The 144179-nt window shown below is 42.4% G+C and overlaps 2 protein-coding genes and 1 long non-coding RNA gene across 9 annotated transcripts; 1 reads left to right on the top strand and 2 right to left on the bottom strand.

The window, feature by feature from the left end:
• Nucleotides 1–13550: 13550 nt before the first annotated feature.
• LOC139574013 (phosphatase and actin regulator 4B-like) lies at nt 13551–95769 on the bottom strand. 7 transcript variants are annotated; one of them, XM_071398107.1, is made up of 17 exons: nt 95628–95764; nt 54832–54943; nt 52725–52827; nt 52576–52620; nt 36879–37040; nt 36464–36544; nt 33409–33930; nt 27438–27797; nt 21202–21345; nt 19539–20064; nt 18986–19287; nt 18270–18495; nt 18099–18154; nt 17595–17656; nt 17143–17280; nt 16919–16995; nt 13551–15126 (listed from the first exon to the last, which is right to left on the bottom strand). In XM_071398107.1, exons 4-17 carry the CDS (start codon nt 52586–52588, stop codon nt 15111–15113), a joined length of 2685 nt encoding a protein of 894 aa, XP_071254208.1. In that variant the 5' UTR covers nt 52589–52620; nt 52725–52827; nt 54832–54943; nt 95628–95764; the 3' UTR covers nt 13551–15110. The 7 variants fall into 7 exon arrangements, with proteins under 7 accessions (XP_071254208.1, XP_071254207.1, XP_071254209.1 ...); XM_071398106.1 differs by lacking the exon at nt 54832–54943 and having other exon boundaries at nt 95628–95769; XM_071398108.1 differs by lacking the exons at nt 54832–54943; nt 95628–95764 and adding an exon at nt 69756–70073.
• Nucleotides 95770–100041: 4272 nt separating this feature from the next.
• Nucleotides 100042–101478, top strand: LOC139574015 (uncharacterized). Its single transcript, XR_011674686.1, has 3 exons — nt 100042–100196; nt 100591–100889; nt 101000–101478. It is a non-coding gene; the product is annotated as an uncharacterized lncRNA (long non-coding RNA).
• An 8288-nt stretch (nt 101479–109766) lies between these two features.
• Nucleotides 109767–122424, bottom strand: LOC139572616 (endothelin-2-like). The gene is made up of 4 exons (XM_071395305.1): nt 122367–122424; nt 117903–118053; nt 117419–117532; nt 109767–111079 (listed from the first exon to the last, which is right to left on the bottom strand). The coding sequence occupies exons 1-4, from the start codon at nt 122422–122424 to the stop codon at nt 111028–111030; spliced, it is 375 nt and encodes a 124-aa protein (XP_071251406.1). The 3' UTR covers nt 109767–111027.
• Nucleotides 122425–144179: the final 21755 nt, after the last annotated feature.

Below are 144179 nucleotides of genomic sequence, written 5' to 3' on the forward strand. Positions count from 1 at the left end.
CAATTCTTGCTCGTACAATATGCATATTATTATTACTATTGGATAGAAAACAATCTCTAGTTTCTAAAACCGTTTGAATTATGTCTGTGGGTGAACCAGAACTCTTTCTACAGCGAAAATCATGACAGGACATGCGACGCTCTGAAAAATAGTCTCTGATCTCGGATCAGTTTTAAGCTCTGTGTATGCCCTATGGATCGAAATGAACTGCACCCGCCTTCCCCTGGATGTCAGTAACCAATGAGAAGTGGAATGGCGTCTCTACGTGTTTCTCAGAGTTTATAAAACGCAATGGAGTGAGATGTCCCTTCTTTTGGACGCTCGCCAGGACGCAAGGGAGGACATCAGAATGGCATGCTCAAAAGCTCTCGTTATTGATCAAAGATATATCCGTCTGTGATTTAATTCGATATAGGTGTTAGAAACATCATAACGAAGTTATTTGAAACCGATTTATATCAGTTTATGCGAGTATATTGCTATTTTTCGGAATTTCCTTAGTATTGCGTTTGAGGATTTGGACATGTGTGTGCCGTGTAGCTATCGTTAGCTGCTAGTTCCGAAGTTGAAGAGGTCGTTTTACAACAAAGCAACGATTCTTTTGGACAAAGGACACATTGCCCAAGATACTGATGGAAGCTCGTCCAAAAGTAAGAGTTATTTATGATTTTATTCCGTATTTATGTGGAAAAATGTAAACGCAGTTGTCGGCCATTTTTTGCGGCACTAGTCTGGCTGTAACTCACAATGTATGTCTAGTAACGTTAATTTCTAAAAATCAAAAACAAACTCTATATGCATTGTGTAATATGATGTTACAGGACTGTCATCTGAAGAATTCTGAGAAGGTTAGTGAAAAAATTAATATATTTTGGTGGCGATAACGTTATCGCCCCTTTTGCCTTGATTCAATGCGGGGGTGATGTTAGCTCATGTGGTATGCTAATATAATGATATATTGTGTTTTCGCTGTAAAACACTTAGAAAATCTGAAATATTGTCTGGATTCACAAGATCTGTGTCTTTCAATTGCTGTAGGCTGTGTATTTTTCAGAAATGTTTTAGGATGAGTATTTTGGTAATTGACGTCGGTCTCTGTAATTATTCCGGCTGCTTCCAACGCTATTTCAGATTGCAGCTGCAATGTAGAACTGTGATTTATACCTGAAATATGCACATTTTTCCAAAAAAACATATGCTATAACATAAATATGTTATCAGACTGTCATCTTATGAAGTTGTTTCTTGGTTAGTGGCTATATATATCTTTATTTAGTCGAATTAGTGATAGCTACTGATGGAGTAAAAAAATGGTGGAGTAAAAAAAGTGGTGTCTTTTGCTAACGTGGTTAGCTAATAGATTTACATATTGTGTCTTCCCTGTAAAACATTTAAAAAATCAGAAATGATGGCTGGATTCACAAGATCTGTGTCTTTCATCTGGTGTCTTGGACTTGTGATTTAATGATATTTAGATGCTTGTATTTACTTGTGACGCTATGCTAGGCTATGCTAGTCAGCTTTTTTACTGTGGGGGGTGCTCCCGGATCCGGGATGAGTACCAAGTAAAAGTTAATAGAGGTGTGCCCCAGGGTTCCATTTTAGCTCCTCTGTTGTTTTCAATTTTTATTAATGATTTGGGAAATGGGATGCAACCAGAAAAGTTACATCTATATGCAGATGATACAATTATATATTCATGTGCTCCTCCCTCCTGGTTCAGGCTGTTGAAGAGCTCCAGACTGCTTTTCAGTCACTTCAGGCCTCCCTTTACAGTCTCAAACTGGTCTTGAATAGTTTTTTGTACAAATTCATGACCTTTACCAGAGCTAGAACTCTGCCAGAGAATGTTTGCATTGTCACATCTGGTGGCTTATCCATTGAAAAAGTGTCATCCTACAAATACCTAGGTATTTGGTTGGATGACAAGTTGTCCTTAAATAACTTTTCATGTTCAAAATTGTGCACTCTCCTCAAACAATAGCATGGTATTCTTTCACTGTAATAGTTACAGTAAATTGGACAGTGCAGTTAGCTTAAATTCTTGTTAATCTTTCTGCCAATATCAGATATGTCTATGTCCTGGGAAATTTTCTTGTTTCTTACAACCTCATGCTAATCGCATTAGCCTACGTTAGCTCAACCATCCCGTGGAAGGGACACCGATCCCGAAGAAGATTTATTAAAGTTCCTGTCGGTAATCTTGTGACAAAGCTTAAATTGAAATTGGGTTTTTATTTTCGTAATAAGGCTTGCTTCCCGGTTATGGCTAGAAAGAAGCTTGTTCAGGCCACTTTTCTCTCTGTAACTGATTATGGTGACTTGTTGTATATGCACGCAACCTCCTCCATCTTCCAGAGACTGGACTCTGTTTATCATGCATCCTTGCGCTTTATTACAAATGCCAAGTCACTCACCCACCATTGCACCTTGTACCAAATGGTAGATTGGACCTCACTTTATATGCGCAGAAAGATACAAATGTATGTGTGCATCTACAAAGCCCTTTTGGGTAAACTCCCTCTTTACCTCTGTAGTCTGGTCTCCTTCACCACCAGCAGTTACCATACCCGGTCTGCTAGGTGGTTGCTACTTAAAGTCCCCAGAACATTCACAGTATTAGGCAAGACTGCCTTCTCTTCTTGTGAACCAAACGCGTGGAATAATCTACAATCCATGCCTCATCTAGATATGTTAGTGCCACTGAACAATTAAAAATATTGATGGGAGACTCTGTTACAGAGGAGTGTAAATGCATTTTTTTTAGGCTGGATCATGTTGTTGTACTGTATGTTTTAATTATGTAATGTATTGATTGTTCATGCCTTCTTGGCCAGGTCTCCCTTGAAAAAGAGACTCTGGGTCTCAATGGGCTTTTCTTGGTTAAATAAAGTTTTTTGTTTGTTTTTTTAATAACTGTTTTGTACAGATAATAATCAATCAAATGCATTTATAAAGCCCTTTTTTGCATAAGCCAATGTCACAAAGTGTTATACAGAAACCCAGCCCAAGTTACAAATGCTGGTAAAAACACACATTTTTTTCAGAAAAGTAGTGCACTGGGCCTTTACTAGTCCTGTATTCAGTGGCGATTTTTAGCATGTAAATCATGGTAGGGCAAAAAATTTTAAATAATGTGTGATGCATGCCAGCAAAGCCACTTCACAACACAACACTAAACAATACATTAATTGCACTATAAAGGCATCAAACGGTGCCCACAAACTGTTAGGGTCTACATAAAGATGTTAGGGTCTACATAAAGAGAGAGCTTTCTTTTTAGCACCATGGAGTGAATCCCTACCACTGCTACACCTGGCAGAGCCTGGTCTGGCAGCGAAACAGTTCATTCAGCCTCATTTACTGCCTTTAAAAAAAACATAGCTGATATGGCTGACTTGCTTAAACAAATGTGGTTTCTACTGACAATTGAGATGTACAAACTATGGCATAAGGGAACGACAAGCGGATAAGAGGCAATCCGTAATTTTGATGAAGAAATTAATGAGCGAGCTAGGAAGGACGTAATTGTCACGACTTCCGCCGAAGTTGGTGCCTCTCCTTGTTCGGGTGGCGTTCGGCGGTCGTCGTCACCGGCTTTCTAGCTGCCACCGATCTACGTTTCTTTTTCTATTTGTTTTGTCTTGATTGTACACACCTGGTTCCCATTACGTTATAATTATTTTCCCTATTTAACCCTCTGGTTCCCAATATGTTTTGTGCGTGTTTGTTCCTTGTTGAGTGTTATTAGACTGCTGTGTTATGGTGTGTTTTCCCTGCGTGGAATTTTATGGTTGTTTCTTTTCGAGTAAAGTACGTTATTTTACTCAGTTCTGTGTCATGCGCCTGACTCCGTCCTCACCGCTGCACACTGACACTTGACAGTAATCAATATAACTATTTGTTCAGGACTTTTGAAATGTACAGTGACAGAATTCAGAACATGGGCCGTTCTTACAGTATTCTCCCTGTACACCAAGTCAGAACCGTAGGATAAATAAATAGGGCAAATAAGCAAACAATGAAAGCTCTTACAATATTCAATGATTACATTTCTCCAAAACAGGCTATAGGCTACATGAGCACCACCAAGTCAGAACAGTAAGCTAAGTTATGAGGGGAAAGGGACCAAATTATTAGGGTGAGGCACATGGGCAACTAACAGCTTACTACACAACATACACTTAGTATTACTTTCTTAGCTACAGTATACATATCTCCCTGGCGTATTACATAATTTATGCATACAATACATTTTTGAACTCACCTTGTTGTGAAGTGCTCACTTGAACAGGAAAGTGGCGCAGTGGTCTTTGTTGGCAAATTTTGTCAAACTTTCATCAAGGTCTGGCATTCTCTGGATTTATGGTGCTTTCAAGAAAACTGGCAACTCTGGAAAAAAAACAAGGTTGAATCATGACGTCAGTTATCTTCAGGTCAGAGTTCCAGAAAGAGGCCCGAGAGACCTACTTCGAATTCCCAGTTAGAGATTGAATTTTAAAGCCCCGTAGATTTTGCAGTGACGTAGTGTCCCCATGAGTGACACAACACTGAGCCAATCACAGCGCAACTAAACATTACCAACCCCTACGCTCCGTATTTTCCCGCTGGCTACCCCACCACCACAGAAAGCACTGAGCTAGGCTGAAACACCTGCATTTTGGAGCTGCCTTACTCAAGAAAGCAAAAAAGAGACCATGTTTGTATGCGGCTTTATTAACTACATTAAAAAAAAAATGTTTTACATTGTTTACAAACTAATATGTGACACGTATTAATGCCAAAATAACATACAAAAAAATGTAAAAATATATATATACAGAATAAATTATTATATATATTTTTTGTTGCTAAACAGTTGAACTGAATGATGGGTCGCCACTGCCTGTATTAGCAGACCAATATAGAAGTCTTCAGCGTCGGCAAAACATTTTTCTTTTCTGGATGCTAATAGGGGAAACTTGATGAATGATCAGATAAATGATACAGTAGTCAAAGCTTTTCTTTAAGGTTATTTACAGAAAAATACATGTAAGTCCTAGATGCTTTGCTAGCAATTAACAACCAGAAATCCACAGGAGCCGATAAATTGGACCCTGGTCTGCTTAAGTGTGCTGCACCCATCATTGTTGGCTCAAAAACCCATATTTGTAATTCAACATTGTTATCATGAAATATTCCAAAAGTATGGAAATCAGCTCGTGCTGCCTCTCCATAAGGGCGGGGATAGTAGTGATCTTAACAAGTGACATCAATAAGGGATCATCGCTTTCAGCTGGCTTCACCTGGTCAGTCAATGTCATGGAAAAAGCAGGTGTTCCTTATGTCTTGTATACTCAGTGTATATAGAACCTTGCTTAGTAAAAGGTTCTTTAATCTCATCCAAAGACTCAAAAGGTTATATAGATATATAGAACCCCAAAGAACCCATTTTCCTAAGAGTAGACACGTTTCATCTAGTAGAATCAAAGAGGAAGAGGCGAAGCGAGAGGTTTTACTGCCCAAAATCTGTCCACAAAAATAAGCCAACAAAGTGAGGAATTTTTGTATGGAAGTTAGTAACCATGTTTAGATCCACAGTTTTTATGCGAATAAAGTCATACTGTATTTTCAAAAAATCACGGCGTGATTTTATATAAAACGTCAACAGCTAATTCTTTCATTTGACATGGTGGGATATTTTTGTGTCAGTTAAATATATTATGAGAGAATTGTTAGTGGAAACGCTTTTATGCACAAATATTGATATAATAACTATCAAAGTAAACTTGGAGTCATGTGATGCAATGTATGGTCCTCCCACTATGACTTGTCGGGAGAGCGTGCAATTTATTAGACTACAGATTAAATAAATTATGAACTTCACATGGTGATGAAAGTGCAAGGTAATGAGCTTGATGCTCCTTTCCAATAATTATTGAGGGTCTTATTCTGTTGACATGATGATCGATGCTTATTAACTGCTGTTTGACAAATGCAAATATGAATTGCTTTTAGCCATAATAATCTCATCATGTAGACTAGCCTAACCCCATAGCCTACTCTCACTGTGTCTGTTATTGACTAGAACAACTCACATGCCAAGACCAGAGTAGGCACGTTTGCTATTTAATGCAACAGTGTTTGTGATCTGTAGAGTGGAAATTGCACTGGAAACACATTGAACTTGAGTTTTTTTCCATACATGAAAACTGAAGCAAATTCTTTTGGGGTGTGCACTATGTCATTTTTATTCACACCAAGTCCGTTAGGACACACCACTGGTGGGAAAATGCCCATCTTTTCTTTATACAGATTTTAGAACGCATGAAAATCTGCCTCCAATTGGATGGAAACCTAGCTAATGAGATAGTGTCGAATTTGGTCAACAAAATGTTTTATTGCTAATTTGCATCTAAGGCTTATTCGATTGAATACAAGTTTCGTAATGGTCAGGTTGTTACGAATGCACTGATATAAGTGGACGCATTTGGCATTTCAGCAAAGTTGTCATAGAGATGGATGAAGGACTCATTATGGATATACATTGCCATTAATGGGCTTCCACCATTTTAATGTAGTCAACTGGGTGGGTTTTCGCCAGGTAGCCCAGCGGTTAAGAGCGTTGGGCCAGTAACCGAAAGGTCACTGGTTTGAATCACAGAGCCGGCAAGGTGGAAAAATCTGCCATTCTGCCCTTGAGCAAATCAGTTAACCCCCAACAACAACTGCTCCCCTGGCGCCGATGACGTCGATTAAGGCAGCCACCCACACCTCTCTGATTCAGAGGGGTTGGGTTAAATGCGGAAGACACATTTCAGTTGAATACATTCAGTTGTGCAACTGACTTGGTATCCCCTTTCCCTTTACTATGAATTGGGCGCATCAGCCAATGAAGAAGAAAAATGTACTACTTTAAAATGGAGATGGCATGGGCTGCGCCATTGTGGCTGTCACAGACGCTATGATGGCATGGATTGTGTTGGTTAATTTCTTTATTATCAAATGAGGAGAGGCAAACTTATCACACAAGTCAGAGTAATACTTAAACTAAATCTTTATTCACTTATTAATAAAGGAGCAGGTCAATACAACACACACATATTAAGTGAATCGATTGAGTGCTCTACGATAATGATGGCTGGTCGACGAATCACCCTCAGATGATTTGTTGAGAGCCCCGAGACAAAGGTACACAGGTCTTATATAGGCAAGATACTCCCCCTTCAGTCTACATGACGAACAACAGATGTATGGAATGGGTCACAAGGTTAAGATTTGCATGAAAGATACTTATAATTCCCAGCAGACAGTATCTGCTGTAAAAACTGTTCTCATTGTGTAGAAACCAGGGTCTGGCCCCAAGCCATCTCTCCCTGGTACCTTATAGAACAGAAACATTAACTCATGGTCTGGAATGCGGTATCACCCAAAGATATCGTAAATTTGCTGTCAGTGTTAAATCTCTCAGAGGCCCTCTTTCAGTTCACACAGACACACTAGAGTTATAAGTGCATAAAACAACCATTTGATGCAATTACAGTATGATAACATCATGTTGCAAATTTGCTCTCACAAGATACAAAGTTGAGTCCTCTATCTATCTCTATGGTCTGTTGTTCACATGCGTATCTGCCCTCTCATTGGCTAGAATGGTTCCACCTGATCTCGCCTCCACCTGTCTGTCTTCCATGTTTGAGAACATGTATTTCCATTGTTAGAGCAGTCAGTCGAATATCTTGTCAATATAATAGACAACCTTTGTAAGAATTCAGTGCACACTATTGAGGAAGAGAATGGTATTTCAAGACCCACCTGTGTCTGACAACAGCTAATAATCAGCTGAGGGGATGCACTGTCAATAGTATCCAGCTGCAGCAGCCTGTGACTAAAACTAGCCTGTCACTAAAACCAATACTATTGCCATCTACTGGCTATGGTTAATCCCTACAACAAACATGTGAACTCCTTTTCTTTCCTAGATTCCTTTCCTCTAACCCTTTCCTCCATTCCTAGCTTCCTTTCCTCTCTACTGGCCGTGGTTTTATTTGTTATTTTATTTAACCTTTATTTTGACAGGGAGGATATATTGAGACCCTACAGTAGGTCTCTTTTCCAAATGTACCCTGTATAATACATTATAAAAATACACACTATACACACATACATACATACAGTTGAAGTCAGAAGTTTACATACACTTAGGTTGGAGTCATTAAAACTCGTTTTTCAACCACTCCACACATTTTTTTGTTAACAAACTATAGTTTTGGCAAGTCAGTTAGGACATCTACTGTGTGCATGACATAAGTCATTTTTCCAACAATTGTTTACAGAAAGATTATTTCACTGTATCACAATTCCAGTGGGTCAGAAGTTTACATACACTAAGTTGACTGTGCCTCTAAACAGCTTGGAAAATTCCAGAAAATGATGTCATGGCGTTAGAAGCTTCTGATAGGCTAATTGACATAATTTGAGTCAATTGGATGTGTACCTGTAGATGTATTTCAAAGCGTACCTTCAAACTCAGTGCCTCTTTGCTTGACATCATGGGAAATCAAAAGAAATCAGTCAAGACCTCAGGAAAAAAAATTGTAGACCTCCACAAGTCTAGTTCATCCTTGGGAGCAATTTCCAAATGCCTGAAGGTACCACGTTAATCTGTACAAACAATAGTACGCAAGTATAAACACCATGGGACCACGCAGCTGTTATACTGCTACAGTAAAACTAGTCCTATATCGACATAACCTGAAAGGCTGCTCAGCAAGGAAGAAGCCACTGCTCCAAAACCATCATAAAAAAGCCAGACTACTGTTTGCAACTGCACATGGGGACAAAGATCGTACTTTTGGGAGAAATGTCCTCTGGTCTGATGAAACAAAAATAGAACTGTTTGGCCATAATGACCATCATTTTGTTTGGAGGAAAAAGGGGGATGCTAGCAAGCCGAAGAACACCATCCCAACCATGAAGCATGGGGGTGGCAACATGTTGTGGGGGTGCTTTGCTGCAGGAGGGATTGGTGCACTTCACAAAATAGATGGCATCATGAGGCTGGAAAACTATGTGGATATATTGAAGCAACATCTCAAGACATCAGTCAGGAAGTTGAAGCTTGGTCGCAAATGGGTCTTCCAAATGGACAATGACCCCAAGCATAATTCCAAAGTTGCGGCAAACTGGCTTAAGGACAACAAAGTCAAGGTATTGGAGTGGCCATAACAAAGCCCTGACCTCAATCCTATAGAACATTTGTGGGCAGAACTGAAAAAGTGTGTGCGAGCAAGGAGGCCTACAAACCTGACTCAGTTACACCAGCTCTGTCAGGAGGAATGGGCCAAAATTCACCCAACTTATTGTGGAAAGCTTGAGGAAGGCTACTCAAAATGTTTGACCCAAGTTAAACAATCTAAAGGCAATGCTACCAAATACTAATAGAGTGTATGTAAACTTCTGACCCACTGGGAATGTGATGAAAGAATTAAAAGCTGAAATAAATAATTATATTATTCTGACATTTCACATTCTTAAAATAAAGTGATCCTAACCGACCTAAGACAGGGAATTTTTACTAGGATTAAATGTCAGGAATTGTGAAACTGAGTTTAAATGTATTTGGCTAAGGTGCATGTAAACTTCCGACTTCAACTGTATACCCTCCACCACACTACTGCATAACATCGAGTTCACATCTAGTCAGAACTAGGAGACTCTGATATTTTTGACTTGCAAACTGGTTGTAGTTAATCACGTGCCGTGTTCAACAAATTATCCCCCCCAACGATAACATTGACTTAAACGATAACATTGACTTACATCGTTGTGCAACATCATGGGTTGATGAAAGGCTATCGTCTTTCATCTCGAAAAAGTGGATTTTTACTGTTGTGGGCGTTTAAAGGCCCAGCTAGTCAAAATTTTATCAGCTGATGAAACAAACACTAGAGTGAAAAAACATGTCAAATCAAATCAAATCAAATTTTATTAGTCACATACACATGGTTAGCAGATGTTAATGCGAGTGTAGCGAAATGCTTGTGCTTCTAGTTCCGACAATGCAGTAATAACCAACAAGTAATCTAACCTAACAATTCCACAACTACTACCTTACACACACACACAAGTGTAAAGGGATAAAGAATATGTACATAAAGATATATGAATGAGTGGTGGTACAGAACGGCATGGCAGATGCAGTAGATGGTATAGAGTACGGTATATACATATGAGATGAGTACTGTAGGGTATGTAAACATAAAGTGGCATAGTTTAAAGTGGCTAGTGGTACATGTATTACATAAAGATGGCAAGATGCAGTAGATGATATAGAGTACAGTATATACAGTGGGGAGAACAAGTATTTGATACACTGCCGATTTTGCCGATTTTCCTACTTACAAAGCATGTAGAGGTCTGTAATTTTTATCATAGGTACACTTCAACTGTGAGAGACGGAATCTAAAACAAAAATCCAGAAAATCACATTGTATGATTTTTAAGTAATTCATTTGCATTTTATTGCATGACATAAGTATTTGATCACCTACCAACCAGTAAGAATTCCGGCTCTCACAGATCTGTTAGTTTTTCTTTAAGAAGCCCTCCTGTTCTCCACTCATTACCTGTATTAACTGCACCTGTTTGAACTCGTTACCTGTATAAAAGACACCTGTCCACACACTCAATCAAACAGACTCCAACCTCTCCACAATGGCCAAGACCAGAGAGCTGTGTAAGGACATCAGGGATAAAATTGTAGACCTGCACAAGGCTGGGATGGGCTACAGGACAATAGGCAAGCAGCTTGGTGAGAAGGCAACAACTGTTGGCGCAATTATTAGAAAATAGAAGAAAATAGAAGAAGTTCAAGATGATGGTCAATCACCCTCGGTCTGGGGCTCCATGCAAGATCTCACCTCGTGGGGCATCAATGATCATGAGGAAGGTGAGGGATCAGCCCAGAACTACACGGCAGGACCTGGTCAATGACCTGAAGAGAGCTGGGACCACAGTCTCAAAGAAAACCATTAGTAACACACTACGCCGTCATGGATTAAAATCCTGCAGCGCACACAAGGTCCCCCTGCTCAAGCAGGCGCATGTCCAGGCCCGTCTGAAGTTTGCCAATGACCATCTGGATGATCCAGAGGAGGAATGGGAGAAGGTCATGTGGTCTGATGATTCAAAAATAGAGCTTTTTGGTCTAAACTCCACTCGCCGTGTTTGGAGGAAGAAGAAGGATGAGTACAACCCCAAGAACACCATCCCAACCGTGAAGCATGGAGGTGGAAACATCATTCTTTGGGGATGCTTTTCTGCAAAGGGGACAGGACGACTGCACCGTATTAAGGGGAGGATGGATGGGGCCATGTATTGCGAGATCTTAGCCAACAACCTCCTTCCCTCAGTAAGAGCATTGATGATGGGTCGTGGCTGGGTCTTCCAGCATGACAACGACCCGAAACACACAGCCAGGGCAACTAAGGAGTGGCTCCGTAAGAAGTATCTCAAGGTCCTGGAGTGGCCTAGCCAGTCTCCAGACCTGAACCCAATAGAAAATCTTTGGAGGGAGCTGAAAGTCCGTATTGCCCAGCGACAGCCCCGAAACCTGAAGGACCTGGAGAAGGTCTGTATGGAGGAGTGGGCCAAAATCCCTGCTGCAGTGTGTGCAAACCTGGTCATGAACTACAGGAAACGTATGATCTCTGTAATTGCAAACAAAGGATTCTGTACCAAATATTAAGTTCTGCTTTTCTGATGTATCAAATACTTATGTCATGCAATAAAATGCTAATTAATTACTTAAAAATCATACAATGTGATTTTCGGGATTTTTGTTTTAGATTCCGTCTCTCACAGTTGAAGTGTACCTATGATAAAAATTACAGACCTCTACATGCTTTGTAAGTAGGAAAATCTGCAAAATCGGCAGTGTATCAAATACTTGTTCTCCCCACTGTACATATGAGATGGGTAATGTAGGGTATGTAAACATTATATTAAGTGGCATTGTTTAAAGTGGCTAGTGGTACATTTTTACATAATTTCCATCAATTCCCATTTTTAAAGTGGCTGGAGTTGAGTCAGTATGTTGGCAGCGGCCGCTAAATGTTAGTGGTGGCTGTTTAACAGTCTGATGGCCTTGAGATAGAAGCTGTTTTTCAGTCTCTCGGTCCCTGCTTTGATGCACCTGTACTGACCTCGCCTTCTGGATGATAGCGGGGTGAACAGGCAGTGGCTTGGGTGGTTGTTGTCCTTGATGATCTTTATGGCCTTCCTGTGACATCGGGTGGTGTAGGTGTCCTGGAGGGCAGGTAGTTTGCCCCCGGTGATGCGTTCTGCAGACCTCACTACCCTCTGGAGAGCCTTACGGTTGTGGGCGGAGCAGTTGCCGTACCAGGCGGTGATACAGCCCGACAGGATGCTCTCGATTGTGCATCTGTAGAAGTTTGTGAGTGCTTTTGGTGACAAGCCGAATTTCTTCAGCCTCCTGAGGTTGAAGAGGCGTTCAGGCGTTCAGGTTCAGTGTCATTTCCTGATAGTTGCTATCTACACAGGACCTTCTAATCAGCAGGTTTGCATGAGTGGGAGTTTCAGCTTTCGATGGTGACATCACCATGCAGTAAATTGGTTAATAGACCAATAACAAAGAGAGTTCCAAACCTCTGCCAATAAGAGCTAGTTTCCAGTTTTCCCCTCCTTACCCAGATAATAGCTAGATTTCCATTAAATTGGAGACACATTTTCATGCGAATATCTAAAATACGCATCATGAAAATATGCACATTTTCCCAACAGAGGTGTTTCCACCAAGCTGACCTGCTGCAAATTTTGGCACCATTTATAAAATTGTTCCAAAACTTCCTGTTTCCATCACACGTTGTGATTTTTTTTATACAGTATGACTTACTCGCATAAAAACAGGATGGAAACGTGATTAGTCCTTGCAAAAATGTTCTTGCTTGAGAAATATTGTTTTGCTAGAAAGTAATTTAAAAAAAACTATTTTAATGGAAATATACTACAGTAAGGTACTAGTTACCCAGAAATTATTATTATTATTTTTTAAATATTAACTAGTCCAGATCAACTTGTAGGTTCTTGTGATTCAGCTATATGCCTGAATCCCAGGTGAATTAGATATTGTCCCATTCATTTGGAATTACAGGATTTAGCTGGAACTTCACAATTGAAGATGGGAGGTGGGACGGGGACTCTATCTAAATTAGGCAATTCATTCTGGAGTGAACAATCCCTTTACCCTGCATGCATATATTTATTCACATAAGTGAGCTATTAATGCTGCATTCAAGTGCTAGTCGGAAGTAGGAAACTCAAAGATGTTAGACTTGCTAATTGTTTGAACGCGGCACGTGTAACTGCAAACAGTTAGCAAGTGGATTTTTTTTAGTTTCCTTGTTCCGACTAGCACGTGAACGCGGCATAAGTCCAACAACAAGACTCAAAGAGTGATTTAAGGTTTTTAATTATAGGTGACTATTTAAAGGCAGTTACTAAAATTCAAAATTTCGTAAAAAAACGAAGTAAAACCGAACACTTAAAGATTCCCATTGTTGTAGTGTTTAATCATACAGTAATATTAGTGTGCTTAGAAAAATAGCAACCTATAATACTATTATAGTTAACATTTATTTTCAAATAATAAGGAAGAACAATATATACACAACAGTAACCTAAATGCATCTGTACATTAAAGGACTCTGTAATCTACTGGCCAGAATACAACGCATGTAACATTTCTCCAGATAAAAAAGTATTTTCCTGCCGAAATGATTCCCTGTCAACCGTAAAATCCACTAATTGTGTTTTTTTCATCAAATCCTGATCTACGCTAACTGCACTTTGATACATTCTGTAAAGATTTGTAACATTTTAACTTTTGTTTTATTTAAGATGCCATCATCATAATCTTAGCATTTCAAAACAGCTATTATTTGCAGCATTGCATGGTTTGACCTATGTAGAGAAGTACAAAAAACACAAATAAAAAAGCGTAAATTAAAAAAAGTGTTGATTCAATAATTGCACTGTGTGTTGTTCGCTCATGCAGCGAAATGAAGAAATCTGTGATATGAAAAAACAGCATTCTACTGTCAGCATGGGGATCAGTCTGGCAAAAAAATTACGAAACAAATAAAAAAAAGAATAGCACACCAACTACCTCCTCATTGTGTTCTTTCCTATGACTAGTTAAAGCTCAAATGCTCACCCCACGTCACAGCCAAATATAAATACAGGCAAGGCAGGGTAGCTGTTAAGAACGTTGGGCCAGTAACCAAAAGTTCGCTGGTTCGAATCCCCAAGCGGACTAGGCGAACAATCTGCCGGTGTGCCCTTGAGCAAGGCACTTAACCCTAATTGCTCCTGTAAGTCGCTCTGGATGAGCGTCTGCTAAATGATTCAAATGTAAAAATGCACACTATAAAACAGGTTCAAATAAAAGCAGTAATTTCTGATGTGATCAAAATATTATGCATTACAGTTGTCATTATTAGAACTCTCAAGTTTCAGTCTAAGAAATCACAGAAATCTATACACAAGTACACAAAAATCCCAGAGCTTTTCCAGTTTTGGGAATGGCAAATCCCACAGTCGTCTTCCTCCTTATTCTCTTTCTGCAGCTTCGTCTCTAACATTTATTATTAATGTGTTTATTATTGTAGCTGTCATTATTATGACTATTATTACTGTAATGTTATTACATTTACATCTCTGCAACATGGGTTAACTGTGCCATACAGAGTAAAACCAGAAAAAAGGCAACATCGAAAGAGGTGGCAAAAGGTCGTTGTCAGTGGAACCCTGAAGGATAACACACATCTGCAGAGTGGCTCCTAGTCAGCCCTCTCGGTCAAGATCCCTCTGCCATCTCTTCACTTTGTTGGCACTTCGTACCCCCTACTGTCCGATAGAAATACTGCATCTGGTCCTCAGTCCCCCTGTTTTCCGTTCAGTCAATTCCAGGGCCTTCCTTGATGATCTGTACAGTACATTCAGCAACATAAAAGGGAAGTCTGTTTAGGGAGCACCAAGACCCCGCGACTCCTCTCCAGAGACTCTGCAGGCCACTGGTTAAGTAAGTGCTTTCCAGCATGGGGTGGATGCTAAGGCCGGTGGAACCTAAAGAAAAGGACATCAATGATAATTTGATCAATCACAACAACTCAACATATCAAAAAGGTATTTTCCAAGGCTGTAAGAGCAGCCAATTAAAGGGATCGAAACAAATGTCTTGGTATGTTAATGCAAGATCTATATTATGTAATTGTGTATATACAGTGGGGCAAAAAAGTATTTAGTCAGCCACCAATTGTGCAAGTTCTCCCACTTAAAAAGATGAGAGAGGCCTGTAATGTTCATCATAGGTACACTTCAACTATGACAGACAAAATGAGAAAAAAAATCCAGATAATCACATTGTAGGATTTTTAATGAATTTATTTGCAAATTATGGTGGAAAATAAGTATTTGGTCAATAACAAAAGTTTATCTCAATACTTTGTTATATACCCTGTGTTGGCAATGACAGAGGTCAAACGTTTTCTGTAAGTCTTCACAAGGGTTTCACACACTGTTGCTGGTATTTTGGCCCATTCCTCCATGCAGATCTCCTCTAGAGCAGTGATGTTTTGGGGCTGTTGCTGGGCAACAAGGACTTTCAACTCCCTCCAAAGATTTTCTATGGGGTTGAGATCTGGAGACTGGCTAGGCCACTCCAGGACCTTGAAATGCTTCTTACGAAGCCACTCCTTCGTTGCCCGGGCGGTGTGTTTGGGATCATTGTCATGCTGAAAGACCCAGCCACATTTCATCTTCAATGCCCTTGCTGATGGAAGGAGGTTTTCACTCAAAATCTCACGATACATGGCCCCATTCATTCTGTCCTTTACACGGATCAGTCGTCCTGGTCCCTTTGCAAAAAAACAGCCCCAAAGCATGATGTTTCCACCCTCATGCTTCACAGTAGGTATGGTGTTCTTTGGATGCAACTCAGCATTCTTTGTCCTCCAAACACGACGAGTTGAGTTTTTACCAAAAAGTTATATTTTGGTTTCATCTGACCATATGACATTCTCCCAATCTTCTTCTGGATCATCCAAATGCTCTCTAGCAAACTTCAGAGGGGCCTGGACATGTACTGGCTTAAGCAGGGGGATACGTCTGGCACTGCAGGATTCGAGTCCCTGGCGGCGTAGTGTGTTACTGATGGTAGGCTTTGTTACTTTGGTCCCAGCTCTCTGCAGGTCATTCACTAGGTCCCCCTGTGTGGTTCTGGGATTTTTGCTCACCGTTCTTGTGATCATTTTGACCCCACGGGGTGAGATCTTGCGTGGAGCCCCAGATCGAGGGAGATTATCAGTGGTCTTGTATGTCTTCCATTTCCTAATAATTGCTCCCACAGTTGATTTCTTCAAACCAAGCTGCTTACCTATTGCAGATTCAGTCTTCCCAGCCTGGTGCAGGTCTACAATTTTGTTTCTGGTGTCTTTTGACAGCTCTTTGGTCTTGGCCATAGTGGAGTTTGGAGTGTGACTGTTTGAGGTTGTGGACAGGTGTCTTTTATACTGATAACAAGTTCAAACAGGTGCCATTAATACAGGTAACGAGTGGAGGACAGAGGAGCCTCTTAAAGAAGAAGTTACAGGTCTGTGAGAGCCAGAAATCTTGCTTGTTTGTAGGTGACCAAATACTTATTTTCCACCATAATTTGCAAATAAATTCATAAAAAATCCTACAATGTGATTTTCTGGATTTTTTCCCTCATTTTGTCTGTCATAGTTGAATTGTACCTATGATGAAAATTACAGGCCTCTCTCATCTTTTTAAGTGGGAGAACTTGCACAATTGGTGGCTGACTAAATACTTTTTTGCTCCACTGTAACTTCATGTTGTCCATAGGCTGAGGAAGTACCTTGTATAGATCCTACTGTCTTCATGAACCTCCATTTCAGAGCTCTTAAAGTCATTGAGCTCCTTCCGAATGGCAGCCTGGATGAAGGTGGGAAAGTTAATACAGTTAAGACTTGCATAAGAGAGCATCTAACTGCTAAAGTAAAGACTGAAATATATACTTCCATTACTGGGCAATAAGATATACTGGTGTCAATAAGTAAGTGCATTGACAGCTGATTGTACCTTGTCGGCGGGTGTTAGCTTGGTCCAGGGCTTGTCCGCTCGCCGATCGTAATCATTGGCTGTGGTGACCTCCACATACTCGTGGAAGCGCAGGATCTTTCTGGCCTGTAGCTCAGCAACCGTGGGCCTCTGACTCAGCTAGAGGAGGAGTTAAATGAAGAGTTTAAAGGGATGACGCCCTTTATCTATTTCCCCAGAGTCAGATGAATTTGTGTTCTGTATGAAAGAAGTTAGAGGTAGTTTTGAAAGCCAAAATGGTATCCACAAGTTCATCTTTATCTGGGGAAGTAGATAAAGGGCCTCATTGCCAGTCTCCCTTGAAGAAGACTACCTTCTCTCAGCTTGTTTTATATCAATTCACTCGTTAATCCTCTGTACGTAAATGTTCTGTTAAATGAGAGAAATATATTATTACAGGTAACAGTAGTGCGTGTGTGTGTCACTGGTCTTACCTTCCTGGTGAGTCTACGTTTGATCTCTCGGACCTCCGCCTGCCTGTCTACCTGGTTCTTGGCTGGAAAGGAGAGAGTCAAGCCAATGTTTAGAACCCTGTACAGACATGAACCAAATTGTGCAATTGCTGTCTATTTCACAAAAATAAGATTTTACAATGGGATTTAATAAAGGTACTAGGTACAAATACACAAGTACACCGACTGAGATAAAATAAATCGAATCCACGTTGATAAGAAGTGGCCTCATGCTCTTGGAATGTGGCCTCATTTATATAAATAACAAGAATCCTTACTGAGAGAGAAATACCAGTGGGGATTGAGCTGTGATTAGGTGAAAACCTAGGCCCCATTCTAATTCCATAAAAGTGCATTATTCCTTCCTCCCTTCCTTTAAGTTCTCTGATTAGACATGATCGGATGGGTGAAGGCAAGCGCTCCATGCCTCCACCACAAAGTTTTCACCGGTCAGAAAAAATGTGATGGGGAGTAGGAAAGACTTACGTTGAAGGATGTTTCTCTGCTCCAGCTCCTCTGCACTGGGTCTCTGGCTGAGACGCCTAGAGGATAGAAGTTCACATCAACCTTGTGTTAGATTTGGTGTGTGTATATGTGGAGAGAAGAGGAAAGAGCGAGAAGAAAACGATAGTGAGACTGTGTGGCTTTATCTATTACCTTGTGAGTGCAGAGCCTATTTGTGTGCGTATGGCCTCCCATTGCTCCCTGCTCTGCCATGTCAGCCCTGTTGACCCTTGGTGTGTGTGACCTGGTGTGTGTCCCGGAGTGCGTCGTTCGGTGTGACCGCTGGACTTGTCCTCTCGAGCATGTTTCTCTGGGGCGTGTCGGTTACTCAGTTTCAAAGCTAACGTGTCTTTCCTTCTGACCCTGCAGGCCAAAGCACCTGAACAAGAACCACAGAGAGATGTAGTCAGGTATACAAAGATATACAATACCAGTCCAAAGTTTGAACACACCTACTCATGCATAATCAGTGCTCTAACTCCCCCTTGCGCTGGTCTGGAGCGATGAAGTAGTGACGCAGGGTACCGTACTAAACCACAAATTACCTCTAAATCCCGCAGCATAATCGCAAAACATTTAGTGGAGCAACCACTGTAGGTGTGTCCAAACTTTTGACTGGTACTGTGTAGGTATCCTGTGTGTCTCAATTGGTAAGAGTGCAGTGCTAACAATGCCAAATCGGGGGTAAATTTCCACAGGGATTATAGTCACATACAAAAAGTATGCGCTCACTCTACTGTAAGTCACTTCTAATATGCCACCGAGTCTGCTAGGTGGCATATTTATTTTTACAGTATTTTAAAGACGCTGCTGTATCTGAGTATAAATGTTTATCCATAACCCAATTCAAGTGAGACAGAGATACATACTGGGTGGAGGCTCATCTTCCTCATCCTCGTCTGAATTTTCATCTTTATAGAGCACTGGCCCGTCCGAGTCGCTGTCTTCCCTTTGCAGGTCCTGCTCTTCTTCCTCCTCCTCCTCCTCCTCCTCCTCACTGCTGTTGGGCCCCTCGGGGATGACGTTGATGCAGGGCTCTCCCACCATGCACCTCCTGCTCCGTGGCTCCAGCTCTGGCTGGGGAAGCTCCCCATCGTACTCCTCCTCTTCATCATCATCATCATTATCATCATCTTCATCATCATCCTCCTCAGAGTAGTCATCCTCAGCCCTGATAGAGAGAGGAGGGAAAGAGAGAGAAATGGAGCGATGGAGATCAGATGAGTTTTCAACAGAAATAGGAAAAGCCGGCAGTCACATATTATTGACGGAGCTGATAATAAATAATTGGCATCACAGAAACATTGTGTGGCTAGATTCATTCATAAGTCCTAGATAAGGTCTTGCCAACTTTACACCTAATGTCTGAGGTGTGTGTTTTACTCAAGTCTAGAACATTGATGAAATATCCACAGGACTCACAGTTTCAGAGGCTGGATGCTGACGGCTAGGGGCCGGCCGCGGTCCCCCTGGTACTCGGGCGGCGTCTCAAAGAGCAGGGAGTGGGCTGAACGCTGGGAGCCGTCGGGATGTGGCTGGGCCTGGCCGGGGCTGGACAGGGCCCTCTGGATCATGATGTGCAGGGGGACGGGGGCCGGACGCTGGGGGGGCTCACTGGTGGGGCTGGGGGGGTCAAAGAGCAAGGGCTGGGGGATGGGATGTTGGTAGGAGTGCTGGTGGTGGAGGTAGTGAGCGTGCAGATGCTGGCGGGAGGGAGAAGGGGGGATGTAGTTGGGTAAGGGCGGGGACGGGGGAGGCATCTGGAAGCCGACTGAGTGGTTATGATGGTCCTCAGGAGAAAGCAGGGAGGGGGAGGGGGTGGGGACCGACTGGGTGGACGCAGAGGGGTCCTCCGGGTTGCGCTTTGTGACAGGGGTGGTCCTCTTGGGGGGCATCGGTGGGGAGGGCTTAGTTGGCACAAGGCTGGTACCGGCCTGGGTGAGGTTGCCTGTGGGATTGAGAAACACAGTTTATTGAAGGTGTCACACACACTGATAAAAACACATGTTCACTTACTTTATTAACCTAAATCTGGGCTTTCAACTGCGGATCAAGTGAGTGCACATGCTTGTTTACGTCTCCATTTACATGTAAGATCAAGCCCAAGTAACATGGGTGAGTGCACATGAATGGATATACACACCCAGATCACATGACTGAGTCCACATGAATGCATAGATCCATAAACCCAGGTCACATGAGTGCATCCGACAGGGTCTTACATTACAAACGGGTGCATATGGCCATCAAGGTTACAGTGAGTACACATGCTCTAGAACACACACAGATCATACACAAATTGATTTGGCCAGTATGCATCCATCGCTTCTTAGCATCTCTGAACTGAGAATTATGAAAAAAAAACCTGTTCAACCAAGCTGGAATAGACATTTTGCGATTGCATGCAAACCTTTAAATATGTAAGCTTGATGCAGGTGCTGACGGATGTGTCAGCATGAAATAGCATTAAAATACAAAGCCATGGACACATACTGCATTGGAGTACAATAGATCACAGCAGCAGACCGATTTAAGCGCCAGACATGAAGCATGCAATATACTGGATTGGACTATAACATCTGCTTTAAACAGAGTCAAGCCCTTCATCTGCCCTTCTCTCCTTTCTTGCTCCAGAGCAGATGTGTGGATTAGCCTTTATGGGGCAGCCTTGTCTGCGCTACGCAGCCACAGCTAGCCATCATGGGAGACTCAGTTACTCCCCCATTCACATGCCAGAGGTGGTAGTACACATATGGTGCTCAGACACCCACATACACCCACATAAACCCACCTACATGCACACCTCACTCTCATTTAACCTTACGTGGCATGATCATAAGAGAGCACTCCAGGCCGTTATAGGTTAGTCCAGCAGTGGCATCCAGGTAGCATTTGGCATGAGGCATTTCAAGTCAGGATGATGCAATATGATGACGCAGGTGACCAGAAGGTTGAAGTAAACAGGGGGGGCATACAGCCACACACACACAACGCAGTCTCGGGAAGACGTTAGAGAGACAGGGTGGGCACCATTGCTGCGTCGATGCCAGTGAAGAGGGGCATTGGTGGGCATCCTTTGTTTTACCTGACCGCAGGCCTCTGCCGTCCCGCCGACACAGGTAGACAGGGAGGGACAGGTAGACGTCATAGTCGCCCTCGCGTTTCCAGCAGGACCAGTAAAGGGGCAGTTGGGAGTCATTCTGGTTCACACCCCCCTGTAGAGTGGAGGCTGGCGGGGGACGAGAGGTACGACACGCAGGCCTTCAGCTCTCATATAGGCTGGCTGAATGTATAAGGTGACCAGACGTCCCTGATTTACAGGGACAGTCCCCAACTTTAGTGGCCTGTCCCCGGCTAGAGCTGTCCCTGAAAATATCCCCGATTATCCCTCAGAAAGAAAGATGCAACTGTGAAGTTACATTGAGGTTGATATTTCAATAATCAAAATGCTGTATCCAGTCAGATTTGCATGTACAAATTGTCTCTCCCTGTACCAAACTTGTTTGACCATTCATGAGAACGTTTGATCATTGATACAAACATCTAACCACCGCATGAACAACCATGCCCACCAGGGCCCTCATTTATCAATGTTGCGTAGAAAAGCTTCTAAATTAACTCGTACAAATACAAAAAAGTTGGTATTTATCAATCGCTCGTATGCTTGATTTACAGACACCTACCTGTAAGTAGACCTTGATAAATCAGACACGTTCTAAAACACTGTGCTAGTGCACGTGAAGTCTCATTTACATAAATAACCGCCCTAAATAACAATTTATGGTCACAAACCTTCCCTTCAAATCTGCAAGAAATGTCACTCATTTTTGTCCGCCAACATGGAGAAATCAAAGAACACAAAGAAAAAAAACGTCAGAAATAGAACTTTTCATCACCGAAGTGGAAGATATAAGTGTAACAGGAGAAGGGTAGAGTGACTCTTCACTGTCTGCTATGGACCAGCGCATTGGCAGCATAATTGGAGAGACCTCAGTGTCTGGCATCATTTGTGATGGTGATACTGAGGACCCTCTCCCAGACCCTGAAGGAATACCAGACACATCAACTGCTGGTAAGTCAAGCTTTATTTTCGCAACCATATTCAGACATGGCCCACATCTAATAATTTTTTCTTGACAATAAATATAACAAAATAAATGTAACAAAATGAATATAACCAAAATTACAAAACATGAAATCTTTACAGACGTGGGTGATTTGCCTGACCCCTCAGCCATCCTCAGGCCTACAAGAAGGGTGTCCTCTTTGGCAAGCGCTTCAGCTGTATATTTTGACTGACGCAGTCCTGAAACAACGAGATCAATACATCAATTCTTAGATTCAAACAGCAGATGGAGGATGTATGCAACGGCCTGAGAGACAAATACTGGTGCAATGTAAATGTGTTTTCCTTGTCGATTTGATTACAATATTTGGAAGAACAGATACCTAAAACCTTTGTGTGATATTGACTCTTGTCCTCAGTGCCAGAGCTATGGGTGGTGGGAAATGTCAGGCATGGGCTCATCGAGTCTCGGTGGATCATTCAGTGTAATGCCAATTTTGATTGCAATGTTGTGGAGCACACTGCAATCCTTGACAATGTAGCAAACCTAAAAAGGAATTTGCACATTGTATTACATTCACGTAATGGCATTTGAAGGCACATCATTTCAGCGGCAAATCTTGCTAGGCTGGTATTACAGTGTGCCTCCTGTCCCAGACAAGTACAGCCAACGCACTTTCAGCAGGCCTATGGCGCGCTCCACTGTTCTTCTGCGTACGTGGGCTTGGTTGTACCTTGCCTCTTGTTGGTTTGAGAGGTTTGTGAGGGGAGTCATCAGCCATGTTTTTAATGGGTAGCCCCGGTCTCCTGCAATTATGAACACAACATTCAGATATTGTTTCCCAGTAGAGGTCTAACATGGCAAATAAAACATAAGTCACTTACCAATAAGCCATCCATCCCCAACAGCTCCTTCCTGGAGGTTAAGGCCGACTGAACTGTTCTGCACAATGAATGAATCATGTGTCTCACCTGGCCATTTGGCCACTACATTCAACAAAGCCAAATGTGAATCACAGATGACCTGCACATTGACAGAATGGAAACCTTTTCTGTTGACGATGTTGAATTTGCTCAATGATGGTGCTTTAATTGCGATGTGGGTGCAGCCAATTGCTCCAATGACATTGGGAAATCCAGCTATGGTATGGAAATCCCTTTTCACTCTGGCCTGTTGCACAGCAGTGTACGGAAACTGTATGTATTGTGGGGTCAATTAAATAATGCCATGAAGGACAGCAGGCAATAATCGGCTCATGGTTGGTTGGGAAATGTCAGACCGATCCGCAAAATCCCGTTGGAATGTTCCAGTTGCCAAAAATCCCAGGGTGGAGAGGACTTGGGTTCGCACTGGGATGGCATTGGTGCGTTTCGTCTCCCTTTCTAATACTGGAGAGAGTTGGTTGCAGAGATACAATAAAATATGCCTTGGAAAACGAAATCTACTAATAAGCCAAGCGTCGCTCTCAGCAAAAAAAACTGCACACTCACTGAAAACACGCTCCCTGCGTAATGCAGCTTGTGCCAGATCCTCCAGCAATGCAAGATTTGCTGTTTTGAACAAGTCACAAATGCTCAATGTTGCCTTTTATGTTATTTAACTGGTTTAACTAAATTGCCTTCAACCTTACATTCAACTCTCTTTCTAATTGACTTTATTATTCAATTAGGCTGAAATGGTTTCATGTTTATGAATTCGATAGCATCCTGAGAAAACGATTAGTAACGTAAGTGTCTATAAAAGAAATACATGAATAAACTATTCATTATTATCTTTTTTCTTCATAGTTTATGATTTGGTCCAGTATGTCAATCCTTCCTCCACCATTTGGCGGATGGTATTTCATTAGCAGTTTGACTTTTCTACCACAAGGTGCTGTGTGTACACATGGTCAGAGGTGTGCTTAAATGTACGCACATTCTCAAGTATATCATGTCAGATTGTCAGAATAATAGTAGAGATAATTATTTATTTCAGCTTTCATTTCTTTCATCACATTCCCAGTGGGTCAGAAGTTTACATACACTCAATTAGTATTTGGTAGCATTGCCTTTAAATTGTTTAACTTGGGTCAAACGTTTCGAGTAGCCTTCCACAAGTTTCCCACAATAAGATGGGTGAATTTTGGCCCATTCCTCCTGACAGAGCTGGTGTAACGGAGTCAGGTTTGTAGGCCTCCTTGCTCGCACACGCTTTTACAGTTCTGCCCACAAATTTTCTATGGGATTGAGGTCAGGGCTTCGTGATGGTCACTCCAATACCTTGACTTTGTTGTCCTTAAGCCATTTTGCCACAACTTTGGAAGTATGCTTGGGGTCATTGTCCATTTGGAAGACCCAATTGCGACCAAGCTTTAACTTCCTGACTGATGTCTTGAGATGTTGCTTCAATATATCCACATAGTTTTCCAGCCTCATGATGCCATCTATTTTGTGAAGTGCACCAGTCCCTCCTGTAGCAACATGATGCTGCCAACCCCGTCCTTCACGGTTGGGATAGTGTCCTTCAGCTTGCAAGCCTCCCCCTTTTTCCTCCAAACATAACGATGGTCATTATGGCCAAACAGTTCTACTTTTGTTTCATCAGACCAGAGGACATTTCTCCCAAAAGTACAATCTTTGTCCCCATGTGCAGTTGCAAACCGTAGTCTGGCTTTTTTATGGCGGTTTTGGAGCAGTGGCTTCTTCCTTGCTGAGCAGCCTTTCAGGTTATGTCGATATAGGACTCGTTTTACTGTGGCTATAGATACTTTTGTACCTGTTTCCTCCAGCATCTTCACAAGGTCCTTTGCTGTTGTTCTGGGATTGATTTACACTTTTCGCACCAAAGTAAGTTCATCTCTAGGAAACAGAACGTGTCTCCTTCCTGAGCGGTATGACGGCTGCGTGGTCCCATGGTGTTTATACTTGCGTACTATTGTTTGTACAGATGAACATGGTACCTTCAGGCATTTGGAAATTGCTCCCAAGGATGAACCAGACTTGTGGAGGTCTACAATTTGTTTTCCTAAGGTCTTGGCTGATTTCTTTTGATTTCCCATGATGTCAAGCAAAGAGGCATTGAGTTTGAAGGTATGCCTTGAAATACATCCACAGGTACACCTCCAATTGACTCAAGTGATGTCAATTAGCCTATCAGAAGCTTCTAAAGTCATGACATAATTTTCTAGAATTTTCCAAGCTGTTTAAAGGCACAGTTAACTTAGTGTATGTACATTTCTGAGCCACTGGAAGTGAAATAATCTGTCTGTAAACAATTGTTGGAAAAATTACTTGTGTCATGCACAAAACTATAGTTTGTTAACAAGACATTTTTGGAGTGTTTGAAAAACAAGTTTTAATGACTCCAATCTAAGTGTATGTAAACTTCCGACTTCAACTAAGTACAAATTGTTGAATCCCACACCTTGCTTAGAAATGATAGAAATGATCACACGCATGTTTTACGAACATTTCTGTTCGTACGCAACATTGATAAATGAGGGCCCAGGCTACTAAACAGGTGATTGTAAAATGACTAGCCTAAGAAAACTGTGGAGGGGTAATCAATGTCTGTGTTATAATTAATACAGGTATTTGAATGGAATATTAAAAAAATTCATAGTTAACAATAGTTCCATGCCATTGTTTTCTCTACATTTTTGCACAACTAGCCCCATATAATTTCCAATATCTGGTCACCATAACTACACATAGACTAGGGTGATGTTCATTAGGGCACACCGTAGCACACCATTTTAAAAACAGTCCAGGTAGTCCTTCCTGGTTTCAGAAATTTTTTAAAACGTGTGGTGTCTAATGAACACGACCAAGGTGGATATGCTTACACTGAACGCACTACCAGCACCCAGAAGAAGAGGGTCTGTGTAATTAGAGTGTTACGCTAAGTGTCTGAGGGGCTTGTCTGGGCTGTGAGAGGGGCACCAAGTGGGGAAAGTGAAGAGAGGAAATCAAAACTCCTTCCGTTTCGGGCCCTCTAGGTTAGCCGTTGGAAGTAATCACTCTGTACCTAGCTCACTGTTAGGAATATTCCTAACTAACTAGTGGAATACCTTTGAAATACCTTTGAAAACAGTCACTACAGGCTCAGCTAGCATTCATATACAGTTTGATATGTTTCAACAACAGCTGGGGAAGCAATGATTGCATATTCAGTACCATGCCGGATGAGATTTTAAATCTACAAGTATCCCATAACTTTTCCCAGTAATTTATGATAACCTTGGTTTGAACATTACCTAACAAAATGCACTGGCTAAAATGAATTGTAGACAATAACTGAACGTATTGTAATTCTACCAAATTAAGAATGCAGAAAGTTTATCAACGAAGCAACTTCTTAATGTCATTTCTCCTTCCTGCTACATGACTACATCATGAAAAGCCCCCATTTTTCAGAGTATTCTATGCCCCACTTTTTAACATATCCGACATGGTTTAATACATCGGAATTGTTTACATAATATGACAGCTGAAATGTCTACACACATTCTAGAACGTACATATGAAATAGCTTGACAGACTATAGATGGCGAATAGGTGACAAACGAGCACACGGCAAATGACTTCCAAGCCTACTAGCTCCAGGCTAAACCAACCAACCAACCAACCTACATGTAATAATGATACAGGAATTATATACAAAAAATGTGTTTAAACAGTCCTAAGGAAATAGGCGTATCAGATCTCAAAGAGAACAACAATGAATAAAGTCAGACTCCCCTGACGAGAAATGCCCCTGGTAAAAACAAAAACAACAATATTGTCTTCGCATGGAGCTGAGCAGCAGCAGGCTCAGAGCCACCAGAGTCAGTGGGGTCCTGGGAGAGTACAATGCCAGGGAAAATCTGCTCTGCTGCTGCTGTCTAAAATAGTTCAGTCTTATTAAGTCATCGGCTGGGGAACAGCTGCTGGAGCCGCAGGGATAACATCATTATAAGGATGAGAGTGGCAAAGTGTGTGTGTGTGTGTGTGTGTGAGAGAATGGGTGCAACGTGCGCACGTGTTCCTTGTAGTAACCCCTATGCATGTAACATGAGTCTTCTGCAGACATGTATGCATATGACACGTGACTAGAAGTTACACGTGGAAGCTCCACTGATTGTGCATGTGCGCACGTGCACATGAGTGAATGTGTGTGTGCATTGATGCAAGCTGCACCTGGTCTCCCCTGGCATCTCATTGGCTAATTCTGTCATTCTGTGATTAAACAGGCCCCTACTACTACAACCACCACAACTAGTACTACTACTCACCCAACATGGCAGCATTAACGCCCCTGTTGACAGGTTTGGGCAGGGGGAGGGGTGGCTGCTTGGTCGCCTGGGGGGTGGAGGATGGAGCAAGGGACACTATTGCTGAAGATTGGGTGTTGGCGCCTGCAGAGGAGACAGTTCGGGCAGGCTTTGCAACTGCAGAGGAAGAAGAGGAGGAGGAGGAGTATGTGGTTGCAGGGTGGTTGGATAGGGTGTGGGGTGAGGGTGACCCTTCGCTGCCGGGCTTGGGGGTGGAGCTCATCAGCCACTTGGGGGGCATAACGGATTGTTTGGGTGGCAGCGACTCTCGGAGAGTATCCCGCAGCGAATCTGGGTCTGGAACAAAATGGCTATCCGATTCTGCAAAACACACAGCACACAAGACATATGTTACATAACATACATGTGTTAAAGAGCACTATACATTTAATAACTAATCATCATCATAAGAGACACATGGGCGCATTCGTGTCAAAGACCGTACACAAAGCAACTCGCTACACACTGCTAGGCTTTTTGGAGCGTGTTTGTTTCTTTCAATAATGGAAAAGATACTATCTCATCACATTATGCATCTCCCTAAAAAACATAAATGTTTCAGTCTTGGGTTGGAGCACTGAGACAATTTGTGCCATTCACTCAGCCACTCTAGTGTGTGTGTGTGTGTGTGTGCGTGTGTCGGTGTGTATTGTCATTATCAGGGGATCAGCTGTGTAGACAAACAGTGCTGTAATTACCAAACCCCCTCCCCCCATTCCCCTAACCCTGCTTCTTATCCCACGCCACTTCTCAAAGCTGAAGTTTATTTATAGACAAGTCTTTATCACATGCTGATGTCACAGAGAAAAGAGGAAACACAGAAGGTATTCACACTCCTTGACTTTTTAAAAATGTTGTTGTGTTACAAAGTGGGATTAAAATGTGTCCTTTTTTTGTCAATGATCTACACAAAATGCTCAATGTCAAAGTGGAAAAAAAAGTAAATTGTTTTTATTTATGAAAATAAAACCGCAATATATCTTCATTAGATAAGTATTCAACCCCTTGAGTCAATACATGTTAGAATCACCTTTGGCAGCAATTACAGCTCTGACACTCTTAAGAGCTTAGCATACCTGGATGGGACAATATTTGCCCATTATACTTTAAAAAATATTCAAGCTCTGTCAAGTTGAACATTGCTAGACAGTCATTTCCAAGTCTTGCCATAGAGCCAATTTAAGTCAAAACTGTAACTAGGCCACTCAGGTACATTCAATGTTGTCTTAGTAAGCAACCCCAGTGTATATTTTGGCCTTGTGTTTTAGGTAATTGTCCTGATGAAAGGTGAATTTGTCTCAGTCATGACGTGGCCCTTTCTGGGTGTAGATAGTGGCTTCCCCCTCTCTCACTCTCTCCTACACCCAGGTTCTATTATCTCAGGTCGTAAATTCCTGGTGGAGACTCTCTTCCCCTTTTCATGCAGATAGAGAGACCACAGAGTGAACAAAGGATTTCACGTGGCCGAACTCCTAAATCCCCAAAATGGGAAAATGAAACTATATGTCCACTTGTGAGAATGTGGAAAGGGTCAATGGACACTTAAGGGACAGTTATGTTGAGTGTGTTTCATTTGGTGACTTCATGGAGTACAGGAAACACACATTACTAATCTGAATGCGTACATTTCTCAATTATGGTGTTTGCATCTAATTCTTGTATAAAATGAATGAGTAAAGATGAAACTCTTTGTGAAATAATGTAATGTGATGTTAACCTTTCATTTTGATAGAATTGTATTCCCTGTCCCTGTATAACTAGTCAGCGGCCACGCCCCCGTGAGCGCAGACATGATCTGGCGTCATGGAACCGCCTTTTCTACTGTTACGAATAAAAGCCCCTCCTAAGAAAATCCTCTATAGACTAAGCAAACCCACAGTGTGAGCTTTGATTGCGAATAGTTAAGACCACGCATACCTCGGTGTAAGCTGAGGTGGCACAGGTTTGAGTACCAAGATTAGAAAACCATACCATGTGGAGCATTGGCTACACGCCTGGAAATGGTTAAATTCTGAGACTATCGATCCCTATAGAATAAGAGCAAATCTTAGATACAAATTACTAGTCTGCAGCTAGAAATTATGTAAACTTGGGATGCGAATACCGACAACCGCCGAAACATCTACTCTAAGAACAATGGACGCCTGATGTATCCATTACAACCGACATTATCAGGAGCCGCCGATAGAGCTACCACCATGAGTAACCAGAGACTCTCTGATGAACTGACTCTCCCGCAGACGGACTGATGATTCCAACAGAGAAGATCACAACGACATATGGGCGTAAATATATATTGATTGCAATTATTCCCAAATGAGTGAGCGTTCATGTGCGAAGGATTAGCATTTCAATGTAAATAATTATAGACTGTGTAATGAATCCATTTTGTCTTTCCCGCTCTTTCTCAGTTCACACCCCCTTCCCTTTGTACACCAAGCCGTCATATCGGTTTAGCCCACTAGGAAATCTTCCCTATCATTGTTAGTAACCAATATCTACGGTTTGTTTGTTTATGCATTTCTGTGATTATTTAGTTAGTTAGTAAATAAATGATTAAGCAAATTGGTGTTGTCACGTTCCTGACCTTATTTCCTTTATTTTGTCTTTGTTTAGTATGGTCAGGACGTGAGCTGGGTGGGCATTCTATGTTATGTGTTTCTATGTTTAGGTTCATTGTTAATTAGCCTGATATGGTTCTCAATCAGGGGCAGGTGTTTAAGTTCTCATGTTCAGGTCGGTCTACGTCGTTTGTTATTTTGTAATTTATCAAGTGTTTCGTGTTCGTCTTGTTTAAATAAATTCATTTATGTATTCCACAAAAGTCAGGTAGGAGACCTACGCCCACTTCCCGATCTTACCGTGGAGAGCGAGAGTACGGGCAGACACCGTGTTATGCGGTAAAGCGCACGGTGTCTCCTGTACGCGTGCATAGCCCGGTGCGGGTTATTCCACCTCCCCGCACTGGTAGGGCTAGATTGGGCATTGAGCCAGGTGCCATGAAGCCAGGTCAACGCGTCTGGTCTCCAGTGCGTCTCCTCGGGCCGGCATACATGGCACCAGCCTTACGCATGGTGTCCCCGGTTCGCCAACACAGCCCAGTGCGGGTTATTCCACCTCCCCGCACTGGTCGGGCTACGGGGAGCATACAACCAGGTAAGGTTGGGCAGGCTCGGTGCTCAAGGGAACCAGTACGCCTGCACGGTCCGGTATATCCGGCGCCACCTCCCCGCCCCAGCCCATTACCACCAGTGCCAACACCATGCACCAGGCTTCCTGTGCGTCTCCAGAGCCCTGTTCCTCCTCCACGCACTAGCCCTATGGCGCGTGTCTCCAGCCCGGTACCTCCAGTTCCGGCACCACGCACCAGGCCTACAGTGCGCCTCAGCCGGCCAGAGTCTGCCGTCTGCCCAGCGGCGCCTGAACTGCCCGTCTGCTCAACGCCGTCTGAGCTGTCCGTCTGCCCAACGCCGTCTGAGCTGTCCGTCTGCCAAGCGCCGCCTGCGCTGCCCGTCTGTACTGAGCCTTCAAAGCCGCTCGTCTGTCCTGAGCCTTCAAAGCCGCCCATCTGTCCTGAGCCTTCAGAGCCGTCAGCCAGCCATGAGCAGCCAGAGCCGTCAGCCAGCCATGAGCAGCCAGAGCCGTCAGCCAGCCATGAGCAGCCAGAGCCGTCAGCAAGCCATGAGCAGCCAGAGCCGTCAGCAAGCCATGACCAGCCAGAGCCGTCAGACAGTCCGGAGCTGCCCCTCAGTCCGGAGCTGCCCCTTAGTCCGGTGCTGTCCCTTAATCCAGGTGGGTTAATTTGGAGGGTGGCCATTGGGAGTAGGCTACGGAAGCGGGGATTGACTATGGTGGGGTGGGGACAACGTCCTGAGCCAGAGCCGCCACCGTGGACAGATGCCCACCCAGACCCTCCCTTATAGGTTCAGGTTTTGCGGCCGGAGTCCGCACCTTGAGGGGGGGGGGGTACTGTCACGTTCCTGACCTTATTTCCTTTATTTTGTCTTTGTTTAGTATGGTCAGGACGTGAGCTGGGTGGGCATTCTATGTTATGTGTTTCTATGTTTAGGTTCATTGTTAATTAGCCTGATATGGTTCTCAATCAGGGGCAGGTGTTTTACGTTTCCTCTGATTGAGAACCATATTAAGGTAGGCTGTTCACACCGTTTGTTTGTGGGTGATTGTCTTCCGTGTCAGTGTTTGTACCACACGGGACTGTTTCGTTTGTCTAGTCTGTTCCTGTTTGTGCGTTCTTTCGTTATATGTAAGTTCTCATGTTCAGGTCGGTCTACGTCGTTTGTTATTTTGTAATTTATCAAGTGTGTTTCGTGTTCGTCTTGTTTAAATAAATTCATTTATGTATTCCACAAAAGCTGCGTTTTGGTCCGATCCATGCTTCTCCTCAGACGAGGAGGAGAACAATCGTTACAGGTGTATGGATGATTTATAGTAAAGGCTGGGTTTGTGCAGATAACCAACAATTTACGACATTCAGATGACTGGTGTGAGGTAAAGAATAATTCATTAATAGAAGACTAATTGATCAGATATTAAAATATCTGAAGAGTTATATTCTGAAAATTATAACTTTGTAATCTAAAGATTTTCCATGGTGCCCTGACTTCCTAGTTAATTAAATTTACATGATTAGTTTAATCAATTGAAAATATGAAGAGTGGTACTCCGTGGTGTGTTGTGTTGGATTACAGGTTTCCTGTACAGGCTACCTTCTTTGCATTCTGTAATTTATGTTAGTATTGTGGAGTAACTACAATGTTGTTGTGCCATCCTCAGTTATCTCCTATCGCAGTCATTAAACTCTAAACTCTGTAACAGTTTCCTTTCTCTCTGGCAACTTAGTTGGGAAGGGTGCCTGTATCTTTGTAGTGACTTATTTAAGCTTGTCATTACAAAAGGGTTGAACATTTATTGATGCAAGACTTTTCAGCTTTTCATTTATTATTAATTTGTAAACACTTCTAAAAACATATTTCCACTTTGACATTGTGGGGTATTGTGTGTAGATCAGTGACAAAATCTAAATTGAATCAATTAAAAATTCTGCCTGTAACAACTAATGTGGAAAAAGTCATGGGTGTGAAAACTTTCTGAAGGCACTGTAGGTCAGAGAAAACCGAGGGAGAGAGAAAAGGGGAGAAAAGGAGAGGGGGAGAGGGATGAAATGGAAGTGTCAAGAGTGAGAGAGAAAAGAGACAATAGAGGGAGAGAGAGAGAAAGAGAAAGCGAGAAGATTAAGATAAATCAGGAACAGCATAATATCGAAAAGAAACAGCAGACACTAAATGGTATTTAGCTCAGTGTGTAATAGCTGGAATGGTATCAATTAGCTTTAGCTCTTCAGCAGGGTTACGGTTGAGCTGAGAGGCATTAGCTTTTAAGGGCAGGAATGGTTAAAACGATAGTGCCGCATTAATTACGAAAGGAGGAGAGGATGAGCTATTCCCTCTATTCCCTTCTGTTCCTGAATAAGACGCATAGCTGGAGCAGGACTCAGGGGAGCAAAGAGGCTCCGAGACTCCTGTCTATATCTGGGCCCAAACCAGAGGACTGAAGAGGAGGAAGACTGACTGGAAGGAGGGAGGGAGGGAGCAGTCAGAATACCAGGCTCCAGGTAGAAGTTGCCTTTATGCAAAGATCTAGGATCAGCTGATCCTTTTCAAATGTAGGGTAGTAGGGGGTAAACACAAACCTTAGATCAGTGTCTAGGGACAGCTTCACCCTACTCCACAGAATAAGGGTGTGTGTGTGTCAAATCAAATTTGATTGGTTGCATACACATATTTAGCAGATGTTATTGCGTGTGTAGCGAAATGCTTGTGTTCCTAGCTCCAACAGTGCAGTAATATCTAACAAATCACAACAATACATACAAATCTAAAAGTAAAAGAATGTGTCGGTGTTAATAGCTCACCTCTACGGCCCCTTCCCTCCTCTGCGGACGCGTGCCGGGGGAGGGTGGGCTTCCATGCTGTCTCAGCGGGGCGACTCCTCCTTCCGTCCTCTGATGGCGCCTTCTGCAGGCCCGGCCGCTTTTCTCCATCAGAAGGGTGTAGTCTGCCCCCACGTCTACCCTCCTCCTGTCCCATCCCCTGCACCTGGCCCATCATCTGGCCCTGCCAGGCCATGTTAGACTTCCCCTCCCCCTGGGACAGTCCTCCTCCACCTCCTCGCCGGCCCTCCTCCTGATGTCCGGAGCCTCTGGGGCCACCCTGGTCCCCATGGCGGTCTACGTCCGGGGGGAAGCGGACCCTGCGGTCCTCTGGCTGGGGCAGCCAGGCTGGGTTAATCTTAAAGTCTGAGGGGTTCATCCCAGAGTCTGAGGGGGGTCTTGTCTGGTTCTCCTGCCCTCTGCCCCCTCCACCACCTCCACCCACGGGCAGGGTGTGGCCATTCTTCACGTAGGGCTGTTTGGGGCTGTGAGGATCGTCCCCTTCTGTCACAAAAATGGATACAAGCAGTGAGACTTTCCATACAGAGACAATCATCACTCACACATGAGAAGATCTATAAACTACACTACTTTGAGTCACCAACCAAGTGTGAGGGAGGGGTTAGCCAGAAATCTAACAAAGCCATCATCTCTACTCAAAATGTTCTGCATATTTGAGTATAAATGGTCAAATTTAATTGGCTTGTTGAAATAGGGCACAGGATGGACTTTTGGATTTGTTCCCTCGGTGCATCTGGACATGATTTCGCAGCCCTATTCAGAATGTAAGGTTTGAGAAAGGTGTCCTAACTGCCAACAGCTCTGGAACAGAGCTTTGCCCATGGAGTGAAATATGTTTAATAAACGGGCCTCTGCAACACTGATGCCGGCAGAGTAAAAGCACAGAACACACTGACTTTAAAAGCTATTTCGCTGCAGGGTGCAATTCGTTCCACTTTCCCCAGCTCAAGAAAAACGCTATGTCATTTTCTCACCAAAATATACAGTTATACTGTTTAAAAGGGAGCATGAGAGTGAATTTGCCTTTCTTCAACTGCCATTGAGTGTGCTGAATTTGAAGCTGTTACTGTCATCGACTATGCTGTCTGTGTAGGTGTGATAGCACTGGACTTTCGTCTGATAAAGATAAAGTCATTTTCAATTTGCTCCCTCCCCTTTGGCTGCCCTAACCCTTAAATGTTTGCAGATCTGAAGGGTCTGGATAGGTATATGTAGGGTAGTGGTGGAGCGTCCACCATGTTGCTTACACTTTACATATATCAAATCATTTTTTTTTGTCACATGCGCCGAATACAACAGGTGTAGACCTTACAGTGAAATGCTTACTTACAAGCCCTTAACCAACAATGCAGTTTTAAGAAAATCTCTAAAAAACTAAATGATAAGAATCAAAAATAAATAAAGAGCAGCAGTAAATAACAATAGCGGGGCTATATACAGGGGGTACCGGTACAGAGTCAATGTGTCATTGTGCGGGGGGTACCGGTGTCGAGGTTATTATGTACATGTAGGTAGAGTTATTAAAGAACAGATAATAACATTCTCACATAGGTGTTCCATTTGTCCAGGTGGGAAAGGGCAGTGTGGCGTGCAAAAGAGATTGCATCATCTGTGGATCTGTTGGTGCGGTATGCAAATTGGAGTGAGTCTAGGGTTTCTGGGATAATGGTGTTGATGTGAGCCATGACCAGCCTTTCAAAGCATTTCATGGGTACAGAAGTGAGTGCTTCGGGTCGGTAGTCATTTAGGCAGGTTACCTTACTGTTCTTGGGCACAGGGACTACAGTGGTCTGCTTGAAACATGTTGGTATGGCAGACTTGGACAGGGAGAGGTTGAAAATGTAATTGAAGACACTTGCCAGTTGGTCAGCGCATGCTTGGAGTACACATCCTGGTAATCCGTCTGGCCCAGCGGCCTTGTGAATGTTGACCTGTTTAAAGGTCTTACTCACATCAGCTGCGGAGAGCGTGATCACACAGTCATCCGGAACGGCTGATGCTCTCATGCATGTTTCAGTGTTACTTGCCTCGTAGCGAGCATAGAAGTTATTTAGCTCGTCTGGTAGGCTCGTGTCACTGGGCAGCTCTCGGCTGTGCTTCCCTTTGTAGTCTGTAATAGTTTGCAAGTTTCTGGATGAGCGTTTTCCTGTTTGCTTATGGCGGAATACAGCTCATTGAGCGCGGTTTTCGTGCCAGCCTCGGTCTGTGGTGGTATGTAGACAGCTACGAAAAATTCTGATGAAAACTCTCTAGGTAGATAGTGTGGTCTACAGCTTATCATGAGATACAAGCGAGCAAAACCCTGAGACTTCCTTAGATATTGTGCACCAGCTATTATTTACAAATATGCATAGGCCCACGCCCCGTGTCTTACCAGAGGCTGCTGTTCTGCCGATAGAGTGTATAACCCGCCAGCTGTATGGTCTTAATGTTGTCGTTCAGCCACGACTCGGTGAAACATAAGATACAGTTTTTAAATGTCCCGTTGGTAAGATATACGTGCTTTCAGCTCCTCCCATAAATTTTCCAGCGATTGAACGTTAGCTAGCAGAACGGAAGGCAAGGGCAGATTAGCCACTCGTCGCCTGACCCTCACAAGGCATCCTGATTTCTTTCCGTGAAACCTACGTTTACTTTTCCAGCGAATCACGGGGATCTGGGCATGGTCTGGTGTCCATAGTATATCCCTCGCGTCCGACTCGACCAATTTGAGGTGAGTATTCCCAGTTCTGATGTCCAGAAGCTCTTTTCGGTCATAAGAGACTGTAGCAGCAACATTATGTACAAAAACGTTACGAACAACGTGAAAAAACTAACAAAATAGCATGGTTGGTTAAGAGCCGATAAGACGGCAGCCCTACCCTTCGGCGCCATCTTTTGCCCTCTGGCGCAATCTTTCGCCAAACATTCAAAGTTTAGGGGCAAGTGGAAGGGTTAGTGAGCCAACTGGAACTGGCTGATTGAGTCATGTGGGGATCAGGTGAGTGAGTGACATCACCAGCGGCAGCACTCTTACCATTCTCCGGGAGCTCCTTCAGCACTCCCTGTTCTATAAGCTCCTGCCTCGGTCGCCTCATCGACATCTTTCTCTCCAGAACTGCCGTCAACACACAGAATTTAAGCCAGTGCGTTAATGCACTGAGGTTTTTTTTCAGATTTCTTCCAGATAGCATATAAAACCAAAGATAATACTTCAAATTTTAGTGTCATTTCACGTTCCAGAAGTCAAAGATGTAAGTTTACAGATCTTCAAATATATATTTTTTAATTCTAACCACTATAACAATCGTCTTGTTAAAGCAGACTGAACTTGATACACTGGAAAACTGGCCATATCACCAGGAGACAGGAAAACACACTGAAAAGGCGTTTGATAAAGACTGAATGCAACACATAAAAACTAGCAAACACAATGAAACCGGAACACAAACCTTCTGAAGTTTCCGTAAACTTCTCGCTGCTTTTCTTCTTCCTCCACTTCCATGGTTTGAAGATCTTGCCAAGGGTAGAGAACTTGCCCTTGCCCTTGCATGGGAGAGGGGTGCTGTCCCCATCTCCCTCCGTCGTGGTGTGCAGGTGGTCAACTTCATCAACTGGAGCAATGGCGTCAGAGAGACAAGAATAGAGAGTCAAGAAACACTGTTGAAATATGACAACCACAACTGGGCATCTGCAACATAACAACAGCAGAGAGCAGAGGTAACCCTTGCCCAGACATTTTTACAGTAGCCTAGCTGAGCTCTAACTCAGGCGAGCAAAACCTTGTGCACCAGCTGCTGTTTAGCCTGGCCCATGCACTCTGAGTAAAGTGTAGTTTTAGAACATTAACCTATAGCCTAACTGAGCTAGACTGACACCCATATGCACACAGAGTAAAGTGCAGAGGAACATTAGCCTAGCTATGCTAGCCTGACACCCATATGCACCGTGATTAAAGAACATGGGAGGGCCAGGCTCATTAGGAAGGTTACTAACGTTAGCTCAGAGCTCTGGGACTGTGTGTGCTTTGGCAGGGTGATGGTGAAAGCGCATGTACTCCTCCACACATTCACAACCAAGTAGCCAACAGTTATGAGATGGGAGAGTCCCTCTTGCACTAGCCTCCGTCTATAGCTTCCCACAGTCAAGAGTCTCACATTCCTCCCCTTCCTCCCCTTGGGAGAATATTGTTATAAGCCTTTCAACACCAACAGGCTACGTGGAAGCACACAGACACACATTGCACTCTTTATGCTTTTTCACTAACAATGTGGAGTCATACACCTTTAAAAAATATTTGGAGGTAGGACTCTCTCTTTGGCCTGAGTGAGTCTCTCTCCGAGACACGTACAGACATCCAGCTGCCATGGTAACAGCTCAGGTGATTGACAGGCTGACTGACAAGGTGCTGAGCTTCACAAGGCCTGTCACAGAACATCTCTGTGAGCCAGGTTCCTCTAAGGTTGAGGTATTAATTCAGCAGACATAATATTTACCGTGTAGATGGGCTGGGGCAAAAGAACCAACCAGTCCCACAAACACAGGATGTCCTGACAATAACACTGCCCCAGCAATTCGGTTCACACAAAAACGCACGCTTAAAAAACGCTATAATATTTGCCAGCTGCTGATGGGCAGATGTAATAATACTATACAATACCTTCCTTCAAAACACCAGAAGTGGATGTAGAGGAAACATGTCAAAAGGTGGAAATGGGCACCAAAGCAGGGTCGTGGAGGTTATATTACAGAGCTAGTCACCTGGGTGAGAGGTCAGGGTCCAGCTTCCATGGTGGTGGGACTTGAGGCAGCATGCCATGAGGAAGCAGAAGGTTCTGTTCAAAAACCCAAACACTTGCCCCTAGTCGATCACAACACCCTAGGTAGGGAGGGGCGGGGGTTGGCTGTGACAGCGCAGAGACCCACAGAAGGCTGCTAAGCCACATACGGACAAAACATCAAAGTCCAGAGGCCAGGTCCAAACCATGTACATCCATCTCCTCGGGAAGTTACAAAAACCAGTGGATTCAGTTCATGATGTCCAAAGAATGAGTTGCTAAACGCAGTTGTCTGTAACACATACACTCCCCTGGTTCTCCTACACACAGGCACAGCAGCCTCTGGCAGAACGATTTGCCTCTGACAAGGAGAGCACGGCACGCAGGCAGGCAGGCAGGCAGGTTAGTTAAAATCCACTCAAGCAGGATAAATGCTGGCTGTGCTGGGCCGACACACTCCAGATCCACAGTGGGTTGACTGACTGATACTACCAGAAACACAAGGCAGCACATTCACTCCATTCAGCTGGTAGCAAGAAATACAGTTGATCTTATCCCGGAGATTCGAAAGGTGACCAAATGGATCCTTCCTATACCCATTTTCTTGTCAAACGCGTGCCTGAAGAGTGAGTGGAGGTCCGGTGTGTGTAGGCTGTCTGCAGCTGTGTGACTCGGACAGAGGAAAGGGGGGAGGGGGTCTGGGAAACAACGGAGGAAACGGCACTCCACCCTGATCCTTACTGTGACAGAGAACAAAGTCAACCTCCACTACTCACACATCTTACTGTACTGGACATGGAAACAGAGAGCCTGTTTCAACTGTAGGCTATAAAGCACACAGGACATAATATTAAGTGATAATGCCAGAGAAGGCGGTATATTGGCAGGGGTGTTAGCAAATTGTGCCAATATATCCTTCAAAACACCGGCTTCAAGGACATTATCACTTTTATACAACAGGTTACCAACATATTCAAATAATGATTGACATATTTTCATTAAAAACATTATTTTGATGAATTTATTCATACCATTTCATCCTTCCACAAGATATAGTCCTGACACAAATCTAGGGTTGCTACCAGTGGCGTGCCGTGGGCCTGGGCCTTCAGTGAGGTCCTACACAGTCCCACCCGAATTAATCCACCTCTTATTACCATCATTATGATGCCATGGCTCTAGACACTATACATTTAGACAGAAACGCAGTATAACCAGGCGTTGCGTCACCTTGAAATTGACATTTTTATTCAGAGAATTGCAGGGGAAGAGTACAATACAGTACAGTTCAACTAATAGGCAAGAACATAGTCGAGTGCAACAGAGTTATATTAATATTCTTCTTCTATCCATTTCTGGTCCACAAACTTTGAGCTTTAAGTCCCCAAAAAATATATACAGTGTGTTCACTAAACAGCGCATTGTCGCGCCCAAAGCAGTTTCACCGTGATGATAAAGACATAACTATTCACTGAAAATAAAAGAAAGAAAACAAATAATTTGCAACATAGGCCATTTGCCATTTAATTTTGTTTAATAGGTTATTTAATATTAACGAAATAAAATGCGAAACATACATACACATTTAATAAAAAATAAAATGCATTGTATGCCTACTCACCAAAGACTGATTATTTGAACACAAAATCCTTCCTCCTTTCTTTCCTCAAGAAGACTTCAATGACTCTGTTGTACAGTCTATCTGTGCGTTTTAGTTCCACCAATAAGTCCTTTTCTATCGACATGGAGGCTAATGCTGAAAGCCGAGTCTGTCCAGTAGCATTTCTGGAATACGTTTTGATTCGCTTTAAGGCCGAGAATGACCGCTCGACAGAAGCCGTGGACACAGGGATAGTCACTGTCACACATGTCAATGTGTAAAGTTGCCCCATGTCCTCATTCTGATTTTTCTGCTTAAGGAAATCAAGGAGATCAGAGGGACTTTTCCCTTCAAAATCAGTCATAGCATACATTACAGTCAGTTCTGTTTTTAGCTTGGATAGGTCGAACAGTGTTCCGTGACTCTCTGTTAAGCTGGAGAAGGCTGTTTGCGGGAATTTTTTCCGGTAGGTCTGAAAGTGCTGGGGGTCCAGGAGGGAGAGAAACATACATTTTTCGTGGTCTTGAAACCTGTTTCGTATCTGGCAAAGAATGTTGTCCAGAATATTGCTGTGGAGTTGTTGGTAGTATGTGCGAGGGTCTCCTTGTGCTGGGCCTCTGCGTGCGCTGGGTGAACTTGAGATGCGCGCTGTGTCATCGTAGATTTGACTGAACCTGCGCCTCTCTCGCTCAATTGTGTCACAAAACTCGTTCACCCTTGTCAGGCAGAATTGTACATCCAAAGTTTGTTTCTGTAGAATTCCAAAAAGCACATCCGAATAATAAAAAATCCCATTGAATGTTTCAAGCAAAAAACAAAACTCAAAATCATCCAAACGTGCATTAAATCCATCAGCCATAAGCACTGTATCCCCGTCATGGTCATCATGATGTTCCAGTAAGTGGTTAAACAGCTCCTTTAGGGCAACTCTCTTTTCAAAGACTGCATTGACCAATCTAGATGTATATTGCCACCTCGTTGGTGCAACCTTAGGAAGACGACGCTTGCAGATGTCATCCAGCAGTTGCGTGCGCTTAGGGGATCGTGAGAAAAATGCTGCAAGGCCATTGAGGTTGGCAAAGAAGACCTTGCATTCTTTAAGCTTTGAGGCTCCTTGAGTCAGTACTAAATTTAGTCGATGTGCATAGCAGTGAATGAATTAGGCCATCGGTGCCCTCTCCTTAACTTTAGCCTGCACCCCATTGAGTCCAGATGCCATGACTGCTGCGCCATCAAAACACTGTGCCACAACTTTATCCAGACTACATTCATTTTCCTCCAAGAAACGGAAAATAAGAGCGGCAATGTCATCAGCTTGCTTGCCGCTTGTCACATCTTCAAATCGGATGAATCGCTCCTTGACTCCTGTGTCCGTCACATAACGCAGGACGAGTGAGAGCTGTGCTGCATTTCCCACATCTGTTGTCTCGTCCACCATAACAGCAACAAAGGGAGCTTTTTTAATCTCCATTTTGATCTCTTCTCCCATCACTTCAGCAATAGCATAAATTAGGTCATTTTGTATTTTGCCTGACGTCCCAATGAACACTTTGTTAGTGGACAGGTGGTATTGTAAATCTGTGTTGCTTTCAGAAAGAAAAGAAAGAAGCTCCACGTAGTTCCCTTTGTTTGTGGAGTCAGCACTTTCATCGTGTCCCCTAAATGAAAGTTCCTGTTTACCCAAAAACATGACACAATCAATGAGTCTTTTCAATATTTCCCTATTTTTCTTCACCTTTTCATTGTGCAGCTCCGTTGCCCTGCGCGCTTGTTCGTTGAGCTGTAGATCCACTCGGGTGTCCCCAAAAGTTTTCAAAAGCACCATTGCTTGTAAGTGCCCAGCCGTACTTTGGTGTCTCGTTGCTGCCTTGGTTAGACAACTCAAGCTTGCAAAGCCAGTGTGGCTCCAAACACCAAATCGATCACTTGCAAATAATAGGCATTCCCAGCAGTACAGTTTGCAGTGCTTCTCGGAGCCTGTGAGCCATTGATAGCGCTCGTAGTTGGAACTTTGAAAGTGGCGAACGAACCCCTTTCCCGCCTGTGACAGGCTTTGTAGCGTCGGCGTCGGGCGACCTCTCCTTACAATGTCTAACTTTTCTTGAAAAGTTCGTCTTGAGAATGGCGTTATAATTATATCCTCGACCAAATCGATATCTTCCCCTCCTTCCGCCATTGTGGGTTGAAAAAACAGTTTAGTAGTACGCAAATTAATTCGTTTATCAAATTCAGTTTCCTAGTTCTGAGGTTCTGCATAGACCTGCCCATAGGACCTGCCTCTCAATATTGGTAATCCAATCAAAAGACGTGCACGCACTACGCCTGCTAGCTGGCTCCTGTGTAACACTGGAGCCAGCCAGCAGGCGTACAATAGCCTACTCTAAAGCTGATTGGTTGACACTAAATTTTCATTTCCATTCACTTTAAGCTACAAGCGCCCGCACTGTTGATTCTGAAGGCCTGAGGGCAGATTTTAGACCCCTGGCAACACATGATGGCTGAATATGATTGGATAAAAGATCTAACATAAAGACCAGCCCTCCAAATCTCAACCTGGGGCTGGAAGCAGTGCAACCAAGAGGAAAGCTATGAAATGAAGAGTATAACTCTTACTCTGGGGAATAATTTAATACATATTTGTGGGAAAATATATTTAAACATTTTTTAATATTCTGATGATGTTTAGGCCAGCAGAGAAGGCCTTGCTGGCCCTGACGGCCCACCACTGGTTGCTACCCAAGCTGGCTGGTCGTTCGTTCTATCGGTTCGGTTGCTAGAGACGCGATCCAGTTGTTCAGTCTTTTTGTTCTGTAAGGTTTACACAAATCTCTGCTGTTGAAAACTAAATGTTAGAGTAAAAGAAAAGTGAGATAATGTCTAGATGCTTTTTATAATGGAGATCAAGTTTATAGGCTGGGCTGACAGTGGATTGTGCAGTCAGATGGAACAGAGTAAATAGGCATTTTAACATCATAGATTTAGCCGGTGGTAATTTGTGGAATAGACACCGGCTGGAATGCGATTTTTACCAATCAGTATTAAGGATTAGACCCACCCATTGTATAACAATACCATAAACCCTCCATCATCACTCCCTTCTAAAAATCATCAATCACCCAGACCTCTTGAAGAATCCTTAAGTGTTGTGTACAATGATTTTATGTAAAAACAAAGACCTTAGAGAGGTCTGGAAGACAAGTTCAAAGTGAATGATGCAGTGACAGCAAGGATACCAGGCTAGACAGTGCTGTCCAATCAGGAATCCTGCCCATCTAGAGCTTGCCAATAAGGAAACAGGGTCAGACTTGGACATCACTAGTTATGTTACATTCCCCCAAAATTTAAATCGCTGCTCAATAGAAATAGGGAACTAACAAATGAGCCTCTGACAACCAGAACGAAACAGGTGGGGTTTTAAAAGGCATCCAAGGGGGTGCCTACTGACTGGGTGCTGGCCAAACAAACACCCACTGGATTTGCCTGATAGCAGACAAACTAAAGGAAAAGACAACTCACACCAACTTAGGTAAGGGAATGCAAATAAATGTGGCACAAACCAAACAGGTGAGACATGATAAAAGGCTTTGTTTCACATAAGAGATGCCCACTGAAGCATTGGCTCTGTAGCTCTTAAATATCACCTGAAACTAACGACTGACTAACGAGGCGACAGGTGCAACACATCCTGAACAACTAGGATAATTCCAATCAGTGCGCATCCACAACTAAATAGAACCAACCTCAAAAACCAAAGCCTGTAACAGTTACCACAGCCACAAAGTCATAAGTTCCACCTATTTCTACAATTTATCTACTTAAAATGTGATTTCCCATTTTTACGATATAGCCAATTTCGACATTGTGGCTTTACTATCTAGTGGAAACCGCCAGACTGGGATGACCTCAAAGCAATGCTAATAGCCACACCTGGTGGCATCTTCCACACCTCAGACTAGTGATGGGAAGTTAAGCTATTTTTACTGACTATGATCTTAGTCAAAAAATAGTCAAAAGAACGAATCTTGACTATTTTGAGTCAGTAACGCCCAGATTTCTAGGAATACAAACAATATTATTTATTGATATACTTGAAACGAGGTCTAGTTGTGGCCGCAACCGGACTAGATTGTGAACGGCTCTTGGCGGAATGCATTGCTTGACTGCAGTGAGGGTGACAAGCACAATATTGTTCGTCAACTGCAGCACCCCAAACAATTCGTTCTCAAGTTCGAGTTTGTTGCGCAGAGGCTGTTATCAGTTCTAAACATGTATTTTTCTTCTCTATGCTGCCTGCAGCATGATATATTTTCCAGCACGCATATATGACAGACAGTTGTTGGTCGGCGCACATTTGATGAGCCGGAAAAGCACGTATTAATCCTGCTATAGAGTTAATGCGGCCAGCAGTTCAAAAGAACGACAAAAAATGAATGAGTCACTCAGAAAAACGAATCATTGACTCGAGTCAACTTGAGTCGATAAAAAGAGTTGTCATATGTTGTTTTTTTCGAACTACACATCATTATCTCACACCAAGTCTCCCACCACAAAAAGAAAGAGGCCTGGGTAATGGGCATTAGGGAAAATGTTCTTAGAAATGTTTGTGTCCAGTTGCAGGTGATTCTACAAAAAAATCAGGGGGAAAAATCAGAAAGCTATTAAATCCATGTTTTGTACCGTGCTGGGAGGTTCTTCGCCAACGCACATCTAGCATTTCCCAGCAACTTTGCAGGAACTAGTTGTTTCTAGTAGTAGATGACAGCAAGTTACACAGTGCGGGCAAAACAAAGATCTACACACATGCAAGAGGCATTTCCCGCTCGATACAAAACATGGTTTTCATATATTTTTTTGTAGAACACGGACATTTAGAAGATAACCTTGTACCTGACACGAGAACGAAGATAGTAGAGGTCGACCGATTAATCGGAATGGGCGAATAATTTCAAGTTTTCATAACAATCGGAAATCGGTGTCCACCGATTTTTTAAATATAATTATATATATATTTTTTTACACCTTTATTTAACTAGGCAAGTCAGTTAAGAACACATTCTTATTTTCAATGACGGCCTAGGAACGGTGGGTTAACTGCCTTGTTCAGGGGCAGAACGACAGGTTTTTACCTGTCAGCTCGGGGATTCAATCTTGCAACCTTACGGTTAACTAATCCAACGCTCTAACCACCTGCTTTACATTGCACTCCACGAGGAGCCTGCCTGTTACGCGAATGCAGTAAGAAGCCAAGGTAAGTTGCTAGCTAGTATTAAACTTATCTTATAAAAAAACAATCAATCAATCAATCATAATCACTAGTTAACTACACATGGTTGATGATATTACTAGTTTATCTAGCGTGTCCTGCGGTGCATATAATCGATGCATTGCGCATTCGCAAAACAGGACTGTCGTTGCTCCAACGTGTACCTAACCATAAACATCAATGCCTTTCTTAAAATCAATACTAAAGTATATATTTTTGCATATTTAGTTAATATTGCCTGCTAACATGAATTTCTTTTAACTAGGGAAATTGTGTCACTTCTCTTGCAACAGAGTCAGGGTATATGCAGCAGTTTGGGCCGCCTGGTTCGTTGCGAACTGTGTGAAGACTATTTCTTCCTAACAAAGACAGCCAACTTCGCCAAACGGGGGATGATTTAACAAAAGCGCATTTGCGAAAAAAGCACAATCGTTGCATGACTGTAACTAACCATAAACATCAATGCCTTTCTTAAAATCAATACACAGAAGTATATATTTTTAAACCTGCATATTTAGCTAAATGAAATCCAGGTTAGCAGGCAATATTAACCAGGTGAAATTGTGTTACTTCTCTTGCGTTCATTGCACGCAGAGTCAGGGTATATGCAACAGTTTGGGCCGCCTGGCTCGTTGCGAACTAATTTGCCAGAATTTATCATATTAATGACCTAAGGCTCGTATTTCCATGTGTTATTATGTTATAATTAAGTCTATGATTTGATAGAGCAGTCTGACTGAGCGATGGTAGGCACCAGCAATCTCGTAAGCATTCATTCAAACAGCACTTTCATGTGTTTTGCCAGCAGCTCCTCGCTGTGCTTCAAGCATTGCGCTGTTGATGACTTCAAGCCTATCGACTCCCGAGATTAGGCTGGTGTAACCGATGTGAAATGGCTAGCTAGTTAGCGGGGTGCGCGTTAATAGCGTTTCAAACGTCACTCGCTCTGAGACTTGGGAGTAGTTGTTCCCCTTGCTCTGCATGGGTAACGCTGCTTCGAGGGTGGCTGTTGTCGATGTGTTCCTGGTTCGAGCCCAGGTAGGAGCGAGGAGAATAAATACTAAAGTGCCATAAGAACATCCTATAGTTAAAGGTATATGAAATACAAATCGTATAGAGAGAAATAGTCCTATAATTCCTATAATAACTACAACCTAAAACTTCTTACCTGGGAATATTGAAGACTCATGTTAAAAGGAACCACCAGCTTTCATATGTTCTCATGTTCTGAGCAAGGAACTTAAACGTTAGCTTTCTTACATGGCACATATTGCACTTTTACTTTCTTCTCCAACACTTTGTTTTTGCATTATTTAAACCAAATTGAACATGTTACATTATTTATTTGAGGCTAAATTGATTTTATTGATGTATTATATTAAGTTAAAATAAGTGTTCATTCAGTATTGTTGTAATTGTAATTATTACAAATACATTTCTTTTTTTTTTAAATCGGTATCAGCTTTTTTTGGTCCTCCAATAATCGGTATTGGCGTTGAAAAATCATAATCGGTCTACCTCTAGAAGATAGTATCGCCAAGAACTGGTTAGTTGAAAAATCTATGGCGCCGTTTTGTATAAGCTAAGCTGTAACGTTGAGTATGGAAACATAGTTATCACATATCTTGCGTAAAAAACTGTAGCTAACTATGATCCAGGTTTAACCTCAGGCCCATGACTCATTGACTCATAGCAGGAGCAGTCAGGTGAGCATGTGGTGGAGAGCAGATAGTGTTGTTTTAAAGGGCCTCAGCAGCAAGCCCACTGCCTCGAGCAGCCTGATCACTTACATACGAGTCTGCTTCCGCAAGGAAAGCCAACCCTTTCCCTCCTCAACCCTAAACTAGTCACCTTCCATGTTTTGAAATGGAGCCTAGATAAGTTTTGACTTGTCACTAGTGGGTGGTACAGAGAGGTAATTCCAATACCTAAAGTTTTCGGTTGAAACCATTTCTCAACCTGGTTTTGTGTACTAGTACCTACACACAGGGTCGAACTGGCCATCTGGCATTTCAAATGCAAGATGGGCTGGACCATTTTTTGCCTGGTGTGCTTGTTTAACTTGTTACACAAGTGGCACACTAGACCGATTACTCGCTGGTTGCCTAACTTCATCTCTATACAATAACCTAGCAAGACGACCCAACCTCGTAGGCTTAACCTCCATGGGATAACAGACCACAACAATACTGAGGGAAAGCTGGATGGAATGGCTCCAAAGAAAGCACATAATAACACACTACACATTCAGACAGACAATCCTATTTCCAGTAATCTCTCAGAAAATGTTTCAATATCTCACAGTTTACTGCCGCAAACAGTGAGACATGTGTTTGTGCGGCTAATCTTTTTGTTTTGCATACAGAATGTCAGAAGGGTATCCTGCACTCAGTAATGTGGGTGCACGCACACACACAGCTGATATTCATCCACCTGGTCCCAGTGACTTTTAGCATTCCCTGTGGTAAAGAGAGATAAATAAAGTGTGCAACATTGTTGATTACACAATCTCCAGCCCCCGCCTCTCCTCTGCCCTCCCTCCTTTTTTTCAGCAGCCAAGATGTTGAAAAGAAATTGAAAAACTGAACACTAAGGATCTTTTCATAAGTGAGTGAAAGTGTTTGAGTTTATTTATAAATGTGTACTTGTGAGACTGATTATAGAGCAGGTGTATGTGAGTGACTGAGTGAGTGAGTAAGTAAGCTAGAAACTCACCGCTGCGGTGGATGTGTTGGTGTTGGTCCTGAGCTGGGGTCTCCAGAGGAAGGCTCTGTCCCATGATCCAGCCCCAGAGGGGCCTGTTTTGCTCTTTCTACCCAGGAATAGGCACACCGTGCTGGGCAGAGGAGGAGCACTCCTGGTCCACAGCTTGTTCAACCAAGTTCACTAGTCTCCTCTTTCTGTCTACTTCGCCAGCAACTCTTTGCAACTTTCTTTCCCCTGTACCTCTTTCGGTTACTCCTCCCACTCTCCCTCCCTCTTTCGGTCTCCGTAAGACCTACCCTCCCTGCTCCCTTGAAGTGCTCCCCACCCTCTCCCTTTCTCACTGACCCTCCCTCCGGTCAGCATTCACAGACGGATGCCAATCATTCCTTTGAGCTGCACTGGTGGTGTATAAATGTGTGTTTGTATTTTAGTGTGTGTGTGTGTGTGTGTGTGTTATAGTGAGTGAGAAGATTAGATTTACCACAACAGAATTTACCAACATTCTCTGGCTAACCTCTCGGGCTTTAGCCCTTCATATATGCCCACCACAGTTCTGCACAGGATCTCTTTCCACTTTGAATGAGGCTTAATAGACCAAAACCAGCAGTAACGAAAGTCGTTTCTTGAGCAGCGGTGGGCTCTGACTGCTCATGTGACCTGACAGTGGCCAGATCCAGGTCAAAGGTTAAATAATGACACTCACTGAGGTATTCATATTCTGTCTCTATGGAGCCACCATATGGATGTACAGCATGAGCACGGGGCTTCTAACAGCAACTCTGCCAGTAGGGCTGAGAGGTGTGAGTATTCACAGAGAACTGAAAGGATGGGCAGTGGGGCCCGAGAGAGAAAAATTGAATAAAAAAATATAGAAAGTAGTACCTTCTCTAACTCACTTCCGACATAGAAATGAAATTGCTTAAAGTCGGAAAACCAGAGCAGGTACAAAGCTACTAGCTTGTCCTTTAGGAGAGAGATCTATTTCTATCTGTGTCCTCTATCAATGGAGATGAAGTTCAGATAGAGAGAGGAGGAAGTGTCTGCTCTGAGACCACACAGCATTCCATCAGCAGAGATGTCGCTAGTACTGCTGAGGAGGTCATGGGGTGGCCTAGCGGTTAAGAGCAGAAAGGTTGCTGGTTTGAATCCCCGAGCTTACTAGGTGAAAAATCTGTTGACGTGCCCTTGAGCAAGGCACAACCCTAATGGCTCCTGTATGTCGCACTGGATAAGAGCATTTGCTAAATGACTCAAATGTAAATGTGAAAAATGAATACACAATGACTAGTCATTCAAAATGGCCACGTACGCTTCACAAAAGCCTTCTTCACATTCACTTCCAGTCAGCACTCATGACAGAGCTACAACTATCTACTTCATTGAGACGGTACTGGTTCATTCCATGTTATTTCAGCATGCCATGACACCCATGTTTACCTGGCCACTGTTTTAAATGCTAAATTTTTAGCATTACATAGGATATGAAGAAACAATACTCTGAGCCGCAGCTTCATACTATACTGAACAAAAATATCAACGCAACATGTAGTGTTGGTCCCATGTTTCATGAGCTGAAAGAAAAGATCCCAGAAATGTTCCATACGTACAAAAAGCTTGTTTCTCTCAAATTAGTGTACATCCTTGTTAGTGAGCATTTCTCCTTTGTTAAGATAATCCATCCACCTGACAGGTGTGACATATCAAGAAGCTGATTAAAAAGCATGATCATTACACAGTTGCACCTTGTGCTGGGGACAATAAAAGGCCACTAAAATGTGCAGTTTTGTCACACAACACAATGCCACAGATTTTGAGGGAGCGTACAATTGGTATACAGACTGCAGGAATGTCCACCAGAACTGTTGCTGTAATGGGTTGAAAACAAAGTCACTAAAAACATATTTGTTTATATATTTGTCTGAATTAATCTAAATGTGTATATTCTACATGCGTTAGTAGTCCATCAGGCCAATAGATGGCGGTGTTGCACTGTGGTAGTAGAAAAAACAGAAAGTTCTGGCCAAGTGCGCGCACCATTCTTCAGAATAAAGAAAGCGCCTGAACTTTGCAGATGTAAACTTGTGTCTGTTCTTTTTACTATTGCAGGTATGTAACAGAACTTCCAAACTTTCTAATATTGAAAGAACATGTAAAACATGCTATTTAACAACTTTGTCAAGGTATTATCACTTTAGGAAAGGTTTTGTGTTGGTTTTGTGTCGAACTGAGTGAGAGAAGAACGTGATTTACAATGAGTGAGAGTATATGTTAGCTTGATGCTAGCTGAGGTAAAAAGTCACAGAGACTTTACTGAGTAGCTTACTTGTACTGGATTTTGTTTTGGGAGATTTTATTAAGAATCCATTTGTTATGGATTTCTGAGTTCGTTTTACATGTTATTGGTTTTGTGTAAAATTGTGTTCACGAGCTGGTAAACTGGCCGCGCACGCTCAGTCTGGAGCGTGGTTGAGAGAGAGACGATTTTACGGAGGTGCCACTATCTTAAAGCTGAATGTATTGCTGTCAGTTTTCTTTATTGGTAGTGGTATGTAGAAAAACATTCAGTTATTTTTGTCTTCATATATAAAAGTGTTTCTATTGTATGAATGTGAAATACATTGTGGTTTTCATGTGCAATCATACAGTAAGACAGGGTTATTAGTGGAATTTTTTAAAATTCTGATTTAGGTAAAGTGCATTTATGCTGTGTAATTTAAAGTGTGCACTTGTTTGATGTGAATGTTTTAAAAGTGCGAACAAGAAAATAGAAAATTGAAAATGAAAAAAAAACATTCTTTAGAATAAATAAAACCAGAACTTTGCAGATGTAAACTTGTGTCCATTCTTTTTACTATTACAGGCCACCTCAGCTACAGACTGAGGCCGGTAACAATGCCAGAGAATGTAATGTTAATTTCTCTACAATAAGCCGAGGTCATTTTAGAGAATTTGGTCCAACCGCCCTCAAAACCGCAAACCAAGTCTAACCACGCCAGCCCAAGACCTCCACATTCAGCTTCTATACCTATGGGATCGTCTGAGACCAGCCACCCGGACAGCTGATGAAACTGAGGCGTATTTCTGTCTGTAATAAAGCCCTTTTGTGAGGAAAAACTCATTCTGATTGGCTGGGCGTGGCTCCCCAGTGTGTGGGCCTATGCCCTCCCAGGCCCACCCATGGCTGCACCCCTACCCAGTCATGTGAAATTCATAGATTAGAGCCTAATTTATTTATTTCAATTGACTGATTTCCTTATAAATGCAACAATTTCAATGATTTTACTCAATAAAATCATTGAAATTATTGCGTTTATATTTTTGTTCAGTATACTTGTCAAACATAGAAAACTGATACGGATTGGCGTGGGGGGTCCGTTGGAATCTTACTCATTGTAAGATTTTTTGTTGGGGTCCAAATTGAATGTTACGTACTATATTTTTATTGAATATTATATGAATCCTCTAATTTAAAATGGACAATTCGGGTGCAATCAATCAGCTTATTGTCTCAGAGATCAAATTATATTTTGACAAAATAATGTTGAAGTAATGCTAATCTGATCAGAAAAGATTTCAGAACAATTTGAAACGGTGGGTGTCGAAATCCTCTTTCTTGTGCTTTTTGAGGTGGAACGACCCTACTTCTCAATTTTCAACGCTGGCTGGCTGGCTGCTGTTTTCTGTCCATCCTGGGCCTGGTTCCTTGTCGGAATCTGAACAGGCTCCGAGGGATTAGCATGCCTTTGAACCTATGTTTGCCAAGGAGAGGGGCAAACTGTTTGGGCAAGATACAGAGACAGAGGGAGAAAGGAGTGTGAAGGGACCAACACAAACGACTCCTTCTCATAGGAGAGGGTGGAGAGAGATCGGCAGAAGAGGAGGAAGGCTAGCCAGCCAGGCTGTTTTGGTTAGAACAAAGGGCATGTTTAAACCCACTACCTGGGGTCACATGCAACATGACAACACAGGGCACTGAACGGACGTGGGGTGTATTCAGTGATGTGAAACGTTCTGGACATCGCATATAGGAATAGAGTGAATCGAGCTGGCATGATCTGACAGACAATCATATCGGTTCTACACAATACATTCCTACAGTATCTGAAAGTTCTATTCTGAACATGCTCCTGGGTTTAAATAGTTGTTTTCCCTCAAATACTTTGAGCGTTTGATTGAGCCTGTCTGGAGTGCCAGGTGGGCGAGGTTTGAAAAGCTGTCACTTTGGGGACTATTCTATTGGTTCCATTGTGCCAGGCAAGCTCAATCAAGCACAGCTAAAGAATCCTAGAGCCGACAAGGTAAAACAGTCTGTCCTTCCCCAGGCACCGATGAAGTGGATGTCTATTAAGGCAGCCCTCCATTTGGGTTAAATGCAGAAGACAAATTTCAGTTTTACAACTGACTAGGTATGACCCTTTTCCTCTTCCCTTTCTTTCTCTGCTTCTAAAGATGGAGTCTGTAGTTGTACGGCATTTTCTCACTGCCCCACATAAAGCCTCCAAAATGGGCTGGCTTCCAGAGAGCGGGAGAGACAGAGAGCTGGGCCAATCCGCATGAGCCCAGAACCTGTCGACCTGGAAAACAGACTGGGCCAGGCCTCTTCAGCAGGCAGATGGAACTGAAGCTCAACACACAGACTGGTTCTAACAAGAAAGGGAGGGAGCTTGTCTCATTAGCCTACAGAGGGTGCCATAGCTGTCTGCTGTGCGCTGAGTAGCAGCAAAATCAATCTGCCCCATAAACACACCCAGGTCTATGTTGCACTACTACACAAACCACAATGAACAAGAAGCTAAACTTACCACGATTTTCCATTACAAGGTCTGAGGCGCAACAGTCAATGGTTCCTGAAAAAGAAGCGGCAACATTTTTATTTATTAGCCTGCAGAGGTAAATGGCAAAAAGGTCAACTTTCATGAGTAGTATTTATGTAAAAACTGAAGAGATGTACACTGTAGAAGGTCATTGGTGTTGGGAGGTGGTGGTCTTCAGCAGCAGTAGGTCTGTGGGGAGAGGTTTCAGGCCTCCCTGGATTTGCCCTCTCGGCTCAGTCCCTTTGTCCAGAGAGAGCAAAACACACAGTCAGTTACACACAGCTGGGAGGGGAGAGCATTTAACCAGTTTTAATGGGGATCGATAAACTCAAGTGACATTCCACATAAAACAACACTTAAATATTTAGAGGATTTAGAGTGAGGATAAGGGTAATGGCATCGTTATGACACCCAAACACACACTGTCTTAACGACTGTTTGAAAACTGCATTTTTCCTCTTCAGATTTACACCCAAATCTAAATTCTAAGATTGTTTTTATTAACTATTTGCAATAAACACATTGTGGTGTGTGGTAACTAAATATTAAAGAGAGCCAAAAGACATGCTCATTTACAGTCCATCTTGACTGAAACACACACACGCACACTGACTCTAGCTGCAGCTCGGGGTGACAGTGTCATAGCCAGGAGGACAATATTAAATCCTGTGAACAGAGCGTGAGCACATTTCGCCAACTCGAGCAGATCTGCTGTAACAGGGACCTTTAACAGGGAGAATGAAGGATGAGCACAGGAATGGTGTGTGTGTGTGTCAAGGGAGAGATGGTGAAGGGTCAAGGGAGAGGTGAAAAAGTGTCGGTGAAGGTTAGGGTTGAATGGCGGGAACCCGGTTACCAAGATTAACCACACAAAACCACTCCCTTTTCCTGGGTTAAATAACTGCGAGAAACCGGTAAATTATAATAAATTATTTATTTTAACAGCATGACGTGAACTGTTAATATGCAATGTCGAAACCTGGATTCTCTACGGCCTTCTTTCTGCATGATCAATCAGAAACGCTCATGGTGTGGACAGACCATTTCGGTATGGACCTATCATCTCATCATGGTAACTTTTTCACTTGTGACAGGTATGCTTACATTTGCTGCAGCATAGCATATTGCTACAGTAATATAAGGTTTGAATGCACGTCTAATTTACACATCTCCATCTGGCTTTCGGGGGTAAGCATATTTTTGAATTGTAAAGATTTTTTTTATTGCAGCTGGAGTTTATCGTTGCTTTAAATCAGAGCATGCGTGAGCAGACTCTCCATCAATTCCATTCAAATTGCATCAAAATAGATCATCCTGTTCAAGACATCCTAGCCTACCTCTTTCAGGTAATACATTTAATGCAGTATTAGCCTTATATTTAGCTAATGAATGATGGGTTATTCATAATAAGCTTCTAACTTATAGCCACTGTCTCTTTTGCAATACGCACGCACCTGTGCTCTGCTGGCCTCCCGTTAAAAAAAGCTCCTTAGGTCTTGGAGTCCCAGTCAGGAAAAGCTAGACTAGAATAGCCTGCAGGACATTTTATATTTTTTGAATTTTTTATTCGAATAGACTATTTGAAGAGGGACGCAAGCTCTTGTTTGCTGAATGTTAAATCCAACAGTCAACAGAACTGATGGGTAGTTTGAAAGAGGAGGGAACAAGTGATGGCGGTAGGCTATAGCAGTTATTTATTCAGACCCATAACCATTCAATCTTTGTGAAGGGAAGTGAAAGCCATCTGCATCTAACTCTAGTACTATATTATTCAAGCATGTCATTAGAATGATGAACATAAGAACAACAAAAATTATTTCCTTTAGCTTAACTGTTGAAAGCGAGGAAGGAATGACGCAACAGGAGGTAAGAGAAAGGGGTAGAGTAATAACATTAGGGGAAATATTATTTAAGGTACAGTGCCTTTGGAAAGTACTCAGACCCCTTGACTTTTCCACATTTTGTTTACAGCCTTATTCTAAAATGTATGAAATAGTTTCCCCCCTCAATCTATACACAATACCTCATAATGACAAAGCGAAAACAGGTTTTTAGAAATGTTTGCAAATGTATAAAAATAAAAAATAAATTACAGAAGTATTGAGACCCTTTGCTATGAGACTCAAAATTAAGTTCAGGTGCATCCTGTTTCCATTCATCCTTGAGATGTTTCTACAACTTTATTGGAGTCCACCTGTGGTGAATTCAATTGATTGGACATGATTTGGAAAGGCACACACACACCTGTCTTTATAAGGTCCCACAGTTGACAGTGCATGTCAGAGCAAAAACCAAGCCATGGGGTCGAAGGAATTGTCCGTAGAGCTCAGAGACAGGATTGTGTCGAGGCACAAATCTGGGGGAGGGTACAAAAAATGAATTTGCAGGGACCACGTTAGGCGTAAAGTCTTTGTGTGTGGTGTGTGAGAGTGAGTGAATGAGTGAGTGAGTGAGTGAGTGAGAGCGAGAGGTAAAAGGAGAACGTAATGAAAAAGGTGTAGGGACAGTAATAGTTACAACCGTTCTGTCTTACAACACAACCTAACTTGCTGCCCACTCAGTGGCCTTATATTACTACCATCAGATAATTTCCTGCAACCTCCCACCATGAAATAGTTGTGACTTGCTTATAGTTGAGAATTTTTGGGCTAAAGTTTTACTTATGCTAAGGCACAAAGTTACAGGTACAGTGGTTAACAAAAATTAACCTCATGGCAGAGACACATAAGAATGATGCTCCATCCCAGTAATGTATGTTGGTGTTTGGATTGTAATTATGGTATGTAACAATGTAAAGGCTTGACCCTGAATCAGTCTGCTCTGTTGAAGCATTCTATAAAAAGATAATCTACTGATCTACGAGGGAGCCAGCGCTGCTTCACCTGAGAGTCCAACAAGCTGTGTGCTATCAAGAAACAACCTGCCAATATGTCCTTGAAACAGGTTCTTCATGCAGTTCTTCATGGTTTAAAACAGGTATTCTATAAGTACTTTATTAACTATGAATACATTAGATCCAAGTGTCATTTTTGTAAATCCGGTAAAAAAAACGGACATTGCAGGGCTAGCGCTCAATAGCTGTGCAGTTTGTTTTTCTGCATCACAGGTGAATGTAGGACTCATTCTAGGGTTGGGCGGTATCCAGATTTTCATACCGTCCAACCGTTTCTATATAAACAGTGGCGTTGAAATATACTGTATACCGGGGTAAGGGTCTTTCTATTAATAATGGGGCAAATGTGTGACACTGGGATAAATATTTCTAAATGGTAAAAAAATATATATATATATTTTCATGCATTTCCACATGTGTACTTAGAGGAATAAAAGTGAATATGCAGATTGGTCCATAACTCCTCCACCTATACAACAACATAGGACTATACATCCTTTAAGCGGGGTTCACACAGACATTGGCAAGACAAATTCAAGGACTTTCAGGGAAATTTTCATGCACTTAATTGTAATTTTCAAGGACGTCAATGTTGTGTAATTGTATATTTGATATAAATTGTACACACAGGGCCTAATATTGACCCCCCCCCACCAAAAATTATGTATATATAATTTTTTAATAAAAAGTAGGCCATTACCACTTTAAGAATAATACATTTTTGGGCCTTGCCAATGCATTGATATTTGAATTATTATTATATTTCAAAATCTGTGACAATAATGTGGACCTTACCTGACAAATAGATTGGATGCATGCATCGTGATTTTTCTGCTGCCTATGTGGCCGACGGAGGCACATGTAATGAAGCCATGAATAGAGGTATCATTAATCTCACCATCGCTGTTTTTATAATGAGAACGTGACCAAAAAAACAGGTTCCTTTTAATGGAAGGATTTGAATGGAAACAAACGAAAGTGGCCACATTTATCACCAAAATCGATCAAAAATGAATTCACGGATAATTATAAAAGAGCAGGGGAACATAAATTGGCTACAAAAATTACAAGGACATTTCAAGCACCAAATTCAGGAAAAATTAAAGTACTGAATTTCTGAGCTCCAAATTCAAGTAGGCTACTTCTGGCCCATTTGTCACGAGGGACTAGGCGGGTGAGGAAGGAATCAGGCGCAGAGAGCTCCACAGGGAAAAAAGTGCACTTTAATATTGTGGGGTTCTTTAAGGTTTTTAGCATGCTTGCTTAACTAACTATAAACAAGAAAATATCTTATGTATTAAAGTTTGAATTTATGACTCATGTGAACCTGCATTGTACAATATTCTCAGAAGCCTGACTGTTAGGGTGCAACCCAAAGAATGTGTTTTGTATGTAACAATGTACAAGGGCATAAGATATGAACAGCAGTGTGAAATGTGTGTGTGTTAAGAAGGGCAGAGAGGCACAGGAGGGGTGTAGAGGGAGGGGGGTGAATCAGGAGACTGCTGACTATGGTGTACAATAGACAATAATAGATCAACTATACACACGAAGATCATCTGTGAGGTTCTGAATTATGCACTATAACCCAATACTATAACACATGTGATTGAATATTAGCAACTGTTGGCCTGGGAGCCTGGGTGTCTGTGCTGGAAGTAACAGTTAGCCCCAGATAAGTGTGCTGGGAAGCTGTGGTTAGCCTTGAGCGAGAACAGTGGGCTTTGTATACAGGTGCAAATAGCTCAGACAATATTGCAGAGCTGTCTGACCTCAGTCTTTGGGGTGAGGGAGCGTAATCTACACAGCAACAGCGCCGGGACATCATATGCGCTAAGGGGCCAGCACTGGCTTAAAGCACCAACACCAACGATAGGCTGGGTGAGTCTAAACCACGCCCAGTCTCTACTCTGACAGGCCGGCTCGGAAGCGGGAACTATCTCTGTCATGAGTATATTATAATATCTTTGTCAGTAACAAGTCAGTTCTCGGTTCCACCCTGCGGGGTGGTGCAGTGAACCCTATATTAACTTTTGAATTAAACAATTATTTTAATCAAGTTCAGTTGTGTCATTGTTCCTATCTCAGTTGAACCTTACGCAGCCTTAACAATATGGCACACAAAAACCCACAAGCCCAAACACAGGGCGCGGTTAAATAAATTGGACCACCCAAAACACAGGGTGCAGGTCCAGAACATAAACACCTCTACCTTAACAACACACGTAACACAAAACAATCCCGCACAAAACAAGGGCGGGAACACATACTATAAAAAAGGACGCTCATCAAACACATAGAACAGGACACAGGTGAAACTAATAAGACACAACCAACAGACAACGAAAAAGGGATCGGTGGCAGCTAGTAGGCCGGTGACGACGACCGCCGAGCACCGCCCGAACAGGCAGGGGAGCCAACTTCGGCGGAAGTCGTGACACCATTGTATTGTTTCAAATTGCAGGTGCAACATGGAAAGAAAAATGTATGTAATGTTATTTCATTACCAAATCATATTGTGAATAAGCCCACTAGGCTATGTAATTTGTTGTCATTATATCTAGAATAATTAATAGGACTAGCGTTGGGTGTTGCGCAATAGTCTATCCTATACAATTGAGCACGATAGACTTGGTGTCCAATCCGAGGCACAATAACATATGAAAACGTGAAATTCTCGGTTAATCAAGCAGACAACAACAGATGATCAACATCAATTTGCTAGGGATATTAGATCCAACGATTTCACCAGCGTAATGAATGAGACACCAAAATATTCTGGATATTCCTTGCAAACACCTTTTTTCCAACACGTTTGTTGCATTGCACAACAGCTATTCGTCACTTGACTGTCATTCTGAAAATTCCTTCCTGGATCAGAAGATGATGTATGAAAATATCACAGCGTAACTAAATCAGCTTGATACCAAATGCACATCCAACAAGTAATGCATAATTATTGAAGAACCACGTTAATGACAGTATTGGTTTAGGTTTTAAGAATCAAGGTTCCTAAGGCTGGGACTAATATAGTGTATAAGAGGTCATACAATAAGTTTTGTAGGGATTCATATGTTGATGATGTAAAGAATATTTGCTGGTCTGTGATGTGTAATGAGGAGCAACCAGACGCTGCACTTGACACATTTATGAAATTGCATATTCCAGTTACTAATAAGTATGAACCCACTAAGAAAATGACTGTAAAAACTTAAATTCCATTGGACTGATGAGGAATTAAAAAATTGTATGGTTGAGAGGGATGAGGCAAAAGGTATGGCAAATAAGTCTGGAAGCCAAACTGATTGGCAAACATACTGCAAATTAAGAAATTATGTGACTAAGCTAAATAAAAAGAAACTATACTATGAAACAAAGATAAATTATATAAAGAATCATGGTAAAAAGTTTTGGAGCACTTTAAATTACATTTTGGGGAAAAAAGCCAACTCAGCTCCATCATTCATTGAATAATGAGAGAATACTCTCTCATTAGAGGGAGATCTGACATAGCGTAATTTCCGGTCACAACTTGCAGACTTGTTTACATGCTGCTGTGCGTTTTGTAGCCAACCTTACTTTGCTACCTGACAACTTTACATTTTTTACTTTTTAATTACCGTTTATATTTTTAGTTTGTCCCTCACTCAACTTTTTTTTCATTCAACCTTTTCACTCCGGACGCTTTATCTGGACATGGTTCGTCAGGACTTCCAACAGCCGAAGCTGAGTAGTAACATTAACATGATGCCTTCTAATTGCAGTCACTGTACTCATAATATACAGGAGAACGATCGCTCCACGGCGAGGATAGCTGGGCTGCAAGCCCAGCTTCAGATGCAATCGTTAGCCAAGGTTAATTTCAGTGTAGGAAAGGATGAAACAGCGTCTGTGCCACCAGTAAGTACAGATAGTAACGTTACTATAAATCCCCTCGCAGGATCCCCGCAGCCGGACAACTTTCTCATGGCTTCTGGAGGGAAATGCTGTAGGAATGCTCAACCGGTGTCGCTCATTCAGCCAACAGAAACTTTCAATCGGTTCTCCCCATTAAGCAGCGAGTCAGAGGTCGAGCCTTCTCTGGTCTCTACTCCTCCCGTTACGGGGTCTGAGACGCCGAAGCTTCCCACCATTAGCTCTGACAAATTGAAAACCCTAGTCATTGGCGACTCCATTACCCGCAGTATTAGACTTAAAACGAATCATCCAGCGATCATACACTGTTTACCAGGGGGCAGGGCTACCGACGTTAAGGCTAATCTGAAGATGGTGCTGGCTAAAGCTAAAACTGGCGAGTGTAGAGAGATATTGTTATCCACGTCGGCACCAACAATGTTCGGATGAAACAGTCATAGGTCACCAAGCACAACATAGCTTCAGCGTGTAAATCAGCTAGAAAGATGTGTCGGCATCGAGTAATTGTCTCTGGCCCCCTCCCAGTTAGGGGGAGTGATGAGCTCTACAGCAGTCTCACAACTCAATCGCTGGTTGAAAACTGTTTTCTGCTCCCCCCAAAAGATAGAATTTGTAGATAATTTGCCCTCTTTCTGGGACTCACCCACAAACAGGACCAAGCCTGGCCTGTTGAGGAGTGACAGACTCCATCCTAGCTGGAGGGGTGCTCTCATCTTATCTGCAAACATAGACAGGGCTCTAACTCCCCTAGCGCCACAATGAAATAGGGTGCAGGCCAGGCAGCAGGCTGTTAGCCAGCCTGTCAGCTTAGTGGAGTCTGCCACTAGCACAGTCAGTGTAGTCAGCTCAGATATCCCCATTGAGACTGTGTCTGTGCCACGACCTCGGTTGGGCAAAACTAAACATGGCGGTGTTCGCCTTAGCAATCTCACTAGAATAAAGACCTCCTCCATTCCTGCCATTATTGAAAGAGCTTGTGATACCTCACATCTCAAAATAGGGATACTTAATGTTAGATCCCTCACTTCAAAGGCAGTTAAAGTCAATGAACTAATCACTGATCATAATCTTGATGTGATTGGCCTGACTGAAACATGGCTTAAGCCTGATGAATTTACTGTGTTAAATGAGGCCTCACCTCCTGGTTACACTAGTGACCATATCCCCCGTGCATCCCGCAAAGGCGGAGGTGTTGCTAACATTTACGATAGCAAATTCCAATTTACCAAAACAAATGACGTTTTCGTCTTTTGAGCTTCTAGTCATGTTCTCATATGCAGCCTACTCAATCACTTTTTATAGCTACTGTTTACAGGCCTCCTGGGCCATATACAGCGTTCCTCACCGAGTTCCCTGAATTCCTATCGGACCTTGTAGTCATAGCAGATAATATTCTAATTTTTGGTGACTTTAATATTCACATGGAAAAGTCCACAGACCCACTTCAAAAGGCTTTCGGAGCCATCATCGACTCAGTGGGTTTTGTCCAACATGTCTCCGGACCTACTCACTGCCACAGTCATACTCTGGACCTAGTTTTGTCCCATGCAATAAATGTTGTAGATCTTAATGTTTTTCCTCATAATCCTGGACTATCGGACCAACCTTTTAATTACGTTTGCAATCGCAACAAATAATCGGCTCAGACCCCAACCAAGGAGCATCAAAAGTCGTGCTAGAAATTCTCAGACAACCCAAAGATTCCTTGATGCCCTTCCAGACTCCCTCTGCCTACCCAAGGACGTCAGAGGACAAAAATCAGTTAACCACCTAACTGAGGAACTCAATTTAACCTTGCGCAATACCCTAGATGCAGTTGCACCCCTAACACTAGTTCCCTGGTATACAGATAATACACGAGCTCTGAAGCAAACTTCCAGAAAATTGGAACAGGAATGGCGCCACACCAAACTGGAAGTCTTCCGACTAGCTTGGAAAGACAGTACAGTATCGAAGAGCCCTCACTGCTGCTCGATCATCCTATTTTTCCAACCTCATTGAGGAAAATAAGAACAATCCAAAATTTATTTTTGATACTGTCGCAAAGCTAACTAAAAAGCAACATTCCCCAAGAGAGGATGGCTTTCACTTCAGCAGTAATAAATTCATGAACTTCTTTGAGGAAAAGATCATGATCATTAGAAAGCAAATTACGGACTCTTCTTTAAATCTGCGTAGTCCTCCAAAGCTCAGTTGTCCTGAGTCTGCACAACTCTGCCAGGACCTAGGATCAAGGGAGACACTCAAGTGTTTTAGTACTATATCTCTTGACACAATGATGAAAATAATCATGGCCTCTAAACCTTCAAGCTGCATACTGGACCCTATTCCAACTAAACTACTGAAAGAGCTGCTTCCTGTGCTTGGCCCTCCTATGTTGAACATAATAAATGGCTCTCTATCCACCGGATGTGTACCAAACTCACTAAAAGTGGCAGTAATTAAGCCTCTCTTGAAAAAGCCAAACCTTGACCCAGAAAATATAAAAACTATTGGCCTATATCGAATCTTCCATTCCTCTCAATTTTTTTTGAAAAAGCTGTTGCGCAGCAACTCACTGCCTTCCTGAAGACAAACAATGTATACGCAATGCTTCAGTCTGGTTTTAGATCATAGCACTGAGACTGCACTTGTGAAGGTTGTAAATGACCTTTTAATGGCGTCAGACCAAGGTTCCGCATCTGTCCTCGTGCTCCTAGACCTTAGTGCTGCTTTTGATACCATCCATCACCCAATTATTTTGGAGAGATTGGAAACCCAAATTGGTCTACACGGACAAGTTCTGGCCTGGTTTAGATCTTATCTGTCGGAAAGATATCAGTTTGTCTCTGTGAATGGTTTGTCCTCTGACAAATCAATTGTACATTTCGGTGTTCCTCAAGGTTCCGTTTTAGGACCACTATTGTTTTCACTATATATTTTACCTCTTGGGGATGTCATTTGAAAACATAATGTTAACTTCACTGCTATGCGGATGACACACAGCTGTACATTTCAATGAAACATGGTGAAGCCCCAAAATCGCCCTCGCTAGAAGCCTGTGTTTCAGACATAAGGAAGTGGATGGCTGAAAACTTTTTACTTTTAAACTCGGACAAAACAGAGATGCTTGTTCTAGGTCCCAAGAAACAAAGAGATCTTCTGTTGAATCTGACAATTAATCTTGATGGTTGTACAGTCGTCTCAAATAAAACTGTGAAGGACCTCAGCGTTACTCTGGACCTTGATCTCTCTTTTGACGAACATATCAAGACTGTTTCAAGGACAGCTTTTTTCCATCTACGTAACATTGCAAAAATCAGAAACTTTCTGTCCAAAAATGATGCAGAAAAATGTATCCATGCTTTTGTTAATTCTAGGTTAGACTACTGCAATGCTCTACTTTCCGGCTACCCGGATAAAGCACTAAATAAACTTCAGTTAGTGCTAAATACGGCTGTTAGAATCATGACTAGAACCACATTTTTTTATCATATTACTCCAGTGCTAGCCTCCCTACACTGGCTTCCTGTTAAGACAAGGGCTGATTTCAAGGTTTTACTGCTAACCTACACAGCATTACATGGGCTTGCTCCTACCTATCTTTCCGATTTGGTCCTACCCTACATACCTACACATACACTACGGTCACAAGACGCAGGCCTCCTAATTGTCCCTAGAATTTCTAAGCAAACAGTTGGAGGCAGGGCCTTCTCCTATAGAGCTACATTTTTATGGAATGGGTCTTCAGTAGGTCATATGATTGAGTGTAGTCTGGCCCAGGAGTGTGACGGTGAACGGAAAGGCTCTGGAGCAACGAACCGCCCTTGCTGTCTCTGCCTGGCCGGTTCCCCTCTCTCCACTGGGATTCTCTGCCTCTAACCCTATTACAGGGGCTGAGTCACTGGCTTACTGGTGCTCTTCCATGCCCCTAGGAGGGGTGCGTCACTTGAGTGGGTTGAGTCACTGACGTGGTCTTCCTGTCTGGGTTGGCACCCCATTGGAGTTGTGCCGTGGCGGAGATCTTTGTGGGCTATACTCGGCCTTGTCTCAGGATGGTAAGTTGGTGGTTGAAGGTATCCCTCTAGTGGTGTGGGGGCTGTGCTTTGCCAAAGTGGGTGGGGTTATATCCTGCCTGTTTGGCCCTGTCCGGGGGTATCATCGGATGGGGCCACAGTGTCTCCTGACCCCTCCTGTCTCAGCCTCCAGTATTTATGCTGCAGTAGTTTGTGTCGGGGGGCTATATCTGTTATATCTGGAGTATTTCTCCTGTCTTATCCGGTGTCCTGTGTGAATTTAAGTATGCTCTCTCTTTCTCTCTTTCTTTCTTTCTCTCTCTCAGAGGACCTGAGTGCTAGGACAATGCCTGACATGATGACTCCTTGCTGTCCCCAGTCCACCTGGCTGTGCTGCTGCTCCAGTTTCAACTGTTCTGCCTGCGGCTATGGAACCCTGACCTGTTCACCGGACGTGCTACCTGTCCCAGACCTGCTGTTTTCAACTCTCTAGAGACAGCAGGAGCGGTATAGATACTCTCAATGATCGGCTATGAAAAGCCAACTGACATTTACTCCTGAGGTGCTGACTTGTTGCACCCTCGACAACTACTGTGATTATTATTATTTGACCATGCTGGTCATTTATGAACATCTTGGACATGTTTTTTTAAATAATCTCCACCCGGCACAGCCAGTCCTCATAGCCTGGTTCCTCTCTAGGTTTCTTCCTAGGTTTTGGCCTTTCTAGGGAGTTTTTCCAAGCCTTCTACACCTGCATTGCTTGCTGTTTGGGGTTTTAGGCTGGGTTTCTGTACAGCACTTTGATATATCAGCTGATGTAAGAAGGGCTAAATAAATAAGTTTGATTTGATCAGATGGCTCATTTATCACAAAACCCACTGATATTGCTAACTACTTACTTTTTCATTGGCAAGAAACAAACTTAGGGATGACATGCCAGAAACAAATGCTGAAACTACACAACCAAGTATATCTGACCAAATTATGAAAGACAATAATTGTACTTTTGAATTCCGTAAAGTCAGTGTGGAAGAGGAGAAGAAATTATTGTTGTCTGTCAACAATGACAAGACAACGTGGTCTGACAATCTGGATGGAAAATTACTGAGAATAATAGCAGACGATATTGCCACTCCTATTTGCCACATTTTCAATTTAATCCTACTAGAAAGTGTGTGCCCTCAGGCCTGGAGGGAACCTAAAGTCATTCCCTTACCCAATAATAGTAAAGCCCCCCCTTACTGGCTCAAATAGCCAACCAATCAGCCTGTGACCAACCCTTAGTAAACTTCTGGAAAAGATACAATGCTATTTCACAGTAAACAAATTGACAAAGGACTTTCAGCACGCATATAGGGAACAAGCACAGCAGTTTCACAAATGACTGATGATTGGCTGATGATGATAAAATGATTGTGGAGGCTGTCTTGTTAGACTTCACTGCGACTTTTGACATTATCAATCATAGTCTGCTGCTAGAAAAACTTGTGTTATGGCTTTTCACCCCCTGCTATAATGTGGATAAAGAGTTACTTGTCTAACAGAACACAGAGGGTGTTCTTTAATGGAAGCCTCTCAAACATAATCCAGGTAGAATCAGGAATTCCCCAGGGTAGCTGTTTAGGCCCCTTGCTTTTTTCCATCTTTACTAAAGACATGCCACTGGCTTTGAGTATGGCCAGTGTGTCTATGTATGCGGATGACTCAACACTATACACGTAAGCTACTAGAGTGACTGAAATGACTGCAACACTTAACAAAGAGCTATTGGTAGTTTCGGAATGGGTAGCAGGGAATAGGTTACTCCTAAATGTTTCCAAAACTAAAAGCATTGTATTTGGGACAAATCATTCAGTAAACCCTGAACCTCAACTGCATCTTGTAATGAAAATTTTTGAAATTGAGCAAGTTGAGGTGACTAAACTGCTTGGAGTAACCCTGGATTGTAAACTGTCATGGTCAAAACGTATTGATAGAACAGTAGCTAAGATGGGGAGAAGTCTGTCCATAATAAAGCACTGCTCTGTCTTCTTAACAACACTATCAACAAGGAAGGTCCTACAGGCCCTGGTTTTGCCGCACCTGGACTACTGTTCAGTCATGTGGTCAGGTGCCACAAAGGGGGACTTTGGAAAATTGCAGTTGGCTCAGAACAGGGCAGCACGGCTGTCCCTTAAAAGTACACGGAGATCTAACATTAAATGACATGCATGTCAATCTCTCATGGCTCAAAGTGGAAGAGAGATTGACTTCCTCATTACTTGTTTTTGTAAGAGGTGTTGACAAGCTGAAGGTACCCAGCTGTCTGTTTAAAATACTATCACACAGACACCCATGCATACCCCACAAGACATGCAGCAGAACAGACTATGGGAGGCACACAGTACTACATAGAGCCATGACTACATGGAACTCTATTCCACAACAGGTAACTGACGCAAGCAGTAGAATCAGATTTAAAAAGCAGAAAAAAATACACCTTATGGAAAAGCAGGGACTGTGAAGTGACACAAACATAGGCACAGACACATGCATACACACACACACGGTAACATACGCACTATACACACACGTACACATGGATTTTGCGTTGTAGATATGTGGTAGTGGAGTATGGGCCTGAGGGCACACAGTGTATTGTGAATTCTGTAATTAATGTATTGTAATGTCTTTAAAATTGTATAACTGCCTTAATTTTGCCAGGCCCCAGGAAGAATAGCTGTTGCCTTGGCAGCTAATGGGGATCCATAATAAATACAAATACAAGGTAAGGTGACTCTTTCAGTTAGAAGCATTTGATTTTGCAATCGCATACATCATTTTGGATTTGTGTGCTCATGAAAACTGTTTTCACCCTGTAACATAAGGAGACACAAAATGTTACTTAGACTGCATTTTTGAGATCTCTATATAAAAAACTGTCCGACAGCTAGATCCAGGATTCTTACAGGATTAAAGTTCAATCTCTAATTTAACTGATTAATGCTTAATATATGATTTAACAACAACTTACACTGCCATAAATGCAAGGCCAGAAAAGTTCTGACATGATTTTGGACAAATCCGTCAAGACCTCATTTTGACAATATCACAATATAATTTTTGTGCTAGTTGCTTTACCTGCACCAAAACGTCATAGCTTGTTCTCAATCCTCTTTTTTATAGGGAGCCAATTTGTTTTCAGCAACTGATCAAAACTTCTCATGGCTCTCGTCTCTGCAGCAGACATGGAGAGCAATATGTTTGTAACATTGAATTGCAATAAAATCACAGTATTGAATTGCAATACATATAGAATCATGAGAATCACAATACATATTGTATTGGCACCTAAGTATCGTAATAATATCATATCGTGAGGTCCCTGGCAATTCCCAGCCCTACAAATGACTATCACTATTCTTTAATGAACCGTGTTATTAACCCATGACTACATGGGCAAAAGCCTGTTAAAACCTCTCTAGGGTACGTGGGACGGTAGCGTCCCACCTGACCAACATCCAGTGAAATTGCAGAGCATCAAATTCAAAAATAGAAATACTGATGATAAAAATTCAGAAAACATACAAGTGTTATACATAGGTTTAAAGATGAACTTCTTGTGAATCCAACCACGGTGTCAGATTTCAAAAAGGCTTTACGGCGAAAGCATACCATGCGATTATTTGAGAACATCGCCCAGCAGACAAATCATTACAAACAGTAACCAGCCAAGTAGAAGAGTTACACAAGTCAGAAATAGAGATAAAATTAATCACTTACCTTTGATGATCTTCATATGGTTGAACTCAGAAGACATTCATTTACTCAATAAATGTTTGTTTTGTTTGATAAAGTCTCTCTTTATATCCAAAAACCTCAGTTTTGTTCACACGTTATCTTCAGTAATCCACAGGCTCAAACGTAGTCAACAGGCAGAAGAAAAAAAAAATTGTATCCGTAAAGTTCATAGAAACATGTCAAACGATGTTTATATTCAAACCTCAGGTTGTTTTTAGCCTAAATAATCTATAATATTTCAACCGAACAATAATGTCGTCAATATAAAAGGTAAACAAGAAAGGCGCGCTCTCGGGATTGCGCATGAAAAAGCTCTGTGACACTTTAGGGTCCAGTCATTCAGACTGGTCTTACTCCCTCATTTTTCAGAGTACAAGCGTGAAACAATTTCTAAAGACTGCTCACATCTAGTGGAAGGCGTAGAAACTGCAATTTGAGTCCTAAGTCAATGAATACTGTAATGGCATTGAATAGAAAACTACAAAAATAAAGAAATCCTACTTCCTGGATGGATTTTTCTCAGGTTTTCACCTGCCAAATCAGTTCTGTTATACTCACAGACATTATTATAATAGTTTTGGAAACTTTAGAGTGTTTTCTATCCATATCTACCAATTATATGCATATCCTAGCTTCTGGGCCCGAGTAGCAGGCAGTTTACTTTGGACACGCTTTTCATCCGGAGGTGAAAATAGTGCCCCCTACCCTAGAGAAGTTAAAACAATGTGATGGCTGTTGTCCTGAGAGGCCCCATTGACCAGAGCTATAAATACACACCGTCCAATCAATGCTCTGCCGTGAAGTAATAATTCTGTTCAGGACACAGCCAAGCACAGGGTTCTACTGCTCTATTACACACACGCAATCATAAATGCATGGACACACTCACGCACACACACAGCCATTACCTAGGCTAATAACAGCTATGCACAGGGTTCTACTGCTCTCACTCACACACAAACGCACACGCACTTCCCATCATCAGTCTACCATTTAATATGACTGATTGCTCTGTTTCAGAAGTATCGTCACCACTTATGAGTTTCTCTTGCTTTATGAGTGTGCGAACAAAGCTTTGCTTTTCAACCACAAAAGAAAGCTAAAAGGGTAAAGGAATGAAACCGAACAAGTGGCAGTGACACCAAATAAGCCCCATCCTTTCCTTGAGTTCAGAGCCTGGGCTAAATGTACTGGACTTTTAGCATTGAAAGACAAGTAGTCACTGAATTATTGGACAAGGTGCGAGCGCACACACACCACAGAGGCAGCAGATAAGTTTCTCACACTCCCGACCTGCCTAGTACCACTGCTTGGTGAGTCACAGCAGAATCTGGAGTAGAGTGGCGAGCATTTCCCAATCTTAGAAAGGTGTGTGTGTGTGTGTGTGTTTGTGATCTTATACATCTCGTCATGCCCTCATCTTTGTGCTCAGCCTTTGTTTCAAATGACATGCAGTGATGCATTCAAAGAAATGTGCTCTCTCCCTCCCTCGCTCTCTCTCCCTCTCATGCTGACAGCACACCCTCTGGATGGTGCTTGTGAAAAAGGGATGTACATGGCCTAGTTCCCTTTTGAGTTTTTAACCGTCTCACTGCTGGGCGAAACCGCTGTGCTCAATCAATGCTTTTCTGCACCACCACAAGTCTCACTGTGTCAAAGTCAAACAGTCCAGAGACTTCAATCACTCACCTTTCCACCATAGCGATGCCAGATATACACTCCACTTGCCTTTGACACATCATAACATGTCAGTCTCCAGTCCAGACCACAGCTGATAACACCTGACCTCACATAATACCTCACACTGACTGTCAAGCAGGAGGGTGCGAGACCTGGCACACACCTTGGTCAGTGATAGTCCTGACTAATTAGAGATCGTAATGATTTCCACTGTGGTGAGTAGCCGATTGAATCGATCCTGATGAACATAGAGTCAGTGGTCGTCTTATAACTCATTCTGATCAGCTCCGATTGATATGAAAGATTCGCTTGCCGTAGCAAACAACCTGAGGCGACACGCATAGATTAAACCCACAACAACTCTTTACAACCAACACAGACTAAACCTACAACAACTCTTCCTCAGAGGGTACTTTTAAGTCCTGCTATTGCCTGCACCCCCCCCCAATCACACACACCTACCCCCCCCCCCCCCTCCACAGTCACCAAAGATCAGGCATCACAAAGCACAGGTCAGAAAGCACAGGTCAGGAGGAATCACAAACTAGTTGTTGCTAGAGTCACTACTGTATAATGATTTGTAGAGTGCACTCTCACTGGCTGGCGCACTCCACTAGCAATGATTCAATTAAGATGAGAGCGGAAACGGGAGCAGCTGGCTTGGTTATGGGATCTTTTAATAGCAGCCCAGCCCACCTCCTCTCACTGCAGGGCTGCTTGGGTTTTGGGCACAAACAGCCACCAATAAAGTGGAGGAAAAATAGTTATCCCCAGTTCTTTAAACTTCACCAAGACAACACTCTCAGCTTATGACATGCATCTAGCACGACACATCTAGAAGATAAGCACTGCAGGTGTCCAGAACCCGAGCCTAAAGCAGGTGGACCCAGTGCCATACTCACTGCTCCAGAAGGGTCTTTATGCCAGATCTCTCCCCCGCCAAAGGTGTCTTGGAGCTGGGTGCGCAGTGGCAGACTTACAGCCTCTCTAGTCCCTCTCGTGCGAATCTCTCCGATCAGCACCGCTCCTCAGCCCCCCCTCTCGGATACGGACAGAAGATGGAGTCTGTTCTCAATCCGGGTCGGCTACACGTCATCACCGCGCCTACCCCAGAATAGCACCACTCACCGCAGGGACTTGTGGCCCACTTTCCCAAGGAGCCTAAAACGCTCCTCTCCTCTGAAAAACTTTTTAAAAATCTCTCCACCTGTTTTAGAGCACTGTTCAACAGGAAGCTAGTGCAAATGGACCTTTGAAACTCACTGTTCTTCGGTCACTATGAGCAATGAGAATGTGTTTTTATCCTCTGTCCTAAAGGCAGAAGTAAGGACTCCACCCAATGTGGTGTGTGGAAGTGAAGTTCCTGATTACATACAGTAGACAAGATCGCTGGCTTGGACAGCTGTCAGGTATCAGCATAATCTAGCTTGAACCCACACCTTTTGCATGGTCAGTATTTTCACACACCCATCTCCCAAGCACTCTGCATCCCATATTTCCATCCTCATGCATGGAGTCCACAGTCTCCGCACCCTCCACCCTGCTAGTGGACTAAGATGAGGAGAGAGCAGAGTACATTAACCAACAGGGTTTCCGTTAGCCGGCAATTGGCAAAAAAAATATAAAAAAAGAACTTTTTAATTCATTGGTGGAAACACCAGTTCATGGAAATACAATTCACTGTCATGCTTATCGGTCTATAGGCTAATTTGAATAATTTTGTGTAATTAAATTGGCCTGTGTATTCATTAGTCATCATGCATCTTATTTATCCAACAACTATTATACGCGCACAGCATACAGAGCCTATTTTGAGCGGGATTTCTCCTGCAGCTCCTCAGCTGGTTGCTGCTAGAGTAAAATTGGCTTTTATAAGCCCATTCATTGCGCCACAAATCCCAATGAAAATCGCATGTTTAAAACAGTTTTAGTGCACAACTAAAAAGAGCTAAAAAATGTTTCCTCTAAACTGGTAATTGAAGCACGCCTCCCATTCAACATTCAAGTGCAGGCAACAACCTATTAGTGCACAGCACCACTTTACAATGTGAGCTGGAGGCAGTATGCATTTTGAAAACATGCTTAAAACCTTTTTCAAATAGCTTACTGTGAGGAACTATAGTTAATATATTATAATTCGCAACGGATATAAAAAATAAATAAAAAACACTTTCCTACATTTCCTGTGCAGCAGGACAGGTACTTCTATGCGTGTTCAGGTGCGCACACACTACCTCAACATTATCAGGAAAGAGAAACCAGACACATGCTCATATGGAGCACCCCAAACAAAAGACAATGTTTCTCACAAGTGTAGCAGGTTGTGAACTCTGCAAACAACGTTTCCACTCCGAGATTGAGAAAGGTAAATGCCTGTAATTAATACATAAATTAACAGATTTTTTAAAATGATGATAGGATAAGACAACCATAAGAACTAAGGACAATGTACATATCAAAACTCAGACAAACAAACACACACGATACAACACAGTTGAATCTGACAATTAATCTTGATGGTTGTAGTCGTCTCAAATAAAACTGTGAATGACCTCGGCGTTACTCTGGACCCTGATCTCTCTTTTGACGAACATATCTAGACTGTTTCAAGGACAGCTTTTTTCCATCTATGTAACATTGCAAAAATCAGAAACTTTCTGTCCAAAAATGATGCAGAAAAATGTATCCATGCTTTTGTTACTTCTAGGTTAGACTACTGCAATGCTCTACTTTCTGGCTACCCGGATAAAGCACTAAATAAACTTCAGTTTGTGCTAAATACGGCTGCTAGAATCCTGACTAGAACCAAAATATTTGATCATATTACTCCAGTGCTAGCCTCCCTACACTGGCTTCATGTTAAGGCAAGGGCTGATTTCAAGGTTTTACTGCTAACCTACAAAGCATAACATGGGCTTGCTCCTACCTATCTTTCCGATTTAGTCCTGCCGTACATACCTACACGTACGCTACGGTCACAAGACGCAGGCCTCCTAATTGTCCCTAGAATTTCTAAGCAAACAGTTGGAGGCAGGGCCTTCTCCTATAGAGCTCAATTTTTATGGAATGGTCTGCCTACCCATGTGAGAGACGCAGACTCGGTCTCAACCTTTAAGTCTTTACTGAAGACTCATCTCTTCAGTAGGTCATATGATTGAGTGTAGTCTGGCCCAGGAGTGTGAAGGTGAACGGAAAGGCTCTGGAGCAACGAACCGCCCTTGCTGTCTCTGCCTGGCCGGTTCCCCGCTCTCCACTGGGATTCTCTGCCTATTACAGGGGCTGAGTCACTGGCTTACTGGTGCTCTTTCATGCCGTCCCTAGGAGCGGTGCGTCAATTGAGTGGGTTGAGTCACTGATGTGATCTTCCTGTCTGGGTTGGCACCCCCTTGGGTTGTGCCGTGGCGGAGATCTTTGTGGGTTATACTCGGCCTTGTCTCAGGATGGTAAGTTGGTGGTGGAAGATATCCCTCTAGTTGTGTGGGGGCTGTGCTTTGCCAAAGTGGGTGGGGTTATATCCTGCCTGTTTGGCCCTGTCCGGGGGTATCATCGGATGGGGCCACAGTGTCTCCTGACCCCTCCTGTCTCAGCCTCCAGTATTTATGCTGCAGTAGTGTATGTGTCGGGGGGCTAGGGTCAGTCTGTACTTCTCCTGTCTTATCCGGTGTCCTGTGTGAATTTAAGTATGCTCTCTCTAATTCTCTCTTTCTTTCTCTCTCTCGGAGGACCTGGCCCTAGGACCATGCCTCAGGACTACCTGGCATGATGACTCCTTGCTGTCCCCAGTCCACCTGGCCATGTTTCAACTGTTCTGCCTGCGGCTATGGAACCCTGACCTGTTCACCGGACGTGCTACCTGTCTCAGACCTGTTGTTTCCAACTCTCTAGAGACAGCAGGAGCGGTAGAGATACTCGTAATGATCAGCTGTGAAAAGCCAACTGACATTTACTCCTGAGGTGCTGACTTGTTGCACCCTCGACAACTACTGTGATTATTATTATTTGACCATGCTGGTCATTTATGAACATTTGAACATCTTGGCCATGTTCTGTTATAATCTTCACCCGGCACAGCCAGAAGAGGACTGACCACCCCTCATAGCCTGGTTCCTCTCTAGGTTTCTTTCTAGGTTTTGGCCTTTCTAGGGAGTTTTTCCTAGCCACCGTGCTTCTACACCTGCATTACTTGCTGTTTGGGGTTTTAGGCTGGGTTTCTGTACAGCACTTTGAGATATCAGCTGATGTAAGAAGGGCTATATAAATACATTTGATTTGATTTGGACAACAGTTATTAGCAATGCCATGGTGTAGCCTAATACAAAAATAAATAAGTACAGTAGCTTACATTCCATTGCATTTGGACAATTTTACCATTCTAATAACATATATTTGCTTTAATTAATATTGTTCAATAGAACTCTAATCGACTTGGTCAAAAAAATATGCCTAAAGAGTTTCTCAATACTCCCATTGCTTAGCATCTCCCACTTTCTTTAATGCTGTTGAATTTTCTGATTTCTAATAGCAATTATAATTTCAAGGAGGAATCGGTGTCTAACAAAATGTTTTTAAAAAGTTGGTGTTAGACATGTAGAATTTTGTGTTTTGAATATGAATATTTTACCTAGCAGAAGTATTGTACTGTCAATTTAAGGACTGTGGACAATGAGGTCACCAAAGACAAGCTGAGGATTCAAGTTTACATACACCTCAGCCAAATACATTTAAATTCAGTTTTTCACAGTTCCTGACATTTAATCCTAGTAAAAATTCCCTGTCTTAGGTCAGTTAGGATTACCACTAGGATCACCACTGTCAGAATAATAGTAGAGAGAATGATTTATTTCAGGTTTTATTTCTTTCATCACATTCCCAGTGGGTCAGAAGCTTACATTAGAGGTCGACCGATTAATCGGAATGACCGATTAATTAGGGCCAATTTCACGTTTTCATAACAATCGGTAATCAGCATTTTTGAACACTGATTATGGCCGATTACATTGCACTCCACGAGGAGACTGCGTGGCAGGCTGACTACCTGTTATGCGAGTGCAGCAAGGAGCCAAGTTAAGGTACTAGCTAGCATTAAACTTATCTTATAAAAAACAATCAATCTTAACATAATCACTAGTTAACTACACATGGTTGATGATATTATTAGTTTAGCTAGCTTGTCCTGCGTTGCATATAATCGATGCGGTGGCTGTTCATTTATCATTGAATCACAGCCTACTTCGCCAAACGGGTGATTTAACAAGCGCATGCGAAAAAAGCACTGTCATTGCACCAATATGTACCTAACCATAAACATCAATGCCTTTCTTAAAATCAATACACAAGTATATATTTTTAAACCTGCATATTTAGTTAATATTGCCTGCTAACATAAATGTATTTTAACTAGGGAAATTGTGTCACTTCTCTTGCGTTCTGTGCAAGCAGAGTCAGGTTAAATGCAGCAGTTTGGGCCGCCTGGCTTGTTGCGAACTGTGTGAAGACCATTTCTTCCTAACAAAGACTGTAATTCATTTGCCAGAATTTTACATAATTATGACATAACATTGAATGTTGTGCAATATAACAGCAATATTTAGACTTATGGATGCCACCCGTTAGATAAAATACGGAACGGTTCCGTATTTCACTGAAAGAATAAATGTTTTGTTTTTGAAATGATAGTTTCCGGATTTGAACATATTAATGACCTAAGGATCGTATTTCTGTGTGTTATTATATTATAATTACGTCTATGATTTGATAGAGCAGTCTGACTGAGCAGTGGTAGGCAGCAGCAGGCTCGTAAGCATTCATTCAAACAGCACTTTCCTGCATTTGCCAGCAGCTCTTCGCTGTGCTTCAAGCATTGCGCTGTTTATGACTTCAAGCCTATCAACTCCCAAGATTAGGCTGGGAATACTAAAGTACCTATTAGAACATCCAATAGTCAAAGGTATATGAACAACAAATGGTCAGAGAGAAATAGTCCTATAATAACTACAACCTTGTAACAATCCTCGTCTGGAGAAAGAGAGGAGGACCAAAGCGCAGCATTGTAAGTGTTCATGATGAAACTTTAATAGAACAAACTGAACACTGAAATACAAAACAATAAATTGAACGAACGAAAACCGAAACAGTTCCGTGTGGAACACACAGACACGGAAGACAACCACCCACGAATCCCAGGTGAAAAAAGGCTACCTAAGTATGATTCTCAATCAGAGACAACTAACGACACCTGCCTCTGATTGAGAATCATACCAGGCCAAACGAAAAAAACAACATAGAAACACAAACATAGATAACCCACCCAACTCACACCCTGACCATACTAAAACAAAGAAATAACAAAAGAACTAAGGTCAGAACGGGACAAACCTAAAACTTCTTACCTGGGAATATTGAAGACTCATGTTAAAAGGAACCACCAGCTTTCATATGTTCTCATGTTCTGAGCAAGGAGCTTAAACGTTAGCTTTCTTACATGGCACATATTGCACTTTTACTTTCTTCTCCAACACTTTGTTTTTGCATTATTTAAACCAAATTGAACATGTTTCATTATTTGAGACTGAATTCATTTTATTGATGTATTATATTAAGTTAAAATAAGTGTTCATTCAGTATTGTTGTAATTGTCATTATTACAAATATATATATGAAAATCGTCCGAGTAATTGGTATCGGCGTTGAAAAATCATAATCGGTCGACCTCTAGTTAACATACACTCAATTAGTATTTGGTAGCATTGCTTTTAGATTGTTTAACTTGGGTCAAATGTTTTGGGTAGCCTTGCACAAGCTTCCCACAATAAGTTGGCCCATTCCTCCTGACAGAGCTGGTGTAACTGAGTCAGGTTTGTAGGCCTCCTTGCTCACACACGCTTTTTCAGTTCTGCCCACAAATTTTCTATAGGATTGAGGTCAGGGCTTTGTGATGGCCACTCCAATACCTTGACTTTGTTGTCCTTAAGCCATTTTGCCACAACTTTGGAAGTATGTTTGGGGTCATTGTCCATTTGGAAGACCCATTTGCGACCAAGCTTCCTGACTGATGTCTTGAGATGTTGCTTCAATATATCTACAATTTTCCAACCTCATGATGCCATCTATTTTGAGAAGTGCACCAGTCCCTCCTGCAGCAAAGCACCCCCACAAAATGATCCTGCCACCGCCGTGCTTCACGGTTGGGATAGTGTTCTTCGGCTTGCAAGCCTCCCCCTTTTTCCTCCAAACATAAAAATGGTCATTATGGCCAAACAGTTCTATTTTTGTTTCATCAGACCAGAGGACAATCATTGCCCCCATGTGCAGTTGTAAACCGTAGTCTGGCTTTGAGGTTTTGGAGCAGTGGCTTCTTCCTTGCTGAGCGGCCTTTCAGGTTATGTCGATATAGGACTTGTTTTACTGTGGATATAGATACTTTTGTACCGGTTTCCTCCAGCATCTTCACAAGGTCCTTTGCTGTTGTTCTGGGATTGATTTGCACTTTTCGCACCACAGTACGTTCATCTCTAGGAGACAGAAGGCGTCTCCTTCCTGAGCGGTATGACGGCTGCGTGGTCCCATGGTGTTTATACTTGCGTACTATTGTTAGTACAGATGAACGTGGTACTTTCAGGCATTTGGAAATTGCTCCCAAGGATGAACCAGACTTGTGGAGGTCTACAATTTTTTTTCTGAGGTCTTGGCTGATTTCTTTTGATTTTCCCATGATGTCAAGCAAAGAGGCACTGAGTTTGAAGGTAGGCCTTGAAATACATCCACAGGTACACCTCCAATTGACTCAAATTATGTGAATTAGTCTATCAGAAGCTTCTAAACCATGACATTTTCTGGAATTTTCCATGCTGTTTAAAGGCACAGTCAACTTGGTGTTTGTAAACTTCTGACCCACTGGAATTGTGATACAGTGAAATAATCTGTCTGTAAACAATTGTTGGAAAAATAACTTGTGTCGTGCACAAAGTAGATGTCCTAACCGACTTGACAAAACTATAGTTTGTTAACAAGAAATGTGTGGAGTGGTTGAAAAACAAGTTTTAATGACTCCAACCTAAGTGTATGTAAACTTACGACTTCAACTGTAGTTTGATGGAGCGATGGGAAAGCCAGCCTTGAATCTGTAGCCAAAATAAGCTTACTGTCAAACAGTACCAATACAAATGCATTATGTCCTCCTCATTATGACAGAATCTGCATTTCGAGTCTTGCTCAATAAACCAAATACAAAACATTGTCTTTGTTGACAGAATTTTATAAAATACCTTTAACTGAAAGGCTCAGACCTGCTTCCATGGTATTGGGTTGTCAAAGATATCTTCCTAATTTTTATGGCATTGCAGATAAGTTATATTTATCATTTTGTATCCATTTATAGTTTTTTTAGAGTAGGACAGCATAGTTAACTTGTGCTTTCCTTTCTTCATCTTAACTTTCCATGTGGGGGGTATAGCAGACACTAATTGAGCACATGTATGATTGGTACAAATATCCCTGTAGGTTCTACACAATGTTCCAAAATCAAACCATTTTCTGTCCTTGTCCACAATGTCATTTAGAAAATGTGTTTTTCAATAAGATTGCCAACAAAAGAGGTTAGCCATTAATATCAATATTTGTGTTGTACTAAATAAGTTGCTGAAGAACTTCCTCAGGGTATTCGGGAGAATAGAATTGGAAGTGTAACCATTGCCTCCTGAAGTAATGGAGATGCAATGCTAAAAATAAATTGTGCTATTTTGGTAGAGAAATGTTTAAATTGATGAAAAGGTTGGAGGTTGTGTGTGAAAATTTAGTACATTTCGCTGAAATCCAGTTTGGATTGGGATATACAGTACACTAGGAAAGTATTCAGACCCCTTGACTTTTTCCACATTTTATTAGGTTACAGCCTTATTCTAAAATATATTTTCCTCATCAATCTACACCCAATACCCCATAACGACAAAGCAAAAACTGTTGTTTTTTAATTACATTTTTGCAAATGTATTACAAACAAAAAAACAAAAACCTTTTTTACAAAAGTATTCAGACCCTTTGCTATGAGACTCGAACTTGAGCTCAGGTGCATTCTGTTTCCATTGATCATCCTTAAGATGTTTCTACAACTTGAAGTTTCTAACTCTCAAGGAAATACATTGACAGTATACGGACATTACAACCAAGTAACGTGAGGAGTCTCCCTCCTGTTGGGTGTCGGATTGGCTTACAGCATCGAAAGAATAGTAAGGGTTTCTTAGGTTCTGTGAAGAACATTTTACATGCCTCAATTGGAATTCCATCTAAAAGTGGGAACTCTCCCATTTTGAATGACTCAATGGCATAATGTAATTCCTCCTCTGTGATCAAACCTTCACCTAAAAGCTGCTGCTCATCTGTACGTTTCAGGTGGGTGATATTCAATACAAAAAAAATCTCAAATCAAATTGTATTGGCCACATACACATATTTAGCAGATGTTATTGGGGGTGTAGCGAAATGCTTGTCTGTGAATGCTTGTGAGATTGTAGGGCTAGCTTCTGTTTGAACAACTGTTTGAAATAATAATGCAATTCTATAAAATGAGTTGATCTTTTTTCAGGCAAAATTTCTCTGCTGTAAATGCATGAAATATATGGAGTATTTTTCACCATGTTCCATCCACGTGGTTTTAGACCTACAGTATAGATGATACCACCAACGACCTGTTGATGAAGTCTCTCTAGCTTTCTTTGTTTTCCATTGAGTAATTGTAATGTTGAAATTTAAATCAATTTGTTGGTTTAGAGCAATGATGTCCTCTGTTTAAAAAGCTTTTCCTTGGCAAAAACCTTTTCTTTCTCCAAGAGGCATGTTTTATCACATGCCCACTGAAAGCGCATTTGATGGCATCCCATACAATATGCGGATCATCTGCGTCTGTACTGTGGTTAAATAATGAAATTATGTTTAAAATAAATTGTTATGAATAAAATTCACATCCTCCAGTAAGGATTGGTTAAACTTCCAAAACCCTGGACCTCTTGGGAATTCCTCACTGACAAGTTGGATTGTAATAACAGAGTACTTTGAACATAAATGTTCTGCAATAACAGTTTGATACCGTAGAACTGAGTAAAAAGCAAATAAAATAATAATAAATTAGTCTCGCCTTCTCCCTTCTTCGCCAAGTATATCTAATTGACTGGGGACTTTTAAATCTCCCGATATCTACTAGATCCAGAGAGGATATATTCCCCTGATTGCTGAAAGAGCTTGTAGGTGATAATTTGACATGCGGCTCCCAGTTCTATCGATTACTGAATCTATCACTGTATTAAAATCTCAAACCATTATAATTTGTTTGTTACAATCCTTCAATTTCTGTATTGTCTCCTCTCAAAGAATAATGAATTGTACAATTTTGAGGCATGGAGGTTGATGAGACAAAAAACGTAAATTGTCCACTGATATTTCTAACATAATCCATCTCCCGTGAGAATCTCCTATAGTCACATGGATATTAGCTAATCTGATTACCAATAAGAATAAGAATCCCTCTTTTGTTGCTTAAGCCATGATTAACCTTTTGTCAATAGGGGGAGCTGTTAGCATTATTTTTTTTTTTACATTTCCAAATTAAACTGCCTCGTACTCAATTCTTGATCGTACAATATGCATATTATTGTTATTATTGGATAGAAAACAGTCTATAGTTTCTATAGGAGTTGAAATTTTGTCTCTGAGTGGTACAGAACAATTTCTACAGCACTTTTCATGACAGGGTTCAGATTTCAGAAATTTTTACCTCTGATCTGGGGTCTGTTTATAAGGCCACAGTGAATGCTATGAAGAAACCGACACTACCTACGTCTTCCTCTGGGTGTCTGTACGTCATCACGTTTTCAATGAAGTCTATGGGACGTTCACAGCCATTATAAATGACAAAAATGTACAGAGACCCCTCTTTCTCAACGTGCGCCTCAAGCGTGAAGGCCATCGGACCTGCCTCGTTCCAAATCGTTTTCTAACCAGCAGTATTTCTCCGGTCATGTTTTCAGTCGTTATAGTTGTTAAAAACATCATAATGTAGTGAATTTTAACCGTTTTATATCAATTTATATCCGTTTAGTGCGATTTTGAGGAATTTCTTTGTCGTGCACTCTGAAAGTTTGGACACGCTTTAGGGTGTCGGTCGTTGGTGATGGACATTTCGAAGGACAGAGGACATCTATCGACCAAAAGACGTTTATAACATAGAAAGGATACATTGCCCAAGAATATGATGGAAGATCAGCTCAAAGTAAGCAATATTTAATATGATAAACCGTGTTTCTGTCGAAATATTTTAAACGCATACATCGCCATTTTGTTTGGTATAGCTTCACTTGGCCAACCCTGTATTGAAAAGTAAGGATAATTTTAAAAATGTAAATCAGCGGTTGCATTAAGAACTAATTTGTCTTTCGATTCCTGTCAACCCTGTATTTTTTAGTCAAGTATATGATTAGCTTTTAATTAAACTAGATCACTCTGATAGATGACGTCAGACATATTGAGGCTTGATTTCCTAGTATTTTCATTGTGTAACCACGGTTTTGTATGGCTAAATATGCACCTTTTCGAACAAACTGTATATGTATGTTGTAAAATGATGTTACAGGAGTGTCATCGGAAGAATTCTGAGAAGGTTAGTGAAAAAATTAATATCTTTTGGCGGTGGTTACGTTATAGCGCTCTTTGGCTGGAATCGATGCTCTGGTAACGTTGGAACATGTAGTATGCTAACTTATCGATTTATTGTGTTTTCGCTGAAAAACGCTTAGAAAATCTGAAATATGGTCTGAAATCACAAGAACTGGGTCTTTCCATTGCTATGCTTTGTCTATTTTTATGAAATGTTTTATGATGAGTAAATTGGTCATACACGTTGCTCTATCTAGTAATTCTAGTGGATTTGTGATGGTCGGTGCAATTGTAAACTGTGATTTCTACCTGAAATATGCACTTTTTTCTAACAAAAACTATCCTATACCATGAATATGTTATCAGACTGTCATCTGATGGTTTTTTTTATAGGTTATTGGCTATCAATATCTTAGTTGAGCCGAATTGGTGATAGCACCTGAAGGAGTAAGAAACTGATGGAGTTAGAATAGTGGTGTATTTTGCTAACGTGTTTAGCTAATAGATTTACATATTTTGTCTTCCCTGTAAAACATTTTAAAAATCTGAAATGGTGGCTTTATTCACAAGATCTGTATCTTTCATCTGGTGTCTTGGACTTGTGATTTAATGATATTTAGATGCTACTATCTACTTCTGAAGCTATGCTATCTATGCTAATCAGTGTGTGGGGGGTGGGGGGTGCTCCCGGATCCGGGTTTCTGAGGCAGTAAAAGTTAAAGAACATACAGTGTTTTCGGAAAGTATTGATACCCCTTGACCATATTTTGCTACGTGACACCCTTATTCTAACAAGCTTGGCACACCTGTATTTGGGGAGTTTCTCCCATTTTTCTCTGCAGAACCTCTCAAGCTCTGTCAGGTTGGATGGGGAGCGCCACCGCACAGCCATTTTCAGGTCTCTCCAGAGATGTTTGATCGAGTTCAAGTCTGGGCTCTGGCTGGGCCATTCAAGGACATTCAGAGACTTGTCCCGAAGCCACTCCTGTGATGCCTTGGCTGTGTGCTTAGGATCGTTATCCTGTTGGAAGGTGAACGGTCGCCCCAGTCTGAGGTCCTGAGCACTCAAGCAGGTTTTCATCAAGGATCGCTGTACTTTCCTCCGTTAATCTTTCCCTCGATCCTGACTAGTCTCCCAGTCCCTGCCGCTGAAAAACACCCCCACAGCTTGATGCTTCACTGTAGGGATGGTGCAAGGTTTACTCCAGACGTGATGCTCAACATTCAGAGTTCAATCTTGGTTTCATCAGACCAGAGAATCTTGTTTCTAAACGTCTGAAAGTCCTTTAGTTGCCTTTTGGCAAACTCCAAGCGAGCTGTCATGTGCCTTTTACTGAGGGGTGGCTTCTGTCTGGAAGAGTGTTGCAGAGATGGTTGTCCTTCTGGAAGATTATCCCATCTCCAGAGAGGAACTCTGGAGCTCTGTCAGAGTGACCATTGGGTTCTTGGTCACCTACCTGACCAAGGCCCTTCTCCCCTTGTTGCTCAGTTTGGCTGGGCAGCCAGCTCTAGGAACAGTCTTGGTGGTTCCAAACTTCTTCCATTTAAGAATGGAGGCCACTGTTTTATTGGGGAGCTTCAATGCTGCAGAAATGTTTCGGTACCCTTCCCCAGATCTGTGCCTCGTCACAATCATGTCTCTAAGCTCTTCGGAGCTCAATTCCTTCGACGTCATGGCTTGTTTTTTTCTCTTGGCACCCACCTGTCTATACAAGGTCCCACACTGTCAACTGTGGGACCTTGTATAGACAGGTGGGTGCCTTTCCAAATCATGTCCAATCAATTCAATTTACCACAGGTGGACTACAATAAAGTTGTAGAAGCATCTCAAGGGTGATCAATGCATCTGAGCTCAATTTTAAGTCTCATAGCAATGGGTATGAATACTTATGTAAATAAGGTACTTCTGTCATTTAAAAATATATATATTTGCCAAAATTTCGGGAAACATGTTTTTGCTTTGTCATTATTGTCACGATCGTCGTTACGTGAAAGAGAGGAGGACCAAGGCGCAGCGTGAAATGAACACATATTTAATCAACGAAGACGAAGAACACTTACAAACTAAACAAAACAACGAAACGTGAAGCTATATAATGACAAGTGCAGACACAGGCAACTTACACATAGACAATCACCCACAAACTACCTAATGACTATGGCTGACTAAATATGGCTCCCAATCAGAGACAACGATAGACAGCTGTCTCTAATTGAGAACCAATCTAGGCAACCATTGACATACATACACCTAGACTAGACACTGCCCCATAAACATACAAAACCCCCTAGACAATACAAAACACATACATCCCCCATGTCACACCCTGACCTAACTAAAATGATAAAGAAAACAAAGATAACTAAGGCCAGGGTGTGACAATTATGGGGTATAACTATTATTTAATCTATTTTAAAATAAGGCTGTCACGTAAAAAAAATGTGGAAAAAGGGAAAGGGTCTGAATACTTTCCGAATGCACTGTACAACCTCCCCAATCACTCTTCCATTTAGCTTCTTCCTTAGCTATAGAGTGACAACCAAATTAATGCAACCAAATGACAGGGATTAACGGTACATTTACTACTGGTGACATATGTAAATGGGGAATCAATAAAACAATGAATGCCATTCTGGAGAGACGCCTATATCGTCGCCACACACTTCTTGTCTCAACATTTTAAATGATAAATCAAGACACATTATCTTCACACATATTTTAGATGCTTTTTACTGACAGCCGCAAATCAATAAATCAGCGATGCCTTTTATCACTTCCCTGTATAGACAGGAGAAATTATTTAATTTTGGCAAATGTATTACCATTTACTTCCCCATTGGACCAACCACTACGCCATTTCTCTCCAGTTCTATTGGTTTTCAATTTAAAGGCACAATCCTACTCATATTAGCAACCCATTTGAGTTGTTGTATCTTTAGATTCACCCTCTTTCAAAGTTTCTGACAGACATTTTCATCTCTGTCACATGGAACTGCTATCAGGTGCGCTGTTTAGAATGGGGTTTTCCCTGGTGTGCCGTTTAGAATGGGGTTTTCCAGCGAATTGCATTGTGGACAATTTTTGTAAAGGACGTTTTATTGGCTGCTTCATTACATGAGTTGCATGTTCTGTTAAGATGCATTACCATAATCTAAATGTGATTTCTGTCATTCTGAGAACCATGTGTGGACACCCTAATGGGTTATGCACCCAATGCATATGGGTCAGGTACATTTCTCAATATGGCCGGTAAATTTAAATCTTCCCGATCATGTTGTCCGGCGCAACATTTTCCTGACGGAAACCCTGGCTGAGAGCTATTGAAGTGGCTTGTCAGAGACCGGTCTCCTCTTTGGTATAACTGAATCATGCCCAACTGATGGGTTAAGCATCCTGCTCAGCTTATAATGGCCCATTACCCATTACAGTGCATTCCAATAGGATGTGGCGAGCACTCCAAGAGCACTGAGACAGTGTTTTCTCTGACAGGCAAATGAACTTCAAGACCTCTCAGGCAACAAATAGTCAGCATCAGATAATGAGATACAGTTTTATGGGGCAAGTATTGGAGGTGGCCAAAACAGACAGTACAGATACAGGAACGAACCCACTAGTAGCCTAGTAACAGGTGTAGAAAATATGAAAAAGTGCCTCCTGAGTGGCGCTGTCACTCTCCCGAGTCCATACGGGAGTTGCGGCAATGGGACAAGACTAACTACCAATTGAATACTACAAAATTGGGGTGAAAGAAAAGGTGTAAAAAATGTTTTTTTAATCATGTGCACTGAAGAGGGAAATATACTGAACAAAAATATAAAACGCAACATGTAAAGTATTGGTCCCATGTTTCATGAGATTAAATAAAAGATCCCAGAAATTTTCCATACGCACAAAAAGCTTATTTCTCTTAAATGTTGTTTATACATTTGTTTATATTCCTGTTAATCAGCATTTCTCCTTTGCCAAGATAATACATACACCTGAAAGGTTTGGCAAAGTTTAATCAAGAGGCTGATTAAACAGCATGATCATTACACAGGTGCACCTTGTGCTGGGGACAATAAAAGGACACTAAAATGTTCGGTTGTGTCACACAACATAATGCCACAGATGTCTCATGATTAGAAGGAGCGTGCAATTGGCATGCTGACTGCAGGAATGTCCACCAGAGCTGTTTCCAAAGAATTTCATGTTAATTTCTCTACCATATGCCGCATCCAACATCGTTTTAGAGAATTTGGCAGTACATCCAACCAGCCTCACAACCACAGACCACGTGTAACCATGCCAGCCCAGGGTCTCCACATCCAGCTTCTTCACCTGCAGGATCATCTTAGACCAGCCACCCAGACAGCTGATGAAACTGAGTTTGCACAATCGAAGAATTTCTGCACAAACTGTCATCTGTGTGCTCGTTGTCCTCACCAGGATCTTGATCTGACTGCATTTAGGCATTGTAATGGTATGGGCAGGCATAAACTACGGACAACGAACACAATTACATTTTATCGACGGCAATTTGAATGCACAGAGATTCCATGATGAGATCCTGAGGTCCATTGTCGTGCCATTCATCCGCCACCAGCACCTCATGTTTCAGCATGATAACGCATGGCCCCATGTCGCAAGGATCTGTTCACAATTCCTGGAAGGTGAAAAGGTCCCAGTTCTTCCATGGCCCACATACTCACCAAACATGTCACCCCTTCAGCATGTTTGGGATGCTCTGGATCGACCTGTATGACAGCGCGTTCCAATTTCCGCAAATACCCAGCAACTTCGTACAGCCATTGAAGAAGAGTGGGACAACATTCCACAGGCCACAATCAACAGCTTGAGCAACTCTACGCAAGTGAGATGTGTCGCGCTGCATGAGGAAAATGGTGGTCCCACCAGATACTGACCGGTTTTCCGATCCACGCCCCTACCTTTTCTTTTAAGGTATCTGTGACCAAGAGATGCAAATCTGAATTCCTAGTCATGTCAAATCCATACAAACTCAGCAAAAAAAGAAACGTCCTCTCACAGTCAACTGCGTTCATTTTCAGCAAACTTAACATGTGTAAATATTTGTATGAACATAACAAGATTCAACAACCGAGAAATAAACTGAACAAGTTCCACACACATATGACTAACAGAAATTGAATAATGTGTTCCTGAACAAAGGGGGTTCAAAATCAAAAGTAACAGTCAGTATTTGGTGTTACCTTTATTTTATTTTTTTAAATATTTTTTATTATTTTATCCCCTTTTCTCCCCAATTTTCGTGGTATCCAATCGCTAGTAATTACTATCTTGTCTCATCGCTACAACTCCCGTACGGGCTCGGGAGAGACGAAGGTCGAAAGCCATGCGTCCTCCGAAGCACAACCCAACCAAGCCGCACTGCTTCTTAACACAGCGCGCTTCCAACCCGGAAGCCAGCCGCACCAATGTGTCGGAGGAAACACCGTGCACCCGCCCCCCTCGGTTAGCGCGCACTGCGCCCGGCCCGCCACAGGAGTCGCTGGAGCGCGATGAGACAAGGATATCCCTACCGGCCAAACTGCCGTTGCTCCAACGTGTACCTAACCATAAACATCAATGCCTTTCTTAAAATCAATACACAAGTATATATTTTTAAACCTGCATATTTAGTTAATATTGCCTGCTAACATGAATTTCTTTTAACTAGGGAAATTGTGTCACTTCTCTTGCAACAGTCAGGGTATATGCAGCAGTTTGGGCCGCCAGGCTCGTTGCGAACTGTGTGAAGACTATTTCTTCCTAACAAAGACAGCCAACTTCGCCAAACGGGGGATGATTTAACAAAAGCGCATTTGCGAAACAAGCACAATCGTTGCACGACTGTACCTAACCATAAACATCAATGCCTTTCTTAAAATCAATACACAGAAATATATATTTTTAAACCTGCATATTTAGCTAAAAGAAATCCAGGTTAGCAGGCAATATTAACCAGGTGAAATTGTGTCACTTCTCTTGCGTTCATTGCACGCAGAGTCAGGGTATATGCAAAAGTTTGGGCCGCCTGGCTCGTTGCGAACTAATTTGCCAGAATTGTACGTAATTATGACATAACATTGAAGGCTGTGCAATGTAACAGGAATATTTAGACTTTCTTTCACTGAAAGAATAAACGTTCTTTCAGTGAACGTTTTGTTTTGATGACCAAAGGCTCGTATTTCTGTGTTATTATGTTATAATTAAGTCTATGATTTGATATTTGATAGAGCAGTCTGACTGAGAGATGGTAGGCACCAGCAGGCATTTATTCAAACAGCACTTTCGTGCATTTTGCCAGCAACTCCCGAGATTAGGCTGGTGTAACTGATGTGAAATGGCTAGCTAGTTAGCGGGGTGCACGCTAATAGCGTTTCAATCGGTGACGTCACTCGCTCTGAGACTTGGAGTAGTTGTTCCCCTTGCTCTGCAAGGGCCGCAGCTTTTGTGGAGCGATGGGTAACGATGCTTTGAGGATGGCTGTTGTCGATGTGTTCCTGGTTCGAGCCCAGGTAGGGGTGAGGAGAGGGACGGAAGCTATACTGTTACACTGGCAATACTAAAGTGCCTGCAAGAACATCCAATAGTCAAAGGTATATGAAATACAAATCGTATAGAGAGAAATAGTCCTATAATTCCTATAACTACAACCTAAAACTTCATACCTGGGAATATTGAAGTCTCATGTAAAAAGGAACCACCAGCTTTCATATGTTCTCATGTTCTGAGCAAGGAACTTAAACGTTAGCTTTTTTACATGGCACATATTGCACTTTTACTTTCTTCTCCAACACTTTGTTTTTGCATTATTTAAACCAAATTGAACATGTTTCATTATTTATTTGAGGCTAAATTGATTTGATTGATGTATTATATAAAGTTAAAATAAAAGTGTTCATTCAGTATTGTTGTAATTGTCATTATTACAAATGAATGAATTCATTAATACATAAATAAAATCGGCCGATGGTCCTCCAATAATCGGTATCGGCATTGAAAAATCTCCTCCTATTGGACTGCACCAGATTTGCCAGTTCTTGCTGTGAGATGTTACCCCACTCTTCCACCAAGGAACCTGCAAGTTCCCGGACATTTCTGGGGGGGGAATGTCACCCTCCGATCCAACAGGTCCCACATGTGAACAATGGGATTGAGATCCAGGCTCTTCGATGGCCATGACAGAACACTGACATTCCTGTCTTGCAGGAAATCACGCACAGAACGAGCAGTATGGCTGGTGGCATTGTCATGCTGGAGGGTCATATCAGGATGAGCCTGCAGGAAGGGTTCCACATGAGGGAGGATATCTTCCCTGTAACGCACAGCGTTGAGATTGCCTACAATGACAACAAGCTCAGTCCGATGATGCTGTGACACACCGCCCCAGACCATGATGGACCCTCCACCTCCAAATCGATCCCGCTCAGAGTACAGCCCTTGGTGTAACGCTCATTCCTTTGACAATAAACGCGAATTCGACCATCACCCCTGGTGAGACAAAACCGCGACTCGTCAGTGAAGAGCACTTTTTGCCAGTCCTGTCTGGTACAGCGAAGGTGGGTTTGTGCCCATAGGCGACATTGTTGCTGGTGATGTCTGGTGAGGACCTGCCTTACAACAGGCCTACAAGCCCTCAGTCCAGCCTCTCTTAGCCTATTGCAGACAGTCGGAGCACTGATGGAGGGATTGTGCTTTCCTGGTGTGACTCGGGCAGTTGTTGTTGCCATCCTGTTCCTGTCCCGCAGGTGTGATGTTCGGATGTACCGATCCTGTGCAGGTGTTGTTACACGTGGTCTGCCACTGCGAGGACGATCAGCTGTCCGTCCTGTCCCCCTGTAAGCGCTGTCTTAGGCGTCTCACAGTACGGACATTGCAATTTACTGCCCTGGCCACATTTGCAGTCCTCATGCCTCCTTGCAGCATGCCTAAGGCACGTTCACGCAGATGAGCAGGGACCCTGGGCATCTTTCTTTTGGTGTTTTTCAGAGTCAGTAGAAAGGTCTCTTTTGTGTCCTATGTTTTCATAACTGACTTTAATTGCCTACCGTCTGTAAGGTGTTAGTGTCTTAACGACCGTTCCACAGGTGCATGTTCATTAATTGTTTATGGTTCATTGAACAAGCATGGGAAACAGTGTTCAAACCCTTTACAATGAAGATCTGTGAAATGATTTGGATTTTTACGAATTATCTTTGAAAGACAGGGTCCTGAAAAGAGACGTGTCTTTTTTTGCTGCGTTTATTAAGGCCTAATGTATTTATTTAAAGTGACTGATTTCCTTATACGTATGAACTGTAACTCAGTAAAACCTTTGAAATTGTTCCATGTTGCTTTTATATTATAGTTCTGTTACAGAAATGATTTAACAGTTTAACACCCTGTAAACCTACCCTGTGTATCACATTTTTTATTCCTTGTGTTACTATTTTATTGTATTTTTTCATTTTTGTTTAACTGTGCACCAGTTGTATTCGGCGCATGCGACAGAACATTTAATTTAATTTGATATAATGATACACTATGCATCCAACACCTCTGCACTATCCTGCTTGAAGTAGTCTCTGTAAGACAGGACTACATTGGCAAAACAGGCAGCGGTTTTTTGCTACTGTATTACCACAGAGTTTGTGGTTTCTTTGGTATTACTGACTGTCCAGCATTAAGAGAACTGCAAGTAACTCCATTCAACATAGCCTAACTACAAAAACACTGGCACCTACCTCACACAGACTACTCTGCTCAAACACAAACAATGTGCCAATGTCCTCTACTTTATCATGACCTTGAAAACATCAAATCCCCTTTAGTTAAGGGAATAAAATTATGACAATTTAAATATTCATACATAAACATTCCATGAAAATGTATCCTCCATCAAATGTCCCATTCAGTTTTTGTACCATAACAATCTATTCTCATCAGTATTTTGTGGCACACCCCATGGTACTCAGGTATAGACTTAGCCAGCAGATCCGACCCGCTTGCTTACTGCTGCACTAGAGTCTGAGACTTCCTATGTAGACACTGCGGAGATGGCACGAGATATGACTCGGAAAACGCAACTCAATCAGTCATTTTCTATTAAGGTATCTTTACTTTTACTCAAGTATGACAATTGGGTACTTCTCCCACCACTGGTTAGGCACCACAGTTTAGGGTTAAGCACGAATTCCAAATATCTAGCCTAAAATAATGAAAGAAAAACCTCAATGTAGCCTATAAATATAAACTGCACAAGAATTATACATTTATGAATTTAAGGTATTGCTTTCTTTATTCAACCCGCCCGCTTTTCATCCACACAATAATTCATGACCCTGAACCCGTCTTCCCCATGGATATAACCGCGGGTTATGAATGAGAACGAAAACGTCAGTTTACTTAAAAACTAGCCGTCGTTCAATCTTCTCAGTGTAACAGTTGGGCTACTGGGACAATTCGAAGTACAACGCATTTCTCATCCCTGGACTGAGGTACTTTTTCAGAGACATATCTCGTGTCAGCTCCGCAGTGTCTTAATCTACACAGGAAGCCTGTCCAACTCTACTCCATTCATAGACGCTAACTGCTTGAGCGCCTATCAAAGATAGTATCTTCTGCCCGGGGACCCGGCGCTTGCTCTAAATATTAACATGCATCGCTTGTGTTACATTTTCGGAACCATAAGGAATGTATCTTTCATATCAGCGAGAATTCATTTTTAGAAAACAAATGATTAAATTACTACACACCTTTTATAGGGTTAGTGTTCCCACAAGGCCATATTGCCATGTTACATTGTTTGTTTACGGAAGGCAGACAGAAGACATAGTGCTAATTATTTATTTTGCGTGCTCCGAACACCTGCGTGTAAGCATAAATGGGGAGGAAGTGTAGTTCGTCAACTGGTGGCGCACACAGCTTGTGGATCTGTGAAAAACTGCTACTACAGTAAGTGTAGATTTTTTATTTGAAAGATTCTCTCACTGATATGAAATATAAGCGGCATATCAGCATATGTTTTGAAAACCGGTTTGAAAGTGATGAGTGACTTTTCTAAACGTTAAAACACAGCCTCGGAATTGTAGTTCACATGCAAATTTATGTGCACATGCAAATGTATGTGTAGACAGCTTGACAGAAATGGTAGCAGAAGGTGAATGTTGAACTTTTGTTGCACATACAGTGGGGAGAACAAGTATTTGATACACTGACAATTTTGCAGGTTTTCCTACTTACAAAGCATGTAGAGGTCTGTAATTTTTATCATAGGTACACTTCAACTGTGAGAGAAGGAATCTAAAACAAAAATCCAGAAAATCACATTGTATGATTTTTAAGTAATTAATTTGCATTTTATTGCATGACATAAGTATTTGATACATCAGAAAAGCAGAACTGAATATTTGGTACAGAAACCTTAGTTTGCAATTACAGAGATCATACGTTTCCTGTAGTTCTTGACCAGGTTTGCACACACTGCAGCAGGGATTTTGGCCCACTCCTCCATACAGACCTTCTCCAGATCCTTCAGGTTTCGGGGCTGTCGCTGGGCAATACGGACTTTCGGCTCCCTCCAAAGATTTTCTATTGGGTTCAGGTCTGGAGACTGGCTAGGCCACTCCAGGACCTTGAGATGCTTCTTACGGAGCCACTCCTTAGTTGCCCTGGCTGTGTGTTTCGGGTCGTTGTCATGCTGGAAGACCCAGCCACGACCCATCTTCAATGCTCTTACTGAGGGAAGGAGGTTGTTGGTCAAGATCTCGCGATACATGGCCCCATCCATCCTCCCTTCAATACGGTGCAGTCGTCCTGTCCCCTTTGCAGAAAAGCATCCCCAAAGAATGATGTTTCCACCTCCATGCTTCACGGTTGGGATGGTGTTCTTGGGGTTGTACTCATCCTTCTATTCCTCCAAACACGGCGAGTGGAGTTTAGAGCAAAAAGCTCTATTTTTGTCTCATCAGACCACATGACCTTCTCCCATTCCTCCTCTGGATCATCCAGATGGTCATTGGCAAACTTCAGACGGGCCTGGACATGCGCTGGCTTGAGCAGGGGGACCTTGCGTGCGCTGCAGGATTTTAATCCATGACGGCGTAGTGTGTTACTAATGGTTTTCTTTGAGACTGTGGTCCCAGCTCTCTTCAGGTCATTGACCAGGTCCTGCCGTGTAGTTCTGGGCTGATCCCTCACATTCCTCATGATCATTGATGCCCCACGAGGTGAGATCTTGCATGGAGCCCCAGACCGAGGGTGATTGACCGTCATCTTGAACTTCTTCCATTTTCTAATAATTGTGCCAACAGTTGTTGCCTTCTCACCAAGCTGCTTGCCTATTGTCCTGTAGCCCATCCCAGCCTTGTACAGGTCTACAATTTATCCCTGATGTCCTTACACAGCTCTCTGGTCTTGGCCATTGTGGAGAGGTTGGAGTCTGTTTGATTGAGTGTGTGGACAGGTGTATTTTATACAGGTAACGAGTTCAAACAGGTGCAGTTAATACAGGTAATGAGTGGAGAACAGGAGGGCTTCTTAAAGAAAAACTAACAGGTCTGTGAGAGCCGGAATTCTTACTGGTTGGTAGGTGATCAAATACTTATGTCATGCAATAAAATGCAAATTAATTACTTAAAAATCATACAATGTGATTTTCTGGATTTTTGTTTTAGATTCCGTCTCTCACAGTTGAAGTGTACCTATGATAAAAATGACAGACCTCTACATGCTTTGTAAGTAGGAAAACCTGCAAAATCGGCAGTGTATCAAATACTTGTTCTCCCCACTGTATATCCAGATGATGCTGCATATCATTTTGCGCAATAACACTGTCGGTATAATCTAAGCGTAAGCAAGCGCTAGCATAAACTATCCTACAGCTGAGCCATGATGCAGGAGCGAGTAGTATCCATATTAGGCTATCATGTCTCCATATTGGCTCTAGCACAGAGACATAAATCATGCATAAACAAGTTAATGCAAGCTAACTTGAGGTCACAGGAACGCTAATATTCCTCTCTCGATTCGCAAAACCAAATCGACAATGACCCATTAGTTTATCTTGCTCTGTTTGGACGCATATTTTGGCTACAAACAATATTATAATATTTATATAATTATAATAATAATGTAAGACAACTTCGCTTGTGTATCCTTTGAAAACAACAATGTCAACACTGAAAATATAGAATGTGTCTATGCATAGGCTATCGAGCCAGTAGAGTTTGTATTTGAATGAACATGTGGCATGGGGAACTGCCTTATTTAGGGGCAGAACGACAGACTTTTACCTTGGGGATTCGATCTAGCAACCTTTCGGTTACTGGCCCAACGTTCTAACGACTAGGTTACCTGCCGCCCTAGTATCCTAATGATTATGGCAGTAGGCAGATTATGCAATAGTCATGTAAACACCCTACTCTGTTTATCTTAATCTGTGTAAAGTCAAAATCGAAGTAAGCATAAATCGATTAAAACACCTGGTTTTCTGAGAAATCTTTCGAATTATTAGGACATGTACACACCTTAATTGGCGTTCAAGTGGTGTATTTGATCTATCTGCGCATGTGCTAGCATCAGCATCTTTAGCACGAGTGAAGTGAGTTCTGAATAACTGAGTGTATGCGTTTTAGAAGTAGTTTTCGCATACAAACTTTATGTCCAAAATCAGAATCAAATATGCTTCCCAAAAATAATATGTTCGATGTGGTAGATCGTTTATTTCGATTTGCGATTTTCTGCATGTATTAGTGCGGTCTGGTAGACTGATTTCAGATGCGTCCATGTAAACAGGATTAGGAAAATCGTTATTCTTGCAAAGCATGTACACGTTTTAATCGAACTATATTACATGAATCTGATCATCCACAATAATCGCAATATTGTGTGCATGTAAACGTACTCATTGTTGCGTTTGGGTGGAATTGTTACAATGCAACAATGAAGCAACGTTAACACTGTTGGTTATAATGCATGAAAGATTAGCGGTTTGCTGCAGCGCAACATGTAAAGGCAACTATGCAGAGCACATTCTCCCGCGAATAACGGAACAGGTAAACCATCAAATGGGTGTTCAATAAAATGCATAGTCTATTCGTAGACTCAGTTTAGCCTATTGTGCATATATAGATCCAAATCAGTCAGGTTTCAAGACTAGTCATTCAACTGAGACTGCTCTTCTCTGTGTCACGGAGGCGCTCCGCACTGCTAAAGCTAACTCTCTCTCCTCTGCTCTCATCCTTCTAGACCTATCGGTTGCCTTTGATACTGTGAACCATCAGATCCTCCTCTCCACCCTCTCCGAGCTGGGCATCTCCGGCGCGGCCCACGCTTGGATTGCGTCCTACCTGACAGGTCGCTCCTACCAGGTGGCGTGGCGAGAATCTGTCTCCGCACCACGTGCTCTCACCACTGGTGTCCCCCAGGGCTCTGTTCTAGGCCCTCTCCTATTCTCGCTATACACCAAGTCACTTGGCTCTGTCATATCCTCACATGGTCTCTCCTATCATTGCTATGCAGACGACACACAATTAATCTTCTCCTTTCCCCCCTCTGATAACCAGGTGGTGAATCGCATCTCTGCATGTCTGGCAGACATATCAGTGTGGATGACGGATCACCACCTCAAGCTGAACCTCGGCAAGACGGAGCTGCTCTTCCTCCCGGGGAAGGACTGCCCGTTCCATGATCTCGCCATCACGGTTGACAACTCCATTGTGTCCTCCTCCCAGAGTGCTAAGAACCTTGGCGTGATCCTGGACAACACCCTGTCGTTCTCAACTAACATCAAGGCGGTGACCCGTTCCTGTAGGTTCATGCTCTACAACATTCGCAGAGTACGACCCTGCCTCACGCAGGAAGCGGCGCAGGTCCTAATCCAGGCACTTGTCATCTCCCGTCTGGATTACTGCAACTCGCTGTTGGCTGGGCTCCCTGCCTGTGCCATTAAACCCCTACAACTCATCCAGAACGCCGCAGCCCGTCTGGTGTTCAACTTTCCCAAGTTCTCTCACGTCACCCCGCTCCTCCGCTCTCTCCACTGGCTTCCAGTTGAAGCTCGCATCCGCTACAAGACCATGGTGCTTGCCTACGGAGCTGTGAGGGGAACGGCACCCCCGTACCTTCAGGCTCTGATCAGGCCCTACACCCAAACAAGGGCACTGCGTTCATCCACCTCTGGCCTGCTCGCCTCCCTACCTCTGAGGAAGTACAGTTCCCGCTCAGCCCAGTCAAAACTGTTCGCTGCTCTGGCACCCCAATGGTGGAACAAACTCCCTCACGACGCCAGGTCAGCGGAGTCAATCACCACCTTCCGGAGACACCTGAAACCCCACCTCTTTAAGGAATACCTAGGATAGGATAAAGTAATCCTTCTAAACCCCCCCCCCTTAAAAGAGTTAGATGCACTATTGTAAAGTGGTTGTTCCACTGGATATCATAAGGTGAATGCACCAATTTGTAAGTCGCTCTGGATAAGAGCGTCTGCTAAATGACTTAAATGTAAAATGTAAATGTAATATCAAAGAAAGCCGCAGCAGCATTTCTAACTGTTGCTTATGGCTGAACAGTGGGCAAATCTAACAAATGATGGACCTTTAGGAAACCAACCGCATAGATAGCTATAGCAGCTGTTTTCGAACTATTAAGTAGCCCACTTAGCAACTGGCTGTTTCGTCAACTGTAGCCTATCATATTATTGCCAAAAAAACGAATTGAATAGACTACGCAGTAGTCCCACAGGGATGAAGAATAGTCACCACATATCTAAAAATCAAACCGTAGCCTGTAGCTCACCTCTTTGTAGGAAAAAGAGGTTTGCTAATTGCTACCCAGTGTAACATCACCACTCCATCCCACTGATAACATCTAGAGAGCATCATCACGCGCATCCATTGTGCTTGAACGCCAACAAGAACATCAATGGAGATCAAGGTGGACAATACACCGTCACTGATTTAAGCGGTAAAAACAAAATAAATATGTACGAAAACTAATAAAAAATTACATTTGGAAAAAAGTTGTTACAAATCTATATTTCCAATGGCAGTGTCTTAGTGATTGCCAAGTTAAAACCACGTTCATTGTGTTTTGCAGGAAATTATTCCATCTCTGTTTACTCTACCATGTTACTTTAGACCTCACATACCTTCTCTCCTGACTCATGAATTGCCCTCCTCTTGTTTGGAAATCGGTTACAATCGATTTAATATAGCTAGGCTACTCAGCCATTTCCTCATCACTTTTTCCCAGGCCCCCATCGAAACTTTTTTTTTACCGGAATGACCGGAAACAACCTGAAGGGCATTTTGGTAGTAGTAGTTCTTGTGTAAAACCGCAGCCAGGGCATCTCAATGGCCTACTATGGATGGTAGTCGCAAATCGAATCTGCCTCGGATTAAAAAGACTTCAATACCCAGCAAGCATTGTAAGGAAAACAGTCCAAGCGCACTGTTATAACTGTTTTCGTAATCTAAAATCATTATGATGTTCCTCAATGAAATAATGCATTACAGCTGACTGTTACAAGACAGTATTCTTTGTTTCAATGTCAGTGATGTTTAATTCAATACTTTCATATTTTTATCATCACAAATGACCATTAAGATATGCTGGTAACTGGTCTCATAAGCTTTCAGAGCAACTTAAGCACAAATGGAGCATGGACAACTCTAAAGATAAATGTGTTTTAAGATCTTTTGATGATTCAAGCTTGAAATCTTTTTTTTAGCAAAAGACAAAGCTCTCGATGTACTGCACTCTTATGGGGGGAAAGGGGGCTAACTAGAACCATAAGATGTTCTACGATAGAACCCTTTTTGAGCTGGGTAGAGCCCTTTTTGGTATCAGGTAGAACCTTTTCACTAATATGAACTAAATGTTTTCTACCTTGAACCAAAAAAGGATTATCCTACAGGGACAACTGCAGAACCTGCTTTGAACTCTTTTTCTAAGAGTGTGCAGGTGTCGGCATAAGTCTTACTTTATGTCGAACAATTGTATTCTTGTTTTATATGTAACAAATATACAGAATGTGTCATATCAACTGGAAAAGCCTAATTGTTGCCATGAATAGAACAAATATATATTAAGTCAGTTTATCATATTGAAGGGAATTTTTAGATTGAAGGTACGTTGGATTGAATCAGACCAAGTAGGGTACAGAATAGCTAAAGCCTGTAAACTCTGCAAGCTTCAGCTTCAATTTACATTGGACATACAGCCTCATCTAGTGGCTGAATGGTAGTAAATAATTTACTGCCTCCTGAACATGCTGCTTATTTTCTTGATGTTGTAGTCATACTCTAGGAATGATCTTGTGCCAGTGGCATGTGACGTGAAGGGAAGGCAGGAAGGACTAACAGAGTATGAAACAAAGTGTTGGATCAGCTGGAAACTGCGGCAGAACAAATACACAAGTGTTTTTATTGACCATAATAGATTTCAGAGGGAATAACTTTTGGCATAACAGAACTCATCATTTTCCATAATCACAATTTAATGTATATATTTTTTTTGCCTAAATGCCATGTTTCTTATTGGAAGGTTTATGGTAGGACACTGAATTGAAAACAGATCGTACGTGAACATGTTTTTCCTTTAGTTAAAAATATTATTCATTTTTGTTTAACAAAGGAATGCAATGATGACTACTGAAAACAAAATGTTTAACCTTTACAACATGCACATCTGATCAAATGTACTACTCTGTTGGTACTCTCTAATAGGTTCTCCACAGCTAGAACTGAATGGAGGACGTTTTTTTGAATACATATTCTAGTATTTTGAAACCCGTTATGCACTTGACTAAATCATTGCCCGATCATGTGTCAACAACTTTTCCATGTAACTTCCTCAAGGAAGAAGCGTTTTTAAGTCTAGAAATCTGATTCCAGCTTAATGGTTGTTCTTAGATTGAGACATTATAAAGTAATCAGGCATTGGACAGTATTACACCTCCTTAGATATGAGCATGTGCCCTTTGCTCTGATAACATTGTCATGCCTCTCTTTGCCTAACAACAACAACAGCAACATTAAGGTACAGCATAGTAGAGTTAGGCTCACTACTGTATTTCTTATTTCTTCAGAACTCTGTCTGTCTGAGGTGTTGATAGAACACTGCAGCCAGATGTTTTGTCCAACATAACAAAACATGATCTGGTTCCCTGGTGTTAGAAAAACATCAGAACATAGTGAAGGCCAGAGACAGATATGTGTTGGTGTTGGTTGTTTCAGGTGTTCTTGTGCTGTATCAGGTTGCCTTTGCATGTTATGAGACATTATTTCTTCCAGTGGTCCTCCTACATACTTGCACCAATAATAGTATGCAGCGGGTAGAATGGATTAGGCCATAATCTAGGCAGGAATGTCTATGTTCGGGGACCAGGCCAGTTGCACAGGATTTGATCACTGGTTGCAGCTGGATAGCAGGACAACCAGGGCTGGCTCCAGGCTTAAGCAGCATAAGCGGTCGCCTAGAGGCCCCAGGCGCTAGGGGTCCCCCGACCCAAAAACATTTTATTTATATTTTTAGGAACTCAGTCGGAATCTCAACTTATTCTTTATATTTAGAATAGTAGAATACACAAGGTGCAATTTCAAAATGTGGATGTGCATCAGCAGTATTTCTCTTGTTATGTTAGTCACTGACAGTCACTCAATTAGCCATGTCAGCTAACAATGTTTTGATAGATAAGTTAGTCTAGCCATCTATCTACTGTAAACCTTTAATAATCGTTTTCGAATACCGACCTGGCACGCAGTGCCAAATAGTGCCAAATAGTGTCCATTTGCCCAAAAAGTGTGTGTGTCCCTCGCCTCTGTAGGGCTGTTGCTAGAACTTGCAAAATTATGACCGGCCTACGTAATTAACCAAAGCGTCCGTTGCTATGCTGGTCACTTGGCTCTATTTTACCCTGTAGCAGTCGCGGAGGATGGAGGATGCAGGTATTTCTGGTTCTATTTCACCTCCTAAACGCTCGCTTGGTCCGCACTAATTTATTACCTCAGAATCACTCTCCAAGGACTACCATATATTTGTCTTTATATAAGAAAATATTGTTAAATAGGAATAAATAATTCAAGCTCTTTTTAGGTTGATTTTAGATTGACATTGCTAGATACTTTTTTACCTCAGCCTGCATAGCCAGCTAGCTAGCCAGACAGTTTTATTTAGCTAACATTAGCTAGCTAGCTAACTGTTATTGTAGCTTTCTGTTTGTATGTAGCTTGCACTTTAATGACATCCCTCGAGGAGATTTTATTTTATCTTTCCAACCAGGCGAAGTACTATGAAGACACCACTGATCTTGACAAGAGGCGCACCATTCCTAAGGGGGCAGAGAATATCACAATTCAGGTTAACTTTAAGTAGTTACCTACTATTATATCACTGGAAGGATTTATTGTACAACCAATTTTCAAAACTTAGCCATCTAGGGTCTCCACCGAGCTAGGTAAATCTGCATTTAGTTTTAATGCACCAAATTGCTGGAACAAAATTCAAAATACATTTAATCTTGATGTTCTGGTGCCATTCGGGCAATTTAAATATTGATTGTGGAGGAATGTAACTTTTTTTCTGGGTGATTTGTGACGTTTTATTTGTGTTTCCCATGACTGTATTTTGGTATTTTAATATGTATATGTTTGGGTATAATGTGTATATTTATTTATATTGTATATACTGGGCACATTTGTAAAAAAGACCTAGGTCTCAATATGTTTTCTAAAATAAATATAAATAAAATAAAAGTTGGTAATTTACAGTACCAGTCAAAAGTTTGGACACACCTACTCATTCCAGGGTTTTTCTTTATTTTTACCATTCTCTACATTGTAGAATAATAGTGAAGACATCAAAACTATGAAATAACGCATATGTAATAATGTAGTAACCAAAAAAAGTCTTAAACAAATCAAAATCTATTTATATTTGAGATTCTTCAAAGTATCCACCCTTTGCCTTGATGACAGCTTTGCACACGTGGTATTCTCTCAACCAGCTTCATGAGGTAGTCACATGGAAGGCATTTCAATTAACAGGCGTCCCTTGTTAAAAGTTAATTTGTGGAATGTCTTACCTTCTTAATGCATTTGAGCCAATCAGTTGTGTTGTGACAAGGTAGGGGTGGTATACAGAAGATAGCCCTATTTGGTAAAAGACAAAGTCCAAGTTATGGCAAGAACAGCTCAAATAAGCAAAGAGAAACAATAATCCATCATTACTTTAACCCTTTCATGCGTGAGTTCCAAATATCTCTCACGGTCGCCCCAGCGTGAGTTTTTTTATGCATGTGATGTTAGAACGTTCTCTCCATTCCAGAATGTGATTGTTACGCAACAGTACATTTAATCTGCGTTACCCTCAAACCGAAGCACTCAGCCTGTTTTTATTTATAGGCTGTTTTCAACTTGTCAATTTAAAATTATTTTCTAGCAAGTTTATTTTCTAAGAACAGTTTGAATTGACCTCATTCATTCACATAAAAGTAGTCATTTTTACTTTTGCCGACCAATACATTTTTTGGACATTTCTGACCCGGACAAAATTCCCCAAACACTTCCCAATTGTTTGTGCAGTTCAAGTCTGCAGACATTTGCTCATCTCTCGTCCTGCACACACGTGTTCACATTTTCCGTCTGTTGCCTGCATCGCAGTCATAGTTATTTTCGTTAGCAATAGTAACTTCGGAAATGTGTGCGTTTCTATCAAAGTAAGTGCCTTATTACGTTATAATAGTTTCTGCATGTCGTGTTATGTCGTTTATACTGTAGCATAATATTTTTGTGTATATTCCTTATAACCAAGGACACGCAAGCTAACGTTACTCATTTCATAACCTTTATGGTGTTATATTCAATCGTGCTTATGTAGCTAGCTACATTCTTCTATTAACTCTGTAAAACAATGCTAATTGCGTCAGAGAAGTATTGGCTTGTTGTATTTTGAAGCTACCATGGAAAAATAGAAAAATATCTTCTCATATCACTTGGTTGTTTTCTGAGTGCATTCCACAAAGCTGTTTATCATGTCCGCCATATCCACTGCCCCATTTTGAGGTTTTAGTCAAGTACGCAGTCTGGTTTGATTTTTCTCTCTCCCGTCAGGTGGTCCACCTTCCCTGTGGCCGACATGGTTGCTGTATGGACAGTGGAAAGGACATGGGTGTCTCGTTTGTCATGCCACTTGTCACTGCCAGCTGTTGACATTTCTTATTTTGTATAACGAGTCATTTAGGATGGCAGTAGCATTGTTAATGAAATGCAGTCATTGCAGCAGAACTAGGAAGCAGTTTTTGGAAAAAAGGGTCGCAAAGAAGGGAGTTGCAAACATAGGATCTGTGCTCCCGTTTTCTCTTAGGGAGTTCTTTTTTACTATCCCCATGAGAAGGACTGTCACCAGGAAGGTATACATTTCTATAATTGTGGTTGTCCCCCCCACTCCTGGCTGCTCTCTCTATTCCTGTAGCTCCAATGCATTGATCTCTGCTATGTCTCCCACCAACTCCTCTGTTAGAAACAACTTGAAGCACTCTGCCTCAGATGGAAATGGCAAGGGTGTTGCACTCCAGACTGGGACTCATCAAAGCAAACAGCAGGGCCAGGAGGGGTGAAATGGCTGGCAGCCTTCCAGCTACCACAGAACTCCTATACTTCATCCACTGTCGGTCTACCGCCATCACCACCAGCATCTTCAAAGGGAACTGGGACTTTGTCAGTGGACAAGGGGTCCTCAGATTCAGGGTTCTCAATGGCTGGGGGGACAGCTCCTCACTGTCACTGTCAGAATCTGATTCCTGACTTTCAGACTCATTGTCAGATTTTTTTTTAAATCTCCAGAAGTTGACTTCTTTTGAAAGACATTGCTAATGCTCCAGTTTAGCTCACTAGCCACACACATAAACAACAACACTGAATGGCTGAGAGTGGGAGTGAGAGGTTACGTGATTGACTGCCTGCACGCGCCATTTGTGTCAATAAATCACTATCAGAAAATGTGTTGTGGTAATTATTGATATATTTACTATTTTATTCACGTTTTTCAATTACCAGTATTAAATCATGCATTCCGATTCTTGCATAGATTGTAATGGGCACATAGTATGTGTTTAAAATACGTTTTTGAAGGTTATACTGATTATGATGAGCTAAGCTAATTCCAGCTATGTGTGGAGCCATGTTTGTTGACATACAATGCATTCTGGGTTTCACGTAATCGTCTGTCAGACCAAGGATGCTATAACAAAATGAGGTGAGTAAGGGTTCACTCATTTTTTGGGAACTTCAGGAAGTGAATGGTGGGATGTGAACGATGGTAGACGACACACCCCTTCAACATGCATACTATAAACAGACCAAACCCTTCTTGTCTTCTATTATCTTTGGTTTCTGAGTGGGAAAAGCATGGCTGCGCTCTGAAACTAATCATTGTCGGATTACTTTTGATTTCTAGATAGTGTTTTACTCATTTATTTCGATCAATGGTGAGCTCACCAGTGATGTGATTAATTATATATAGTAATTGCTATTAGCTAATTCATATTGTAGTGTATGTCAGCCGAGAGTTAGCAAATATGATCGCTTGTGTTCAGTTAGCGCTAGGACAAATGTAGCCTACATTTTTACAGTTTGGATGATTGTGTTATGCTATAGATACTTCTGTGAATATCTGAACATTGCATCCAAAAATAAACTGCTCAATTCTGGACATAACTTTGTAAGGACTGTGTTTGTGTAAATAGTTTCTGAAAAAAGTGTGGCCAGCTCAAATGCGGATTGTTGCGTTCAGGGACCACTGTAGAATGGTACTTGTGAAAGGGTTAAGACATGAAGGTCAGTCAATACGGAAAATGTCAAGAACTTTGAAAGTTACTTCAAGTGTAGTCGCAAAAACCGTCAAGTGCTATGATGAAACTGGCACTCATGAGGACCGCCACAGGAAAGGAGGACCCAGAGTTACCTCTGCTGCAGAGGATAACTTCATTTTCAACCCAAATAAATGCTTCACACAGTTCAAGTAACTGTAAGGACAGACGCTGGGAGATGAGAAGCATGTACAGGGAGTGAATATTTAATGAATAAACAGACAGGAAACAAAACACGAACCGCGTCTGGACAAGGGACACAACGACATTAATGCTGACTCGGGAAAGAAACTAAGGAAGTGACAGATATAGGGGAGGTAATTAATAACGTGATGGAGTCCAGGTGAGTCCGATGAAGCTCGGATGCGCGTAAAGATGGTGATAGGTGTAAGTAATGATAAGCAGCCTGGCGACCTCGAGCGCCAGAGAGGGGGACCGGGAGCAGACGTGACAGTAACAGACACCTCTCAACATCAACTGTTCAGAGGAGACTGCGTGAATCAGGCGTTCACAGTCGGATTGCTGCAAAGAAACCACTACTAAAGGACACCAATAAGAAGAAGAGACTTGCTTGGGCCAAGAAACATGAGCAATTGACATTAGACCGGTGGAAATCTGTCCTTTGGTCTGATGAGTCCAAATTTGAGGTTTTTGGTTCCAACTGCTGTGTCTTTGAGAGACGCGGAGTAGATGAACAGATAATCTCCACATGTGTGGTTCCCACCGTGAAGCATGTAGGAGGAGGTGTGTTGGTGTGGGGGTGCTTTGCTGGTGACACTGTCTGTGATTTATTTAGAATTCAAGGCACACTTAACCAGCATGGCTACCACAGCATTCTGCAGCGATACGCCATCCCATCTGGTTTGCGCTTAGTGGGACTATCATTTGTTTTTCAACAGGACAATATGACCTCCAGGCTGTGTAAGGGCTATTTGACCAAGAAGGAGAGTGATGGAGTTCTGCATCAGATGACCTGGCATCCACAATCACCCGACCTCACCCCAATTGAGATGGTTGTGGATGAGTTGGACCGCAGAGTGAAGGATAAGCAGCCAACAAGTGCTCAGCATATGTGGGAACTCCTTCAAGACTTAAAAAACATTCCAGGTGAAGCTGGTTGAGAGGATGTCAAGAGTTTGCAAAGCTGTCATCAAGGCAAAGGGTGGCTACTCTGAAGAATCTAAAATATATTTTGATTTGTAAAACATTTTTGGGGTTACTACATGATACCATATGTGTTATTTCATAGTTTTGATGTTTTCACTATTATTCTACAATGTAGAAAAGAGTAAAAATACAGAAATACCCTTGAATGAGTAGGTGTGTCCAAACTTTTGACTGGTACTGTACATGTTGCCGGCCGTCCAGCAGCAGAAAGGAGGCACAGATTGTTTGCTATTGGAAACGGTTTTACTCTCTGCAGAGGTGAGGAACCCTCTATGGCACGATACCATCAGAAATCCATGGGGGTATTTTTCTCCCTGCTCTGCTGAGGAGTATTTTTCTCTGCTCATACAGGCATAATAAAGCCCTACACTAATTTGATGGACATTTATTTTAAATATGAATCATTTTTAAATGTACTGCCTATGCTGGTGCAGGAGATGATGCAAGCATTTTCATGTGTCTTGTTTGTCTCATGTCGTCAATGTCCGTGAATTTGTCTGTCCATGGTGTCCGTCGTCCGTAATTTGTTTTGTCTGTTGTTTTCCCCACTCTTGTTGTCACTCCTTGGCCGGCTCCCCATCTCAAGGCGATAGGTATTTTACAACATTTACATGCCTTGTCATTTGCATGTTATTGTAAATAACTTTAATCATGTTGTAATAATAATGTTTTTCATTTGTTTAAATATGTGTTTTCTTGCAGACATTGGCAGTGTGAAAGTTGGTAAGTTGGTTCGCAAGTACAGTTGAAGTCGGAAGTTTACATACACCTTAGCCAAATACATTTAAACTCAGTTTTTCCACAATTCCTGACATTTAATCTGAGTATAATTTCCCTGTCTTAAGTCAGTTAGGATCACCACTTTATTTTAAGAATGTGAAATGTAAGAATAATTGTAGAGAGAATTATTTATTTCAGCTTTCATTTCTTTCATCACATTCCCAGTGGGTCAGAAGTTTATATACACTCAATTCATATTTGGTAGCATTGCCTTTTAATTGTTTAACTTGGGTCAATCTTTCGGGTGGCTTTCCACAAGCTTCCCACAATAAGTTGGGTGAATTTTGGCCCATTCCTCCTGACAGAGCTGGTGTAACTGAGTCAGGGTTGTAGGCCTCCTTGCTCGCACACGCTTTTTCAGTTCTGCCCACAAATTTTCTATAGGATTGAGGTCAGGGCTTTGTGATGGCCACTCCAATACCTTGACTTTGTTGTCCTTAAGCCATTTTGCCACAACTTTGGAAGTATGCTTGGGGTCATTGTCCATTTGGAAGACCCATTTGCAACCAAGCTTTAACTTCCTGACTGATGTCTTGAGATGTTGCTTCAATATATCCACATAGTTTTCCAACCTCATGATGCCATCTATTTTCTGAAGTGCACCAGTCCTTGCTGCAGCAAAGCACCCCCACAAAATTATGCTGCCACCCCCGTGCTTCACGGTTGGGATGGTGTTCTTCGGCTTGTAAGCCTCCCCCTTTTTCCTCCAAACATAACGATGGTCATTATGGCCAAACAGTTCTATTTTTGTTTCATCAGACCAGAGGACATTTCTCCCAAAAGTACGATCTTTGTCCCCATGTGCAGTTGCAAACAGTAGTCTGGCTTTTTTATGGCAGTTTTGGAGCAGTGGCTTCTTCCTTGTTCCTTCTTCCTTTCAGGTTATGTCGATATAGGACTCGTTTTACTGTGCCTATAGATACTTTTGTACCTGTTTCCTCCAGCATCTTCACAAGGTCCTTTGCTGTTGTTCTGGGATTGATTTGCACTTTTCGCACCAAAGTACATTCATCTCTATGAGACAGAACGCGTCTCCTTCCTGAGCAGTATGACGGCTGCGTGGTCCCATGGTGTTTATACTTGCGTACTATTGTTTGTACAGATGAACGTGGTACCTCCAGGCGTTTGGAAATTGCTTCCAAATATGAACCAGACTTGTGGAGGTCTACAATCTTTTTCTGAGGTCTTGGCTGATTTCTTTTGATTTTCCCATGATGTCAAGCAAAGAGGCACTGAGTTTGAAGGTAGGCCTTGAAATCCATCCACAGGTACACCTCCAATTGACTCCAATTATGTCAATTAGCCTATCAGAAGCTTCTAAAGCCATGACATAATTTTCTGGAATTTCCCAAGCTGTTTAGAGGCACAGTCAACTTACTAAACTTCTGACCCATTGGAATTATGATACAGGGAATTATAAATTAAATAATCTGTCTGTAAACAATTGTTGGAAAAATTACTTGTGTCATGCACAAAGTAGAAATTTGTGGAGTGGTTGAAAAATGAGTTTTAATGGCTCCAACCTAAGTGTATGTAAACTTCCGATTTCAACTGTATATAGCACAGGTCTTCTATTGTAAGTAACGTTTTCAAGCATGTAAATATTTGTATATTTTTTCTGAGTTGAATGAGTCTGCTTTCTGGTGAATATTTGAAAAAATTGGCTGTAAATGTTCACATTTGCATCGTAAATATATTTATTGGAAGTAAAAAAATATTGACTGAAATTGACTGTTCATTTCCTTACTGGTCTTTAAAACCCCTTCTCCCTGGCAATTAATATTTTGTGCCCAATTACAAATCAAACTTTAGCGCATGGTTGGTTTGGAATTGGACATTTGTTTCTAGTTAGTGTTTGCATATCTGGAGGTTCTAGATTTGTGTAAGTAATATGGCAGAAGTGTCCAAGAGCCCATTATACAGCTGGGTAGAGTCATCACCATATTGCGACACCTATCCAATCCCCATCAGGTCAAACACTGAAATTATACAGTAGGGGGTTAAGGGCCTTAATTAAACTGTTTTGAATTTTTATTGTAATTTTATAAGCCTTCTCTCGGCCTGTACCTTAAAGGTCTTACTTACATTGGTTACAGAGAGCGAGATCACACAGTCATCTGAAAGACATAGCAAACAACTGGATACCGCCTTTCTAAATACTCTGCACTGATGACTTACCTACTGTAATTCAGCCAACGTCGACACAGTCACAGGGACAACAAGTGCACTTGTGCAGCTACAGAAGATTTTCTACGGGGTTATTGGGGTCGCTTTGCAAAGCAGCCAAATCGGGGACAATAGGAGTGCGAGGCATTTATCAGGGGGAGTAGAACGGGGGCAAAAGTGACTGTTTGTTTGTTTGGGTTGTTGAGGAAACAGCCCCTCCTGTTTTGGAGACCACCACGCAAAAGGCAAAGAGTTACAGAGGTTGTCTGGGGTTGGATAGGAGGTGGATAGCCAACTGTACACTCTATACTGAGTGTATTGTATACTAGTCTCACAGTCAGGCAAACTAGTGTGTCCATATATTGTATGTACGCTGGCATGTAAGCTGTTACAAAAAAAATACAATTTTCTTTTACTGCAGGCTCCCTTATCCAAGCTTTGAAACCAGATTATATTGGAGGATCTAAAATGATTACCAATAGTTTGTCACTGTTTTCTATCTCATCATTGCAGTCATGAAACATTCATAATTTTTCCATGATGAACCTTCATGCCACAATTTCTTTCAGAATCTCATTCTGGGGTAATGCAGGTTCTCATAGGAAATCACTTCACAAGGTCACAGTATAGCTGTTCATTGTTACTAATGAATAGAATGTAGAAGTGGGTTAACATATACCCAGTGAGTGGCATGCTGTTTTCATATAAATATTGTTGGGTACTTTTGCTTACAGATCGTATTGGGGTATGACAAAGATGCACCTTGGCAACAGCCAAACGGGGAGAAAACATTACTCACCTCATTATCAACCCTCCGCTACTTCATATCACTTCCTCTCATTGACCAACAACTCGCCTGCTACTTCCTGTAATTTCTACTTTGGATGAAAAGGAATTGGAGAAAGCATCCTGTTTTTCTGTGTAGAACCAATATGACCATTGTTAGGTTTTAAATTAACCTATTAAAACTCACGGACGCTTAACAAAGCACAAACCAAGTTTATTCACCAATTGGATCGATACAGCTGCATAGGACAAAATACATATTCACACAAGCACTGATATTTAACTCTTTCTCCTATGCTGAGTCTCCTACACATCTGAACAGCCAATGCATCTCTGTTGCTAGACAGAACCTAAGTGATATCTGTTCTTCCTCACTTCATCCGACCTGACCTCTGCCCCAAAGTGCTCACTCCTCCCCAACTCATGGCTGTCATGTTGACTCGTACCAGACTATGTCTTTTCTCCTCCCATCGGATCGCTGATGTATAACAATAACATATCCGGACAGAATGTAAACGTTATACATTACCCTCTCTCCCTCAGTGACATGAATAAGTATATTTCATATTCTCAGAACCCAACACCATCACATAGCAAACCGAAAGGTTTACCTAGCCGATGAGTAACACTGGGAATCAAATATCCAGGGTACATTTTAAACACTTCCTGCGTCACTTTCAGAATGACAGGAATTAGAATTATCTGAGTTTTGTGACCCTTGTTGCAGTAGAACAGGTTTGAGCATAGCAGGTTACTTTAAATGGAGCAGGGTTTTGGCAGAGTATAGATTTCAGTTGCAGAACTGTAGGTGGATCAACAATTATCTGCCTAATGTACAGTATAAGAGTACATTATGGGACATGGTGTGATCTTGTTGGCCTCTGATCTATTGTCGTTGTGGTGACATGAGGAAATGGCACCCGGCCCTGCTCTTGATTGAAGGATGACTATGTTGGGGCCTGTCTGGAGAGCCTGGCCGCAGGGGTACTCTGCATTAGATGTATGACAACAAGTATGACAGGAATGGGGCTGATTGCATCACACTGCCAAAGGGGAGATCGATTATTTGAAAGTCATCTCATTAAAAACCCCAGTGAGACGATTCCCAGTGTTACTCATCGTTTCAGCAATAGGCCTATGTCCAAGAGGTCAGCGAGGGGTCATGGTAACTAAGAATGGGTGGTGCAGGACACTACCGCAATGACACATTTGGTCATAGGAAATGTGCCAAGAGATCCTTATGACAACAGAAACTGGCCTGCTTTTGAAGGGAAAATCTATTTTTTTATTAATTTGAGCTTTTGATTTCCTCTGCCATTTATCTACCTTGGGCCTCTGTTTGAACTAAGAGCAGTGTTTGCATTGGCCTAAGAGACTGGGAGAAGGTGAAACTACTATACACAAACAGAAAAATCATATTTCTCGATTATTTGCTCCATGTGGCATACATCAGCATGTGAGAGTATTTTTCAAAACAGTTATTGTTATTAGTTTGTTTCCTAGTAAAGTGAATGGAGAATCCTAATGTATAGGTCTGTTGGAGAGCTAAAATGTACCATATTTACGTAACAATTCAATATTACAGCATTTTCTTCCTCACTATATTACATCATAAGCTAATTTCAATAGTATCCTTTCAATGTTTCACCTTCTGGTGAGATTCAGTGGCTTGGTGTCTCAGGACACAGTTCAAAATGTTGTTCTACACCACTGCCAAATTAACAGTCATATACTGTACATTCATAGTTTAGAAAAGGCCTATTCAATCTCACCTATTCCTGCATGCAGTGCAGGGAGTTCTCATAATAAAGTCCACTCTTCACACAACTCTAAAGTTACCTTTTGCTTTTCCACACATACCTCATCAATTAACAATACATACAGTATGATGTGGAGTGATAATGATTTATATGATTCAGTAAATTCAAAGTGCTCAGTCATTGCTTATTAGGTGTTTCCCTTTCTGTCCCAGTTATTGATCTAAGTATACACCAGGATTTTTTTTAAATCCAGGCAACTTGTTTGACTGAATATGCTTCCTGTCTCTTATCCCATGGGCTAGACGTGTTCTGTATCACACCATAAAACAATAACACGGGAGAATTGACCACATGACTTGGGTGCAATTCCTCGTCCCTTCACATTTCCTTTATAATATGTTCTGTTGCAGGGTTATTAACCAAAGAAGACTGACAACTCCATTCTGCCTGCACTCCTTGACCCATCAGAATATTTGTAATGGAACTATTACACTGTGTTGTAGGTAAACGTTGAGTTCATCATCTAGTCAAAGCAGTAAAATAAGGAGTCAGGCAAGTATTTTGTATAATTCAACTATTAATTTGTTTATTATTACACACTGCTTCACACAGTCACTCAATACAGAAGTGGTCAAAATCAAAATGTCAAGAATTGAATACAACAATATACCGTATGTTTCAATGTTATGTATGTTTTACTCCCACCCACCTGACCCACCCAACCATACACACATCTACACTGAGTGTACAAAACATTAAGGACATCTGCTCTTTCCATTGCATAAACTGACCAGGTGAATCCAGGTGAAAGCTATGATCCCTTATTGATGTCACTTGTGAAATTCACTTCAATCAGTGTAGATGAAGGGGAGGAGACAGGTTAAAGAAGGATTTTTAAGCCTTGACACATTTGAGACATGGATTGTGTATGTGTGCCAATCAGAGGGTACATGGGCAAGACAAAAGATTGAAGTGCCTTTGAACGGGGTATGGTAGTAGGTGCCAGGCTCACCGGTTTGTGTCAAGAACTGTAACGCTGCTGGGATTTTCACACTCAACAGTTTCCCGTGTGTATCAAGAATGGTCCACCACCCAAAGGACATCCAGTCAACTTTACAACTCAATATTAGGAAGGTATTCTTAATGTTTTGTACACTCAGTGTATAATCCTAAACATTGCACCTTTAAATGACCTCAGTCATTTCCCTTGATGAATAACCTGTATAGCAATCATAATATGTTGTTATTATACAAATCAAATAAAGGAGAGATTAAATATGTTTGGCAAAATAATGAGAAAAACACAGTGGTTATCTCATACATCATTTTGATGATCGTATCAGTCATATTCTCCCTGTTACATTCTTTCCATCATGACAGCAATGGTCTGCCACTGTTTTGAACACAGACAACCAGCATAAACACATCAACTGTTCTCTCCTCTACGGCTACCTGGCCAGAGTCTGCCAGTAGCGTGGACCATCCTTGTCCCTCCTGCCCCTAACATAAACATTTTGCTGCACAAATAGCCTGTATGCATCATGCCTGGTCCATCCCTCAAGGTTTGGATCTAGCGTCTGTCTTCAGGCCTCTGTCACATTTTGTTTTCCAACCTCTCTTTATGGGTGCAAACCGACAAACAGACAGGCAGTCCCACCGGTCTGCGGCCTTCCTGCATGTGACACATCTTTCTATCAGCAGCCCTTTGTTCTGCTCCTCTCCATGTTAGAGTGTCATTTGTTCTGATACTCGCTCTTCACTCCTCACTCCGTCTGCCACACAATGTCGTTTAGCGCTCATTAAGCCCAGGGGCCCTGGCTGCTTCCTTCCTGGGTGGAAAGGCCCATCCCCTGGCTCTCTCAGAGGCTCTGACCATAGATCTTTGGAGGAAAGAGACATTGGTCAGCAACATAATAACAAAGGTCATCTTGTGGTACAATATGAAATAATTCTGTGTACAGCCTATGCTTCATTTGATAACCAGAATAGCAAACAGCTGTTCCAAGCTCACCTAAGGAAAGTCAAAAGGTTGGGGAGCTCTTAATTGAGCTCTGGGGTGAAGAGTTATCTGAGCTGCACACAAGAAGAGAGATAGATGGGGGCAGACTGGCCTACACACAATAACGTTGAAGTGAAGATTTTTACAAATGAATAAAACATGAAAAAATGAAATGTTTTGAGTCAATAAGTATTTAACCCCTTTGTTATGGCAAGCCTAAATAAGTTCACGAATAATAAAAGAGTGCTTAACAAGTCACAATAAGTTGCATGGACTCACTGTGTGCAATAATAGTGTTTAACATGATTTTAGAAATGACTACCTCATCTCTGTACCAAACACATACAGATAATTGTAAGGTCCCTCAGTCGAGCAGTGAATTTCAAACACAGACTCAACCACAAAGACCAGGGAGGATTTCCAATGCCTCGCAAAGAAGGGCACCTTTTGGTAGATGGGTAAAATTAAAATTAAAAGCAGACATTGAATATCCCTTTGAGCATGGTGAAGTTATTAATTACACTTTGGATGGTGTATCAACACACCCAGTCACTACAAAGATACAGGCGTCTTTCCTATTTCAGTTGCTGGAGAGGGAGGGATTTCACCATGAGGCCAATGGTGACTTTAAAACAGGTACAGAGTTTAATGGCTGTGGTAGGAGAAAACTGATGATGGATGTACAGTGGGGAGAACAAGTATTTGATACACTGCCGATTTTGCAGGTTTTCCTACTTACAAAGCATGTAGAGGTCTGTAATTTTTATCATAGGTACACTTCAACTGTGAGAGACGGAATCTAAAACAAAAATCCAGAAAATCACATTGTATGATTTTTAAGTAATTAATTTGCATTTTATTGCATGACATAAGTATTTGATCACCTACCAACCAGTAAGAATTCCGGCTCTCACAGACCTGTTAGTTTTTCTTTAAGAAGCCCTCCTGTTCTCCACTCATTACCTGTATTAACTGCACCTGTTTGAACTCGTTACCTGTATAAAAGACACCTGTCCACACACTCAATCAAACAGACTCCAACCTCTCCACAATGGCCAAGACCAGAGAGCTGTGTAAGGACATCAGGGATAAAATTGTAGACCTGCACAAGGCTGGGATGGGCTACAGGACAATAGGCAAGCAGCTTGGTGAGAAGGCAACAACTGTTGGCACAATTATTAGAAAATAGAAGAAAATAGAAGAAGTTCAAGATGATGGTCAATCACCCTCGGTCTGGGGCTCCATGCAAGATCTCACCTCGTGGGGCATCAATGATCATGAGGAAGGTGAGGGATCAGCCCAGAACTACACGGCAGGACCTGGTCAATGACCTGAAGAGAGCTGGGACCACAGTCTCAAAGAAAACCATTAGTAACACACTACGCCGTCATGGATTAAAATCCTGCAGCGCACACAAGGTCCCCCTGCTCAAGCAGGCGCATGTCCAGGCCCGTCTGAAGTTTGCCAATGACCATCTGGATGATCCAGAGGAGGAATGGGAGAAGGTCATGTGGTCTGATGATTCAAAAATATAGCTTTTTGGTCTAAACTCCACTCGCCGTGTTTGGAGGAAGAAGAAGGATGAGTACAACCCCAAGAACACCATCCCAACCGTGAAGCATGGAGGTGGAAACATCATTCTTTGGGGATGCTTTTCTGCAAAGGGGACAGGACGACTGCACCGTATTGAGGGGAGGATGGATGGGGCCATGTATTGCGAGATCTTAGCCAACAACCTCCTTCCCTCAGTAAGAGCATTGATGATGGGTCGTGGCTGGGTCTTCCAGCATGACAACGACCCGAAACACACAGCCAGGGCAACTAAGGAGTGGCTCCGTAAGAAGTATCTCAAGGTCCTGGAGTGGCCTAGCCAGTCTCCAGACCTGAACCCAATAGAAAATCTTTGGAGGGAGCTGAAAGTCCGTATTGCCCAGCGACAGCCCCGAAAGCTGAAGGATCTGGAGAAGGTCTGTATGGAGGAGTGGGCCAAAATCCCTGCTGCAGTGTGTGCAAACCTGGTCAAGAACTACAGGAAACGTATGATCTCTGTAATTGCAAACAAAGGATTCTGTACCAAATATTAAGTTCTGCTTTTCTGATGTATCAAATACTTATGTCATGCAATAAAATGCAAATTAATTACTTAAAAATCATACAATGTGATTTTCGGGATTTTTGTTTTAGATTCCGTCTCTCACAGTTGAAGTGTACCTATGATAAAAATTACAGACCTCTACATGCTTTGTAAGTAGGAAAATCGGCAAAATCGGCAGTGTATCAAATACTTGTTCTCCCCACTGTATGTCACGTTCCTGACCTGTTTTATGTTATTTTTGTATGTGTTTAGTTGGTCAGGGCGTGAGTTGGGGTGGGCATTCTATGTTTTGTGTTTCTATGTTTAGGTCACTTGTAATTAGCCTTATATGGTTCTCAATCAGAGACAGGTGTTTGACGTTTTCCTCTGATTGAGAACCATATATAGGTTGGCTGTTCACACTGTTTGTTTGTGGGTGATTGTCTTCCGTGTCTGTGTCTGCGCACCACACGGGACTGTTTCGGTTGTTCATTCGTTTGATGTAGTCTGTTCCTGTTCGTGAGTTCTTCGTGTAGTTATGTAAGTTCCATGTTCAGGTCTGTCTACGTCGTTTTGTTATTTTGTAATTTTCCGAGTGTTTTTCGTGTTCGTCTTCGTCTTTAAATAAATGTCAATATGTCATCACACCTCGCTGCATTTTGGTCGAATCCTTGCTCCTCCTCTTCGGATGAAGAGTGTGTACACCACAATGTACACCATTGTAGTTACTCCACAATACTAACCTAATTGACAGAGGGAAAAGAATGAAGTCGGTACAGAATAAAAAATATTCCCAGAACATGCATCCTGTTTGCAACAAGGCACTAAAGTAATACTGCAAAGAAAATTGGCAAAGCAATTAACTTATTGGCCTGAATACAAAGTGTTATTGGATTTGCTCCAAACATACAACACATTCATGAGTACCACTCTCCATATTTTTAAGCATACTGGTGGTTGTATCATGTTATAGGTATGCTTGTTATCGTTAAAGGACTGGGGACTTTTTCAGGATAAAAAAAATAACGTAACGGAGCTAAGCGCAGGCAAAATATTAGAGGAAATCTTAGTTCAGTCTGCCCTCCACCAGACACTGGGAGATTAATTCACCTTTCTTCAGGACAATAACCGAAAACACAAGGCCATTTCTACACTGGAGTTGGTTACTAAGAAGACAGGGAATGTGGCCAAGTTACAGTTTAGACTTAAATCTACTTGAAAGTCTATGGCAAGACCTGAAAATGGTTGTCTAGCAATGATCAATAACCAATTTGACAGAGTTTGAAGAATTTTGACAAGAATACTGGCCAAATGTTGCACAATCCAGGTGTGGAAAGCTCTTAGAGACTTACTCAGAGGTGTAATCACTGCCAAAGGTGCTTCTACAAAGTATTGACTCAGGGGTGTGAATACTTACGTAAATTATATATTTCTGTATTACATTTTCAATAAATTTGCACAATTCTCTAAAAACATGTTTTTCCTTTGTCATTATGGGGTAATGTGTGTAGATGTGTGAAAAATAATAATATTTAACTTCTACCGAGTCAGAAACCCGGATCCGGGAGCACCCCCCACCCCCCACCAGTAAAAAAGCTGAATAGCATAGCTAGCATAGCGTCACAAGTAAATAGTAGCATCTAAATATCATTCAATCACAAGTCCAAGATACCAGATGAAAGATCCACTTCTTGTGAATCCAGCAATCATTTCTGATTTTTAAAATGTTTTACAGGGAAGACACAATATGTAAATCTATTAGCTAACCACGTTAGCAAAAGACACCATTTTTCTTTGTCCACCATTTTTTCTCTCCACCAGTAGCTATCACCAATTCGGCCAAATAAAGATATTGATAGCCACTAACCAAGAAAAAACCTCATCAGATGACAGTCTGATAACATATTTATTGTATAGGATAGTTTTTGTTAGAAAAATGTGCATATTTCAGGTAGAAATCATAGTTTACAATTGCACCCACCATCACAACTCGACTAGAATAAATACAGAGAGCAACGTGTATTACCAATTTACTCATCATAAAACATTTCATAAAAATAGACAAAGCATAGCAATGGAAAGACACAGATCTTGTGAATTCAGACAATATTTCAGATTTTCTAAGCGTTTTACAGCGAAAACACAATAAATCGTTATATTAGCATACCACATGTGCAAACGTTACCCCAGCATGAATCCAAGGCAACGGGAGCGATAACGTTATGATCACCAAAATATATAAATTTTTTCACTAACCTTCTCAGAATTCTTCCGATGACACTCCTGTAACATCATATTACAACATACATATAGAGTTTGTTCGAAAATGTGCATATTTAGCCACAAAAAAACTGTGGTTATACAATGAGAATAGTAGCAAAACTGGCCTGAAAATGTCGTGCGCTATCTTTGAGAGTGATCTAGTCTAATCGATAGCTAATCATAAACTTGACTAAAAAATACAGGGTTGACAGGAATCGAAAGACAAATTAGTTCTTAATGCAATCACTGACTTACATTTCTAAAATTATCCTTACTGTGCAATACCGGGTCCGCCAAGCGAAGCTACACATAACAAAATGGCGATATATGCGTTTAAAAATTTTCAACAGAACAGCGATTTATCATCATAAATAGTTCTTACTGTGAGCTGTTCTTCCATCAGAATCTTGGGCAAAGTATCCTTTCTCCGGTCTAATCGTCTTTTGGTCGAAAGATGTCCTCTTGTCCCGTCGAAATGGCCAATAACGTTCGGTATGTACAGGAAACGTGCCCAGCTCATGGAAGAGCGTCACAAATAAATGCCTCAAAATCGCACTAAACGGATATAAATTGCTATAAAACGGTTTAAATTAACTACCTTATGATGTTTTTAACACCTATAACAAGTAAAAACATGACCGGCGATATATTACTGGCTAAACCAAGGCTTGGAAAGGGGTCGGTCCGACGCCCTTCATGCGTCCAGCGCAGGATCCAAAAGAAAGCTACTTCCGGTCTTTTCTGTTTTATACAGGCCCTGATTGCGCAATCGACTCCATTCAAATTGTCACCACTTACTGACATCTAGAGGAAGGTGTAGGCAGTGTTTGTATCCTCATAGCATTCACAGGGACATTAAAACTGACCTGGGACCAGAGGCCAAGATTTCTGAAATCTCACTCCCTGTCAGGAAAAGTGCTGTAGATAGAGTTCTGTTCCACTCAGAGACATAATTCCAACGGTTATAGAAACTAGAGAGTGTTTTCTATCCAATAATAACAATAATATGCATATTGTACGAGCAATAATTGACTACTAGGCAGTTTAATTTGGCTATGTCAAAAAAAATAAAGTGCTAACAGCACCCCCTATTGACAAAAGGTTAATCCATTTTGAATTCAGGCAGTAACACAACAAAAAGTAGAAAAAGTCAAGGGGTATGAATACTTTCTGAAGGCACTGTAGATACCCTTCAAACAAACTAAGATCAGTGAATTGTCACAATACCTTTGATCAAAGAATCAGGTGTGTAAAGATCTGTTGCCTCTTTTTTTGGGGCCAATTTGGCAACCTAAAGACAACTTTATTGTACACTAAAAGTTTTACTGACATCATTGCAAGGTCATAGACCAAACAATAATGTCTTTACAATATAATGTCTAACGGCTCTATCCAAGTGTGTGGCGTTACAGATTGCACGCTAGAAATGTAAAGGTAATTTGTGATTGAGCCGATATTCTGTATGCAGCGTTTACTGTGAATGCAGTCTCCGTTAATGCAGGAACATTGCCTTTCAATTTCAATCCCGCTGTAACGATACAGATTGAATAGAGCCCTATGTCTCCCTAAGTGAAAAATGACCCCTGTTTGTCTCCCAATGAGGAACAATGAGTGCAATGAGTCTCTAGGTGTCTCCAGGTGCCTGTATTTGTTTCTCTATCATCCTTAGGAACCATTAATCCCAAACTCAGCCTTTCAATTCTTGAGACTCCTAGACACTTCACTCCCCTGTCCCTTCAGCCAATCAAAACATGCAGTGGGGATTACACAGCCTGGGATGACACTGCCCCTTTGGGCACTCCGTAACATTGTGGTGCAGATTCATTCCACCACAAGAGGGAACGCCTGTGTGAGACACACAACAACACTCCCTCAAGATAATAATAGCATCCCAGAGAGGTGAGCTATGCTCTCAGACCACACCTTGAAGAGCTTCAACAGAGAGTCCTTGTTCTGTGTACTCAAATGGCTAACTAATAAAACGAGAACATTCCACAGTCTCTGAGTATCTGTCTGTCTGCGGTGGTGGTGGTGTGTGTGTGATGGTGTCTTGGCCATTGTTTTGACCCCAACTCACCTGTCCTGACAGAAGCTGGTGCAGGTGTGGTCGTCAGAGTCGGCACACACACAGCGACTGGCAGACCTACGGCGACGTGACAGGGGGCTGCCCAAGCCGTAAACAGTGGTCTTACTACAGAAAGGGAAAGAGAGAAAGGGAATATCAGTTTTATCAGTCACCCTCAAGATATAACCACAATGTTTATAGACTTTGTCCCTTGGCATTAATAAAATGCAGTGTTGCAAGACAGGGATGATTGCCAGAATAATGTCATATTGATGCCAATGATACACAGCTAAAATAAAAAAACGGTGCAAATATTAATGTTGATATCATCACACTGTGACGTAATTGACCCACATAAGTGAATTGCTCAAGTATATGTCTGCAAAGCTGAGTAGGTATTTGTTTGACGTCTTTGATGGTGTGTAGTGTAAGTAAGTGTATGAGCATGTGTTTCTCTCTGTGAATGCATATATTTCTGTGAGGTGTGTTTGCCCACCTTGGTGTGTTGACCCAAATGATGTCGAGATGGCAAAAGTAGTGGCATTCAGAGTCCAGCTGATTGTTGCAGGCACAGCGTTTGGTCCTCACTCTGTGAGGTGGAGCCAGATCACTGGATTTAGGCCTCTCTGACAGTGGAAGTCCAAATCCTACATGACAGACAGAAGGATATAGCTAAGAAACCAATCCTGGTGCATCAAGACCGTACAATCCACCAGCCAGGGTTGGGTAGGTTACTTTCTAAACGTAATCCTTTACAGTTACTAGTTACCTGTCCAAAATTGTTAACAGTAACATAACTTTTGGATTACCCTATCTCAGTAACGTAATCTAAGAGGCATTAGAAGAATACAAAAATGTATGTTACCAATTGAACGACATCTATTGGAGGATAAATCAATGTTAAAGTTTACATAGCTGGCCATATATGGATGTTACATTTTACTTTATGGGTTCGTTATGTAGGCTTCTGCTTTAAGCTACAAATAATAATACGATTAAATTTACATTAAAAAACAAAGTCTATCAGATTTCCAGTTATTCCAATAAATGTTATACCCCTTGATCTTCAAGAATAGGACTTGGAAACATGGTTATTATTGATTAGCCAAATTGTTTTACCTGAGCATAACCCCAAAACTAAGGACGTATTAGCCAGCCCTACTCTGTTGTTTATGATTTTGTATTGATTGTGCTCATTGATTCGAGTTGAAAAATAAATGCTGCGCTCATTAAATGGCATGTTTTGAGCACTACTGAAAAGTGGTATTTACATGTGAAAAATCAATGCAATATGCTGCATTTTCTATAGGCCTATTGTTTACCTTTTTGTTTGTGACACTTCGATATCTTGATAATATGTAGCTGTTTAAAGGGCAAATCCACAGATGAAACAATAACAAAACGGACGCCCCACCACTGTTTTGGTAAAAAGCTGAGGGATGGGCCTGGAGAAATGTAATCACTCTCAGATTAATAGACAGAGCTATGGATGCAAGGACTGACCATCCATGATATTAAAAGTATTGTTTTAACCATGTTATGAGGCTATACAGTGTTTAATTACATTTAGAATTTTTACAAACATTGGAGAAAAACAAGCTTAAATTTTGGTTTCTCATGGAGTGTGACATTTGAACTAAGCTCATGAGGCATTTATAAGTTATATTTCTCAATAATAAATGGATAGATACTGTATATATAATTTATAAATCCAAAAATGGATGTAGCAACTACAGATTGCCCCTTTAAATCTATCAAAAGTGTGCGAGTTTGAGCATGTGTCCATTTCTTTAATTTTTTTTTTTAAATCAGCCTGAATTAGATTGAGCAATAAAAGCCCCACTTTTATTCCATAGGCTGGGATCCGCACTATGCAGCTGTTGCAAGAGCGCATTTTTCACTGGCTGTCCACTGGTTCCAAAAGCAAGGATTGATAGGCAGCTTAAACTTTTTGAATTCAACAATTATTGGGTTCAAATACACATTTAGATTTGTGAACAGCCATCCACAACAACCACAATCCATAACACGCAAAAAGCTAAATGAGAGAGCAGAAGTGTGATTCACAATTACATCAATGCAGATATAAATAATAAGTGATATCTGTATCACTGTAGACTAACCCACTGCTGTCATTCTTACCTCCAAGCGTTTATTCAAGTTGGATAATCTTTGGATGCCGACAGCAGTCACACCATTGGAAAGCATAGCTTAGATTGTAACCTACAAAAGCCTGTTCCTGCTCTTTTCCCGCGATCCATCAAACACATTTGGTGTGTCATCATAGTGGTCTCTGACTTGTGGTCAGACTTGCTCAGATGGAACAAACTTAAACTCGTGCCTTTTTTCAATGCTGATTTGAATGTCATTGAGAAAACAGAGAAGTGTCAAAGATTTTTTTCGCAAACATCCTTTTTGATTTTAAAAGTAATCCTCAAAGTAATCATCTAGTTTTTCAAAGTATCTGTAATCTGATTACAATATTTTTGCTGGTAATGTAACGGATTACAGTTTTTTTGTAATCCCTTACTCCCCAACCCTGTCACCAGCATAAAGGGACACTAGACAAATGTATTATTACCGGTACTCCGCTATTTGCCTTGATCTATCACACCAGTCTAATCAATCCTTTCCGTGGAAAGCTAGTAATCATCTGTAATCTCTGTTATCTGTCTGTTCAAACATTCTGAAGGGAGTGCCAATGCCAATAGTGAAAGGCAAACAGACATTTTGGGGAGACTTCACCTCTTTAATTGACTGTGTTAAGTAAGTTAGTGGGTCCCTCGATAGGAAGGGAATATGTACTAGTGTTTCAGTGGAGTCAGTACATCTCATTTGTCCCGATACAGAGATGACCAGAGTAGTGAGAAACACAGCCTCTGTTATTTTCTGACTGTATAATGATAAGTCTACAACCAGCAAACTAACATTGTCATGATCTCACAAGTTCAAGTTTAACTTTTTATGGCTGGGGGGCAGTATTGAGTAGCTTGGATGAATAAGGTGCCCAGAGTAAACTGCCTGATACTCAGGCCCAGAAGCTAAGATATGCATATTATTAGTATATTTGGATAGAAAACACTCTGAAGTTTCTAAAACTGTTTTAATGATGTCTGTGAGTATAACAGAACTCATATGGCAGGCAAAAACCTGAGAAAAAATCCAACCAGGAAGTGGGAAATCTGAGGTTTGTAGGTTTTCAAGTCTTTGCCTATCCAATATACAGTGTAAAATTTGGTTCAATTGCACATCCTAAGGCTTCCACTAGATGTCACCAGTCTTTAGAACCTTGTTTCAGGCTTCTACTGTGAAGGGGGAGCGAATAAGAGCTGATTGAGTCAGGTGTCTGGCAGAATGCCATGAGCTAAGTCTCGCGCGCGGCCGTGAGCACGAGCTCTGTTCCTTTTCCTTTCTAAAGACAAAGGATTTGTCCAGTTGGAATATTATTGAAGATTTATGATAAAAACATCCAAAAGATTGATTCTACTGTAATGGAACTGTCGTCTGAACTAAGTGCCTGCGCCTTGTGAATTTGTTTTTGTGAACTAAACGCGCAAACAAAAAGGAGGTATTTGGACATAAATTATGAACTTTATCGAACAAAACAAACATTTATTGTGGAACTGGGATTCCTGGGAGTGCATTCCGACGAAGATCATCAAAGGTAAGTGAATATTTATAATGCTATTTCTGACTTACTCCACAACATGGCGGGTATCTGTATGGCTTGTTTTGGTCTCTGAGCGCTGTACTCAGATTATTGCATGGTGTGCTTTTTCCGTAAAGCTTTTTTGAAATCTGACACAGCGGTTGCATTAAGGAGAAGTATATCTTTAATTCCATGTAAAACACTTGTATTTTCATCAACATTTATGATAAGTATTTCTGTAAATTGATGTGGCTCTCTGCAAAATCACCGGATGTTTTGGAAGCAAAACATTACTGAACATAACGCGCCAATGTAAACTGAGATTTTTGGATATAAATATGAACTTTATCGAACAAAACATACATGTATTGTGTAACATGAAGTCCTGAGTGTCATCTGATGAAGATCATCAAAGGTTAGTGATTAATTTTATCTCCATTTCTGCTTTTTGTGACTCCTCTCTTTGGCTGGAAAAATGGCTGTGTTTTTGTGACTAGGTGCTGACCTAACATAATTGCATGGTATGCTTTCGTCGTAAAGCCTTTTTGAAATCGGACACTGTGGTGGGATTAACAACAAGTTTATCTTTAAAATGGTGTATAATACTTCTATGTTTGAGGAATTTTAATTATGAGATTTCTGTTTGAATTTGGCGCCCTGCACTTTCACTGGATGTTGTCAAATCGATCCCGTTAACGGGATTTCAGCCATAAGAAGTTTTAAAGTGCTTTTGACAACCAAGATCACTCAAATACTATATAATCCATTTGCTGTGTGAGATGAAGGTTCTCCAGGGAATCAACATTTGAGAATGTGTACCCCTGAGCTAGTCAGCAAGGTTGAAGTGAGATGTAACACTGGTCCTAATGTGTTAACGATAGACCTTCATTGATGATGTGACAGTTGGAACGGGGCTTGGTGAAACGTGTCTCTTTGTTGCTTTAAATATCTTGTCACTGAATATAATGAGTGTGCTTATGAGTAAGTCTTTACATTGCTCTGGACAATGCTGTTTTCAATGCTGCACCATGTCATCATTGTACAGGGATATTAATTTGTTTAAATGGAAAGTCAGCCAGTGTTTTGTTGATGCAGAACCTCAATAGAATTACATAATTTTTTATATAGTGCGTCATTCCAAAGTAATATTTTTATGTTATTTTGTATTTAGTTATGCATTCAGAAAATGAACAGTTATTTTTGACCATTATTTTTCAATACTTCAATGACATGATTAAGTCTATTTTTGCTTGTGGAAGACATAACAATTCCTAAGATAATTTATTATAGTAATAGCATTGTAGTACTCACCTTCCTGCATGGACACACACACAGTGATGAGAAGGAGCAGGCTGGTGTGTGCTGTCATGGTTGCTGTTGGTCTGTTTGTAGAGCTCACGGTGAAGTAGAATATCCTTAAATGCACTTTGGCAAATTATCCCAGCTGCTGCTTGCTTGTTTCTTTGCAGGTGCCTGAGAGTTGGCCCTCAATTTATAGTCCTCTTTTCCCATAATGTCACACTGGAAGTCCTGCCCCTTGCTGCTACAATGTTACACAACTCCTTCAGAGGGTTTGAGATTCCTATTATCATAGGAATCTATGTTCACTCCACCCCACCACAACTCACCAACCCTCCAGCCTGCAGGTCAATGGGCAGACAACAGTTCACTTATCACCTGTAGCATGTTGCATTCCCTTTCCACATGCAATTTGGTTGTGTGACATGTACTTTTGCTGTCATATTTTGAGGGATGTTTGACATATGGCGAGAGCCTGAGGGAGGAGGGTAGGAGGGAAGGAGAGGGAGGGAGGGAGTGGAAGACCATGTGGAAAAGGAGAGAGATGGCTCCTGATTGCATGCTTTGCATGGAGTCTGCAAGGGAAGGCCAGGGTGCTGTGGAAACAATGATCAGGGGGAACGTTATCCAATACAGGGGGGTTGGCAGATTGTGGTGGTGGAGCAGATGTGCATTGGGTGACAATTGACTCAATTCGGGATTGATTGACAGAACAAATTAATTCCCGATGTGGTGTTGACTGAACAATATTATTTAATTTGTTTTCTCTTTTAAAGAAGAATGGAATTCCACCATCCTTACGATACTTATTTTCTCAAGCTCTATTTATAGTATAGACAGTGCAGAAGATTGCAGTTGTAACATGTACTGTTTGAATACTGCTGGAAGTGTTACCACTAGGCCACACGGGCGCCACAGAGTAAGATTTTCATTCATACGCAGTTGTGGGTCTACAGTGCCTTCAGAAAGTATTCAGACCCCTTTACCTTTTCCACATTTTGTTACATTACAGTCTTATTCTAAAATGTATTAAATTGTTTCCCCCCCCCCCCCTCATCAAGCTTTCACACAATACCCATAATGACAAAGCAAAAACAGTTTAGAAATGTTTGCTAATTTATATATATATATAAAAAAACATATTACATTTACATAAGTATTCAGAGCCTTTACTCAGTACTTTGTTGAAGCACCTTTGGCAGTGATTACAGCATTGAGTCTTTTTGGGTATGACGCTACAAGCTTGGCACACCTGTATTTGGGGAGTTTCTCCCATTCTTCTCTGCAGATCCTCTCAAGCTCTGTCAGGTTGAATGGGGAGTGTTGCTGCACAGAAATGTATGTCTCTCCAGAGATGTTCGATCGGGTTCAAGTCCTGGCTCTGGCTGGGCCACTCAAGGACATTCAGAGACTTGTCCCGAAGCCACTCCTGTGTTGTTTTGGCTGTGTGCTTCGTTGTCCTGTTGGAAGGTAAACCTTCGCCCCAGTCTGAGGTCCTGAGCGCTCTGGTGCAGGTTTTCATCAAGGATCTCTCTGTACTTTGCTCCATTCAATTTTCCCTTGAACCTGACTATTCTACTAGTTCCTGCCACTGAAAAACATCCCCACAGCATGATGCTGCCACCACCATGCTTCACCGTAGGGATGGTGCCAGGTTTACTCCAGATGTGACGCTTGGCATTCTGGCCAGGGTGTTCAATCTTGGTTTCATCAGACCAGAGAATCTTGTTTCTCATGGTCTGAGAGTCTTTAGGTGCCTTTTGGCAAACTCCAAGCAGGCTGTCATGTGCCTTTTACTGAGGAGTGGCTTCCGTCTGGCCACTCTACCATAAATGCCTGATTGGTGGAGTGCTGCAGAGATGGTTGTCCTTCTGGAAGGTTCTCCCATCTCAACAGAGGAACTCTAGAGCTCTGTCAAAGTGACCATTGGGTTCTTGGTCACCTCCCTGACCAAGGCCCTTCTCTCCCAATTGCTCAGTTTGGCTGGAGGGCCAGCTCTAGAAAGAGTGTTGGTTGTTCCAAACTTCTTCCATTTAAGAATGGAGGCCACTGTGTTCTTAGGGATCTTCAATGCTGCAGAAATGTTTTGGTACCCTTCCCCAGATCTGTGCCTCGACACAGTCCTGTCTCGGAGCTCTACGGACAATTCCTTCAACCTCATGGTATGGTTTTTGCTCTGACATGCACTGTCAACTGTGGGACCTTATATAGACAGGTATGTGCCTTTCCAAATCATGTCCAATCAATTAAATTTAGCACAGGTGGACACCAATAAAGTTGTAGAAACATCTCAAGTATAATCAATGGAAACAGGATGCACCTGCGCTCAATTTAAAGTCTCATAGTAAAGGGTCTGAATACTTACGTAAATAAGGTATTTGTTTTTTAATTGCTAAAAACCTGTTTTCACTTTGTCATTATGGGGTATTGTGTGTAGATTGCTGAGGAAAATGTTGTATTTAATCCATTTTAGAATAATGCTGTAACGTAACAAAATATGGAAAAAGTCAAGGGGTCTGAATACTTTCCAAAGGCACTGTACAATAAATGAGTCAGGCAATATGTGTTTTGAGAGCATGATGCGTTATTGAGGTCTGAGAGTATTACGTTCATCTGATTAGTCATTGAACAAGATAAATGGGGTACAATGGAAATTGAATACCAGAATGGAAATAAGGCCCTGGGCTTTGTGTTTTAATCCTCGATCATTTTTGATGTGTTGAATTTTGTCTCCAGCTGGAGCAGCCTACTACTTTTAATTATCCAATCAATTCTATCAATTTTTCTAAAGGATGTGGTAGTGATGAACACTTCATCTAATAATGGTTATTGGGTTGAAGAGAGTCAGACATTAGATGTTAGGCTAAGGCCAAGGTACAATACTCACAGTACATCACGAGCCAACCCTTATGACACACTACCTCAAAGTCAGCAACGTACAATACAAAACATCTTATGCAATACAGAAGCAGTGTTTTGAAAATGAAAGCTACAGACCAACAGCAATATCTCTACTACCATTGCCAGCTATTACGTTATGATTGTTTTGACAACTGCACTGTCAAAGAAGTTGCTAAACTGTTTCTGGAATTACATTTGACCAAAATATTCTTGGTGCATTCAAGAGATTTTTTTTTCTCCTTCGTCTCTTGTTCCGTGATGGCTGGCACTAGCCCATGCACAGATAAACCGACAGCTCTCTTCCCTGCCTGAGGGTACTGGTGCCCCCAGTGCATTGTGCCACCCACACAGTGCCCAGTGAGTGACTGGCCCAGGAGCCAAGGGGGGAACCTTACCACTGCCATGCAGATAGCCAAATGGTAGCACTCACTCATGCAAATGAACTGCAGCGTTAATCTCCCCACACATTCAGATTAGTCAGGTTAATCAAGAGGGATTTTATCGCTAACTCCATAAAGTGGCTTAGGTGTTCGTTAAAGCCACCGGGGCATGGCTGATGAGTGGATGGTCAATTATCTGATAGGGAAATATGGCAAATGTGTATGGAAATGCTGCGTGGATACAGCTGTCAGTCATTAACATCAGCGTGGGCTGTGATGAGCTCTGTCAGACTTAGATACTGGGGGCCACGTGTCTCGACAACACACACACACACACACACACACACACACACACACACACACACACACACACACACACACACACACACACACACACACACACACACACACACACACACACACACACACACACACACACACACACACACACACACACACACACACACACATTCAGATGAGCACATGGTCAGCACCAGTATAGCACAGAGATTCGAACCCGCAACCCTCCGCCTATCTAACATCTAGGCTACATACTGTGCAAATATGATATAATATTCATATTTGTGCAAATATTCCTTTATTTGTTCCCTGAGTCAAAGGGATGGCAACTCTCTGTGAGTACTACATGTACTTTGCACATCCGGCGCCGAAACGAGATGGCCGCCTCGCTTCGCGTTCCTTGGAAAATATGCAGTATTTTGTTCTTTTATGTGTTATTTCTTACATCGGTACCCCAGGTAATCTTAGGTTTCATTACATACAGTCGGGAGGAACTACTGAATATACGATTAACGTCAACTCATCATCGTTCCTACCAGGAATATGACTTTCCCGAAACGGATCCAGTGTTTTGCCTTCCACCCAATACAATGGATCTGATCCCAGCCGGCGACCCTGTGCGACGCCGTAAAAGGGGCAAACGAGGCGGTCTCCTGGCCAGGCTTCGGAGACGGGCACATCGCGCTCCACTCCCTAGCATACTACTCGCCAATGTCCAGTCTCTTGACAATAAGGTTGATGAAATCCGAGCACGGGTAGCATTCCAGAGAGACATCAGGGATTGCAACGTGCTCTGCTTCACGGAAACATGGCTAACTCAAGAGACGCTAACGGAGTCGGTGCAGCCAGCTGGTTTCTTCATGCATCGCGCCGACAGAAACAAACATCTTTCTGGTAAGAAGAGGGGCGGGGGGGTATGCCTTATGATTAACGAGACGTGGTGTGATCATCATAACAACACACAGGAACTCAAGTCATTCTGTTCACCTGATCTAGAACTCCTCACAATAAAATGTCGACCGCATTATCTACCAAGGGAATTCTCTTCAATCATAATCACAGCCGTATATATTCCCCCCCAAGCAGACACATCGATGGCCCTGAACGAACTTTTTCTGACTCTTTGTAAACTGGAAACCACACACCCTGAGGCTGCATTCATCGTAGCTGGGGATTTTAACAAGGCTAATCTAAAAACAAAACTCCCTAAATTCTATCAGCATATCGATTGTGCTACCAGGGCTGGAAAAACCCTAGATCATTGTTATACTAATTTCCGCGACGCATATAAGGCCCTCCCCCGCCCCCCTTTCGGAAAAGCTGACCACGACTCCATTTTGTTGATTCCAGCCTACAAACAGAAACTAAAACAACAAGCTCCCGCGCTCAGGTCTGTTCAACGCTGGTCCGACCAATCTGATTCCACGCTTCAAGACTGCTTCGATCACGCGGATTGGAATATGTTCCGCATTGCGTCCAACAACAATATTGACGAATATGCTGATTCGGTGAGCGAGTTCATTAGGAAGTGCATTGACGATGTCGTACCCACAGCAACGATTAAAACATTCCCAAACCAGAAACCGTGGATTGACGGCAGCATTCGCGTGAAACTGAAAGCGCGAACCACTGCTTTTAACCAGGGCAAGGTGACCGGAAGCATGACCGAATACAAACAGTGTAGCTATTCTCTCCGCAAGGCAATCAAACAGGCTAAGTCCCAGTACAGAGACAAAATCGAGTCGCAATTCAACAGCTCAGACACAAGAGGTATGTGGCAGGGTCTACAGTCAATCACGGATTACAAAAAGAAAACCAGCCCCGTCGCGGACCAGGATGTCTTGCTCCCAGACAGGCTAAAAAACTTTTTTGCCCGCTTTGAGGACAATACAGTGCCACTGACACGGCCCCCTACCAAAACCTGCGGGCTCTCCTTCACTGCAGCCGAGGTGAGTAAAACATTTAAACGTGTTAACCCTCGCAAGGCTGCAGGCCCAGACGGCATTCCCAGCCGCGTCCTCAGAGCATGCGCAGACCAGCTGGCTGGTGTGTTTACGGACATATTCAATCAATCCTTATCCCAGTCTGCTGTTCCCACATGCTTCAAGAGGGCCACCATTGTTCCTGTTCCCAAGAAAGCTAAGGTAACTGAGCTAAACGACTACCGCCCCGTAGCACTCACTTCCGTCATCATGAAGTGCTTTGAGAGACTAGTCAAGGACCATATCACCTCCACCCTACCGGACACCCTAGACCCACTCCAATTTGCTTACCAACCCAATAGGTCCACAGACGACGCAATCGCAACCACACTGCACACTGCCCTAACCCATCTGGACAAGAGGAATACCCATGTGAGAATGCTGTTCATCGATTACAGCTCAGCATTTAACACCATAGTACCCTCCAAACTCGTCATCAAGCTCGAGACCCTGGGTCTCGACCCCGCCCTGTGCAACTGGGTCCTGGACTTCCTGACGGGCCGCCCCCAGGTGGTGAGGGTAGGTAACAACATCTCCACCCCGCTGATCCTCAACACTGGGGCCCCACGAGGGTGCGTTCTGAGCCCTCTCCTGTACTCCCTGTTCACCCACGACTGCGTGGCCATGCACGCCTCCAACTCAATCATCAAGTTTGCGGATGACACTACAGTGGTAGGCTTGATTACCAACAACGACGAGACGGCCTACAGGGAGGAGGTGAGGGCCCTCGGAGTGTGGTGTCAGGAAAATAACCTCACACTCAACGTCAACAAAACAAAGGAGATGATTGTGGACTTCAGGAAACAGCAGAGGGAGCACCCCCCTATCCACATCGACGGGTCAGTAGTGGAGAAGGTGGAAAGTTTTAAGTTCCTCGGTGTACACATCACGGACAAACTGAATTGGTCCACCCACACAGACAGCGTCGTGAAGAAGGCGCAGCAGCGCCTCTTCAACCTCAGGAGGCTGAAGAAATTCGGCTTGTCACCAAAAGCACTCACAAACTTCTACAGATGCACAATCGAGAGCATCCTGTCGGGCTGTATCACCGCCTGGTACGGCAACTGCTCCGCCCACAACCGTAAGGCTCTCCAGAGGGTAGTGAGGTCTGCAGAACGCATCACCGGGGGCAAACTACCTGCCCTCCAGGACACCTACACCACCCGATGTCACAGGAAGGCCATAAAGATCATCAAGGACAACAACCACCCAAGCCACTGCCTGTTCACCCCGCTATCATCCAGAAGGCGAGGTCAGTACAGGTGCATCAAAGCAGGGACCGAGAGACTGAAAAACAGCTTCTATCTCAAGGCCATCAGACTGTTAAACAGCCACCACTAACATTTAGCGGCCGCTGCCAACATACTGACTCAACTCCAGCCACTTTAAAAATGGGAATTGATGGAAATTATGTAAAAATGTACCACTAGCCACTTTAAACAATGCCACTTAATATAATGTTTACATACCCTACATTACCCATCTCATATGTATATACTGTACTCTATATCATCTACTGCATCTTGCCATCTTATGTAATACATGTACCACTAGCCACTTTAAACTATGCCACTTTATGTTTACATACCCTACAGTACTCATCTCATATGTATATACCGTACTCTATACCATCTACTGCATCTTGCCTATGCCGTTCTGTACCACCACTCATTCATATATCTTTATGTACATATTCTTTATCCCTTTACACTTGTGTGTGTATAAGGTAGTAGTTGTGGAATTGTTAGGTTAGATTACTTGTTGGTTATTACTGCATTGTCGGAACTAGAAGCACAAGCATTTCGCTACACTCGCATTAACATCTGCTAACCATGTGTATGTGACTAATAAAATTTGATTTGATTTGATTTGTTTTATAGAAATTGGTGTGTGCCTGCTGGGAAATGACTTCTGTGAGACTTGACACCTTAAAATGGAATCTAAAAGAGTACAAGTTCTTTAAACTGGTACTTTTCCTACACAAATCTTTTGTATTAGACAAATTGTCCATGAAGACATTGTGGCAGACCAACATGGTGGCTGACCTGCTGTACACCCCCCCCCCCCCATAGCTCTGTCGGGGAGGGTGCTGTCGTCAGTGCGTCTCCCTTCTCAATAGGGCATCCGCGTTTCCATGCTTCGCCCCTGACCTGTGCACAACAGAAAAGGAGAAGCGTTGAAGGGACAAGAACCACCTGGTAACCCGATCGTTTGTGTCCTTTCCCCTGGCCATCCAGACCAGGGGAGCATGGTCCGTGACCAGAGTGAAGTGGGTACCCAACAGGTAATACTTGAGAGTGTTTAGCGCCCACTTCACCGCTAGACACTCTTTCTCCACAATGGAGTACCTTTTCTCTCTATGAACCAGCTTCCTGCTGATGCACATGATGGGGTGCTCCTCCCCATCGTGGATCTGGGACAGAACGGCGCTGCTGTCTCGTTCGTCCATTTCACTGTTTTCGGGAGGCAGGCCCTGGTTAGATCGGTGAGGGGGGAAGCTATAGCCGCAAAATTGGGGATAAATCGGCTATAGTATACTGCCAGTCCCAGGAAGGACTTGACCTGTGTCTTGGTGCGTGGAACGGGCCAGTCACGAACCGCATGAACCCCTCTCCTGGGGCTTGACGTCCGATCAAATACCCCAGGTACTCCACCTCCTCGAAACCTAGTTTGCACTTCTTGGGGTTCGCGGTCAACCCGGCTTGTCTGAGTGCGTCCAGCCCCGCCTGGAGGCGCGTCAAGTGCTCTTCCCAACCTTGGCTGTGGATGATGATGTCATCCAAATAGGCCGCTGCGTACTGCTGGTGGGGTCGAAGTACTTTGTTCATCAGCCGTTGGAATGTGGGTGGGGCTCCGTGGAGACCAAACGGGAGCACCCGGTACAACCTGTCTGGTGTCGAAAATGCCGTCTTCTCCCGGGAGGAGGCTGCCAACGGTACCTGCCAATATCCTTTGGTCGGTCAAGGGTGCTGATGTACCGGGCCTTTCACAATCGGTCGATGAGCTCGTCCACCCTCGGCATGGGATATGCGTCGAACAAGCTGATGTCGTTCACTCCCCGGAAATCGTTACAGAAGCGGAGGCTACCGTCCGGTTTGTGCACCAATACGATGGGGCTGCACCATGCACTGTGGGACTCTTCAACGACCCCCATCCTCAGCATAGCCTCCCCTTCCTGCTTCACGGCCTTCCTTCGGGCCTCCGGAATCCGATATGGCCTCTTTCTTACCGTTTCGCCGGGCCGGGTATGGATGTGGTGTTCAATGAGTGTTGCGCGGCCCAGCTTCTCGGAGAACACCACCGTATTTTGATCGACAAGCTCCCTGAGCTCTTGCTTCTGGGCCGGGTCGAGGTCCTCATTGCTCGGGACGACCACTGGTCCCGACCATAACACGGCCAAGACTGTCCTCTCGTGACACTTCTTCAACAGGTTCACGTGGTAAGTCTGTTGAGGTTTCCATCTCCCCGGTTGCCGTACGCGATAATTGACAGGTCCCATCTTCTCGGCCACCTCATATGGTCCATGCCATGTTGCCAGGAACTTACTTTCGGCCATGGGGATTAAGACCAGCACCCTGTCTCCCATGTGGAATTCTCGGGGCTGGGCTCCCCGATTGTAGAACTGGGCTTGGGCGCGTTGGGCATTGGTTCCCTCACGACGGGCCATATGGCTGTCATCCGCTCCCTCATCGCCTCCACGTGCTCTACCACGCTGCGTAATGGGGTCGATTGGGCTTCCCACACCTCCTTTGCGAGGTACAGTAGGCCGCGTGGCCTCCTCCCATAGAGGAGTTAGAACGGGGAAAACCCAGTGGAGGATTGGGGTACTTCTCGGATTGAGAACATTAGGTGGGGTAGTAGCTGGTCCCAGTTCTTCCCATCCTGCTTGATGACCTTCCGCAGCATCTGTTTGAGTGTTTTATTAAAGCGCTCGACGAGCCAATCGTCTGCGGGTGAAAAACGGCGGTCCGGATCTGCTTGATCTGCAGGAGGGCACACAACTCTTTCATGAGGCGAGACATAAACTCCGTACCTTGGTCTGTCAAGATCTCGTTCGGGATGCCCACCCAGCTAAAGAGGTCGAACAGCTCCCGGGCGATTCCCTTGGACACAGCCGCACGTAGTGGAATGGCCTCGGGATACCGGGTGGCATAATCTACTATCACCAGGATGTACCGGTGTCCTCGTGCTGTTTTTACCAGGGGTCCCACTATGTCCATGGCGATGCATTCAAAGGGCACCCAGATGATTGGTAGGGGGACCAATGTGCTTCGGAAGTGGGTTTTCGGGGCTGTAAGTTGACATTCCGGACAGCTGCGACAGTAATCTTCCACGCCCCTCCTCATCCCAGGCCAATGGAACCGGGCGGCGATCCGTTCCTGGGTCTTCTCCATTCCCAGGTGCTCCCCAACAAGTGGGTGTGGGCCAGCTGAAGAACGGTTCCCACGTACCGTTGGGGCAGCAACAATACCTCTCAAAGTTACCCCTGTTGGCATGACACCTGATACAAAAGGTTACACTTGATTTGGAAACGTGGGTATCGCCAGTCACTCACCCCCGGAAGTAGCTGTCCATCCACCACTATCACTTGGGCTGCGGCAGCTTTCAAGTTCGGATCCTCCCACTGGGCTGTCCCGAATTGTCCCCTCAGTTGGCCCTCAGTGGGCGTCTCGACTGGCCCCTCAAAATCGAAGAGGGGGAGGATGGGCTCCTCCTTCAGGGGTTCCCCAGGGGGTTCGGGTTCCGGCTCCCCCTCCGACTCCAGAGCCGTAGATCCATGCTGGTTAACTGGTTGCTTCCGGGCCGCACAGGCTATTGGTCGTCCCCGCTCTCTTCTTCGGCCGGCTTGTACCTTCTGCCTCAACTCGTGCCCCATAGGGCCGCAAACAGCGAACAATCCCGTCCCACTAGGAGAGGTATCGGCAGCTCTGGCACTGCACCCACTGTCATCTGGCATCTCCCTTGTGGCGTCACGGTGGTCCATACGGTCGGATACCGCTTTGTGTCACCGTGAAGCCAGGAAATGGACATCTCCCTACCCTTTTCGGTCTCCTGGTTCAGCAGGCTCGTGGTTACGAGCGTAACCATACTTCCGAGTCCAATAGCGCTTCCGTGTCGTGTCCGTCAACTTTCACCAGGAACATGGGTGCAGTTGATTCAGGGTGCGCCCAACAGGAGGTGACATAGTTCACGGCGTGACCCACCTCGCCGCCGGGGCTAGCTGATGGCATCGACTCCTCCCGAGCCGGGCAATTCCAGGCAATGTGCCCCCGGGCGCCACACTCAAAACACCTCCTTTGGTCTCCATCTACCTGGGTCGGCCCTACCCCAGCCGTTTCTCCACGCGTTTGCGGTCCTTTGGCCCTGCCGACTGCCGGTTCGGGGTACACCGTGGTGGGGCTGTCCTTCCGTCCCCTCGGACGGGTCGCCGACTCATCCTGGCTTCCACTCAGCAGGGCCTGCGTGTTATGATGCGTCTCCACTGCTTCCAGGAGGCCCTCCAAGGTCTGGGGTGCGCATAGACTCGCTGCCCTCTTCATGTCGTAGGGTAGCGCCCGTAAGAAGCGATCCAGGACCACTTGTCGAGGATGGAGAGGGTGGATACATCAGTTAGGAGCCATGCCCTGGTGATGCGCAGTAGGTCGTGCATCTGTGTTCGGGGGGATGCGTCGGCTACGAACCTCCAGTCGTGGAACCGTTGAGCCCGATGGGCCAGGCTGTACCCGTAGCGGCTGAGTATCTCCCGTTTGAGTCCGTCGTAATTAGCCACCTGTTCGTCGTTCAGGTCCCAATACGCCTTTTGGGCATTCCCTGAGAGGAACGGGGCCAGCAGACTGGCCCACTTCGGCCTTGGCCATTCTTCCCTTAGAGCTGTCCGTTCAAACGTACAGAGGTAGGTTTCGATGTCATCGTCTTCCGTTAGTTTGAGTAAAAACTGGTTGGGATGTGATTCAGGAGACGCTCCTCCTTGCAGCTTCCTGATTTCCTCAACGAGGCGGACGTTTTGTAATCGCTGTTCCTCCAGCGTTCGTTCCTGAACCGCCTGTTGTGCTTGTTGGGCCCGGATGAACTGAGCTATCAACTCGTCCATGCTGATGCTGCGTAAACGTCAACCTTGATCTGACCACGTTATCAGAATGCCTGCATTCTCCACCACTTGTGGCAGACCAGGGGGTTCGGTCAAGATGTTTACAAAGATCAGACACGGACAGAGTATGATTAGCTCGGTTTCAAGGGTGTTTATTAAATAATAAAATCAAAAGAAAAGGATAGGTCTCCCCCATGAGACCCTTTCCGGGATACCGTCTTCTGGGGTCCGGGTCTTGCTGTATCCTGTCGTGCACACAAACGTCTTAGCTCGGGCACCATCTTCAACTACACAGAAGTCACCTTACTTCCCCCAGTCCTCTCCTGTGTGCTGCTTTTCTGGCAGCTTTATGGGGCTTGTACAGCTCGTGAGCAATCAGCCCTTGATTACTCACCAACTCCCCAATCAGCCCCAATTAGTCCTGGGCGGAGAGCCCGTTGAGACCTGGCACGTCCAGCAGATGGAGCCATCGCCTCGTGATGTATACTCCGTCTATCACCAGGCATCGACGAGTCTCCCCCTGGTGGCTGACCTGCTGTACGCCACAACATGTATTACACCCCAACAGACAACATTTCCTGGGTAAACTAAACACACATAAATCAAGTATGACAATAACATTAATGAGACATAAACAATATTTGGTACTATTCCAAATGTAGAGTTTACAATCATGGGAGAATCATGGGGTGAATCATGGGATCCAAATGCTAGACTGTTGGGAATGAGAGATTAACAGATGTATCTTTCAGGATCTCATAGTATCAACTGTCAGAGCTAATCTGCCATATCTACAAGAGGAAAGAAAAAAAAAACACTTCCTCTTCCATTTCCCCCACCAACAGATAGGTAGAATGTTTGACACGGTGATGAAATTCCCATACTGCTGCACTATAGCCCAGATTCCGCCACACATTCCTGGATCAGACAGACAGTGGTGTCATGCCCACAGGGGGCACCAAGTCGCATGCCCCCTCAGATTTGTCCAGGTTTTTTTTCAATTTAAAGTTTTCTTGTTTTTCAATCAACCAACAAAACACATTCCAGACATTAAAAAAATAACTAACAATAATAAAATAAAATGAAAAATAAATAAATAAATATACAGTGGGGAGAACAAGTATTTGATACACTGCCGATTTTGCAGGTTTTCCTACTTACAAAGCATGTAGAGGTCTGTCATTTTTATCATAGGTACACTTCAACTGTGAGAGACGGAATCTAAAACAAAAATCCAGAAAATCACATTGTATGATCTTTAAGTAATTAATTTGCATTTTATTGCATGACATAAGCATTTGATACATCAGAAAAGCAGAACTTAATATTTGGTACAGAAACCTTTGTTTGCAATTACAGAGATCATACATTTCCTGTAGTTCTTGACCAGGTTTGCACACACTGCAGCAGGGATTTTGGCCCACTCCTCCATACAGACCTTCTCCAGATCCTTCAGGTTCCGGGGCTGCAGCTGAAAGTCCAACATCTATGTTTTCTCTCAGAAGTATATAGTTTGCAGTAAAAATCATGAAAAGTTAAATGTATCTTTTTTGGGTCATATGTGACCTCGTCCTCTGCTGTTCGGATGACCATGATTGTACGCTCTGACTGCTCTTTTTTAATTGGTAAGCAAGCAATCTACTAGACCTATTGCTATACTCATAGTATTTCTGTTTAGTAAAGAAAAAAAAAAGTTCTCGAGTATAGTCCAAGTTCAGTTTGGCTTTGGCTGCTTTAAGGTGACTCCAGGAGGTGAAGTGAAATTTATGAAAATCTTTGGGATAAAAAGGTAGTCTATACGGGAGTAGGTGTTATGTTCATTAGAGTAGTATGTATAGTCCATAGACAAGCTATTAGTCTCTCTCCAGATATATATCAGTCCCATCTCTTTAGTAAGAGACTTCAACATCTTTGCAGATCTAGGATTTGTGGTGGGGACTTAATTTGTCTTGGGTTGGGTTGAGGGTACAATTAAAATGTCCAGCCAGCACTCCAAAGGAAACACAATGGTCATTGAACAGGGTTATCATTTTTGACATGAAAGCAGGAGTATCTGTGTTAGGGGCGTATATATTTAAGATAGTAACTGGTTGCCCATACAGTGGCCCAGTTATCATAATAAATCTCCCCTCCGGGTCAGATATGTTTTTGTCAATTATGAATGGAACATTCTTTTGGATAAGTATGGCTGTACCTCTACTGTTTGATTTGAAAGATGAGAAATACACCTGTCCCACCCAAGCTCTGCGGAGGTGGCATGTTTGGCATCACAGAGGTGGGTCTCTTGTAATAGCGCAATGTCTGCTTTTTCCTTTTTTAGAGCACATAGTATCTTTTTCTGTTTTATTGCATGACCTAGACCATGGCAGTTCCATGTAAATATATTTAAGGTACTAGTCAACGTCATCGAACAGTAATCAAACTCTAATGCAAGTCATCTCTGGGTAAAGGTGGATAATAGTTACAGCTGTGATCACATAAAATAAAAATAAATGGTGTACATGAAAGAACAATCTCTGAACACCCCAGCTGAGTTCCCAAACAACTCGACATATCCCGTTGGTTCTATTACCCCCACGCTCGGTCTCAATTCTGTGTTCTGAAAACAAAAGAAAACCGGGAACAGTTAGCAACGCACAACGTCTCCCCCTCCCCACCAAATAAATGCCTCATCCTCTCCACCCCGCATTGAGTAAGTGACAACGTAGCCCCCGTCCAGACCACATTAAAAAAGAGGGGGGAAATAAAATCAATAGCCCATTCTAGATATACCTCCCCAAAGGACGTAGGGCTAATTGTTTGGACCAAATAAAACAGAAATGTTGGGGTAAGTTAAGAGGGATCTATAGGATAAGTTGTTCGTTTTTATTAAAACGTAATATCAACAGGATAAGGCCATAGGCATGAAATTGACACATTGAGCTTCTCGTTAGGTCTGTAAATGTGTCGTAATCAACAGCCTATAAATGGAGGCCAAATGATTCCTACAAATAATAATAAAAAAATGGGGAAATAAAAGTTGGCTGAGTCGTTAGTAGGCCTAGGTTAGGCTATGGAGCCTATCCCTCTCTCAGCTAAAATAAAATAAATATAAATTAGACGGCTATAACGACATTTAGCGGGGCGGATGTTGTCTTACCTCCATTAGTAATAACAGTAATCGCTTTTAGTCATTGGTCCATTTCTCAGTGACCAGGAATGTCCTTCAAAAAACTTTTGCCTCTTTGGGAGTTTTGAAGTGTCGCAGGGCTCCTTGGTGATGAATCCTGAGCTTGTTTGGGTATTTGAATCCCCTAAAGATGCCTCTGTCAATGGAGTATTTCTTCACCTCGTCAAACTCTCTGCGCTTTCGGCTTATTCCAGCTGACAGGTCCTAGTGTAAAGTGAGATTGACATTTCCCACTGTAATGGTGTTGATTTTCGTCGCCTGTAGGACTTGTTCCTTGTCGGTGAATCTCAGGAAACGTATGGTGATTGGGCGCGGTGGTTTTCTGGCTGCTGGTGGGGGCCTCAGTGCTCGGTGAGCTCTCTCGAGTTCTATGGGCCTGTCGGTGGACATGTGGAGCCACTCGGGAAGTTTGTCTTGCAGGTAGCGGATCAGTGGCATGTTCCCCTCTTCTTTTTCGCCCAGATTTAATAGAACACAATTATTCCTTCGCTCCATGTTTTCCAGGTCCTCTGTTTTCTCTTCCAGATGCTCTATTTTCTTTTTAGCATATGCTATTGTTTCCATGGCATCTGTCAGTGAGTTTTCCATGGATAGGATTCACCCATCTGCCTCATCCAGGCGCCCCGCGTTGATGGTTATCTTGTTATTGATGTCAGGCAAAGCATTTTCCAGGGTTGTCACCTTGCCCCCTATCGCACTGAGCTGAGAGTTAAAGCCATCTAATTTGATGTTGAGTTCTGTACGTTGGGATCTCAGCTCAGAAAGGATGTCTTCGACAGAGTTAGAGGTTGGCATTTGTTGAGGGACGGGTCCTCTTGCTCCTGGTGCTAGCTTTTTCTGAAGCTAGCTATTTCTAAGAGGCTTTTTCTGCGGCTAATGCTCGAGTCCGGGTAAAAATGTCACCTGTAATGGTCGCCTTTTGTAGCCGCCATGACTTTTTGACTATAGCTAAAAGAATTGGAAACTACTTGTGCGGAGCGCTTAGTTCATGCGGCCATCTCGTTCAAGGGTCACATGATCCTAGATTTGTCAAGTTTTAAACATTTTCAAATGTTACATCTTTTACTAAACTTGTATTTTCTTAGTCAAAGTAAAGTGAAACAGGATGGTCATAATGCTTCATGACTGTGTCATGAAGTGTATTTTCTAAAAGGTATTTAAAATATGATGAAAAAAAACATGACCGTGAAGAATTCATTACAACAACAAATTATTTAACTTCTTTAGGATAGGGGGCAGCATTTTCACGTTTGGATGAAAAACATGCCCAAATTCAACTGCCAGCTACTCATCCCCAGAAGATAAGATATGCACATTATTAGTAGATTTGGATAGAAAACTCTGAAGTTTCTAAAACTGTTTAAATCATGTCTGTGAGTATAACAGAACTTATTTAGCAGGCGAAACCCCGAGGACAAACCATTCAGATATATATTTTTTTCAGGTCACTCTCTTTTCAATGGGTTTTCATTGGGAATCGAGATTTCTAAGGGACCTTCTTGCAGTTCCTACCGCTTCCACTGGATGTCAACAGTCTTTAGAAATTGGTTGAGGTTTTTTCTTTGAGAAATGAAGAAGTAACCATGTTCAGAATGAGGCTCCAGTGAAGTGTACTGTTTGTTAGAGGCGCGTGACCAGAAAGCATGCTACACATTGTTTTCCTCCGGTATTGAACACAGATCATCCCATCTTCAATTTTATCGATTATTTACGTAAAAAAATACCTAAAGTTGTATTACAAAAGTAGTTTGAAAAGTTTGGACAAAGTTTACAGTTAACTTTTGAGATATTTTGTAGTCACGTTGTGCAAGTTGGAACCGGTGTTTTTCTGGATCAAACGCGCCAATTAAATGGACATTTTGGATATATATCGACGGAATTAATCGAACAAAAGGACCATTTGTGATGTTTATGGGACATATTGGAGTGCCAACAAAAGAAGCTCGTCAAAGGTAAGGCATGAATTATATTTTTATTTCTGCGTTTTGTGTCGCGCCTGCAGGGTTGAAATATGCTTTTCTCTCTTTGTTTACTGGGCTGCTATCCTCAGATAATAGCATTGTTTGCTTTCGCTGAAAAGCATTTTTGGAATCTGACATGTTGGTTGGATTCACAACAAGTGTAGCTTTAATTTGTTATCTTGCATGTGTGATTTCATGAAAGTTAGATTTTTATAGTAATTTATTTGAATTTGGTGCTCTGCATTTTCACTGGCTTTTGGCCAGAGAGGTTTTAAGAAACACTTTCAAACGAAAGGAAACTTCTTGGCAGGGAAAACTAATATAAATAAATGTGGGTTTTGACACTCTTATGTGGGCTTCATAACCAGCCATAAAATAACACAGCAGGTGTAAATATATGGATCATGACAAGTTATGTCAGCTGTTTTTACATATTATGACATGGTTATGCAGTGTTAACGTGTTATGACACTGAGTGTCAAGTAAAGTGTTACCAGAGATGCCTAGACAGGACACTAGATACTCTAGTGCAGGGTTTCCCAAACTTGGTTCTAGCGCCACGCCCCTGTTAAAAAAGTTGTTTTATTTTTTATTTAACCTTTATTTAACCAGGTAGGCTAGTTGAGAACAAGTTCTCATTTGCAACTGCGACCTGGTCAAGATAAAGCAAAGCAGTTCGACACATACAACAACACAGAGTTACACATGGAATAAACAATCATACAATCAATAATACAGTCGAAAAATCTATATACAGCATGTGCAAATGAGGTAGGATAAGAGAGGTAAGGCAATAAATAGGCCATGGTGGCGAAGTAATTACAATATAGCAATTAAACACTAGAATGGTAGAATGTGCAGAAGATGAATGTGCGTAGTAGAGATACTGGGGTGCAAAGGAGCAAGATAAATAACTACAGTATGGGGATGAGTAGATTGGATGGGCTATTTACAGATGAGCTATGTACAGGTGCAGTGATTGGTAAGCTGCTCCGACAGCTGGTGCTTAAAGCTAGTGAAGGAGGTAAGAGTCTCCAACTTTAGTGATTTTTGCATTTCGTTCCAGTCATTGGCAGCAGAGAACTGGAAGGAGAGGCGGCCAAAGGAAGAATTGGCTTTGGGGGTGACCAGTGAGATATACCTGCTGGAGCGCGTGCTACGGGTGGGTGCTGCTATGGTGACCAGTGAGCTGAGATAAGGCGGGGCTTTACCTAGCAGAGACTTGTAGATGACCTGGAGCCAGTGGGTTTGGCGAGGAGTATGAAGCGAGGGCCAGCCAACGAGAGTGTACAGGTCGCAGTGGTGGATAGTATATGGGGCTTTGGTGACAAAACGGATGGCACTGTGATAGACTGCAACCAATTTGTTGAGTAGAGTGTTGGAGGCTATTTTTTAAATGACATCGCCGAAGTCGAGGATCAGTAGGATGGTCAGTTTTACGAGGGTATGTTTGGCAGAATGAGTGAAGGATGCTTTGTTGCAAAATAGGAAGCCGATTCTAGATTTAATTTTGGATTGGAGATGTTTAATGTGATTCTGGAAGGAGAGTTTAAAATCTAACCAGACACCTAGGTATTTGTAGTTGTCCACATATTCTAAGTCAGAACCGTCCAGAGTAGTGATGCTGGACGGGCGGGCGGGTGTGAGCAGCGATTGCTTGAAGAGCATGCGTTTAGTTTTACTTGCATTTAAGAGCAGTTGGAGGCCACGGAAGGAGAGTTGTATGGCATTGAAGTTCATCTAGAGGTTCATTAAGTAGTGCATGAAGAGGATGTGGTACTGGTCCTATAAGCACTGATAGGCTTACCATGTGATTTGAACCAATAACACAGTCCCAATATCAGTACTGCTGTACCAGCTCACTACACAGAAGCATTGTCTGTGGTAAAGGGATTACATAACTCGTTTGGCTCTGGTTAGAGACACAGTCACGCTCCCAATAAACCCTGCTCCTATTTTCTAACCATCATCTGTGCACGTGACCAATTTATGTTTAGAGGTAGGGCATGTTAATATTTTATCTGAATTATTCATATTCGGCTCCCCTACTTCTTAATACATTTTAACACTTAATTTACATACAACCTCTGGGTGACTGCTTGTTCTCGGATAGAGCAGTACCACAAGATGTCCCTACTGATTCACACAGAGATAAGGGATGTGTGCACTTTACATTTCTAGCTGCCTTGTTTGCAATTTGTACAGCAGCAAGTGTCTGTCTGAGCTGGGCTGTTTTACTTCGAGAAGAGAAACCTCATGGTTTGTCTTTTATCTAAGTGCAGAAGCACAGTAGAGCAGAGGTCACTAGTGCTCCTCATCTGCCTTGTCAGAAGGAGATTATGCTTGTCATCCCAGAGCCATAAAGAGCCTTCAAGAATTAAGGAACAGAATAATAAATCTCAGTATCTCTGTTAGTTTATGGGTAAAGTGCAGTGCACTAGAGATGGGTGCCATCTCCAGTTATGTTTTATTATGTCAACACATTCATACTGCATCATACTTTATCACTCTGTCTAAAAATTAACACTTCCATCACTGTAGCAATTATCTGATATGACAATCATTTATAAATACATATAAATACATTTATAAATGCAGTGATTGCACTGATTTGTAAACCATTTATCATTACGTGCTATTTGCAGGAATAGAAAACAATATTCATAGAACTATATTCACATAAAACTGTGCCTTGCCCACAGTGGTGGAAAAAGTACCCAATAGTCCTACTTGAGTAAAAGTAAAGATACCTTCATAGAAATTGACTCAAGTAAAATTAAAAGTCACCCAGTAAAATACTACTTGAGTAAAAGTCTAAAAGTATTTGGTTTTAAATATTCTTAAGTATCAAAAGTAAAAGTACATGTAAAAATAATTTCTAATTCCTTATATTAAGCAAAGCAGATGGCCACATTTTCTAGTTTTTATTTATTTACAGACAGCTCAAGCCAATAGGCTCAAGCCAATACTCGGACATAATTTACAAACAAAGCATGTGTTTTGTGAGTCCACCAGAACAGAGGCAGTAGGGATGACCAGAGATGTTCTCTTGAAAAGTGTGTGAATTAGACCATTTTCCTGTCCTGCTAAGTATTCAAAATGTAACGAGTGGTTTTGGGTGTCAAGGCAAAATGTATGGAGTAAAAAGTACATAATTTTCTTTAGGAATGTAGTGAAGTAAAAGTTGTCAAATTTAAAATAGCAAAGTAAAGTACAGATACCCCAAAAAACATCTCATGTAGTACTTGGAAGTATTTTTACTTAAGTACTTTACACCACTGCTTGCCCACCCAACCCCTGTTGTCCCCAACTGTATCCACCCACTCTTGATGATGGTCATTCACAAATCTACATGGAGACTTCAGTAGGATTATCTACACTTCAAACAGACTGCGGACAGATAGAGCACATCAAAGGGAAAAAAGGGGAATACTTTAGTGACTTGCACACAAAACATCTGGAGACACCCTTTTTGTAAGTTTCATGTCCCAAATAGAAGGGAAGAATTGATTAGGAATTACTCGCCACCTCCTCCACGGCAGTGTGCAGAGGTCAAAGTTCAGAGACCGACAGGGAAGCAGGGGATGTTGGTCTGGGGAGTTTATTAAAGATGAGTAATTGTGCATGGGGTGTGGTAGCTAATTAAAGACAAAATACCAATAACAAGGACTGAAGACTATTCAGACTCAGCCCTCTGCTCTACCTTCTAGACAGAAGGGGGTAAGTGAATAAACTGCTTATCTTGCTTTTCCCTGACTTGCAGACACTCCATTGTTATTGATTTGAAGTCGGCTGCTGCCTTTTGGGATGTGTTGTGGTGTGTTGCAGCTGAAGAGACTGAGAAGGGTTGTGCGCCTTATGGGATGAACTCATAACCTCTGGTCTGCAGAGGCGTAATGCCCCCTCAGATTTTCATTTTAAATTCATTACTTCAATTAATCAACTTAAGGCCACGTTTTATCATAGTTATTGATAAAAAAATCTGTCAGCTGTATTTTGCGGAGGGGGCACACTGACTGGACCAGGCAGCGGACCCATCCTCTCTTCTCCCTAGTAAGTAGTTCCTTCCAAGGTGCACCAAGGAACAAAGACACACAGCGTTTGATTTGATTTTAGCTGCCGGTGTTGGGCTGGACGAAAATGTTCTGTTGTTTCTCTGTCATACTGGCCACCTAGCCATTTTATGAAGTTGACTTTAGGTTCCCTATCTCCCAACCTTATCACTAGCTACAACCTCTCCCGCAACGTGATCAAGACAAAGGAGATGATTGTGGACAAAGGAAAGGGATGACCGAGCACACCCCCATTCTCATCGACGGTGCTGTAGTGGAGCAGGGTGAGAGCTTCAAGTTCCTTGGTGTCCACATCCCCAACAAACTATCATGGTCCAAACACAGCAAGATAGTCGTGAAGACGGCACGACAATACCTATTCCCCCTCAGGAGACTGAAAAGATTTGGCATGGGTCCTCAGATCCTCAAAAAGTTCTACAGCTGAACTATCGAGAGCATCCTGACAGGTTGCATCACTGCCTGGTATGGCATCTGCTCGGCCTCCGACCGCAAGGCACTACAGAGGTTGGTGCGTACGGCCCAGTACATCACTGGGGCCAAGCTTCCTGCCATCCAGGACCTCTATACCAGGCGGTGTCAGATGAAGGCCCCAAAAAATTGCCAAAGACTCCAGCCACACTAGTCAGACGGTTCTCTCTGCTACCGCATGGCAAGTGGTACCGGAGGGCCAAGTCTAGGTCCAAAAGGCTTCTTAACAGCTTCTACCCTCAAGCCATAAGACTCTTGAACAGTTAATCAAATGGCTACCCTGACTATTTGTATTGTCCCCACCCCCCATTTTTACACTGCTGCTACTCTGTTTATTATCCAGGCATAGTCACTTTCCCTCTACCTACATGTACAGTTCATTTTACCTCGACTAACCGGTGCCCCCGCACATTGACTCTGTACCGGAACCCCCTGTATATGGCCTCGCTACTGTTATTTTATTGTTTCTACTAATTATATGTTATATTTCTATTTCTTAAAAC

Source organism: Salvelinus alpinus, chromosome 4 (assembly GCF_045679555.1).
Source record: "Salvelinus alpinus chromosome 4, SLU_Salpinus.1, whole genome shotgun sequence".
Lineage (NCBI taxonomy): Eukaryota > Metazoa > Chordata > Actinopteri > Salmoniformes > Salmonidae > Salvelinus > Salvelinus alpinus.

What these genes read in the sequence shown, in the direction of transcription:
- LOC139574013 (XM_071398104.1), bottom strand. Translation starts at nt 47,846, where the DNA reads ATGGGACAGAGCCTTCCTCTGGAGACCCCAGCTCAGGACCAACACCAA. An exon ending in CCAACACATCCACCGCAGCG is followed by an intron (nt 37,041 to 47,782) that starts GTGAGTTTCTAG and finishes CCATTGCTCCAG; the next exon opens with TTGATGAAGTTGACCACCTG. An exon ending in AGCATCCAGCCTCTGAAACT is followed by an intron (nt 19,288 to 19,538) that starts GTGAGTCCTGTG and finishes TCTCTCTATCAG; the next exon opens with GGCTGAGGATGACTACTCTG.
- LOC139572616 (XM_071395305.1), bottom strand. Translation starts at nt 122,424, where the DNA reads ATGACAGCACACACCAGCCTGCTCCTTCTCATCACTGTGTGTGTGTCC. An exon ending in GTGTGTGTCCATGCAGGAAG is followed by an intron (nt 118,054 to 122,366) that starts GTGAGTACTACA and finishes TCTGTCATGTAG; the next exon opens with GATTTGGACTTCCACTGTCA. An exon ending in ACCAGCTTCTGTCAGGACAG is followed by an intron (nt 111,080 to 117,418) that starts GTGAGTTGGGGT and finishes TCTTGTGTGCAG; the next exon opens with CTCAGATAACTCTTCACCCC.